General features: G+C 29.2%; 7 protein-coding genes and 1 long non-coding RNA gene across 11 annotated transcripts; 2 read left to right on the forward strand and 6 right to left on the reverse strand.

Annotated features, from left to right (window-relative positions):
• Positions 1 to 1,449: 1,449 nt before the first annotated feature.
• On the reverse strand, positions 1,450 to 15,301 carry LOC129963782 (pantetheinase-like). Of its 2 annotated transcripts, none has more exons than XM_056078335.1 (3): positions 15,089 to 15,297; positions 13,096 to 13,303; positions 1,450 to 2,968 (listed from the first exon to the last, which is right to left on the reverse strand). In XM_056078335.1, exons 2-3 carry the CDS (start codon positions 13,297 to 13,299, stop codon positions 1,628 to 1,630), a joined length of 1,545 nt encoding a protein of 514 aa, XP_055934310.1. In that variant the 5' UTR covers positions 13,300 to 13,303; positions 15,089 to 15,297; the 3' UTR covers positions 1,450 to 1,627. The 2 variants fall into 2 exon arrangements, with proteins under 2 accessions (XP_055934310.1, XP_055934311.1); XM_056078336.1 differs by lacking the exon at positions 1,450 to 2,968 and adding an exon at positions 5,257 to 6,757 and having other exon boundaries at positions 15,089 to 15,301.
• Positions 15,302 to 20,494: 5,193 nt separating this feature from the next.
• LOC129964020 (pantetheinase-like) lies at positions 20,495 to 25,862 on the reverse strand. The gene is made up of 3 exons (XM_056078680.1): positions 25,721 to 25,862; positions 23,634 to 23,820; positions 20,495 to 21,962 (listed from the first exon to the last, which is right to left on the reverse strand). The coding sequence occupies exons 2-3, from the start codon at positions 23,814 to 23,816 to the stop codon at positions 20,667 to 20,669; spliced, it is 1,479 nt and encodes a 492-aa protein (XP_055934655.1). The 5' UTR covers positions 23,817 to 23,820; positions 25,721 to 25,862; the 3' UTR covers positions 20,495 to 20,666.
• A 3,178-nt stretch (positions 25,863 to 29,040) lies between these two features.
• Positions 29,041 to 34,372, reverse strand: LOC129964039 (pantetheinase-like). Of its 2 annotated transcripts, none has more exons than XM_056078705.1 (3): positions 34,244 to 34,372; positions 32,166 to 32,352; positions 29,041 to 30,508 (listed from the first exon to the last, which is right to left on the reverse strand). In XM_056078705.1, exon 3 carries the CDS (start codon positions 30,302 to 30,304, stop codon positions 29,213 to 29,215), a length of 1,092 nt encoding a protein of 363 aa, XP_055934680.1. In that variant the 5' UTR covers positions 30,305 to 30,508; positions 32,166 to 32,352; positions 34,244 to 34,372; the 3' UTR covers positions 29,041 to 29,212. The 2 variants fall into 2 exon arrangements, with proteins under 2 accessions (XP_055934680.1, XP_055934681.1); XM_056078706.1 differs by lacking the exon at positions 34,244 to 34,372 and adding an exon at positions 34,105 to 34,122.
• An 8,679-nt stretch (positions 34,373 to 43,051) lies between these two features.
• LOC129963243 (monocarboxylate transporter 12-like) lies at positions 43,052 to 59,695 on the forward strand. The gene is made up of 5 exons (XM_056077467.1): positions 43,052 to 43,160; positions 48,061 to 48,252; positions 50,014 to 50,157; positions 51,805 to 53,244; positions 58,533 to 59,695. The coding sequence occupies exons 2-5, from the start codon at positions 48,066 to 48,068 to the stop codon at positions 58,670 to 58,672; spliced, it is 1,911 nt and encodes a 636-aa protein (XP_055933442.1). The 5' UTR covers positions 43,052 to 43,160; positions 48,061 to 48,065; the 3' UTR covers positions 58,673 to 59,695.
• Positions 59,696 to 60,132: 437 nt separating this feature from the next.
• Positions 60,133 to 64,646, reverse strand: LOC129963244 (biotinidase-like). 2 transcript variants are annotated; one of them, XM_056077468.1, is made up of 3 exons: positions 64,489 to 64,646; positions 61,928 to 62,120; positions 60,133 to 61,689 (listed from the first exon to the last, which is right to left on the reverse strand). In XM_056077468.1, exons 2-3 carry the CDS (start codon positions 62,114 to 62,116, stop codon positions 60,358 to 60,360), a joined length of 1,521 nt encoding a protein of 506 aa, XP_055933443.1. In that variant the 5' UTR covers positions 62,117 to 62,120; positions 64,489 to 64,646; the 3' UTR covers positions 60,133 to 60,357. The 2 variants fall into 2 exon arrangements, with proteins under 2 accessions (XP_055933443.1, XP_055933444.1); XM_056077469.1 differs by lacking the exon at positions 64,489 to 64,646 and adding an exon at positions 64,439 to 64,462.
• A 7,293-nt stretch (positions 64,647 to 71,939) lies between these two features.
• Positions 71,940 to 82,052, reverse strand: LOC129962872 (biotinidase-like). The gene is made up of 3 exons (XM_056076871.1): positions 81,897 to 82,052; positions 74,850 to 75,045; positions 71,940 to 73,539 (listed from the first exon to the last, which is right to left on the reverse strand). The coding sequence occupies exons 2-3, from the start codon at positions 75,039 to 75,041 to the stop codon at positions 72,208 to 72,210; spliced, it is 1,524 nt and encodes a 507-aa protein (XP_055932846.1). The 5' UTR covers positions 75,042 to 75,045; positions 81,897 to 82,052; the 3' UTR covers positions 71,940 to 72,207.
• A 27,311-nt stretch (positions 82,053 to 109,363) lies between these two features.
• LOC129962880 (arginine-glutamic acid dipeptide repeats protein-like) lies at positions 109,364 to 110,905 on the reverse strand. Its single transcript, XM_056076881.1, has one exon. It carries the CDS (start codon positions 110,903 to 110,905, stop codon positions 109,364 to 109,366), a length of 1,542 nt encoding a protein of 513 aa, XP_055932856.1.
• Positions 110,906 to 116,253: 5,348 nt separating this feature from the next.
• Positions 116,254 to 119,974, forward strand: LOC129963788 (uncharacterized). The gene is made up of 3 exons (XR_008784015.1): positions 116,254 to 116,714; positions 117,104 to 117,544; positions 119,138 to 119,974. It is a non-coding gene; the product is annotated as an uncharacterized LOC129963788 (long non-coding RNA).
• Positions 119,975 to 144,179: the final 24,205 nt, after the last annotated feature.

Consider the following 144,179-nt stretch of genomic DNA (forward strand, 5'->3'; position numbering starts at 1 on the left):
AAGAAACTAATGTTCGTGCAGAATCCGCCTTCATTTTGTCCAAAGAAAAATGCTGTAACATAAATTATGTTTCACGTTTTTAATACATGCAAATAAATGCCATTTGTTTTACAACGCCATCTATTGGTGAATTTTTGTACTAAATTTTTTAATTAATAAATGTAAAGCGCATCATTCGAATAATCTGAAGTTCAAATTTTATCTTATTTGGACCAATAGAACGCATTTTAGAGCCCTCTGAAGTGGGTAACTTATTTCTGCTAACCCTGTATTTGCAACCAAAAAAATAACCTGTATTAATGATAAATAGTTTAAAAATTGCTTTTCTGTGTATTTTCAGTATAATATTCTTCCGAAAAATTCTGGTTGTTGATCAGATCTTAAATATTCAGGAGTAAAAAATTAAGCTTCATATATATATATTTTTTTACTCAAGAAAATTTTTGAAATGTTAATGTCAACTACTTTTGGAGACTCAGAAATATTAGAATCACCGATCACTATCACTTAGTAATTTTTTACCAGAAAATATTCATTAAAAACATGACTTTTCTACAGTAATGTCTTTGTTAATGCTTTGGAACACCTTTTTAAAGCAAAAGATTACGATCAACCGTTCTTTTTCATTAAAAAAATGATTTATTTTATGCTGCTCATGGTTTTATTTATAAAAGCTGTCCACCATTTTAAACATTCGAAGAAGTGCAGAAAATAAATTCATTCTAATGCGAGAAAAATGTAATTTCTAATGCTGTTAAATTGTGCGCACAAAATAAACTTCAAATGGGCTATAAAATTTTAATTTTTCCCATTCTGCAGGAAGAACATGTTATATCATAAAATAATGTAAAACAACACATAGTGAAATATTAGATAATATGTTCAGTAATGATAATGCAATGATGTAACTGTGAAATGACATGAAATGACTCTTCTCTATCTCCCTGTGCCTGAATTACAAATTTACAATGGTTTTTAAATAATTATGAGCAGACTGATTTGCTTAAACAATAGCGAGATTCAGTGATTTTTCATTATACAAAATATTCTTCAACATATGTTTTTTTATTTAATCGCGTTGCATTGAATTATTGTAATTATTTTCTTTTTATAAAATATTCGAAATTTTAAGATTAGATAAAAATTTTAATATTTAAATATGATGGACATGAGACATTTAAATATTAAAATACTTAAATATTTTTTTTCCAAATTAACATCTTTGTGATATGAAAATCTCATATTTTGCCCAATGCATTATAAATGACAATATTTTAACCGAAAACTGTATGCACACAAGCCTTGTGTGTGTGTGTGTGTGTAAATAGATTTTTACAAAAAATAATTTACGTTTTTAAAAAGAATCAGAGACTCGATATACAGTGTTTCGAAACAATTTTTGAAACAACTATTCTCTAAAATATATAGAAATAATATTAACTTCATGAGTTGTGTGTATAGAAACATTTTCTCATTTATTTTATAAATAAGGGTTTTATTTCAATTGTTATAAGCGTAAATTAACAGCTTCGGTATTTCAATGTTTTAACTGGCGAACAAGCATTATGAATCCAGTTAGATAGAAAACAAAGTTTAGACGAGGACATAAAGATTCTTTTCTTGGTGATTATCTTTTGTATGGAGGATCACGATCGTAACAACGGCCCTTCAATCCAACAACTGTCAATTTTCTTCCTCTTTGACTTTTAAAATTCAATTTAGCTTGATATACTTCACCTTCATTTTCTAACTCATAATTCCATTCTTCCTTAGGGGATAACGCCATTCTGCTTTCTAATAAAGATGGATATACGTATTGAGAAGTAAAATTGGCCTTTAACTGAACATGATGGAAAATGGTTTTGGAAATTCTAGGAAAAGTAGCACAAGCATTCTCACCTACAGCTTCACACCTTACAAGTAAGCAATTTTCTTCAGACCAAGGATATCTTTCGAACATAACTGCTGTTCCATTAAAGACACCCAAATAAAAATTTTCTAAAAGTTTTTGGGTAGTATAATCTAAAGAGCAGCACATTCCATTGTTGCAAACTTCCAAATGAGCGCTTTTATCAATTAATTTTACAAAAGTGTAATTGCTAGTGTCTTCTTCAACGCAACGATACTCGTTGTGAATATCTTCTGTGTCGTTTAGAAGCTTTCTGGAACATTCCATTTTCACGTGATGGCCATTTTTATTCCAATCCCATGAATGATGATTTGTGATTGCGATTGTCATTGGATTTGCTGGAACATTAAATCCCTTTTTTGGCACTCGAGCAATTACTAACTTAGATAATCCATCAGGGTTGTAGGAGTAAGCTAGTGCACCTCTCTGATGATGGAAGATCCCGCTTCCAACGGCAAAATATCCCGGAATTTGAACATTTGGAGCTATGAGAGTGCAGTTATTACCCAGAGCCCAGGACTGGTATATCTGTATAGAATTAAATTGAGGTGCAACATCGACCCACATAGATGGAAGTACAATTCCATCGATATCTGGTCGCTGGGCAACTTCGCTCATTCTTCCAAAATGAATATCAAAACTAGTGTATGTTGCAAATGTGCCGAAATCTGTTTTAAAGATAGGCACTTGCTGCATTTGTGGCAAGTCCATATCAAACTCGTAGCATAAATGCTCTTTATAATACTTTAGAATCAATTTGCCATTTTTGTCAAAAACAACATTGGTGTTATAGTGATAAGTACCATCCTCTGGACATTGTGGGTCCCCTTTACAGTTTTGAATGTCTCCCATGTTGGCTACTACATAAAGTGAGTTATCCTTTGCAATGCAACTCAACGTCTGAAGAATAGAAACTTCCGTGAACGTTCCGGTTTCATCACAAGGGTTAGAAGATACTTTACTGGGATCTGGAATGTTTTCCAAAAATTCCTTCAGTTTCATTCTGTTGCCTGTTGGATAAACGATTCCATATTCCGGAAATACAATGATGTCAACTTCCTAAAATAAGAAATAATGTTATTAATAACTTATTTATACATTCGAATAAAATAACACCAATCGATGGAATAATGGATATAAATCTAGTTGCTTAATTAGTAAGCTGTCTTCAGTGAATTATTCCCTGTCTTTTCGGAACAATCGATGTAATCATCAATAATTCATTTTGCCCATGCATTTACAATTTAGTGAATTGAATTTTTTTTTCATGCATAGATTTTACTTGATGTTAATACCTGTTATTTAGATCGCAATTTTTGTGTACTAATTGAAACAAGACATGACTTGCACATTTTTTTTACTTATATTTTATTATTTAAGAACTTTTTTCCATTATTGATTGTTTAGTGGAATTTTTCATTCAATTATTTTTAAAACAGGATATGTTTTTTAAGAAAAATAAGGCAAAGGATTTTTTTTATGGTCAAGGAGTTCCAATATGAGCGTATTGAATCACATTTCTGTGGATAATATAACTGATATAAAATGTTTATCTTTAGCATGGAGTCAAGGAATATCAAATCAACTAGAATGTTTAATAATATAAAAGTAAATATATCACTTTTTATCTTGTGTTTTTTCACAATATCGGATATATAATTTCGATCTCCTTCTTTTGTAACAATCTTAGAGAGGGAAGACTCTCTTTAAAGAAGTTAATCTTTTTCTTCCCCCATCTTTCTCACTTTTTATCGTTGAAACGCCTACTAAGTATTATCGTCTGATCAATAAATTTCTTATAAACTTCAGAAGTGGATATAATTATTACCTGATTATTTTTATTCTAAAATTGAATAATATTATACAAGCTAATTTGAATAAGCATACAAATGAGATATCGCTAGCTCTTTTCTGAGTAAATTTGTTTGTTACTTTAGCATTTTTCAATTACAGTTCTCCTCATTTTATGAGGAACATCGGTTCTAATGCTACCTGTCAATGAAGATTAAGGTATAGCTAGATACAGAAACATATTATTCAATATTGAACAGATAATCCTTATTGAGAAAATTAACTATGAGGAACATCATTCGATAAAAATAAAGTTTTATTTCTAATATTTCTTTTGAAAATCATTAATATAATACTACTTTAACAGAAAAAGAGATGAAGTTTAATTATAATTGTCATTTTTTTTAAACATAGTATCCTATAAGCAGCAATATTGGAGGGAAATTATCGTTTAAACATATGTTAGATTTGAATATTTAAGATTAATTTAAGAACAAATTTTATACTATTGTTTGATTGGTATTTTTTTTACACTGACGTTCTTTATGATAATATAAATGGTCGTTTTAAACAGCTAACTCCCTGACATTCAATTAAATTTAAATATTTAAAATCAAATTTAGTCTAATGAATATTACCGTGGAAACTATATAAAATAAATTCGTACACATCTGAATCATTATTATTATTATATTTTTTATAAAAACTGAAATTATTTTTAACTCTAATTTAGCATATTTAAAAGATAATTTTTCTCTATTTATTAGATAGCAGTACACAAAACATAAATAGAATTTTCAAAACAATAACTATCTAACATTAATAAACAGCTTCTCCGCAAAAATAGCACATAAAAGTTGTATTTCTCCTGAAAACGTCGTTTCTTATTTTCAAGCTAACTCGCATACTGTTTGAAACGCTATTTTACATGCATTAAATAAAAAAGAAATCGTGATTGATCTTTGGAAATTTTAAGCATTTAAAAACATTTTGATTACTAAACTTTTTTAAAATTTAATTATTATTAACGTATTAAATAAATCTGTCATATATTTTAATTGTACCAGAAATAATTTTGATATATATTTTTATATTTTTTAAAGCAAATGATTCAAAATATCTTTATAAAAACTGCTTTTTTTCAATATTTAATTTTTTAATAATTAATTAAAACCGGTCAAATAGATATATTTGTTATTTAAAAAAATTGAAAGTGAAACATAAGCTAAAAAAATAACTTCTTTTAGACTCCAGTTCTTTTGTACATGTATCAATTCTATTTTGGAGAAATGCTATCCATTTAATTAATTAATCATTTAATTGGTTAAATAAATCAGTCTGATCATGCTTTCTAAAATAAATGGTCATGAAAATGGTGAAAAATTTCAAATAAAGAATTTTTGATTAAGATAGGATCTATTTAATATTTTAAACATAAAAAAATGCCACTTAATAAATGTTGTAATATTTGAAAAACTATAAGTTGTCGAGGCTTTATTTCTAGTTATTCAAATGAATAATTTTTTATAGACTGCCCAAATAATGAATTACAAAAGTTTTCGTGTGAGAACAAATAAATTTATTTATAAAAATATAAAATAATTAAACATACAAAGAAATCAAGTGATTTTTTTTACATAAAATAAAGTAATTTTCTACGAATTTATTTCAATCTTAAGTTGAGGTTGCCCAGTAGTTAAATTATGTTCTTCATCTTCATTTTTCAAATTCAGGATCTCTATCATAACAACGACCTTTCAAACCAGCCACTATTAAACTACGCCCTCTTTTGTTATTGAAGTTTATTTCAGCTTCATATCCTGCTTCAGTTTGTAATTTTGTAAAATTCCATTCCGAAAGTGGTACCAGTCTTACTGCTGTACTCACAACAGAGGGTAAGATATGACGTGAAGTGAAATTAGCTCTTAACACAAGCTCATAAAAGTCTGTTTTGGACAGCCTAGGAAAAACTGCACAAGGATTGTCGTCTATGGCTTCGCAACGCATTATAACGCAATTTTCCTCACACCAGAAGTACCTGTCTAAGGAATTATGAGTACCATTATAAACACCCAGGTAAAAATTATCATCCATATTTTCTGCAGAATAATCTACTGAGCAACACATCCCGTTGTGACATACTTCAACGTGCCCACTCGGTTCCGTCAGTTTCACAAGGTTGTAATAAGTTGTGAATTCTTCCATACATCTATAATCTTTATTAGCATCATTAGGATAGTCTAAAACGTAAGTAGAGCACATTTTCCGAATGTCTTTACCATCAAATCTTACTTCCGAGGTTTTTTCAAGTGTAATTTCAGTAACACTATTATCCGGTGGAGTAAAAGAATAACTGCCTCTTGGAATGCGAGCAACAACCAATTTTGATTTTCCATCAGGATTCAGGGTGTACGCCAGCGGTCCAAACTGGCCATGAAAGATTCCGCTACCCATTGAATAATCTCCAGGTAGTTGAATGTTGGAAGCCAATAAAGTTGCATTATGTCCCAAAGACCAAGACATCCATAACTGAGTTGAAGTGAATTGTGGGTTAGTATTCACCCAGAAAGTTGGAAATGCTATACCATCCACAGATGGTAAAAGGGCAATTTTGCTCATTTTCTCGAAAAGGATATCGAAACAAGTAAAAGTAGCGAATGTTCCGAAGTCAGTTTCGAATATTGGATCTGGCTGTTCTCTGGCAGAATCCATTCCAGTCTCGAAAAATAGATGTTCTTTGTGATATTTAAGCACCATTGTACCGTTTCTATCGAAAACAATGTTTGCGTTGAAATGAAAAGCTCCATCTGCAGGGCAATTATCTTCACCTTCACAGTTTTTGATATCTCCCATATTGGCTACAATAAATATCGAATGAGATTTAGCAATACAACTAAGTGTTCTAAGAATCCTATGTTTCGAAAAGTGTTCTTTTTCATTACAAGGATTGACTTGAGTTTCAGTAACATCAGGGATATCTTCTAAATATACTCTTATTTTTTGTCTGTCTCCTGGTAGTATTATTCCGTATTCCGGAAAGACTATGATATCGGCTTCCTGCAAAAATCAGATACTAATGAAATATAAGAGCCAACATAATTCTGTAAACTATCCATGCTGCTGATTTATGGACCTCTTAAGGATTTTTGAGTCATTTGTATTACCATGAAAATGAATATACATAGAAGTTAAAATTTCACTTATTGCTTATCATAATTTAAAACATGTTTGATTAGTTACTAATTCTACTTCATTAGAGAAAATGTATTCTACTTTTATTCCCCTTTCAAATAAGTATCAGAAAAGAAAAGCATTTATACTGACAGACATATTGTTGATGTTTTAAATATTTCAAGATAAAATCATAAGTACAGCAGAAAAGTTGTTTCTTCTTGTAATAATACGATAATTTTTTTAAAATCCTTTCAGGACATATCAATTTTGGAATGCTATGATCTTTAGAAATATCTTTATATTTTTTCATGCAATAGATCATTGATTGTAATTTGTAATGGAATCAGTGCAGGTATCCTATGATAAACGCAACCATTATTTCATCCTTGCTTGACGTAATGTTGCAAGCAACAAATGCAAGGCGAACGATATATTTCTAAATTACAATTATCATATGTATTTCATGTCTATAATGTAAAGATGGATTGATTAAATTAGCGGTGTAATTATTCAAAACTCTGCGTAAACAGCATTTAGAATAACATATAAATTTTTATTAATTTAAAAGTAAGGAATTAATAAAATTAGACAGGAAATAAAAATTACTATAGAATGAATGCAAGCTCCTTCGCAAAAAAAATTTAAAGCTCACTATCACTAAGTCAAAATCTCGCACTCCTCATTTAAAAAATTAAAATATTTTTGATGTTATTAAAATTATTAATTATTAAATTATTATTAATTATTAAAAATTATTAAAATTATTATTAAGTTTTAAAAATTATTAACAAATTATGCACCACTACAAGATGCACTTGTTTCAACAGAATTTTTTTGAATAAACACTATTTAATTAAAAATTTGAACTTAAAAAGCAGCATTAAAAGTAATCAATGGAGATTCAAATACTTAATTCTTAATATCGTAGCATGCTATTGTTATAAGCTTGATTTGTCTACCTTTCTTTCATTTTAAAAATTTATAATTAATCATATAGCGTATACGCAAAAAATGATATTACCGCAATGCACATCCAGCAAAAAACAATGAAAAGAATTGCTGAAAAGGTTCTTAGGAATACTAAAATAAATTATTAAATTTGGAGAAAAATGTATATGAAAATTGAATTGGTATCACCGAAAAGCTTATTTTTGTATGGAATGGTGACAAGTTGGAACAGTTGCCTTTACTTTTAATTTTTTGCCGAAAAATAAATTAAATTTTTGTCATTTAATTTTTAAAACTAGGAATCTTAAAAAATAATCGTTCTCTGTCCCAATTCGAACAAAATTTACCATTTTGTAGTAAATTTTTAAAATTTTGTTATCTATCGCTGATACATCTTTGTTTATAAATTATTTCCTCTCCCAGTCCTATTCTTGAATATATATATATATATATATATATATATATATATATATATATATATATATATATATATATATATATATATATATATATATATAAACTGAGACTCCTCTTTTTACCTTCTGTGTTTTTTAGTTAATTAATTTATGATTAACGAAAAAAAATGTTTAATTCAAACAAGTTTAAAAAATTATTTTATATTATATATGGCGGACATATTTCTATATTTACGTTTTTACTTCATTATAAAAGAGCAAAAAATTTTTTGGGAAGATTTTTATGTTTTTTTCATTACAAATATAAAATGTACCTGCACCACAGTTACATTCACATGAGGAGTCATATATATTATGTTTTTAAATGATCATAAGTGCTTTTCTATTTCATTTTTCTTAATAATTCTGAGGCAATTAATAACAAAGCCAGCATTGTATCTTTCAACATTAGTGAGTTCTTTAACATTTGATCGTGCTCTACCAAATATCAAAAAAATATTTATTTAAACTGGAAAATGAATATCAGATTTCTCAAATGACGTAATCTTTGTAGTGAAAAAAAATACTTTACTGTAAAAGAACCTCTTTGCAAGGTTTCTTTTGGACTCCCATCACTTGAGAGCTCAACGGTGAATCTTATGAAGCAGAAAAGATCAAATGCGCAAGAGTGTGGATTCCATATTTTTTCTGATGAAATTAGGATTTCTGATTAGACGCATTACGATGCTAAAACTGATTCAGTTTTAATTAGTATATTTTCATATGTTTGGTTTATATAATTTTGTTTGTGGTTTGGTGAATTAAATAACACAGGTAATATTTGTTATTATTAATTCTTTAGTACATGAATTGGATTCATTTTTGTAATCGGGAAATAATATCACTTTATGTAATTGAAATTCATACTTGAAAACTGTATTAAACGTATACAGTTCTTCTAAAAAGAAATTTGAACGATTCCGATTCTTTGAACTATAAAATATAGTAGTTATTTTTTAGGTTTATAAAGTTTTTTTACTAGGAATTTTTTTTTATTTATTTTGTGAAAACTTTTAAAATGCATTTGAAGTAATTGTGCTGATTGTGCATACTTATATCAAATTTTTATTTGCCTACTAATAAAAAAATAGAAATATATCTAATACCTAGAAATGTACTTAGTTTTAATTTTAAGTAAAACTGAAAGAAGGTAAAATCTGGTAACAATAAAAATATGCCACTTTGCTCATACATATATGTAATATATTTTTTTAAACTAGGAGACCTCTTTCTTGTGTTTGGTGCTCAGTTTTTTATATAATTTTTAACCATAATCCTTTCCCATGAATTTTGGTGTTTTGAGTGGTGGTAATATATATATATATATATATATATATATATATATATATATATATATATATATATATATATAATTTTAACTGATAAATTTTATTTCTATATTAATAGAATGTACATTTTCTTAATTCTATTTCAATAACAATGTCGTTTTTTTTGTCTGATTTTTGTCCCTATATTTACTTCTTTATTTCCTTCGCATTTTATATTGAATACCATTTTTCTAGACAATTAGTCAAATTTGTTTTAGAAGGATGTTATTTTCATTTTCAATCTTAGATTCGATGTGATCATTTATCACTTATATAACAGGTGTTTTAAAAACCTGTTATATATATATATATAAAATATTTATTATTTTAAGCGTTTAAATTTGATCTATGTGGCATTTCACATAGAATTCTAGTATGTTTATTTCCAATAGTACAATTTCATTTTTAATCTTATAAAAATCTATTCAAACAAAATTCCCAATATTATCAGTGGTGGTCCCGCTATTCTGGCACAACATATATTAATTTTAGACAAGAAAGGTGGAATTGGTATGGTTATTAAGCAATATGTCCCACTACTAGAGGGATACCAATTATGAGGCTGAGAAGTTGGTTTATAATTAATGGGAGTTCATGATATTCTTTTCTAAATATTAAACAGGACGGCTGATCATTTCCTCTATATTTTGCATAATATGGTTTATAGTCCTTTTTCATGATTTATCACAGCATAAAGCACTTGGTTTCTCTGAAAAGAAAACAGTTTTATATAAAGCGGATTTTCATTGAATTATGATCATCATATATAAGCATTGCCTTGACTTTGGATATGTTTGTGGATATATTTTATAAGACAAATTATTTGTGGGATCTTTTTTGGATAAATTACAATAAATATTAAAATTTTACCCCCTGAACTTTAAGCATCCTCTTTATAAAACAGTAACATTTCGCATCTGTGGCTAAAATGAATGCTTTCCGTTGTTTAATTTTTACTTTGTTTAAAAAGTCAAATTTTTCACAAACTTTATTTTTCTCTTTATTTATATTTGCTTGTAATTATATTATTTTATTTATCTTGCTCTAAAATTGCTTCAAAACAATGGAAGGATTCGAAAGTAATATTTGCTTTTTCGTAACTTACAACATGTTAAATTTCCTTTCAAAATTTATCAACGAAACTGTTTTTAAAACGACTTTTTAAAGATTTTTTAAAACAATTTTTTAAAAAAATTAATGTGACATTAAACAAAACCAAAAGTTATTTTATTGGAATAAAATTTCCACATTTATCCTAATTTTGTTCTTTAACGGAATTTAAATGAAATTTTCTAAAATTTTTATATTAAAATACGATATGTGTTAATGGATAAAACAATTAATAATTTTATTCAAAACTTATAATTAAAATATCCGATTCAAAGAATCAAGCGCTGAAAATAGCGAGAATAGTTGTAATAAGGCAACGTATAATATTCTTATGCATGTGTCAGCACAATGCATTGCCTGAAATGAAATGCATTAAAATATGGTAAATAACAAGTGAAAGAATAAAAAAAATAAGTCTGAATGATTAATCTATTATCAATAATCTAATAAAATATTTACAATTTTAAGAAAATTTCTTTTTATTATTTTTTAGCTTCCTTTAGCTACCAGTTGGTTTGCTAAGAACACTGATTGTATTTAATATTGATAAATCTCTTATGTGTAACTAACTTTATGATCATTATTTCATCAAAAAAGTATTTTTAAATCTCCAATTGAAGTAGATATTAAAATTATGTTTTTGCAATAGCCTTAAACCTGTTATGAATGCTATATGCATGAAAATTCCCATTTGAGTCAGAACTCACGAGTTCACATAGCTGATAAAAACGTAATTGCTTAAAGATCTATCTCCTAATTCATACTATCTTTTGCCATATTTCATATTCGCATTTCACATATAAACTGTATAGATTATAAATAGAATTTTTCTTCTTTAGCAAATGGAAGAAAATCACAACATTAAATATGTGATGAAGCAATGAAAACACTTTTAATTTCATGCGCCAAGGCAATGTATTGATAAAAACAATTCAAAGCAAATTGCAACATTTTTGTTTAAAATTCAGGTAAAAAACTGCTTGGCAATCAAAAATTAAATAAATTTAAATAATTTATAAAAAAATAGTTTTTGAAACTTTAAAAGGTGCAATTTTTTTTTTACTTGAATATTTTCGGAAGTTATCGCGAAAAAAAATGTCAACGTCTCGATTAATTTTTAATTGATTAGAATTTTAAAGCAGCACATCAAGTGCATAAATGTATTTTCTAAAATATATTTTAATCAAATTTGGTAGTTCCTGGTCTGATGGTTTTCTATGGAGCACCAACACCAACACACGCACGCAGACGAGCGCGCGTGCACACACACACACGCACGCACGCACACACACACACACCATTTGAATACCAATAGTTAAAATATATTATTTTATCTTAACATACGAGAATAAATCAAATTAGCATGCAAATTTTTACACATCAGATTTTGTCTATATCCAGAAGAAATACTTTGATAAATCTTCATAGGTTTTTTTAAAATTATGATAGTTTTATTTCTGTGTATTATATTGATTTTTATAAGAAAAAGTAAAAATAATTGTATTTTATGAATACTTTAAAGAATAATAATTAAAAAACTAATCAAATAAATTTTAATTAATCAATAATAATTGTTATTAATTAAGTCTAATGTTTCAAGTATTATTTCATAAGCTTGGAGCTTTATATAATTAAAAATGTCTTCTCATTTTCTTAATGCCCATCTTCATTGTCTATCCAGACAATCTTTATTGTCTATGCAATGAAGATGGGTACTATAGAATATGAGAAAAAACAAAAGAAGATAGAAATAGCCAAAAAAAAGTGATAATTTAGAATATTTATTTAAATTTATAAATCAGAGATTATGATAATGGGGTAGTATTTTTCTTGAAAGAATTACTTAAGAGGTTACCAGAGGTTGAAGTATAACTTTAATATATGGGGGTAAGTTGCCTTCTTGGATGGGTTTTGATAATATCTGGCCCATATTTGTGTTCCGTTGGGAGGGGGGGATCAGAAAAGCCCCCAGCAAAAAACGCAACGGCAAAAAGCAGCTGCTTTTCAATCTATCAACTCTTGAAGAATGCTGCCTTATGATAATTTTCATGTTTCTTAGCTATGCCGAGCCATTCTTTAGCCTATTCGGTTACTGGTAGGCCAATGCGATGATTTTTTTTTTGTATTTATAACCTAAGTACATAATCTAAGTATAACCTAATATTGCCTTTATAATTTAAGTATTTTTTAATCAAATTTAAGATTTGTTCAAGCTGAGTATTAAGATAAGTTAAATTTAGGTCTATCAAAATACTTCTTATAAAAATTTGTTCTGAAAATATGATCTTAACATGGCTCTCGATTAATTAATTAATTTGTTTAAATAACTTCTTCAACTTCCAGGCTTCTGTCTTAAATCGTTAATAAGTTTTGAACTTACTTTGGATTTCGCAACTTCTGCTGCCTTCTTGTAGAACTCCAGATTAGTTTGAATGATATCGTCGGCTGTATCATTCATTGACCCAAACCTGTTGTGCTCAAATACAGCTGCTGTATAGTAAGGCTTTGAAAAGGAATCGGAATTTACGAAAATCCCATTGCCAAACATGCAAATGATGATGAACACAGGTATAGAAAACATCATTTTTCTGTGATAAGCAAAAAAAAAAAATCATTGAGGTTTTGTGAGTTTTTTTCATTTTAATACATAGAAAAATATCAAATTTTTAAATTAAATCATTAATTTTTCGTCAATCTCTTTATTTTTTAGAAAAAAGATTGTAAGAATGAATTTAATTGAAATCCAGAATATTTTTAAGGAAATATAGTGATTATTGACAGAAATTTGCTAATTACTTTTCCATAATGCTTTTTTTCCAGAGTATAAGTAATTAAAAAAAACAAGCAAACAAGAATTTGTGTTAAGAATAGGAATTATCATCCAAGCATGAATACAAATAAGTAGATATCAAAGCAAAGAAATGCTAAATCTCAATACAAATAACTGCATCTTCACGATAGAGAATTCAATATAGAAATGAAAATGCTTTAAGCAAAACAAAAAAGTAATGAAGTCAAAAAATTAGATTCTGGATTGATAAATTTCATTTAAACTTCATTAAATAAGAAAGAATATTTTTGAAATTATGAAATTATATATTCTGAGTGTGTGAACACATTCGCTCAGAAATGATCTGAATAGAAGGAATTCGATATGTGATTCTTTCAGCATCATTACAGATCTACATGTGTTAGGTTTTCTTCATGGTACTTTGGATTGCATAAAAAAGAGACTATATTTAATTTTTATGCTGAATATTATTTCGTTTAACGTTTTAAATTTTGCTATTTTTAGAAATATAGAAAATTTTATATTGTCAACTTTAATGAAACGAAAAAATTTGAAATTGCCACTTTTTTCTTTAGATAATTTATTTTACTATCTGAATTTTGCCAGAAAATAATTTATACTTTGACACATTTGGGATGCAAAATACTTTCGTTTCTGATAAAAATTAAACGGCAAATTGAATGATCCAACCATCAAATGAAACCAAAAATATGAGCATTTGCGCCTTCATGTTTATGATACAAAATGGAAACTATCTAACTATTTCATTTATTTACTTGCGCGTTGCCATTTACTTTCAAAGAAAGCACTACATACAATTTCTATTATTAATTTGTTGTTAATGCGTTATACAAATTGTCTTGTTTATCCTTAAAAGTAAATTTTCAATAACGTGGCATTAGGACAATAGTATGGCTGTTAACAGAAATCACTAAATGAATAATGTTTTCAGCTTTTAAAAGGAGCAAGAATGATTTTCTTCGGCTAATAAGCTCTGAGTTTATTCCTAGGAAACATCAAAAATGAGTTTCAACCTGCAAATGATAAGGCAATTTCGGATGCATTATAAGATTTTTAATGTTGCTTTCAAGATAATTTGGTTGCATAACATTTAGATAAAGTAATTTTTGACCATGCGCTATAAGTAGAATCCTTTTGTAGAAATAAGTATAGGAGGAAAGCAATGTGCGGGAATCCTAGAATTTTACAAGTTAACATATCTCATATAAGTATTTCTAATTAATAAGGTAAAAAAAATCACAATAAAAATTTGTTACGAATGAAGAAACATAACATAAATAGAATAATTTTAGTTTCGCTACCTAAAATAAAAACTCCCAAAAGACATTAATCAATCTTTTTTAATTAGCGAAATATATTCAAATCATTGAATGAGATGAAACCTAATAAGCGCCTTTTTAAATTGTCTTAAATTTCGAATTTTCGCTTTTTTTAGTTATAATTCATGATAAACGAATCATTAATTCTTCTCAAATGATTCAATTTATAATATAATGTTCTAAATTTATGTCATGTATTAAACTAATGATGGAAAAACAAATAAAATCCGCATATCACTTACCTATAAAAAAAGAGGTAGGTTCGGTAACGAGTCTTCAATTCGAAGTGCCGCTGTAGAATTCTGAGAGGCGTTGCATCTCTGTATGCAATCCTTACCGGTTTCGCTGCATATTTAATTTTCAACTTTGTGCGGAAGTTCTTCCTTTGACGTCAGGATATGTTCAAAAGAAGGACATTTCTTTTTAAAGTCGTATAAGTTCAAGGTTTACCGTTAATTCAGCTTAAAACGTGCCAAAGATAAAAATCTGTGATTGGAAGCTAAAATGGTGGTTGAGTAAGCCCTGTCAGTTGAGACAATGGATCTTGGCGTCCCGTCATTTCAGCAAAGAATTATGAGGGCCATTCCAACATTTATTACGGATTATCTAATAATTTTGGGGAAATCCATTTATGATCAAATAGGAATAGATTTTCTTATATTATAAGTTGTTTTAGAATATTTACTTATTTTTTTGACAGCAGAAAATTGTAACTGTCTTTAAAGGTGCCATCAAAATGCAAATTTGTGACAAAGTCTTTTTATTCTCAGCAAAATTCAGAACAAATGAATATCTTTGGAATGGGCATTATTTGTGATGGGAAATCCAAGCAGAGAAGATATCATGAGACGTGCTGGCTAGCAATAGAAAGATTTTAAGTGCAGTATTTCATAATTGATGACAGTTGATGTCAAAAATTGTTCATTTATCATGGCTTTTTTAAAAATTTACGTTGATTATGCAAACAGTCAGTATTATTAGGAAAATTCATGAGGAATTTGCTTCGAAGTGCTGAGAGCTATGTAGAGAAAGGTAAAGAATAAATAAATGAAAATCTCAGATGATCCAATGTGGTTAGTAAAGAATATCTTCGGAAAAAAGGCCACAATAAATACTTTCTGATTCTGAAATTTTTAAGAATAAAAAAAAGAGTCTGAATCTATGTCAAGGTAAAGATTTACACGAGAGTTGACTCTAATGTTTTTTTTTTGCACGAATTTTTTTATGTAGTTTTATTCCATGTAAGGTCAACTGAAAATGCCGGATATATGTTCTCTTCCAGAATTCACGGTCACAAAAATGCAATGATGTAGTGAAGATTACAAATAGAAAGAGAAAACAGAATTTGTTTTAGTTGGTCCACAATTGTCTTCAGTGGATTGAAAAGAATAAATGGCCTAGGCGAATCATATTAATTTTCGCCTCTCCATCATATTTGGGGTTTAAAAACTAATTTGAATGCGTTCATGTCGCTTCTTAAGACAGGCTCTTGGAGAGTCTATATTTTCCTTGCTTCCCTCTTCTTCGATATGCCTCTATGAATATCCATTTGAGGAATATTTCCTTTATTATAGTTATCACCGTTTACTTTCAGATCTATTATTAACTTCAATGGCATCACATTGTTCTTGAATACCAGACATTCCAGACCGGAATCACGAGATATAATCAATTTGAATCTAATAAAAATACTCTTAGTGCTCATTGATGCAATCATAATACATTGATGTGATAACTATGTAATAATTAATCATTTGAAAAAAAATTCTTGGAAATAAAAATACTTTTGCTGATTTTCAACTACACATATGCATTCAATTTCAGACGTGAACTAAACTAAGTTAAATCACGTTTTTTGCTCATTTCTGCCCATGCAACATAGTGCAATTGACGCTTCATTTGTCCTGCATTCCCTTTTTATAGCTAATTCGTCTTCTAATAGCAACAAGTGAAGTTATAGCAGCTCTGCATCGAAGTACGAAGTGATCATAATAATTTGTCTACTCAGTATATAGAAGACATGAGCTTTCATATGAAACAAAAATTAACGAAATCGGACCGGTGGTTGAGGTTGAGGGATTGGTTTATAGGTTTTGTTTTTCTTATTATTTTAAATTTATAATCTTAACAGAAAAAATGATATGATTTAGAAAGAAAAACTAATTAAAAAACTGATTGGGCTGAAAACGATTAACCTTTCAACATTTTTATCATTCAACTAGTTCATTCTAATTTTAAAAAAATTGTAATATTTATTGATTTTGCCAAAACGCAATTAATAATCATCAAACCATACAATAAATAAATTTTAAACTTCATAGATTTTTTATAAGAATAAAATAAACCATTACTAAATGTTCGTTCTTGATTCAAAACTCTTAGCACTTTAACGCATGCGTCAGGATGCGTCTATTTAATGGAAATAAAAGTTAGAAGAGATATCAAAGAAGATGTTTACATTCAACAACAAGGTGAACTCGGGTTATTCTAGAATTTAGGACAGTAACGAGTTATCAACTACGAGTTATCTGTAAAAACTCCGGAAAACTCGTAATTTTGTCGGAAAATAGACACTGCTTTAAATGCATTTGAGCAATGCAATAAAATACTTTATAGCAATGCTTATTTACTGTAAAGGACTTAAACATTAAAATATGATGAATAAATGGGTGATTTCTGCTCTTAAAATTGGGTAGTTCATTTTTTAAAAAACTGATAATAATTTTTATGTTAAAACACTTTTATTTTTTATTGAATATTTTTGATAAAATATTGAGATTAACAATGGTGAATAATCTCGGCCCTAGTTACAGATATTATATAAAATATTCTTCGTGCCACTCCTAAACGCTTTTTTGCCTCCTGGACTAACCATATAAGCAATTGATACGCAGTTTTAAAATAAAATAGTAAAACCAGAAACGACACGATTAGGGATTGCAATACCGGACCAAAATTTCAATACCGGTATTCGGTATTTTTTAAATCTTAATACCAGGATACCGGTTTTAATACCGGTATTAGAAATTTTAGAAAAAGAAAGAAAACACAGGTGTTTCTTTGTTTTATTTGCAAGTTTTGTTAGAGAGTGTAAATATCACAAAAAAATAATTTGTAACTTATAAATTATAACAGTATATAATCACAAAAAAGTAAAGGAACATCTTATTTATTTAAATCACAAAAAAAGTGTAAATATCACTATTCAGTCTGTGGTACTATTACAAATTTTTGAAATGTGATCTTAAAAAACATAATGCATCAATTGTATTGTCATTAAGTCTGAAAAGTAATTTTGTGTAAAAATTACCAGCTGTCGAAAACACTCTTTCGACATCTACGCTAGCTGGTGGTACTGTTAGCAATGCGCGATATATTTTTTCAAGTATTTACCTCTAAATCCCTCTTCTTCAAATAAATCGATTTCTCGTCGGATGGTTTCGGATATAGCTGATTTCTGTATTGTATTTTGGTTCGTTGGAATTTTTTTTATTTATCGTTAATTCTAATTTTTGTTCAAAACACAATTCCTTTTCACTATCGACAGTAGTGACATCATAATCTTCGATAATTGAACCGAATTCTGAATGTGGATAGGTTTGTGGGTAAAATGTTTTAAGAAAATTTACTCTAAACTTAATCAGATTTGAATTGGTTATTTTCTTTTCTTCTTTTTCATTTTCATTTTTAAAATCATTATAATTATTTAAATACCAAAAGACATTTTCTATTTCGGTATGCCTTTCTTCTGTGCGATTTTTCAATGTAATAGATAATTCTTTAGATAGTGATGCGTGCTGTTTTTTCAGTGACTGCAACATGAAATTTATTGTTGCATTAGCTGTTAATAAATTAGAATCTCTCCGACATAATGCCTCAATAGTCAGTTTTATTGGAAGTAGAGCTGATATAGTTCTAAATGTTAAGTCGAATTCACTATCTGAAAAATTAATTTACAGGTTTAAGTCGATTATTGCTTTTTGGATTGGATTTCTCAGTTTCAAAAATCGTTCCATCATTAGGAGTAAACTGTTCCAACGTGTTTTAGAATCTAATATTAACATATATTCTGTTTTATTTTCAGTTAGTATATATTTTAGTGATATATCCTTTTTTATAGGGAAACGTTTAAATATCTTAACAATTTTTCAAACTTTATAAATTATAGGAAGCAATTTTCGATAGGTTAATATTTCATCCTCATTAACAATATCTTCTTCAACAATTACATTGTCATTATCTTCATTGTCAATATCACTAGCACTCTCTTCAAAGTCTGAATCCGAAGTTTCTACATCCACAGTATTTGAATTTTTCTGTTCTTTATTTTTATGGTATAATACATCTATTACTCCTAATTGAATTCCATGTGCATAGCACAACTGCTGATTTGCACCAGTCAACTTTCCAACTTTTTTCATAATTGTTGCTCCATCAGTCGTTATGGATACAATATTTTCTTTCAGGGATAATCCATGTTTCGCTAATTTAGATTTAAGCAATTAATTAAGCCATTCATTAGCTAATTAATTTCGCCCGTTAGGGAGACATAAAAACAAAAACGTATGCTATTTTGTCATGTTGGCGATCCCTGAACATATAGCGGAGACAATTTTAAAAAATTCTAGTAAATACCGAAAAACCGGTATTTAAACTTGTGAATACCGGTATTACAAAATTGTACAAATGGCTCAAAATACCGGTATTCGGTATCCCGGTATACCGGTATTGCAATCCCTAGACACGATACTTACACATACACAGAAAAAAAGGTTAAACAAAAAAAATATCTAATGGGGAGGAAATTAAGATAAAAAATTGTTAAAGAATTCCGGAAATGACTCATCCTCCCACGTATAATACCTTAGAGAAGTAGAATCGGCGAAAAGTGGTAGTCTCGGGATACTGAAACGAATAATACTCATTTTTTCATGTTTTATTTATCTAATTAGCCCTTAAATATTCCTTATTCCTCCATTCCAATATTCCTCATTCACAATTTTGGCAGCTCTAAAATTGTAGAAGGCTGAAAGAATCCTCTAGAAAAGTTCTTAATCTGATATTCAAATATTGATAGCATATTATACACAAAGTATTATAACATATTTTATGTAAATTGTTAAGAAAAGTTCTATCCTGTTAAAGAGACAATGAAAAATACGTTTCTTATGAAGAGCCTGAATTGCTTAGTTCTTTACATATTATATTAACCATTCATATAGATATAGTTCACCCGAAAGTCTTTAGTACGGCAAGACCGAAATAACAAGAAGTGATTCTAAATACGACAAGGATGAAAAGCAATTTTAGCAAGATGTCCAATTTTAGAAACTGCATAGATAGGATAAGGGATTATTTCTTTAATCAATGTAGCAAGAGGCAAAGAAACTCATAAACATTTGTATAATCCTTTAAGAAATCTTTAAAATATAATTTTTACCATTGAAAAGTTATGAGTCCTGTACTAGTTAAAGATACAAATACATAATTTGTGTCCTTTTTCCCAATATCTGAAGCATGAATAAAAATCTCAATAAAATCCTGAACAAAACTATATATATATATATATATATATATATATATATATATATATATATATATATATAAATCAGAATTCGTGTAAAAAGGAAAAACTATAAAGATAGAAAAAAGGTAAAATAATTTGAATTTATTGAAATCCTTGAAATACATAAGAATCGCAGTGGAAAATACTCAAGAATCAGCCGCTGTCATTATCTTCACAAGAGTTAGCACTTTCCTTGTATGAAGTATTAAGTAGAACAATATTAGATTCGAACTCCTGAATCTGTAACGTTTCTTTTATCGACGAAAAGGTGGATCTTTGTTATAGCATCGTCCTTTCAAACCGACAGTGATATAATTTATACCTGCGTAATTATGAGTAATAATGGACTTATCAGCATTTTGCTGCCAGTATTTGGTCGACACAAGCCTTATATCACTGCTAAGAACAGAAGGATAAACGAAATCACTGGTGAAATTTCCTCTCAAAAAAACAGTATGGAATTGCGTGGTAGATTTCAGAGGAAACTTTGAACACACAACGCCATTCTGATCTTCACATCTTACAAGAAGACATTCTTCTTCACACCAGTGATAGGTATTTTGAACATTGTATGTTCCATTGAAAACTCCCAAATAATAATTTTCTTTAAGGCCATATGAAGTATATGATAATTTGCAACATAGTCCATTGTTACAAGCTTCTACATCTCCATAAGACTTGTTTAGTTTCACAAATGTATAGTTTTGTAACATTGTTTCTTTCTGACAAGGATACCCACTTGTCATGGAGCATTCATCTGGAATATTTTTTCCATCATCCGTCCATTCCCATGTGGCATTTGCAGTTATGGCTGTAATACTTGCATCTGGCGATATTTTAGGAATACCAGATCTACCAACCTTAGCTATTACAAGTTTAGAAATGCCATCAGGATTCAGAGTGTAAGCCAGAGCGCCTTTCTTGCCATCAAAGATACCACTCCCAAGACTAGCTTCCATGGGAACTTGGCGATTTGCAGCCAACAAAGTAACGTTATTTCCCATAGCCCAGCCTTGAAAGTATTCAGTGGAAACGAATTGGGGTTCAGTATTGATCCACATTGTAGGAAAGGCAATACCTTCTACGTAAGGCAACTGAGCAATTTCGGTTATCCTTTTGAAGACGATGTCAAAACAGATAAAAGTGGCAAAGGTACCAAAATCTGTTTTGAAAATTGGTACCTGTTTTCCTTTCGGTATGTCAATTCCTTGTTCAAAGAAGGGGTGTTCTTTGTGGTACTTCACTAAAAGCGTGCCACTTCTATCAAAGACTACATTGGTATTGAAGTGATATGTTCCATCTGATGGGCAATCTGGATCTCTTGAGCAATTCTGGATATCACCCATGTTGGCAACAACATATAAAGAGTTGTATTGTGCTATACAGCTGAGAGTATAAAGAATAGGTCTGTCAGTATACCTATCAGGACTGGAGCAAGGTGTCGTTTCAATTTCTAAAGGGTTTGGTATATTTTCTAAAAATGGCTTCATTCGTTTTCTGTCACTATACGGAAGTACTCCATATTCAGGGAATACAATAATGTCTGCACCCTGAAATGAGATGAATAAATTTCTAATTAGTAAATGGGATATTTGGAAACCTGAATGAATCATTCCTCATATTTCAGTAACGGTGCTAAATACCATGGTGAGATGGAAAACAAGTTTTCTTTCAAATTCTGAGTGGATTAAAACAATTTTAATCACCATACACTAGATAATAACACATGTCAAATCTTTCCTTTTTAATAATCATAAAATATAATAACTAGCTCAGCTCAGCGAAAATTGAAGCCTTGTTTCACTCTAGTTCTCAAATTCGTCAATGAGAAATAAAGGTTTATGGATGTTGGAAGGAAGAAATTGAGATTTATAAATGAAACAAGCAAAATAATTGTACAAAAGAGGAATAAAAAAAGTACAGTTATCTTTTTTAATTCGACAGCTTATTAAAAAGCACGTTATTTTGAGGTATTAATAAACTCTCTCTCTTCTCTCCTTAACTTTCATAACTGATTCTAAATTAAAAGTTTCTAAAAAATTGAAGTAAATAAGGAAGTCTTTATTTTTATTGATATATCAGATATAAAAACATTCATAAGTGTTTTTTATGGCAGTAGTTCAATAAGGTGATTTATATTTATATACAAACTGATTCGAAAGTTCTGAAACAAACATAAAGTATAGGCCAAACAGACAGAGACAATTCACAGATTGCTATAATAGCATTTTTATAATAGATTGAATTCAAAAAATTAGTTGCACCAAATAAATAGTAAGAAGTAAATTTAATGGATTAGAATTAAAATAACTGCAATTAAATTGCAAATTAAAATAATTGCATAAATAATAAAGACAAACTTTAATTAGTTCAAATGTTTTTTTTGCTGATACTAAATCTTACTAGCTCTTATATGCAGTTGATGAATTTTAAGCTTATTGTCATATAACTTAGTTGTTGCGAGATTGAGAATATATATTCCATTAAATTTATATTGAACATTTATTTGGTGAATTATTTATTTGAACATTATATGGTGTATTATTTTATTTTACATAATTACTTTTACAAATGATTTCCTGTAGTAGTCGATCTTTATGTTTGTGACCCCATGTTCTATTGTAAAAATGAAATGCTTTTGTTTCATAATCTACACATTAAGTTTATCCATAAAATTTTGAAACTCTCTGCATATTTGAAAAAAAATAACTATAGAGTAAATATTCCCACTTACTTCATTAAGAATTCATCATATAATCAGAAAAATAATAATTGGATACGGAAATAAATTAATATTACTTGGTCATTCACAACGTCATTAAGCATGAAGATTGTAAGGTTTACATATTTAATTCAGCTTGAAATATCAGCAAAAAAGTTTTGATACTAGCTAGAATTCAACTAAGAAATAATTTATATAGAACAGTTAAAAAAGTTAAAAAAATATTTGGAGGCACATTTTTCTTTTAATATCCCAAGTTAAATAAAAAATCTACGAGATCTAGATAATAATATTTGGCACAAATTAAATGCCTCTAACACTGATTCGTTAAAAAAAATCGATACACTTCTTTTGTAAGCAGAAAATTGATGCTAACTGTTTTTATTTTCATTTACTTATTTGTTGAAATTAAAGATGGTCCCTACTTATTTTTTACATTTGAACGTTTTCTTTAGTGAATTCTAATTGGTAAAAAAAAAAAAAAAAAAAACCTACATACTTTGGAACGAGCAATCTCAGCTGCTCTTTTATAGAAGTCAAGATTCTTTTTCACTATATCTGCCGTCGAATCGTTCTTCGATCCAGTGCCGGTATGCTCGAATACAGCTGCAGTGTAATAAGTAGGCTTTGCCTGGAGGCTCGGCACCATGATAGCCAAGATGAGAACCGCAAGTGGAGACATTTTTCTGCAACACATACTCTCATTTGTCAAACAATGTGTAGATATTCTGAAGACTTATAGTCAATTAAAGAAGATATATGTTCAATTCATTTGGAGATGTAGAGAACTCCAGGCTCACTTTAGAGATTAAACTCAAAGAGCTCACAATCAAAAATTTTGATATAATCTTTTACTTAGAGCGAATTTTATAATGGAAATGAATACCTTGCTATTTAGAGTCTAATTCTCCATTAGTAGCAAAGTCTAATAGATAAGCATGGGATTTTAATACATTATAATTTAAACTTTTCTTACAGAACGCTTATTTCTGATATATTTTTAATAGAATTTATTTATTATAATTAAAAGAAAAAAATATAAAAAATAGAATATATATTAGTATTATAAAATAGATTTTAAATTCGCTAGATACGGTGTGATTATATAAGGGTAAAAATGATTGGGACAAACCGAGAGTTTATATAAATATTTATAAATGAACATTTGATTTTATATGTTCAATTATCTTTCTCAATTGCAAATTGTGTGAACAATAAAAATAATGTTCTTATAAATGCTAAGGTTAATGCATTGTTTTGAAGTTTCAAGAGAAATATTGCAGGTTTCTGAGTTCATATCTTATCTTTCTCAGTTACCATAGTACTGCGGTGAATAGTTATTTGATGACGACAGACACAAGAACCTGTCTAGATAACGCATCAAATTTTGACTACGAAATTCCAAAGCCTTTCATCTTCAAATATATGCTATGAATTTATTTCCGAACAGTTTATACAAAAATAAATCAATTTAGACGAGATGTCATTTATATGGAATGAAATTGGAAAACTATTTATTTCTTAGCATGAAGGATTCAAAACTTTGTAAAGTTCCAGAAGTGTTCAAAGTATTCAAATGATAGATATGGTATTCAATTATACTTTTTATTGTAGTTATTATTTGAACCAAGAATTTTTGAAATGTTGAATGACACAGTCTCAATTTAGAGATAATTGACCCAAGAATTTGATTCGAGGCAAGATTACAGTGAAGATTCACTTTGTGCATACATTAAAACGTCGCGATTAGATTTTTTTTTCACTGTGTGAAGCATAGAAGTTGGAAAAAGGAATGTCATTTCTTTTTTTTTATTATCATTAGTGAATATTGCAAGAAGCGGAGCAAAATAATAACTTCAAATCGATCTTTTATTTGAGTGTAAGATCTTTGCATAAAAATCAGGGTTTTTCAAACTGCTACGCTTGAAATGCCTTTATATAGATGGATATTAAATTCTGAAGCTAATTTTTTTCACTATCAACAATTGATACAATTAATTAAGGAGCATGTATTCATTTTGGGAATCGGATTCTTCAAACTGTTCTGTTCTGTCCTAAGATCATGAATGCCGTGTAGTTTATAACATGGATGTTAATTTAATTAAATTGGAGCAAATTTTCTCAAGAGGATTCCACTGCTTTTGAAAATATTATGCAGATGATATTCCATTGAGACATCAACAACATTATTATAAATTTATTGCAGTTATTCATGTTTTTCATTTCATTTAAATAAAAACGAATTAATAGTGTTGAGAAACTGATAGTCAAACAACGATATATATTCAAAAGGAACGAAGTGCAATTTTTCTCTCTTAAAGATTATAAAATTTGGAAACAAATATTTCTAATGCGATAAAAAATGTTTCTTGCTAAGTATAAAGTTATTTGTGAACCGTTTAAAAACTTAAATTTTCTAATTTTTAAGGCAGAAAAAAAAATCTTACTCCAATCATTTTCATATACAAAGAGGAAACAGAACAACAGAACAATAAAAAAATAAAAGAAAAAATATTTGGGATAAAAATATAAAGAATCACAAAGAAAGATAACCTTGATATTCATAATAGCTATTAGTGTACTTACTAGGAATTGCCGAATGTCGGGACTTGTAACTAGGGGTAGGACCGAAAATGAAAAGGTGGTATTACCACAACCTGACCTTCGTCTTTTAGCTGCGCATGCCCTTGATACTGTTATCTCTTTTCACTTGATTAGATAGTTGAAATTCAGCTTTATTTTGCTTTTTATTCGCTTACTTTATCAAGTACTGCGTCAATTTTCCAATTGTTTCATTTTCGATTCTATAAAGTACAACGAACTTTCAATCTTTAATAAACGGATTTTCGATCTTGGCACGGTGTTGTGAAATATCTTCTTTTCTATTATTTTCAGACTTGTTTATAAATATATTGAAGTTTATAAACACAGTAGCTGGTCAAAAGTTTCAAATTTTTTTGCGATAAATATAGGTTAATGGTTTAAAAAAATCGATTCTAGCAATAATGTTGTACTTAATTCGGAAGGCAGAAAATATGGAGAATTCTTCAATAGGTTTTTTCATCTTTCATTAGCTTCTACTCTTAAAAATCTGATGTAAAAAATTAGTTTAGTGCACATATTGAAATATTATTTACTTGCCGCTATTTCAAGCTGTTACTTATTCTTAAGTATTTAGATAACTACACACTGATATGTAAAAACAACATGTGATTGGACAAAAAGTCGAATTCTGATTTCAAAACGTCAGTCGCTATCACAAATTTTTTGAGATATATAAAAAATTTTTAAATGAGTTTTTTTAGAAATTGTGTTTTGGACTAATTTTCTTTGTTGCATACATCACTTCAGAAATTTATTTAATGATATTCAATAAAATTTTGACAAAATCTTATAATTTTTTCTGTCTATATAATAAGCTAAAATTTGCATTTTCTTTTTAAATTTATTAATTTATCGAATTTTAATGAAAAAAATATAATTTTTTATTAAAAGTTTTTTAGTTTTTAAATGAAATATGGAAAATGCTAAAGCTTCTATAGTTGCTGTAAACTTGTAGGCTCAAAACGTAATTATATATGTTATTTATATATTAAGTAAAAATTAATGCTGCATATTTATTAGAAATTGTAGTAGAAGATTTGGTGAAAACTCACAATTTCACTAAATTTATGCTAAAAACTGTCAATATCTGAAGGTTAATAAAATTTTTGTTGAAATTGCATTAGAATTCTTAGTTTTACACATCGTTTTAATTAATGTATGTTTTACTAAAATTTTGTGTATTTCAAAAATAATGTTCTGAAGAAATCCTTAATCTTAACTTAAAAAAATGGTATAGAGGATGATGCAAAGGGCTGAGGTGTATGTGCACCTGAATTTTGACTTGAAACTTGAATTAGTCATAAGTTTGTTTCATTGCTAAGTAGGGAAACAGATTAATTGATCCATTCTAGTATGATGAGATAGAATAAAAGCAATTTTTAGATTTTTCCTTTTATATACGTTAAATAGAGACTGCAAGATATGGCATAGAACTAGCAGTCTCGGTAAAAATAATTTTGTTATTTTAAATTCACGAGATTTGAAAAATAACGAAATAATATGTTTAAAAATAGTTATTATTGAAAAATACAGAACTATTGAATCATATATTAAATTTTTATCGTGTTCAAAGACGGATCGAAAGATTTACATTTTAAAGTAAATTATTGAGGTGGATAGGTTATTGTTTGATATGTGCTGAATTGTTATCTTTCGATGTGCAAATTAGTGCAAACATTGAGGTGCCAGCAGAAGCTCAGACTTCTGTTGCAGCACGATGCACCACACCCGTGTTGTACCCTTTCAGTAATAGTCCGCTTGCAGCCGGAATTAAATCTTCTTAAAACAATACCTTCCAGGCCATAAATCATACAGTGTATATATTTCAGCCACATATTTCAACAGTATCACAAAAAGAAAGTTCATCTTATATAAACTTTATTAGACAATCTCATTCAAACTGAGTAAGCTGCTGAACTGTCTTTGTCACCTTAAAAGCATTTCTGCTTTATTTTCTCCAAAATAATATTACGCGGAAATAAATACCGCTCAAGGAGTTTACTTTTATTACTAAAGCAATTGTGACTTCCATGTTCATAGTGCTTCTACTAGCATCATTTAAATTCAGTTGGCTCAAAAGTTGAATAGACTTCATTTTTTATGCGACTTTAAATTTTATTTTCAAATTTATTAATCTAGCAAAGTTTCTTCATAGCTTTCGAAATTGGCTTTCCTTTAGTCATGTGCGAGTTAAAGAGTAAGCATTTTGAATGATAATATCAGATGCCATTTTAGAAATATTTTAAACAGGAATATAATTCATCAAAAATATGGGTTAATAATATTTATGAGTTGCATTACTCGCGATGTAAGATGTTATTTTTTATTATAAGAAATGAATATGATAACACTAAGAAGGAGTTGGGCTTATAATATGAATATTCAGGTTGCAACAAGATTTCACAAATTCTAACACGATTCTTTTAAGGTTCGAATGGGTGAAAAAAAAGGCGAATTGATTTCCAATCACAATCATTATTGTTTATCGTAATATTTACTGTAAGGAAGAAAATAGTGATTATTTTTGATTTTTATGCTTTGGTTTGGGCTAATGTTAAATACTTGTTTTAACAATAGAAACAGACAAAATAGTACTAATTCAGTATTCACTGCGACTCTAAGCAGGAAGAGATCTTTCCTATAAAGCATTTTGAAAATGTAAAAAACCTTCGAGTCTATCTCCCTGAAATTTTTTTGCAAGAACTAAACAATTCAGCGTCTGAATTGTTTAGTTCTTTACATATTACATTAACCATTCATATAGATATAATTTTCTAGAAAGTTTTTAGTACGGCAAGACCGAAATAACAACAAGTGATTCTAAATACGACAAGGATGAAAAGCAATTTTAGCAAGATGTACAATTTTAGAAACTGTATAAATAGGATAGGGTATATTTCTTTAATCAATGTAGCAAGAGGCAAAGAAGCTCATAAACATTTGTATAATCCTTTAAGAAATCTTTAAAATGTAATTTTTACTATTGAAAAGTTATGAGTCCCGTACTAGTTAAAGATACAAATACATAATTTGTGTCCTTTTCCCAATATCTGAAGCATGAATAAAAATCTCAATAAAATCCTGAACAAAACTTTGAACTGGTTATATAAGTGAAGTTTATTTCGATATTGATACATAGAGTTACTATTCGAAATTAATTTGTTTTATACTTCTAGAAACAATGAAAGAAAATTTGAAATTGTAGCATTTGATCGGTATGGATAATATATATATATATGTATATATATATATGTGTGTGTGTGTGTGTAAAAAGAGAAAACTAAAAACTATAAAGATAGAAATAAGGTAAAATAATTTGAATTTATTGAAATCCTTGAAATACATAAGAATCGCAGTGGAAAATGCTAAAGTATCAACCACTGTCATTATTTTCTCAAGACTTAGCACTTTACTTGTATAATGTATTAAGTAGAACAATATTAGATTCGAACTCCTGAATCTGTAACGTTTCTTTTATCGACGAAAAGGTGGATCTTTGTTATAGCATCGTCCTTTCAAACCGACAGTGATATAATTTATACCTGCGTAATTATGAGTAATAATGGACTTATCAGCATTTTGCTGCCAGTATTTGGTTGACACAAGCCTTACATCACTGCTAAGAACAGAAGGATAAACGAAATCACTGGTGAAATTTCCTCTCAAAAAAACAGTATGGAATTGCGTGGTAGACTTCAGAGGAAACTTTGAACACACAACGCCATTCTGATCTTCACATCTTACAAGAAGACAATCTTCTCCACACCAATGATATGTATTTAGAACATTGTATGTTCCATTGAACACTCCCAAATAATAATTTTCTTTAAGGCCGTATGAAGTATATGATAATTTGCAACATAGTCCATTGTTACAAGCTTCTACATCTCCATAAGACTTGTTTAGTTTCACAAATGTATAGTTTTGTAACATTGTTTCGTTCTGACAAGGATACCCACTTTTCATGGAGCATTCATCTGGAATATTTTTTCCATCATCCGTCCATTCCCATGTGGCATTTGCAGTTATGGCTGTAATACTTGCATCTGGCGATATTTTAGGAATACCAGATCTTGCAACCGTAGCTACTACAAGTTTAGAAATACCATCAGGATTCAGAGTGTAAGCCAGAGCGCCTTTCTTGCCATCAAAGATACCACTCCCAAGATTAGCTGCCATGGGAACTTGGCGATTTGCAGCCAACAAGGTAACGTTATTTCCCATAGCCCAGCCTTGAAAGTATTCAGTGGAAACGAATTGGGGTTCAGCATTGATCCACATTGTAGGAAAGGCAATACCTTCTACGTAAGGCAACTGAGCAATTTCCGTTATCCTTTTGAATACGATGTCAATACAGATAAAAGTGGCAAAGGTACCAAAATCTGTTTTGAAAATTGGTATCTGTTTTCCTTTCGGTATGTCAATTCCTTGTTCAAAGAAGGGGTGTTCTTTGTGGTACTTCACTAAAAGCGTGCCACTTCTATCAAAGACTACATTGGTATTGAAGTGATAAGTTCCATCTGATGGGCAATCTGGATCTCTTGAGCAATTCTGGATATCACCCATGTTGGCAACAACATATAAAGAGTTGTATTGTGCTATACAGCTGAGAATATAAAGAATAGGTATGTCAGTATACCTATCAGGACTAGAGCAAGGTGTCGTTTCAATTTCTAAAGGGTTTGGTATATTTTCTTAAAATGGCTTCATACTTTTTCTGTCACTATACGGTAGTACTCCAAATTCAGGGAATACAATAATGTCTGCACTCTGAAATGAGATAAATAAATTTCTAATTAGTAAATGGGATATTTAGAAACCTGAATGAATCAATCCTCATATTTCAGTAACGGCGCTAAATACCATGTTGAGATGGAAAACAAGTTTTTTTTTTCAAATTCTGAGTGGATTAAAACAATTTTAGTCACCATACACTAGATAATACCACGTGTCAAATCTTTCCTTTTTAATAATTATAAAATATAATAACTAGCTCAGCTCAGCGAAAATTGAAGCCTTGTTTCACTCTAGTTCTCAAATTCGTCAATGAGAAATAAAGGTTTATGGATGTTGGAAGGAAGAAATTGAGATTTATAAATGAAACAAGCAAAATAATTATACAAAAGAGGAATAAAAAAAGTACAGTTATCTTTTTTAATTCGACAGTTTATTAAAAAGCACGTTATTTTGAGATATTAATAAACTCTCTCTCTTCTCTAATTAACTTTCATAACTGATTCTAAATTAAAAGTTTCTAAAAATTTGAAGTAAATAAGGAAGTCTTTATTTTTATTGATATATCAGATATAAAAACATTCATAAGTGTTTTTGATGGCAGTAGTTCAATAAGGTGATTTATATTTATATACAGACTGATTCGAAAGTTCTGAAACAAACATAAAGTATAGGTCAAACAGACAGAGACAATTCACAGATTGCTATAATAGCATTTTTTATAATAGATTGAATTCAAAAAATAAGTTGCATCAAATAAATAGTAAGAAGTAAATTTAATGGATTAGAATTAAAATAACTGCAGTTAAATTGCAAATTAAAATAATTGCATAAATAATAAAGACAAACTTTAATTAGTTTAAATGTTTTTTTTTGCTGATACTAACTCTTACTAGCTCTTTTATGCAGTTGATGAATTTTAAGCTTATTGTCATATAACTTAGTTGTTGCGAGATTGAGAATATACATTCCATTAAACTTATATTGAACATTTATTTGGTGAATTATTTATTTGAACATTATATGGTGTATCATTTTATTTTACATAATTATTTTTACAAATGATTTCCTGAAATAGTAGATCTTTATGTTTGTGACCCTATGTTCTATTGTAAAAATGAAATGTTTTTGTTTCATAATCTACACATTAAGTTTATCCAAGGAATTTTGAAACTGTCTGCATATTTGAAAAAAAAGAACTATAGAGTAAATATTCCCATATGCTTCATTAAGAAGAATTCATCATATAATCAGAAAAATAATAATTGGATAAGGAAATAAATTATTATTACTTGCAACGTCATTTAAGCATGAATATTGTAATGTTTACATATTTAAATCAGCTTGAAATATCAGCAAAAAAGTTTTGATACAAGCTAGAATTCAACTAAGAAATAATTTATATAGAACAGTTAAAAAAATATTTGTAGGCACATTTTTTTCTTTTAATATCCCAAATTAAATAAAAAATCTACGAGATCTAGATAATAATATTTAGCACAAATTAAATGCCACTAACACAGATTCGTTAAAAAAAATCGATACACTTCTTTTGTAAGCAGAAAATTGCTGTTAACCGTTTTTATTTTCATTTACTTATTTGCTGAAATTAAAGATGATCCTTATTTATTATTTACATTTGAACGTTTTCTTTGGTGGATTCTAATTCGTAAAAAAATTAAATACTACATACTTTGGAACGAGCAATTTCAGCTGCTCTTTTATAGAAGTCAAGATTCTTTTTCACTATATCTGCCGTCGAATCGTTCTTGGATCCAGTGCCGGTATGCTCGAATACAGCCGCAGTGTAATAAGTAGGCTTCGCCTGGATGCTCGGCACGATGATAGCGAAGAGGAAAACCGCAAGTGGAGACATTTTTCTGCAACACATAGTCTCATTTGTCAACCAATGTGTAGATATTCTGAAGACTTATAGTCAATTAAAGAAGATATATGATCAATTCATTTGGGGGTGCAGAGGACTCCAGGTTCACTTTACAGATTAAACTCAAAGAGCTCACAATCAAAAATTGTGATATAATCTTTTACTTAGAGCGAATTTTATAATGGAAATGAATACCTTGCTATTTAGAGTCTAATTCTCCATTAGTAGCAAAGTCTAATAGATAAGCATTGGATTTTAATACATTACAATTTAAACCTTTCATACAAAACGCTTATTTCTGATACATTTTTACTAGAATTTATTTATTATAATTGAAAGAAAAAATATATATAAAAAATAGAATATATATTAGTATCATAAAATATATTTTAAATTCGAGAGATACGGTGTGATCATTAAAGGATAAAAATGATTGGGACAAACCGAGAGATAACATAAATATTTCTCAATGAACATTTGACTTTGTTTATTCAATTATCTTTCTTATCTGCAAATTGTGTGAACAATAAAAAAATAATGTTCTTATAAATGGCAAGGTTAATGCATTGTTTTGAAGTTTGAAGAGGAAAACTGGAGGTTTCTATCTTATTTTTCTCAGTTACCGTAGTACTGCGGTGAATAGTTATTTGATGACGGCAGACACAAAACCCATCTAGATAACGCATCCGATTTTGACTACGAAAGTTCCAAAGTCTTTCATCTTCAAATATATGCTATGAATTTATTTCCGAACAGTTTATACAAATATAAATCAATTTAGACGAAATGTCAGATATATTGAATAAAACTGGTAAACTATTTATTTCTTAGCATGAAGGACTCAAAACTTTGTAAAGTTCCAGAAGTTTTCAAAGTATTCAAATGATAGATATGGTATTCAATTATACTTTTTATTGTAATTATTATTTGAACCAAGAATTTTTGAAATTTTGAATGACACAGTCTCAATTTAGAGATAATTGACCCAAAAGTGATTCGAGGCAAGATTGCAGCGAAGATTCACTTTGTGCATACATCAAAACGTCACGATTAGATTTTTTCCACTGTCTTAAGCATAGAAGTTGGAAAAAGGAATGTCAGTTCGTGTTTTTTTTATCGTTAGTGAACATTGCAAGAAGCGGAGCAAAATAGTAACTTCAAATCGATCTTTTATTTGAGTGTAAGATCTTTGCATAAGAATCAGGGTTTTTCAAACTGCTACGTTTGAAATGCCTTTATATAGATGGATATTAAATTCTGAAGCTAATTTTTTTGACTATCAACAATTGATACAATTAATTAAGGAGCATGTTTTCATTTTGGGAAACGGATTCTTCAAACTGTTCTGTTCTGTCCTCCGATCATGAATGCCATGTAGTTTATAACATGGATGTTAATTTAATTAAATTGGAGCAAATTTCTCAAGAGGATCCCACTGTTTTTGAAAATATTATACATATGATATTCCATTGAGACATCAACAACATTATTATAAATTTATTGCAGTTATTCATGTTTTTCATTTCATTTAAATAAAAACGAATTAATAGTGTTGAGAAACTGATAGTCAAACAACGATATATATTCAAAAGGAATGAAGTGCAATTTTTCTCTCTTAAAGATTATAAAATTTGGAAACAAATATTTCTAATGCGATAAAAAATGTTTCTTGCTAAGTATAAAGTTATTTGTGAACCGTTTAAAAACTTAAATTTTCTAATTTTTAAGGCAGAAAAAAAAATCTTACTCCAATCATTTTCATATACAAAGAGGAAACAGAACAACAGAACAATAAAAAAATAAAAGAAAAAATATTTGGGATAAAAATATAAAGAATCACAAAGAAAGATAGCGTTGACATTCATAATAGCTATTAGTGTACTTACTAGGAATTGCCGAATGTCGGGACTTGTAACTAGGGGTAGGACCGAAAATGAAAAGGTGGTATTACCACAACCTGACCTTCGTCTTTTAGCTGCGTATGCGGTTGATACTATTATCTCTTTTCACTTGACTAGATAGTTGAAATTCAGCTTTATTTTGCTTTTAATTCGCTTACTTTATTAAGTACTGCGTCAATTTTCCAATTGTTTCATTTTCGATTGTATAAAGAACAAAGAACTTTTAATCTTTAATAAACGGATTTTTGATCTTGGTACGGTGTTGTGAAATATCTTCTTTTCTATTAATATTTTCATACTTGTTTATAAATATATTGAAGTTTATAAACACAGTAGCTGGTCAAAAGTTTCAAATTTTTTTGCGAGAAATATATGTTAATGGTTTTAAAAAAATCGATTCTAGCAATAATGTTGTACTTAATTCGGAAGGCAGAAAATATGGAGAATTCTTCAATAGGTTTTTTCATCTTTCATTAGCTTCTACTCTTAAAAATCTGATGTAAAAAATTAGTTTAGTGAACATATTGAAGTATTATTTATTTGCCGCTATTTCAAGTTGTTACCCTTTCTTAAGTATTTAGATAACTAGCTGACACACTGATGTGTAAAAACAACATGTGATTGGACAAAAAGTCAAATTATGATTTCAAAACGTCAGTCACTATCACAAATTTTTTGAGATATATAAAAATTTTTAAATGAGTTTTCTTAGAAATTGTGTTTGGATTATTTTTCTTTGTTTCACGCGTCACTTCAGAAATTTATTTAATGATATTCAATAAAATTTTGACAAAATCTTTTAGTTTTTTTCTGTTTATATAATAAGCTAAAATATGCATTTTTTTAAAAAAAATTATTTATTTACCGAATTTTAACTAAAAAAATATAAATTTTTAATAGAAGTTTTTAAGTTTTTAAATAAATTATGGAAAATGACAAAACTTCTATAGTTGCTGTAAACTTGTATTTTCAACACGTAATGAAATATGTTATTTATATATTAAGTAAAAATTAATGATGCATATTCATTAGAACTTGTTATAGAAGATTTGGTGAAAACTCACACTTTTCACTAAAATTATGCTAAAAATTGTCAATATCTGAAGGTTGATAAAAGTTTTGTTGAAATTGCATTAGAATTCTTAGTTTTACACATCGTTTTACTTAATGTATGTTTTACTAAAATTTTGTGTATTTCAAAAATAATGGTCTGAAAAAATCCTTAATCTTAACGTAAAAAAATGGAATAGAGGATGATACAAAGGGCTGAGGTGTATGTGCACCTGAATTTTGACTTGAAACTTGAATTAGTCATAAGTTTGTTTCATTGCTAAGTAGGGGAACTTAGATTAATTGGTCCATTCTAGTAAGATGAGATAGAATAAAAGCAATTTTTAGATGTTTTCCTTTTATATACGTTTAATACAGGCTGCAAGATATGACATAGAACTAGCAGTCTCGGTAAAAATAATTTTGTTATTTTAAATTCACGAGATTTGAAAAATAACGAAATAATATGTTTAAAAATAGTTATTATTGAAAAATACAGAACTATTGAATCATATATTAAATTTTTATCGTGTTCAAAGACGGATCGAAAGATTTACATTTTAAAGTAAATTATTGAGGTGGATAGGTTATTGTTTGATATGTGCTGAATTGTTATCTTTCGATGTGCAAATTAGTGCAAACATTGAGGTGCCAGCAGAAGCTCAGACTTCTGCTGCAGCACAATGCACCACACCCATGTTGTACCCTTTCAGTAATAGTCCGCTTGCAGCCGGAATTAAATCTTCTTAAAACAATACCTTCCAGGCCATAAATCATACAGTGTATATATTTCAACCACATATTTCAACAGTATCAAAAAAAGAAAGTTTGTTGCTGAATTGTCTTTGTCACCCTAAAACCATTTTTGCTTTATTTTCTCCAAAATAATATTATGCGAAAATAAATATCGTTCACGAAGTTTACTTTTATTATTAAAGCAATTGTGACTTCCATTCTCATGGCGCTTCTACTAGCATCATTTAAATTCAGCTGACTCAAAAGTTGAATGGACTTCATTTTTTTGCGATTTTTAATTTATTTTCAAATTTATTAATCTAGCAAAACTTTTTTATAGCTTTGGAAATTGGTTTTCCTTTATTCATGTGCGAGCTAAAGTGTGAGCATTTTGAATGATAATATCAGATGCCAGTTTAGAAATATTTTAAACGGGAATCTAATTCATCAAAAATATGGGTTAATAATATTTATGAGCTGCATTACTCGCGATATAAGATGTTATTTTTTATTATAAGAAATGAATATGATAACACTAAGAAGGAGTTCGACTTATAATATGAATATTCAAGTTTCAACAAGGTTTCACAAATTCTAACACGAATCTTTTAAGGTTGGAATGGGTGAAAAAGAAAAGTCGAATTGATTTCCAATCACGATCTTTATTGTTTATCGTAATATTTACAGTAAGGAAGAAAATAGGGATTATTTTTGATTTTTATGCCTTATTTTAAAAATAAAAATGATTTAGACCAATGTTAAGGGGACAGTGGACTCTATATAACTTTTTTCTTAAAAATAAACTTAGAGTTATGAAATTTTTTGCTCATAATCTATGGAGTGTAATTATACTAAATATCCTTCAAAAAAATATTTTCAATTAAAAATTTTTTTAAAAAAATTAAAAATTAAAGTAATTTTTAAATTTTTTTAAAATGTTCCATGCGTTTCAATTTTTTAATTTTTGACTTTATTTTACATTATTACTACTTATAAAGGTATTTCAAATACATTTAGGTATTATTTTGTCATTTCAATTAAAATTTGATTTTTAAAAAGGTTTTTTTGTTCATATGTGTTTGATTTTCATAAAAATTTTAGGCTTATTCAAAATAAAATTAACTTTTAACTATCTAAATGAAGCTAGAATGTAAAATGGATACCAAGATTTATTTCAGTACATGTCAGGATTCTGTATATGAAATTTCATAAAATTTACTCAAAAATTAAGACGCATGGAACATTTTAAAGGCGTGCAAAGCTGATAAAATATAGTTTTGAGAAAAAGGCATTTTAATAATATTTTTACACTTACCTTTAATATTTGTTTTTTTGATGCAACTAAATGCTGATTTTATTGAACAACAGACATATTTATATCTTATTCTTCAGCTCAAAGCATATTTTTTTGAGAATAAAATATTAAAATGAAACAGCTCAATTTGGCATATTGAGATTTTTAAGAACGGCATAATTTATTTAACACAATAAAAAATAATTTATTCTAAAAAAAAATAGATAAAAATATTAAAATTTGCCAGAACCATATGTTTTCCCTTCTTTTTTAATATTTTTTGTGGTTTTAACTGATTTAGCAATTTTTTTTTCAATTCTTTTCTTTTTCCAGATATCAGAACTTCTATTTTCACTTTGAGCTATACGCCGTTTGTCACGTCTTTGGGCTATATCTAAAGATGCTGCATTAAATTCACTCTGTTCTAAAGTAATATTGTTGAAACAGCCAAAATTATATTCCCCTACAGAAGTAATTACTGCCATTTCCAATCTCTTTTTAGAAACAAAAATTTCTTTGGGGCAGTTTTTCCAAATAATGCTGTGGATGCTTTCATTTGCATTTTGGGTTTTTCCAGAAGCACATCTCGCTAACAATTCATTATTAGCAAGCCTCTGATAGATCGGTAGAATTTTTTCCAGCACCAGTTCCGATAATTTTGTTTTCATTGTGGAATGTGATTTTGGCTCTTCATTGTTAGCTAGAGCCCTCTGATAAAAACACCATGAAGTAGAACCAGTAGGGCATTTACTATGCTTAGGTGTTTTATCTGTCGATGAGCAGTGGAATAATGATGCAAATATTGCTGATTTCATTTTTTGGACATCAGGGACATTCTCTTTTACAGCTTTTCTATAATAGTTTGTTAGCTTTAATATGGTGCTCTCTTTCAAACTTCCCACTTTACGGCCACCAAGTGTAATTCCTTTACTTTGACATTCTTTAACCTTTTTACGAAGCCCCGTACCAAGTCTCTTTGCCACATGGTTTACGCATTCTTCTTTGGTAATTTCTACATCTTCACCATACACATTTAATTCTGATACGTGTTGGTATGTCTTGGCATCACCATCTGACACGACACTCACATATCGCATACCACAATTTTTTATAGACCTTTTCCACAAAATTTCAGCAGCTTTGGTCTCCATAGAATTTGAAGATCCCATATAGTTTTTACTGCAATCAGATTTGTGTGTTTTGTACCATATGGAAAATTCAGGACTTTTTTCTCCAAGGTCTCTTTTAGCAGTTGTGCATTCTGGACAATACTTCGAAATTATTTCGTAATCAATAATAAGTCCCGTTAAAATATCTACAATGATACCAATTCCATACAGTGATGAATGTCCCCGCTTTTGCCATGTCCCATCATATGAGACTGTAATGTCAATCGCATCATCTAAATTTTCTTCAGCTGCAGACGATAACTCCTGATGCTTTTTTCGAACAATCTTCCTAGATACTTCTAAAATGTCATCTTTGTGGGTCTGTTTTTCATCATACAACTGGTGCAAACATTTTGAAAATGTCTTTTTGTCCATTGCATGAATACCAATAGCCATGGAGAAAATTTCCAAAGCCGCATGCCCTTTCCCAATTTTTAGAAAAGCTTCGACAAGCTTTTTATTAGCTTCGAAGCATTTACCGTCTTTTTTTCGTCGACTTGAAAAAATAGAGCTAAATATTTTATTGCAGTTTTTACATTTCAGTTCTATTTTTGTTGAAAAGCCATATTCACCATTAGATTCAACATCCAATGAGCACATGTCACATTCACTGCATTTTATATTTGATAAAAGAGAAGACCACATGTCATTGTTCATCATTATATAGGAATTTTTTTCTGTAACATTACTAGTGGACGAAGAAGTTGATGGAAATAATCCTAATTTTTTAGCACTAGCACTAAATGATTTCTTATTTTTATCCATACATACTTCTTCAATAGCAACAGAATTTTCCACAGATACTACATTTTCAGAATTCTCTGCAACATTTTTATTCCATCTCTTGCTAATATTAGCGGAACACATACGTTTCCTCTTAGAAGGTCTGCCTTTCAGTTTTCGATAACGCCTGTTGATAGTATCCATTATCGAAATAGTATGTAAATAAAAATGAAACAATTATTAATATTGTTTGCAAATCGGAAGTTCAAAAAACAACCTTGATTAGGTAAATAATATTGGAAAGCAAACAGTAGCTAACAAATAAAGTTGAAAAAATTTCGAAATTCAAAATAGTTGATTGATAAAAATAACGCTATTCCCGCTCGGTAAAACACGAGGTAGAAGTAAACAAAACAGTAGAATGTGCAGTTAACAGTTACAGCTAAGGCGAGCAGTGAAGAAAATGTAAAATTATTAATTCTAAAATAAAATAAAATGTTTTAAAAAATCATGACAGCTCTTTGTTTACATTTGGTGTCCCTTTAAATTTTACATTTGAGTCCCTTTAAATTTTTTTAAATGCTTATAACTTTTTAATAATTTAACTTAGACATTAGCGGTTTTTTGTATTAGATTCAGTAATATGAGTAAAATCTTAATATATGGAAAAAATTTTTTCCATATTTTAGTCAATTTTTGGCAATTTCAAAGTCCACTGTCCCCTTAAATACTTATTTCAACAATAGAAACAGACAAAATAGTGCGAATTCAGCATTTACTACGACTCTAAGCGGTAAGAGATCTTTCCTCTAAAGCATTTTGCAAATGTAAAAAACCTTCGAGTCTATCTCCTTGAAATTTTCTCGCATACTTTCTAATATAGATCCAATCCCACATCAATTGCATAAAATTGTTGACCTTGGGTGAGGCAGCAAATGCTTTGCATGCCATCGGCGAGTAAAAGTTAGGAAATATAGATATTCGTGATGAATCTAGAATTTTTACTGAGTCTATCGTGTGAATATATTTATTTTGGACGCATTTTTTCCTGACCAAATGAAATCAAAATTGACTCGGTTCTACATTTATAGACGTAAGATCACACACCGAATTTCATTGATTTATATCTTTGCGTTTATAGATTATTGCGTTTACGCGCATGCGAAAGTATAGATCGACATACGGTCAATCCTTTCACATTTTACATTTACATTTCAGTTGCTTAATCTGTATACCAAATTTAACTTATCTAGATTTTTAAGTTTTATAGTTATCGTATTCACTTGTACTCGAACAGTCAGACTTCATCTGAATGAATTTCACACAAAATTCGAAAGAAATATAAGAATTTAATCTTAAGTCCATATAATGCATTTAATCCGTCTAGCTTAGAGCATTATCGGATACACAGACAGATTGACATAATACCAAAAATGTGTTTTCGAATTCAGGAAGGTTTGAAACGTGTAAATATGTAAAAACCTCGAATTGGAATTTTTTTTATTGTTACAATGTTTTCTTTATACCTCATGAAGGAGAAATTTAAAAAGATAAGATAGCCAAAAAATGTCTAATGTATTTCGAAACTTAGAAAGATCAGAGTTCGTCTGTTTCTGAAGTGGTAAACGAAAGAGTACTAGGTTGAAGAGAGTTGCTCAGATTGCATCATTCTTGAGTGCAACATCATTAGAGTGCGTAGAGCAATGTCTTTATGTGGATTAGATAATTCTTGGAAGTATTACTGGATAATGCTCAACCAGGTGAATTTAAAATATTTCTGTGATCCCTCTGAGTCGACAACTATATTGCATTAAATTGATCCTGAAGAATTCTTCAGATCACAGCAGTCTGTAGCTACAAATAACTAAAGCTCTTCGGTACTGGGCTATAATACCTGGAGACATTGGAAATGGTCAAAAGAATCATGATTCTAACTGTATTCATTTGTTATAGTAGTTATGATGGACTGACCGATTCAGTTCACCGGAGCATCATTGGCAGAAATACTTTTTTTTTCAGATGAATACAGATATGTATTCATCTGAAAAAAAAGTATTTCTGCCCATGATGATAATCACCTTTTCATATTATTTTTTTCAAATGATCAAAAATGTTGTCGCTTACATGGCCAGTCTCTGCTTTTTCCTTGGTTTCTTCTGTTCTAAAATTCCAGACAGTCTATTATATTTGATATAGGCAGATACTTTTCTCCATCTTCCATACCTTAGAGTCAAAATGACAATTATCTAAAAATACTGAATTTCATTTGCATGAAGAAAAATTGATAATAATTATAAATCTACATGATTAAAACTCTTATGATGTATTCACATCTAAATGGTAAACAATTTATAATCGATGCTTTTTTTAGCAATACTTTTCAAACATAAGATTATTACAAGGTTTTTTAGGTTTTATTCAATTTAGCTATATAAATATTCTGATTTGAAGCAACATGAAGACTACTGTGAAGCTAATCTCAAAATTTTAAACAGAAATTAGATGACAAAGAATGAGGCCTGAGCTAACTCTTCTGTCATTAAATTTCCGTGTCACATCAAAGAAAGGACATTTGACCTTCAATATTAGATCAAACGCGTGTTAGACTAACACAGTGGTTCTTAACCTTTTTAAGCCGGGACCCAAATTTGAGAAATATTTGAGAAAAAGTCAAAATTTTTTCATTGCTTTATTTTAGATCTTATTTTTAAAAAATCTTCAATCCTACGATGATGATTTTTTTTAACTTACAAATTTTTTTATTTATTTTTTTAATAATAAAGATAAACAAAAGTGCTTTCGATCCATAAGAAAAATATCTTCATCTCTAGTTGTTGTTGACATTGGTTTGCAAAATAAAATGTCCTCCTGTATATATGTTAAACCTGGATACCGCACGTAAACCATGAGAAACTAAAATGTCTGAAATTTGGTGTATTACTAACTTTTTTGGTTCGACGCAGCGCGACCCAATTTTGGGTCGCGACCCATAGGTTAAGAACCGCTGGACTAACATGTTGTTCTTTTTTAGATTCCAATACTATCACAACGAACTATTTTGAAGGATCTTATTTCGCTGAGGTGTTAGGCATTGAATAAAACAAGTACTTTTCTGCAATTTTTTTTATCAGAAGCATTTCTTTTTTTATTATCTTCTTTCGTTGATAATTTTCATTTTGTTTTTGAATTGTAATATTTTTTAAAACTCATAAGTGTGTAATGTTTCTAAATATCGCATGATAAAAAAGATTTTCCATCCTCCATCCGTTATCTAATCTTTATTCTGAAGTAATCAAAACAAATCGATGCATGCATAGAAGCACATGGAGTTGCTATGCCTGAAAACAAACAATAATAATGGATCTTTAATCATATTTCGTATATGAAACTATCTGATTTCGAAGCCGAGATCTTACCACCAAATTATCGTGGCTCTCAATTTTTCAGATTTTTCTACTGTTGGAATAAAAGAAATTGCTCTGATAACAATCTGGTCTTTAATGATTTTTTTCATAGTTCATTCATAATTATTTTTCATTCATCGTAATTAATTCTTTACGTTCTTATTTTTTTTTCTAATTTTAAATTTATGGCATTTTTTATTTAAATAACCTTACGAAAGTTTTGTTCCACAAAAAAGAAATTAGAAATGAAATAATTCAAGAAACACTGATCTGTAGCAAGAAAGCAAGATTCCAAAAGGATGTTATATTCTTATATAATTTAGTGTCCCTGTCCCATTATAATATATTGCCCATTTTGCTTATCAGTGAGGAGTTGATCCTCACGCTGGTTAACAATCAGCACTCAGTGAGGAAGACTCTAAATCATATGCCTGGTGTAACCTTCTGTACTGATGGTTAAAATAGCGTTGAAAGCATTTTTTTCATTTTGAAATCTTTCCAGTGAACTTGCTTCGTACATTTGCAAAGTAAGAGTTTCAAAACACTTTTTGAAATAATTTTAAATAATTGCTTTATAAATTCGATTTGTTGGCTATATGAGATCAATTGATTCAAATAATATAGAAATATTTTACTTTTTAAGAAATAAGATAAGCTTTCGTTTGTTTTCAAAAATCAGATTGATGAAAAAGATAAGTTTTATCCAAATTTTTAGAGCAAAGTTTAAAATGAAATTTTTTTAAAGTAGTTGGTATGTAAATCATATCAATTATAAAAAAATTAATAATTGAAAAGATAAATTGTGGTTGAAAGATTTACTAAAAGGGGGAGGGGATTCAGAAGTATTCATAAATAAAGAAGTAAATTCTTTCACATTTCTTTTTTTCTTTTTTTTTTGAAAATGTAATTTTGAAACTGAAAATCTTTGGATAATACGTCTTTACATTTAACATAAGAATGTTTTTTTAATATTATTTTATCTTTCAATTACAGCCTATTTTGCAAATTTTGATGTTTGCATCCAGTTTTAAATTTTGAAAAACTTTGTTTATAAAGCATATCGATATCGTCGATATGTCGGGGCTTAGAAATTTCATTATTTCTCTTAAATCAAAATTATATTGAGTATGTATTCAAATTATGTTCAGTATTTCAATCAAAATTATTGAAAATATTTTTAGTGTCTTTTATTTTGATTTTCGATTACAACTATGAATCAATTAATAGATTTTTATTAAATAGCTTTTAAGTTTATTTAGAAAGAAATACATATAATTATATCAGTGTTGCCGATGTATGAAATGTGATGCGCAAGAATTTCCTATTTTGATCAGAAATTTATATTCAGAACAAAAAAAAAATGATGAATTATTTTAATTCTCTTTGGATAAACTACCAAATTTCAATGAGTATTGCAAACTTTAAATTGAATTTGGATTTGTTACGTCAAAATTCTGACCTTTGCAAGTATCAATAAGCACTTCTGTTTTGAGTTCTGTATGAAAGTTTTTAACATAATAATGTTATAAACTGATGTATTATTTGTAGTTGCATCGTACAGCATGCATGAAAGAAACACTCTATAAAGCAGACCTATAGATCTAAAGTTGCAAAAGTTAATACCTAATTATTTTTTGAAAAGAAGATACTCTCTAAGAAAAAGTTTTACAAAATTTAAATTATAAGCTAATTCAAATTTTTTAATATTTTTCTTCGACAATTTCGGAATATATTATAATGTAAAAGTCATTTTAACTCTACTTCTAATTTCAAAAATATCATTTTTCCAAAAATACTAGTTATATTTCCTTCTTCTAATTTTAATAAACTTTTACAAATATTTTTAAGTGTATTTTTCTACAATATTTTTCTTTCCATTGATAAATGCATTTATACTCCTGCGCTTTCTGCCAATATTAAATGTATTTTTTGAGCTTTATAATCATTGTTTTATAATTAAAAAGGAGTTTTACGAAATAAATATAAATAGATGAATTAAGATTTAGACAATATCATGTTCGCTGTTCGAACTAAAAATTCAAATATCTTTAAATTTTTTTAAAATCAATTGTAGTGACTTATTATCAACGTCATTGCGTGATATTGGTATAAAGAAACATGAATGAAAATTCTTAATAAAATGTCCTTTTTAGAGATAAGAATGCAATTTTCATTTCAATATTCGACTTTAAATGACTTTAAAAAAGAGACAAGAATTCATCTGAAGTAAAGAGAATCCAAAGTTTTCTTTATTCTTTTCCTCACTAAATTCTTCACTTCAGTTTTGAACTAAAAGAAAGCACCGTATTCGAAATTTCTATATATCCGTCCAGATTCGGAAGCAACAAAATATTATAACTTTCTCTACTGTAAAAAAAAGTTGATTTTAATTTTGGATTATTAAAAAAAAAAAAAGCAGTTTTTCAAACGACTTCGGCATTAATATAATAAAAAGTAGATTTTTTTTAAAATTATATTTTTTAATCCTAAATCTAAAATGGATTACTATAAGTATTTTTGAATCTTGCAATAATTTTTTTCATGCAAACGTAATATTCTATTTACAAGTTAAATTTTATATTTACTTTGTGTGAAATCTACTACATAATACGATATGCTTAAAATATTTTTTTTAATTAAATAAAAATAGGAAAATTTACAGTAAAACAATAAGTAGAATTGAAAAGATAAATTTTTGAATTTAAAGATAATGAAAAAATTCTTTTTTGTGCTGAAATATTTCTTAAAGATTCCTTATTGCCTAAAAACGCTAAAATTGCGCTTAATTTTTAATTATATATTCTAATCAAAAAATTTTAAAAATCACTTCGGTGTGCATATTTATACTATTAAAAATGTGTATATGTGTCAAGTTTGATAGCTCTAGATCAAAAGGCGTAGCCTATAGAGCACGAATACATTGACGCACACACACATATTCATCTTTATTACAAGTAGAGATTACTGTGAAACATTCGAACTGATTTCGTAGTTTAATCAAATCATGTAGTCACGTGTTTTTGCCATTATTAAAGCACTTTTTAATTTGTAGAGGCAGTAATTTACCTTTAAGCGTTCGGATTTTAAAAATATTGTATTTCTTTTCTTGTTTGAACTTAATCGTTTGATTTTGTTTCACATTTCACCATTTTCAATTTTTTTTGAACGTTTTGGGTATAAATTTTTCCTATGGGGCCAGATTTTATATCATATTTGCTTAAACGGACATTTCTTTTTAGATTTTGTTCTAATTACAAAATTTGGGCTTATTTTTAATTTTCTAATATCAACAATTCAAACCTTTTTCCTGTTAGAAATGGCAATTAGATATTATGATATCATTTTTAATTCTTTCATAATAAATTTAATCTCATCTTCTCCTGTAATTTAAAAAAGATTCAAAAGTCTATGGTAGAAATAGGCTGTAATAAACACCTTACTAAAGAATAACGTAGTTCAAGTTGACGTTTCTGAAAACTTTCTAGAGTTATTCTCTGTTAGACTTTCTAATTATTGCGGTAAAAAATCTACCACTTTGTCGTAGAAGATTTTTTAAAAACTTCGGTACGTCAATTGAATTTTGCCACGTTTCACTATCAAAATAAAAAAAAATCAACTGCTAAACTGATTAATTCTTTTTATTTTCTTCCAGCGTCACATTTCAATACATATACTGTTTATTATTTATTAAAAAGTAATGGAATCTTGAAAAAAAAACTGATTTAAATAGAAATATGACAGTGTTTTTAAAATTGTATATGGATGATAATTTTATGCGAAAAATTATTTGAAGTAATGATATCAGCCATTCTTTTGTACTACAGTTTTGAGATAAAAGATATATAAAATGTTTCAATAATTAAAAAAATAATAAAAATATGAAAATATTTACAATTGATAGAAGATAGAAAATTATATTGCATATCTTACATATTTGAATTAAATTATAATAAATATAAACATGCAATATAAATTTTGAATTGTACACAAATTAAATATTTTTAATACATTTTATATTACATAATTTTCTGGAATTTTTAAAAATTATTATTACACCTACATAAAATTTTTTTATTTTTATATTCAGCAGAGTTGTGACAGGTTTCATACAGAGTTGTTGCTGTCTTAAATATTTTCCACAGAAAATTCATGATTTAATGGACAATTTGTTTTTTGTTCCCATTAGTCGTTTGAATCTAGATTGGGGCATATTTTACATTCTTCTTTTTTGTTTATTTAACGAAAGTAGACAAGATTACGCAATTTCGGCAAAAAAAAAAATAACAAAAGTTTAAAATCCTGCCAAAAAATGCCTGGAAAATCCTGTACAACTTACAGTGATGAGTCTAAACAACTTTATTGCAGTACAGAGGATACTTACACATTTTTAGATTTTGGAGATGTTTCATTAATGCTTAAAATATAAAGATTGTTTTTATAATGTTCGTTCTGATAGCCTGATTTCCAAGAAAGAAGGGCTTTTCTTAAAATATCTAGAGGTATTGATTTCCAATCCTTTTCTATTACTTTCCAGAATCCATCATTCGAGGTGTATTTGCGCTTAAAAATAGCTCTTTTCAACAGAAAAACGTCACAAAAGTCTTTTAATGAAACAACAAGAAATTTCAACTGAGTATGTTAAAAAATATCTATAATATAGCCATATGCAACATATCGGCAAATACACTAATATAGGAATATGCAATGCTTGTATTAGTCTTTATTTTTTCTAGAAATGCAGTGGGACTTACCGAAATATGACTTGTAGCATTGTCTCGATAAAGTTTACCTTTTTGAAAGTAATTGGGATAAATAAATGGAATTCCTTCTGTAAATATCGGCCTTAAAACTTTCTCTTGATTGCGTTGAACTGATTTTAACATTGTTTTTCTCGATTCCGTAGAAGAACCCTGAGACAATCATAAATCCCTTATTGAAATTTTCCTTGCATTTGACTGAACCAGATATGTATATCGTTTTCCCTTTATTTTCCATAATAAATAGACCTATTTTTGCTGCAGACATTTAGGTAAACCTGCACTTCATTAAGGATCATAATACATTTCCATTTATCTCTTGTTAAATGGTTTTCACACAGGGGCCTACAAAGTGTTCTGTTTTGAGCCACTTGTTTCTATAAAAGCTAGTGAACATTACTTTTCTGAATTGTAAATATTGGTTTATTATTTTATTTATTGTTGTTACAGATGTATTTAAAGACTTGATGTATTAAAGACAATCGATTTCTGTATTGGCGAATATTTTTCTTATTACCATTGTTTTTAGAAATATTTGAAACAGTACAGTCTTTTTCGTTAATCATTGATCATCATTATATTGTGCATAATGATAAGGAACAGCAAAAGAAGACAACATTTAGTATATAAAATCCCACAAATTCTCTTAAGACTTCGTTTTGTTTCTTAGTATACATGGATGGCCCGGATCAAGGTTGGGCATGGGCTGTGGCCTTGGCAGCGTGCGCCATCAATTTCATCATGGCCGGATTGGGTAGAATGTCCGGCATTCTCTATGTGGCCTTCATCGATATTTATAGGTTGGATAGGAAAGGTGCTTCCACGCCATTTAGTGTCAGATCTTCAACCAGAAATCTGCTAGGTGAGTGCATTTATGCCAATCTCGCGAATATTTTTAAAAAATAATATTTCTGCAATTTTTATAGAATAAAGATGTACAAATTATGGAAACATATTTCATAAATGTATCTACATAGAAAAGATCTAAAATTAGTTCAAAACTATTAAGACGAATACTAGATCACAAGGACATTTTTAAATGTCATTGTTCTAAGAATATATACAAATGGGTCTATTCTCTAACTCAATATTCCTATTCTGATGAGATTTAAATTATATTCTGACAATAAAAACTCAATTTTCTGAACTTATTAAAGAATATCTTTTTAGAAAAACATTCAGCTTAACGAATATTACATTCATTGTGAAAACCTTTTATACCAATATAACACAAAGATTTCAATTATAAACTATTTCTGTTTTATGAACATTCGACGAAAAAATTAGATTAAAACAGCAGTGGAACAACGTAGCGCAAGTATTTCCATATTTAACGAATAAATAAATTATCATGAAAAATTATCAGGTTTCTTTAAAAGATTGTATTAAATTTCTGCTCCGAAAAGTTTTAAAGCAAAGTGCACACTTTCTTCTATAAGAATGTAGATATTTTTTTTATCCCAAACAGAATAATTCTAAATAAATAAAGGAGTAGACGAAGAAGAAGGACTCTTCTAGCTCTTTATCAAACAACTTAAATGAAGAATGGATGAATAATTAGACGGAATTCTTGAAATATTGCACATATCAGTAAAAAAGAAAGTGCATATGATGAGTAACGCAATTATGTGTATGTAGAACCTTGCATTAATAATATCATGCCAATTATAAAAGGCACGTTTCCATGTGCACTTTTTATTTTGCATATTTTTAAAGATCTCTTACAAGCAGAAATACTTTTTTTTGGCTGAAATTTATCTAAAAATGTAGAGTAATTTCTTTTGTGAGTTATATTCGATTTCAATTTTAAATTCAGTTATTTACAAAACAAGAAGCGACTCCAGTTTTATTAAATTTTTATTTCTTAAGTGATAACTATTAAGTATTTCGTTGCCGATAAGTTATGATTGGGATGCCTTAAAATTATAATTAAATAAAAACATTCTCCGTAACTGCGAATTTCCCTCCCCGATGTCTAGAATCGGGATGGAAACAAACGGGAACTTAAGATTTAACGGAATGGGGCAAATTCTTTGCTATATTTGAATAAACGATCTTAGTATATATTTAGCATCGTCGCTTCATTTATTCCATCCCATATTCTTCATACAATCTATGCCTTGGTGAATTAATTAATTTTCTACAATTATTCTAATTTAAGATTTCGCTACAAATTTTCTTGATAATTAATGACTTATCAACTGCCTATTTATAAACTAAAAAAACCACATTTGATTCATGAAGAATTATATAATTCCTAATTCCTTCCTCAAATACGTGAAAGACCGAATTTTTTTCAAACTGCTACCGCATAAACTAATAATACGCGAGAGCAGTTCACTTTAGTTATAGATGAGACTTCATTTTATTTTGCAAAAACTTTTATAAGAAAAAAAAAAGATTTTATATTTTAATGCCATTTTATTTTCTCGCTACCAAGTATGGAGTTGAGATTTATCGATAAAAATTATGCTGCCTAGATATGACACGTATGAATACTTTTAAATCTAATTTAAAGAAGCTACAGTGTGTCAAATTCGAAGACACATGTAATAAAAATACAGAAAGTCGAAATTTTACTATTGAAATGAGAATATTCTTAAGAAAAGTGATTTTTTTTCAGGTCCTGTGGTCGGAATCCTGGGTCAAAAATATGGCAATCAAGTGGTCATCATTTCAGGAGCTGTCATGTCCACAATCAGCACTATACTCTGTTTCTTCGTTGATGACATCGGTTGGATAACTGTTCTTTGGGGTGGACTGGGCGGTAAGTTTGATTTACTAATAAACATGGAGATATATATAGTATCAACATTTCTAGAAAGAAGAGAGATGATCTTGTTAAAAATGTGAAAGAAATTATCACTACAGGGAAATTTTTTAAGACATTAAAAAATACTTTTCCGGTAGATGCATCCGTTTTAATCAAAGAAAAACATCAACAAAGCCCCACATAACTGGAGTATCTTTTGTTTGATTATTCGTTTTATGAACTGATACAAGGTTTGATGATGGATTTCTTAAATATAATTACTATTTCTTTCCATTCATTATTCTACAACATAGGATATAACTGTATAATCATAATTTAATATTAACAGCATCAATCTAAGTATTATCATGATTGTCAAACATATCAGTCACTCATAATACATTGATCGTAAAATATCTCTTTGAGAATTAAAACCTTATACATAACCACGGGATAGAGGTAATCCAATCTTATAGCTAAATTTTGCAGAAGTCCTACTATTGTTCATATAATTTTCTGATATATATCATCGCTTTTATATCATCATACAGTTTTTTTTAGCTCCCTTTTGTCCATTTATTATTTCCACAAGTCTATATATATGTTACTAAACAATAATGGTATTCCGACAATTTTTTCTATAAAATATCTCGAATTCATAATAAATTCCTTCAGGATCGCCTTACATACCATCTTGCTATTTTCAGTATCAAACAGATATCTCTTATCATCCCTCACCGTTCTTCCATCATTTTCCAATGATTAGTACGAAATAAGACGACTCTTATCTGTATTGTAAGTCCAAGCCAAATTTTAATTTTTTAAAATTACTTCAAATACTTCTAAAGCATACTGCATTGTTAACTTCACCATCATTAGCGTAAACTTTTAATACCAATTCTCTCCACCTATCTTTTTATTTATTTAAAAGAACACTTTTTTTGAAATCGTGGAAAGAATTCTCTTTTTTGTCCCCTCATTAAAACCTATACAAATTTTTATGTTTCTTGAAACGAATTCTTTATTGATTGTGGATATCATAAATTAAATTATAATTTAATTTATAATATTATTAATTCCAATTGATATAAATTAAATTCTGTCTTTTGTCTGTTTAAAATTAGAAATTGTGCTTAAATTCAGTCAAATTTTGATGTGGAAGTGTAGGAGGCTCGCATTGAATCAGAAGATACCCAAAAATTGAACTAAAACTGTCATAACTGGTGGGAAGAGATAAGATTTTGAGAAAAATTACATCTATTCCTACAGCTGATAGGAATAGATGTAATTGAATGTGTATCTTATTTATCTTTGTTTTGATCTAATGCAATACCGATTTTTTCGTTTAAACTCTCAGAATCACTTCAAAACCTCTATTTGATCTGTTTTATTGTAACGTCAGTTATATAACTATAATCGAGGTTAGCGGTTACTTAATCATATATTTAGTTAAAAGATTGCATTCCATTACTAATTTCCCTTTATTATCAAAAGAATTTTGAATAATAAGATTATTTGTTTAACAGAGAATAAGATTATAATGGTAAAGGAAGTTTAGATTTCTAAAAAAATATTTAAATCCATATAGATCATACAACAATGTAATTCCCAATGTTAGACATATTGTCTTTTTAATTTTCTGTTGTCTGCTTTTGTCTATAGGTGCAGGGACGGCTTTAACCACTGTTTTGGTCCAAGTAGTAGTTGGCCAGTATTTCAAAAAATACCGAACAACAGCCATAGGGATGGGCTTTTCCGGAGGCTGTGTTGGATCATTCCTCTTCCCTGCCTTAATGGAATGGCTGTTGAATACTTGCGGAATTGAAGGCACATTCCTCATCATTGCTGGCATCATTATGCACTGTATTCCGGCAGCCATGATTCTCAGGAAGCCACCATGGCTCAATAAAAAGCCTGTTAAAGTGTCAAAGGACCCAGTCATCCATCAAATAAACAATTATTCAATAAAATGTAAGGAAGAAACAAAAGAGTCATCAGAAAAAGTCGTGGACATTCAGTTTCTAAGAAGCAATAGCGATTTGATTTTAAAGCTTTTGCTTTTGAAAACTCCAGGAGATGAACCAGATAATAAACTTTTGGAAGTAGAGAATGCGTCAGTGAATTCGGCTCAAATATGCATTTTGGAAAGTCTAGAAGATATGTATGCTCATCAACAAAATTCTAAAACAAATGGACATATTGATAAGGAGCTCGCTTGTAAAAACAATGTCGTAAAGGGCCTCTTACTCGAAAGTGGACTCAAAGTAATAACTAATCCTAGAAGCAAAAGCTTCAATGTTGAAAAGACTGCAGAATCTGGTGCTGCAAAAAATGTTAATGGAAATTGGACCAGAAGAAGTTCTATACCCGATGTCTCAAAAATGTCCAAGAAAGTATCGCGGCAGTATGTCTTATTGAAGATTAAAAACATTCTTTATACAAACCCAAATCAAATCCCAATTTTGTTCCCAGATGAAAACAGGACAAATATTCTCAAAGTAGTTTCAGAACTTCGAAAACTATACTGCAACCATGACTGGTCGCAATGTGAAATAGAGAAAAAAAGACCATCACTAGAAAATAGTCAAAAATCTATGGATAAAAAACAGTCCAATTCTTTCTGGACTATTTTTAAGACAATGATAAAATTATTTCGAAATCCTCTGTTTGTTCTCGTTTGCTTATGTCGCACTGTCCACTTTTTGACTTTTTTGCCCATAGTGACCACCATAGTGGATTTTGCTATCGACAGAGGTTTCCGCGAAGACGAAGGATCTTATGTCATAGCTGCCTTGTCGTTGGGAGATCTTCTGGGACGGCTTTGCTTGGGATGGGTGACTGACAAAGGCTTCATGGGTGTTCCTCGATATTTACTGGTGGGAATGGTGCTCCAAGGAGTTAATACTGCAACGATACCTTTCATGCCAAATAAAGCTACCGTTTACGTGTCCCTTTGTATTTTTGGCATGCTACAAGGCTCTCTTTTTGTTCGGCATCCTGTTCTAGTGCAAAGGTATATGCGAAGTGATGTTCAGTCACTTGCCATTGGCTGTATGAACTTTTTTCCTGGATTACTGGGCATGGCATTGCCACTTTATATCGGTAAGATTCTTTTTTTAATTCATTAAATAGAGAAGTAATTTTTAAAAATTTAATTTGCCTCTCAACCCCACCTACCAAAAAATAAAAATAAAAAAAAAACACAATAAGATATTTTTTATTAAAATAAATTTTAATATTAGAAAATTTTCAAGAACAGGTATAGGATAACTTTCATACTCTCCCATGTTATTTATTTTATATTGTCGATTTATCATTTTTGAATAACGTAATAAGTAAAAGTTATAATTATTAAGATATTTTTTTCCACAAAATAAATTTGTAAAATCAGAAATTTTTATTAATACAATACCTTATATTCATATTAAATGTCTCCAACAGATGGTTCAACAATTTCAAAAACGCTTTAAAATTGTTAGAAATAACGCAGTGATGTTCCTTTTCATCATGATGTTTCATCATGATTCCTCTCAAATGATGTGTCACAATAGAAGTTCAAAAATATCACAAATATTCTTACTGTGTATGATTTTTCAGATTAAATTGAAAAAAGTTAATAAATTACATTGGAAAATAGATGGAATTAATTAATTATAATTATTTGAATAATTTTAATTTATTAACTGTTTTTGGCCTCCAGCAATAGTTCGCCGTAATATTTGATTGTGTCTAATTTCTATTAAATTTCTTATGTATCGGTTAATGTTTGGATTTCTCCACAAGTTATTTTTAAGCATGAAATGGTACTAAACGTTGAATCTGTGTTTTTTAATAGCCATGTATTTTGAATATTGCGTACATGAATACTTCTAATGGAATCAAGTTACATGACACCATATTGCCAATCTCCATTAATAATAAAAATGATTGTAAGTCTCTGCGTGTATTGTCAATCTACAGACCAGACCGCTTGACTTACAGCTAACAAATTTGGCCCATACATACCTTAGAAGATGGAACTGCGCATCTTGAAGCTATTTTTTGAATTTTAATCAATTGAAAGTTGCGTTCAATATGGAATTTTCCCACGATCATTTTCGAAAATATTAACGCACAAAAAGGAATGTTCAAAATTTAAAATATTGTTTTCTTATGTTACAAATTTAATAATCATTCAAATGTTTCCTGAATTTTGGCATTTTAAAAAATGGGGAGGGGTCTAATTTCCAATAAATTAAATTCTCGTTCTGAAATTCAAATCGTTTTCATTACTTCATGAACTATCTGATTGCGTGATTTCCTTTCATTGATGTAAGTTAAAGAAGAAGGATTTTGTTTAATATATGCGCAGTTAAGACGAGGGAAAAAATCGTGAAACAATACCTCGATGCATGGAACAGGTCCCCATTAAAGTTTCATCTTCATAATGACAGTTAAAAGTCAGTCACAGACAATTATGTGAGACAATTAAAAGTAACATATCTTTAATGTCTGGTGGTTTCACGGTATCATGAATATTAAATTATATCTGAACGATTTAACTGAAATTAAAGATAACCATTATCCCTAGCGAACCAGCTGATCTGCAAAAGTGACTAGAAAAAAAAGTATTTGGGTAATCATTTTTCAAATTATACTTTGTCATTGCAAGAATATGCAACTTGAAAACCACACATCATTTGTAGGAGCAATCGGGTAATGCAATTTTATTTCCTGATTCCGCATGCAAGCTGCAGAAATAATAAACAGAATCATTCTTTCTTGGTTTTTAAGAATGAAAAATTCATGTTATTGAATATTTGAGGAAACATAGAAAACGGTTTGAATATTATTGTAAGAAAATTATTGTTGAATATCATGCAAAAAATATTTTTAAAAGATTGAATTCAGAAAAATATGCGTGACAACTGAATTTATATCAATAAAAGGACAGTTTTCATTTCTTCATACGCGAAGTATGCAAATAGAAAAATATTATATATAAAAAAAATCACAAATTTTCACATTTTATACCTTTCTGAAATGAAAAATCTATTTTTAAAAAATTATGTCTATATATTTGCCCGTAATATGATAAACAATTCAAAAAAGTTTTTAAAAACATGTATGAAATTTGATATGTGATATTTATTTTACACTTTTACATTGGTTATCAAATTTTGAACGAAATTCGTTCAAAGGAAGTCTGCCTGTCCAGTTGACCGATTGTAACTACAAAATATAAAGAGCTACATGGATTGGATTTGGTATACAGATTTAACATCTAAATGTAGATATACTTCAAATTTGGAAAATCCATCAAGAAATTGATCGCCTGTTAGTGTGACGTGATAATTCCCAAACAATGAACTTAGGAAATTGAAATTTGGTTTTTAATTTTAAAATCTAACGAGTAGATTATTTTATCTAATTTTGAGCTAAATATATCAAAGGGTTGATTGTCTGTCGGTCTGTATTTCTCATGTATGCAAATAAGAAAATTAAAAAACGCAGTGGCTTTAATAAATGAAATTTAGTATATAATCTCGAAAATACAATTGTATTTTTCTATCAAATTTTCAATTCAATCAGTCGAAATCTAAATTGACGACGTTGAATCGACTCCTACAATGCATATTAATTTTTTTTTTTGATACTTGCGTATTAGTCGCCTCCAAGCAATTAAACAGGAAAAAATTTAGAAAGTAGGACGACTAACAAAGAAAGAATGTACACAATATTTTTCCTATTGATCACAGCATTTAACTTTAAATCATCATTAATTAGTGCACAAATTATTTTTGTAATCGTGATGACAGCAAAAACGGTGAGATAAAACATATCATGAAGAATTCAGAAAGTTAAGATGTTTTAATTTTGTTAAATGGATGACCATCTGATGTAATTTAAAAAAAAACTGTATAGAGTTGCTAAGCGTAACGTGATTACATTTCACTTAATTTAATCATAGCCAGTATAATATGTATTTTTTTAACACTGAAGTACAATTTTGTTTTTTCAGTTTTGTAGTTATTTGTTTCTTTCATTTTCTTCTTTTCTAGAAAAAAAATTGCAGAAAAATTCCATTGTTTAATTGAATTCATTAAATCTTTGACCAAAGTATAAAAAATTGTTTTTTCTTTATAAGAAATGTTTTTGGTGTTTAATGCATAAAAGTTTTTTTATACGTTCGCAATACTTCTTTAGGGATCAAGTGCGCCGAAATTAGCAAGATTTTAAATTTAATTTATTTCAGGAAACATTTTGCGAAAATTTACTTTATAAAAGGCAGCGAATTTAATAAAAACAGTTTAAAAATGGATTTATTTTAACTATTTTGTATTTTTAATTTATAACTTATTATTATAAACATTCTTAAAAACTCCATTTTCTAAAATTCGATTTCAAGTAGCACTACTTGTAAGGAATCAAAATTAAATAATATTAATCGAATGCCTCCTCCTTTGCTGAGTAGTTGGCTCGATAGTATTAATGATTCTTTAAAATTCTAATTAAATATTGAATAACTTGGCGTTAATGCCTCTTCTAGGAAAAATTTTAAAACTACAAATTTTAATAGACATATAGTTCACAATATTTATGAAATCTTACTTTCTTCAATTATTTGAATCACGTATTTCTCTAATTTTCTGTTTGTTTGTAATTTTATATATCCAAATATGTCACTGGCAAGAAAATAACAGCACTTAAAATTTGCTTCACTATTTCCTAGCTCTAAAGTTAAACCTTAATTGTAAATGCAACGAAATTTCAAAAATTCGTTTAAAAGCATGCAATTAATTGAAACCAAATTAGAAATATAAGGCTAATCTTCATATCTTGATCAACAATGATGATTCAACTTGGATGAAAATCCAAGATGAATTATTGTTAGTAGCAATGAAAACGATTGAAAATACTTCAACAATAAAATTCGCTGAAATTTATTTTAAACATTAATTTAAAAAATGAAAAACATTAAATGGCAAAAAGATTTGCATAATCGAAATGGCAATTTTTCAATTTTAAAATAATAAAAAAAAATATTTTTGTGCTATAATATTTTCGAAAGTGATGTTCAATGAACATGTAAATCTCAGCTATTCCTTAATTAATTAAAATTCTGATTGAATTTTTTAAAAATTATCTCTGATGCACTCATTACTTTTCTCCAATGTATTTATAAGCCAAGTTTGGAAGCTTTATGTTAAACAGTTTGGCCAGTAGAGAGCTAACAAACACTTAGACACACTATTCATTTTTATAAGCAGTAGAGATTAGTTGTTAAATTCTGAATTATAAAATTTTATTGTATTAGAAATTATTAAATTTTATATTATATTATTATATCAGAAATTATTAACTTTTATTATTGCTAAATTTCATAACTCCAATATACCAGAAATTAAATAGAAAATGTATAAAAAATTTCCTTTTATAATTACGAAACAAGTTTGATTAAATAAAATGTGAAATGTAAAAATAAAAATATTGATTTTTTTTCATTAGATATTATATAATCTCACCCAGAAGACATCAGTATACACATCTCAAAAATCTGGAACATCTGGAACGGAGAGGGAAAATAAAACATAGAACAAAAATACTTATAAATTAGATCAACATTCTTAATTACGAAAACCTTCCACCTTTAAGTACAATATAGAATAAGTATAATTTAGTAAGAAGTACAAAACAAATAAACTTTTGTAATAAACTAGAACTGCTTGCCATATTTATTTTTATATTTAAAATAATTGACAAACCAAAAAAAAAAAAAAACAATACTCCATTTCCATCTTCTGTTCTGACTCTACTAATTTTTATTTATGAAAGCTGATGAGCCCTTAAAATGCCCTCAATACTTGCTTGCTTTCTTCTTCCCTTTTTTGAGACAAATTTGAAAAACACTACTTTACCAAGTATTTTTTATGGGGAAAAACATTGACAGAGTCTTCTATACGCAACCACTAAACAGATTTCGCGAATTTTTATTTCACTTGAAATTTTTAAACTTGTAGATGCATTATCAATGATTTTCTACTCTCTCAGTTCTCCTTTTTTAAAAGATGCAAAATAATCCCAATATCCCTAATATCAACAACTAGACTGAGTTCGTCAATTTTCGCCACCATTACACAAATATAATTAATTTTCGTCAGTCTGCAAGCATAATTAAACTATTAATATGCGCCGTCATTATTTTGGAAGTATAATCTAAAATAGTGTTTTCATTTGTTTAAAATGTATTTTACCAACTCTGGTCGATATGACTTAATTAACTCTTTAATATTTAGGATGAATAGCTGATCGCCAATGGTGGTTAATTCGTATTCATGCAAAACCTTGGTACCGACAATTTTTTAAAAACATTTCTTACCTTTTATTTAATTTATCCTTTTCTATTTTAGGTTATTTCAGAGATACATTGGGAACCTACGATTATATTATGTACATCAACGGTTTAGTGGGAATTGTTATTGGACTCATGTGGATTTTAGAGCCGTTCCTCCTGCGTTGCTTTCCACCCGAAGGAAGTGATAATTCTTGATTAAAGCATGGTGTCTATTGGTTATTTCTGCTTTTCATATCGAACAAAGAAGAAATTCATTTCTCATACCAAATTTAATCGTCTGCAAATAATTTCATCGCTGCTTCAATTTTAACCGAAATGACTGTGGAAGCATTTAAAAATATTTCGCGCAATTTCTTATTATTATATGTAGTTTCTTATACATATATCATTCACTAATCTTGCTTTTAATAGATATAAAAGTTGGCAATGACACTTAAACAGAATGCAGAATGGAAAATGGCATAATATACTTTATGCTCTCAGAGAAATAAAGATTATTCTCTGTAAAATGAAAGAAGCGCAAAATGTTGCTTATGTGCGCGGGAAACGAGTATTTTATTAATACATTAACAACAAATTCGTACGAAGGTAGTTTTAGAATTTCAAAAAGGCTATTTTCAATTTGTTTGCATTTATGTAAAAAAAAAAAGTAATATGATCAGAATATGAGAGATCAATCGGCTAGAGACAATTTTTGCCGATTTGTATTTCTGTTTTTATATTTGAAGAAATGATATTGGATATTTGACAATAATTTTTAAACAAATGTGAATTAGAATTCGATTCTAAATCAGAATTAATTCAGATAAACATAGATAACCTCGAAAGTAATTTTTTTAAGTGAAATGTTGCCCGCCGTTAAAATATTTATTAAGTATCTTCAGATAATATTCATTTAATATTTTTCCTGTTATATATTATGTTTTCAAACAATTTTTTCTACAGTTTATTTATTGCAAATAAATATTCATAATCATAGTTCTTGTTTTCGTTATTGTATCCAATTTTTACAAATATTCTTAATGAAGTCAAGCGTGATTTTTATATAGAAAATATTATTCTTGTTATTGCTCACCATTTTTCATACAATATAATTCGGAACAGTTTAAATTAATAAGGGCAATATTCTTCATAATTTTTCTTCTAAGAATTGTTCTTTTATTTCAAAACCAGTGATATATTTTCTATGTTATTTATGAAATAAATTTCTATTTTACAGCGTACTGTATTTGTTGAAAGATATGAATTTATAGATATCTCATATTATATAAATAATAGATACTTCTAATCCTAAAAACTTTTAAGAACTTCTTTTATTTAACAAGTTTTCTATTTTTTCAATTGAAAAAAAGCTTTTCTGGCATATTTATAGAATAACTGTACTTTGAAATTATACGAATGAAAACAAAAGCATAAAATATTTAATTTATTAAGAAAACATTTAAGTTAAAAATATCTCAATATTTTTAATCATTAATATGTTAAGGAATAATAATAAAAAAGTTCTTGTAAAAAATTTATTTCGCAAAAATTGCAATAATTTAGAACACTGAAATTATCTCCTGTTTGTTTATTACTCATTTTTTCTTCCACATATGTTGCATTTCGTAATAAAAAGTTTTGGTAAAACTTTGCTAAATTACTTTCGTTATAGCTTCTAACAAACATTTTATTCTTCATATATTTATTTCAACGGAAACCGTAATTCTTTTGAAAACGATCTATTTGAATGGACTTCGCATGTCATTTTGTACCTTGACAGCGAAGTTATGACATTCAATCTCAAGAATTCACAATAGTGAAATTACAGCAAAACATATTATAAAATAATTTTCCCATGTCAATGATAGATGCTTTGTAATACAAATGTTGCTTCCAATTTATCTGTGGTATGGTGGATCTTTATCATAGCATCTGCCTTTCATACCAACAGTGATCAAGTTTCTTTCCAAAACATTCTCAATGTGAATAGATCTGCCATTTTCATCATGTCTCTGATAGGACCATTCATTGGTCGGCATCAATCTCATTCCACTCTGAGTGACTGAAGGATAAACAGCCTGGCTGGTGAAGTTGGCTCTCAAATCTATAGATCGAAATACCGTGTTGGACTTCATAGGAAAAGTAGCACAAGGTCTATCACCATAGGCCTCGCATCTGACAAGTATGCAATCCTGTTCGCACCAGAAGTATCTGCCAAAATGGTCGTAAATACCACTAAAGACACCAAGGAAGAAACGTTCTTGTAAGTCATCAGCGGTATAATTAAGACTGCAGCAGAGTCCATTTTGGCATACTTCAACATAACCTGAAGATTCCTCAAGTTGCTTAAAATTGTAGTGAGTCACATTTTCCTCGACACATCGATATTCCGTATATATCTCTGTGGTATCATTTAGTAGCATTCTGGAGCACTCCATGGGCACATCTGTGACATTGTCTTTCATATCCCACGTTCCATTTTTGGTTATAGCTGTCATGCTGGCATCTGGAGACACTGAATCAAATCCAGATTTGGGAACTTTGGCCACTACTAATTTAGAAATACCATCTGGATCAAAAGTATAAGCCAGAGCTCCTTGTTGCCCGTGGAAAATCCCACTACCAACAGCATAGAATCCTGGTATCTGAATATTGGAAGCTATAAGAGTAGAATTATTTCCAATTGACCAAGATTCCCAAGTCTGAATCGACTTCATCTGAGGTGGTTGATCCACCCACATAGTAGTAAACATAATACCATCAACTTCTGGCCATCGCGCCACTTGACTCATTCTTGCGAAATCAATGTCGAAACAAATGTAGGTAGCGAAAGTTCCAAAGTCGGTTTCGAAAACGGTATTTTGCTGTTTTCTTGCCAAGTCCATGCCGAATTCGTAGAAAAGATGTTCTTTGTGGTATCTGACTAAAAGTGTACCGTTTCTGTCAAAGACGACATTAGTATTAAAATGAAAATCTCCATCCGATGGGCAATCTGGATCACCTTCGCATTTATGGATATCTCCTGTATTTGCTACAACGAATATAGAGTTATTCTTAGCCAAGCAACTCAAGGTGTAAAGAATTGGTTTCTGGGAATAGGCCTCGGGCTCTTCACAGGGATTGGCTCGAACCACTTTAGGATCAGGAGCACTTTCCAGATAGTCTTTCAGTTGCTCTCGATCACCAGGTGGAAAAATGCCATATTCTGGGAAAACAATGACATCTGCACCCTACATTTCAACAGAAAATACGATCTCATTAATAATAGATTTTGTTGTTCATTTTTTTATTTTATGAGTTGATGAATTAGATATACAGATAACATATGTTAGTAACAAAATAATTAGAAAAGTTATAAAATAAGTGCATTAAAATATTAAATAAATCTTGTTTTGAATATTTTTTATAATCATGAAACAAACGATGAAACATTCGTCCATATTTTAAATCAAAAAAAAAAAAACTTACTTTGGATTTGGCAATATCTGTTGCCTTTCTGTAATATTCGAGATTCGTCTGTACTATGAGACTCGGAGGATCATCCCTTGTCCCAAATCGGCAATGCTCGAACACTGCTGCAGTGTAATATTGTTGGTGAGCTTCAGCTACCAGAAATCCAATGGCCACCAACAACACAGAAGACACCCCTGGCATCATGGCTCTAAGAAAATTCGATAGAGATCAAATATTTTTGAATGAGTTATTTTAAGGATTATGAAATTAAATATGAGAAAACTTCATTTAACAACATATTTTAAAATTCATTACACATTTTTGAAATTCGAATAATTTCTACAAAATATTTTCGTAACTAATGTTGGGCAAAGCAACATATTTTAATTAATTATAAATATTTTGCCAGTTAGTGTTTTAAGATCCCGCTTCGAAGCTTTATTAGAGTTGTTTTGACATCGATTTTATAATATTGTATAGTTTGTCAAAGCATTCTAAAAACTTCCGAGCTTGTGCGCATGCGTTAGAATGGATTTAATTCGACAAAATAAAGGTGAGAGGAAAAACGAAAAGAAGGAATGTTTACATTTAGCAATAAAGTTTTTTCCAGAAATGCAAACATCCTTCCGCGTCTCACACCTTAATAGGATACAACCGTCGAAAAGTGTTCGTCTCAGAGTACTGAAACGAATGGTACCTTGATCTGAGGAAAAATATTATTACCGAATCGACAATCTATGTCCTTCTACTTTCTGCATCTATTTACTTTCAGGAAGTTCTCCAGAGAATATAATATGCACAAGCATCTTGATTCGTACCGAGTATCAAACTCACGACTCTTGGATCAAGGCTCTACTGTCAAAAAACAGGACATAAGCCTTTTTATCAAACTACCATTGTTATTTCTAAATCTTTTATATGTATTTTTTTTCCTAAGTCGAGCTCAAATTGGTCAAATACTCTTGTCTGCATTGAAGGTATACTATAAAGCAAAATGCAACATCAATTCATAGTTTCATCATTTGAACTATATTCAAACTTACTACATTAATTCAACAGATCAATTGCCTTTTTTTTACTATACTGTCAAATCAAAATATATAAAGTGGCCAGTAAAAATATATCTCTAAATGATCAAAACAATTATATCTTCTCGTAATCTGAAATTCTAAAGTTAATTTATCTTAGAGGCATCTTAACTATTTATGAAAAATATTTTTTTAAGTAAAGGGGTGCTTCTGGAAGGCCCCCCCCCCAAAAAAAATGTCTCATAAAATTATGTAACACACAATTATAGAATTCTAATCGAATAATCTTTCTTTCAAAATTTCTATTTACTTTGATTTTATATTATTATCAACAAAAAGCAGGGAAATTTAACAGTACCTTTTTTATCACACCTTCTGAAATTTCTGAGTGTTTATTTTGAAGCAGCTAAAGGAAGTTCTACGATTTTTATCTGTTGAAGAGCTTTTCTCTGAAAATTGGTTCTTATCGATTTCAGAGGAATTTACACTCATTTATCTTATCAAATCTCCAGCTCTAATATTTATTCTTAACCAGTTGTTATTAATCCTCACATTTCTATGGATTTTGTTATTGTATTATATTTATCGCTTCAAATTCAGAAATAAATAAAAACTGCTGTTTTATACTAAAGCGTAAAGTTTTTTTTTTTAAAATTTTGCTATAATTTATTTAATTAGAAATTTAAATAAAAATAAGTAGAAATTTAAAGAACCCAAATATCATGAATTTTTTGACAATATTTAAAAATATAATCTGTCTTTTCTTAAGAAATTTTATTTCATTAACGTATCCTTGCTTTTCTCTAAATCTAAACTTTGTCTTTCTACCTCAATATAAGAGAAAATTTAAAGCTTCTATAACTTATTTTTCTATTTTTACTATTTGCAATGAATGTAATATTTTTATTTTATTAAGATAACAAATATCAAAAGATATAACATAATTAATAAATATATGATGAAACTTTAATTTCAAAAATACTAAAATGATAAAGAAAATTCGCACCAGTATCGTCTTGTGCCCAGCAAAACGAACAATTCATTTAAGTTATGGATAATTATTTAAATATTAAATAACTGATTCGTAACAACTAATTAGCAATGTTATATTATAAAAAAATAGAATATAATTTCAATTTTAATACGATGGATTATTCTGTAGCATTGTAATAGATAAATACAACCTCAATAATAAATAAAGTACTATATAAATGAAAAACGGTAATATTGTCTAATAAAATAGGAATAAAAACGAATGGTTGCAGTTGTAATCTATTTCAAAGGAATCTAATAATCTTTTTAGGTTGAAAGTTTATGTTTATTTGGGGAAATGAGACGTGATATCATCTGAATCTGAAAAGCAAACATATAATGCGCATTGGACAAAAACTATTCAGTAAAAGATACGACTTCAATAAAGACAAAAGCTATTAATTACAGAGCAAAAATTCCATTGTATTATTTAAAAAACACTTAAGCAAAAAGAGTTTACGCTCACATGAAAAGTTCAAGAAATGGACATGTAATTCAAAAACAAATTCTTCTTACCCGTTTCTGAAGTACGATTGATGGAAAATGAAGAAGTTATTCTTATCAGTGAATTTGAATTTTTCTTTATATAGATGATAAGAGAAGTCATAGATGGGTTTACCCCATCAAAGAATCTTACTTATCGATAAGAAATCAAGTGCCGGTTTTCCAGATATCAAAAACTAGTTTGTTCGAAATGCTCCTGGCAATGACTTCGCTCTTTCGTGCATGTAAAATAGCTGCGTAGCTGTTTTTGACGGGGAAGTTCCAACTGCAGGTGTTTCCCTTGTTCTTCATTGTAATGATTAGGGACTATTTACAAACAATGCGTTACGTTCTTCTTTGATTGACGTGATTTGTTGCTTTTTTTCTAAACTGCAAAAAAAAAAAAAAAAAAAAAAATGTGATTTGAATTTGTTTAATGCATTTGGAATTTTTAGCAACTTAGTCACAAATGGATTTCACGAATTTGAAGTTCTTTGTAGATATTCAAGAAAGAAAAATGAAGCAGAACTTTTACCATAAATGTTTTGTGAGGTTCTCATCTAAAAATCATAAGAATAAATTGACTCTTTTTTTGTTTGAAATGTTTTATAAATTCTGTTATAAACATTACCTTTTTTTAAAATTTTTTTTTATAAAGTAGGTACATTACATAATGCATATTCAAAAATAGACCATAAAAAGTTTAATGCAAAATAAAGGTATGAAATATCTCTAAGTTACAATGCCTGAATTTAACAAATTTCTAGAAGTAATGTATATAATAGTATTAAAATACTTTGACATTTTAATCAGATTATCACGTATTATTCGAGATAAATTTTTTTCCTGCGAACCACAAGATTTTCTAGTGGGATATACAAATTATTAATTAATAATATTCTTTATAGGAACTAGATCCTTCCTCATGAGTGTCAAGAATATTTTTTTAAAAGTAGGTTAAATATATTTTTAAGTCCTTTATTGATAAAACATTTTATAAAGTTAAGAACAAAATGATTCTTCATGAAATCAAAATAAGATATTTTTAAAGTTAAGTTTTGCTTGAGTTTCCCCTTTTGAAGCCAGTTTAGAACACTTCTGAAGGAAGTTCTTTCAGCTGTATTGGAATGGATCGTATTTTGAGCTGTGATCAGATGACGAAATCGACACCTGAATGCACATCCTTTATCTTTTATCTTACAGAATTCGGAGAGTATTATCATTCCGACTGATGTAATACGCAATAATCCCTGGGAAAGGGTAAGATTGGTTGAATCCTAGAATCCTCTGTTCCAGAATCTAGAATCCTCTGTTCCAGAACCTAGAATCCTCTGTTGAAGAAGCAGAAATTCTACAAATACACCACAGTAACTCAAACTTTAAGGCTGTCTATATGAACAAAAAAAATTTCAAGATATACACGTATAAATAGTATGAAAATACTTCTGTATCAAATTGTTACTACTGAATGTTATAAATAATAAATCACTAATAGCAAAAATATTTTTTAATGAATTTATTTTATTTTCCTTATTTTTTTCCATAATATTATTTAATGTTGAATTTTTTATGTAACAGTTTTTGGTTTCATGATTAAAATATGCTTGTGTAGAATTCTAATCTAAAAAATTGGATACTTTATGATTATTATATACCATATATATATATAGCATTTAGAAATTGTTTATGCCATTGAATTCGTTTGAGTCACATCATTTAAAGAGATTAAACATACTGTTTCCTTTGTATATTTCATTTTAGGAAAAAACTTGACATTAATACCGGAATATCTCATTAACGTAAAAATTTTGTTGATACATGTAGAATTGCCCAGGATCCATTGAAGAGGATATTTATAAAAAATGATAGGACAATTCTTAAATGATTTGCATATTTAGATTTCGAAACATGAAGAAATACTATCTTAAACAAATTCTAAAATCATTATTATGATGCAAACAATTGAAATTTCTTATTTCTCTCAGAAGAAACATCTTATGTCACAACTGTATATCAGAAGACAAATGTTTTTCTTTTTTACAGTTTTAAATGAATTTATATTCAATGGAAATTTGTGTAAAATAGAAAGTGAAAATAAAATCTAGAATGGAATTAATCATCAAAGCCCATTTGTATTATTTAAAATTGAATTATGGACAAAAAAAATTATTTTTCCTCAACTGGAAAAAGGAAACTTTAAAGGTAAATTTATTATTTTTTCTAATTAAAAACTTTTAACTTATTAAGAGTTTGATGAAAGTATCTTGAAGCATGCTTGAATTTTCTGTATTTTCAAAAGAACCGCAAGAAATCTATTCACTTTCATTTATATCATAACATACACCACAGAGATCAGAAATAACTTTGAAAAGGAATCAAAATTCAAGAAAAAATCTTCACTTTTAAGTGATACTAATTGTTTATTTAGTATAAATAAACAATATCATCACCTAAAAGATATAATACGAAAAGTTTTAATCGATAATACTTTAATCTTTTAACTTTAGGATAAGATTTAATCTTTTAATGATACGATAACTGTAATCTTTTAACTTTTATCGTCACTTAAAAGTTATTGTACGATATTTATATCGTACTACTTATATTATAAATCTTAAAACTTTTGAGCAGAAATTCGGAACAAAGTTGTACAAAATTTTACAGCTTATTAAAGTTTATTCAAAAGTTTTAAAATTGGAAACTTCAGCTATTCTAGATTTATTAAAAACTCTGGAGATTTTGAGGATATAATGGTTGAGAGGGAGAGTCATATGGATTGAAGCATATAATGATTTAAAATACAGTTTTATATTTGCACATTTAATACGGAGTATTCTAATAGGTTAGTTGTGCTTGAAAAATGGCGAAATTATTTTACGAAAAATTTGGAGAATTTGTACAAATTGAATAAAATTTATAAATTGAATAAAAATAAATTTGCATTTAAATAAGTTAAATATTAGCACATAATGTAACCATAAAAATAATTTTAAATTTTTTCATTAATATTGTAATTTATTTTTATAAATTAATAGAGTTATAATTTTTTTTACTCAGAAGAGTCTTGGTAATATTTCTCTTATAAATCAAAAATATTTTTAAACCATTTAAATGCGATTTGATTTGAAATTTATGTACACCATTTATTTCACTTTAACATTAAAATATGACAATTTATAAGAGGAATTCTACATTTAATTTCTTCCTTAATATTTATGTTTTTGTAATAATTGCTGATTGCTTACAGTGACTGAATTTCAACTTGATAATTCCTAATTCATACTGAAAAGCTAGAGTGGATGCATTTATCAAAGCAGAAATAATGAAAATTTATTATGGTTTTTCTTCTTTTCCTAGATATTACTTAAACACAAAACATAAACAAAATTAAAAATTACTTGGAAAAAAAACACTTAATCAACGAAAGTTATTTAGTATAAACGATAAAATCTGATATGTTCGTTTAACTGTAAAATTTTAAAATTTCTAAAAAGTTGAATTTTTAAATGCATCTGTATTAAGCATCTTTTTTTAATACACTGTCGTGGCGACATAAGAGTGAATTTAACACTGTATTTGTACATATACCTTGGCAATCCACCAAAATAAATAAACCATCCTATCTTCCCTCACTGCATTTTTAACACAATGCTAAATAACAACAGATAAAAAGAACAACTAATGCTAGGGCAAAATGACATCAAGCTACTTTGACCTTGATAAGCGGTTTAAATAAAGTGCTAACATTTCGGTATTTTTTTTTTTTTTTTTTTTTTTTTAATAATCCCACTATTTTCATTTTCTTTTTTATGTTTCTGGATTAATTATATTTTGGATTTTTTTTTGTATAGCTAATAATACATTTTTTTCATTTAATGTGAAATTCGTCAGTTACTTATTATGGCCTTTCAATATGATTGGAATTTGAAACATCACTAGGTTTTTCTAGCAATATTAACATCCTAAGATTTTCCAAAATTAATCATATACATTAGCTAAGGGATTAATAGTTAGTACTTGACCAAATTCTAAAAATATATAAATAAATAAAGGATATAAATTTAGAAAAAGCATATGTATTCAAATAGCAATTTATCAATTTTTAAAAAAATGCAGGAAGAAACAAAAAGGTACAAATAATACATTTTGCTGCGCTTTTTTCATTTTTTTCTTTTCTATTTAATTCATTTAAGTTAGACAACTTTATAATGCGAGTTTGTAAAGTAAAACCATTAAAAAAGATCTTCAAAGACTAAATTTTTAAGGCTGAAATCTGTTTCATCTGCTTTTGAATATGTTCTATTTACTACTAAGTAAAAAAAAAAAGAATTTTTAATTAAAATTCAGATGCTTTTTTAATTCCAGACAAGTCAAAAATCCGTACCATACTGACTAAATTGGGGATTTTGACGAATGATAAAAAAAGAGAGATTTCGCTTTTATTTTACTTTATTTAAAATTATCCATTTTATTTTACCTAAAAAAACAAATCTAATTCATTTCTTATTATATCTCTAATATAGTTTATAGAAATGTCTTTCAAATATAATTTATTTATTTATCTTTAGAAAATTTACAAATTATTAAATAAATTATTTTCTCTTCCAAATTCGTATTGTCTTTCGTATTTTGCTATACAATGCGAAACATTCATATCTCAAAAGGGTAAACAAACAAAATTGTTTTCTATTCTTTATCAACACTTGGAGCAAAAAATTTCGCATAGAATTTAAGTGCGCAGCTGTTAAATCAGAAACTAGCTGATATATAAGAATGTTAACTATAGCAGAGTATATATATATATATATATATATATATATATATATATATATATATATATATATATATATATATATATATATATATATATATATATATATATATATATATATATATATATATATATATATATATATATATATTTCCCTTCCTCCACATAAATTTGGGGACCAGTAACTCATGAATGCCTTACATGACCTTGACGAATGATAATTAATATGAAATATACATCTTTACCGTCAGTTTATTATTTTTATTTAATCTAACGTGCGAATATGCATTTTGGAGCCCTTCGATTGTAACAAAAATTTAAACCATAACTACAATTGTCATCACAAGATCACATATTAAATTTCCTTGATTTAAGTCATTGTGTTTATAACTTATAGCGTTTATATGTATGCAAAAGTACTGACAGATAGACAGTCAATCCTTCGATAGATTTGTTGTAAAGTTTGATCAGAATCTACATTTTAGATTCTTATTAAATTTCATCTATCTAGCTCTTTACTTTTTGTAGTTACCGAGTTCACTGGTAATGGAAAAACCAGACTTTTTCTTAATAGATTTCGTTCAAACTTTGATAGAAGTCTACAAATTTGATCTAAAGTCCATATACCAAATTTCATCCATTTAGCTCAAAGCGCTTTTAAGTTATTCATTGTTAAACAGACATAATGCTAAAAATGTGTTTTCCGAACATAAGGAAGTCTGAAAAGTGGAGATACGTCAAAATCCCGAGTGTGATTTTTTATAAACGTTTTCTATAATTCGTATATGATGAGGTGAAAAAGTATTCAAATTGCAAGTCAAGTTTCTTTCTTAAAAACTACAATGCCGAATATTCTATAAGTAACATTCCAGAGTTCAGAAAATTATAAAGTCATCTGCGTAAAAACACAAATATCATGAACTTCAAATCAAACTGCTAAAATTAAATAAGTGCTATGCTAAATTTTTCTTTTAAAAATATGGATGAAACTCAAAGCTACAGGAATGCTTCTTATTTTGTGCAAATTCAATCATAATAAATGATTCTAAAATTTTAATTCTTTAATAATTAGTATTTTCCTAGTGAATTATATAGCTAAGACTTTTAAAATGACCGCATGTTAGCAATTTGCAATACTGTGATATTGTTAGGCACCGCGATGAAACATAATTACCTTATATGAAAACCAGTTTCACAGGTAATTCATACAATTAACTATGACATTTTTTGCAAGTTTGCATCTGAACTGAAAAAAATAGCAGAAACCATACTTAAATCATCGATCAAGTAATGAGTATTATTTGAATAAAATTTCTTTATACATTTAAAATAAAGATCACGCATGCCGTTCGAAATGGTAGCTTACATAAGCCATTGCGTGATAAAGCAATGTGTTGAAAATCTAGTAGAAATATACCTTTGGCGTGGCTCTATTTACCGAGATTTTTATCAAATCACAGTAAAGCGGGTAGATTTATTCGAAAAAAAAGTATTAAACTAAAATAAGCATTTGCTTATATACACAATCTTAAATAGACAGTTTAAGAGAAAGAAGTAGCAACTGAAATTTTTTTAATAGAAATTTTGAATAGATATTTTAAGATGTCATAGATATTACTGTTCTGCAACCCTAAATGGACTGAAACTTTTTTTTTGTTGTGATTTTTTTTTTATTACGTGTATATGCTGAAGAATTTACTCGGTGTCTACATCTGAAAAAAAAAGGAATAATAGTTATTGTTGCTTTACATCCCAACCTCATACGTTCAAGTTTTCAGATTTTGAGATGTATAAAAAAAAAGATTGCAAAAAGTTTCAAAATAATATTTTTAATTGAATTTTGAATAAGCAAAAAGTGATTTTTTTTTCTTTTTTGGGAATAAATAAATTGTTCTGAACCCTTTTTTTTTATTTAATGTGATTTACCGTAAAAATAATTGATTTAGCGCATGAAATATAGTCTTTCGTAATAAATTAAATAATAATTGTTTTCTCTTTATTTACTTTGAAAGTATTTTTATAAAAAGCAATAATAATTTTTGTTTGCCTAAAGAAACTATACATTTCGTGATATGAAAGGCAATATGCTTAAAATGCTTTCTTAAAAATGAGTAGTACAACAACTGTTTGTATCAAATTCTTGTACACAATTAATAAAAATTACCATTTGACTTCAGATATTTTGTTTTATTTTACAAATAATTGTTTTAAATAAAGTTATTTCCAATTTTAAAAATCAACCAATTGAAAATCTTTAGCTAATATATATTTGTAATCTAAATTTTTTTCTGTTTCAAAATGAGGATAAGGAATTTCTCCTTACAAAAAAGTAACTTCAATTCACTTTTTCTGTAGCGTTAATTTAAAAAAATGATTTTTCATTTTATAATAAGATATAAATTTTAATTTCTAAATACCCTGACAAAATGTCAATTTAAATATAGCATATAAAGAATTATGAATGCTTAAAAGATATGTGAGAACCCTTTTTTAAAATTAAGAAATGAAATTTTTTCTTGCAGTTTTTAATCATAAAAAATAAAAATTATATCTAAAAATATATTCCTTTAAATTTTAGTTCTTATGGTAAGTTACAAGTTCCTTCAGTTTTGAATTTTAATATTTATCTATAGATTTAAAAGTGCAAATTCTTACCAGAACTTCAATATTAATTATAAGACACGTGAATTCGTACTTCATCAATAAAAAAAAATATTTTTCAACAAAATGTTTTATTTCATGAAACTATACATTCCATTCAGCGTTTAATAGAAAACAATAAAAAGTTTGATTATAATGCATTATTAAACCTTGGATCATTCATACAGATTTATGTTAAGAGTTCTGATTCAAGTGTGCATTCCAGTTGCACTTGTATTCAACAGCATTTTGTTTCCAATATTTCATTTAGTAACAAAAAAAAATGTTATTATGTAAGTTTTCGGTCAGATGTGACAGTATATGACATAAGTGTTCCTTATTTATCTTCTGTATGGAGGATCTTTGTCGTAGCATCGACCTTTCAGGCCAGCTACCAATAACTTTCTACCGGATTTGCTATCGAAGTGAATGTCACTCAGGAGATTCTCATGGGTATGATGGTGCCAGTCTGATCTTGGCACGAGTCTCATTCCGCTTTCAGTGACCGAAGGATAAATTACTTTACTAGTAAAATTACCCTTCAAATGCAGATGTCGGAAGACAGTTTCGGATTTCATAGGGAACGTTGCGCATGGTCTGTCACCTAAAGGATCGCATCTTGCCATAACACAATCTTCCTCGCACCAGTTGTATCTTCCAAAATGGTTGTAAGTGCCATTAAAGACACCCAAGTAATAATCTTCAGTCATTCCGTCAGTTTCGTAGTCTACAAAGCAGCAGACTCCGTTATTGCAGGCATCTACACGCCCTTTCGGTGCAGTAAGTTTCACGAAGGTATAATCAGTCATGTTTTCTTCCATACATCTATAATCTCTTGTAACCACAGTTGAATCATTCAATAGTGTTCTGGAGCATACTTCAGGTACGTCCTTGCCATCTCCTTTCCACTCCCATGTCTCGTCATCCTTCATGGCTGTGATGCTGGCATATGGTGCCACCGACTCAAAATCAGACTTTGGTATTCTGGCCACTACAAGTTTGGAAATACCATCTGGGTTGAATGTGTAAGACAAAGCTCCCTCTTGTCCGTGGAATATGCCGCTTCCAACAGCAAGAAACCCTGGAATCTGTATGTTAGCTGCCAACAAAGTTTTATTGTTTGCAAGAGCCCAAGATTCCCAAAACTGAATAGACATCATTTGAGGGGCTTGATCAACAAACATAGTAGAAAACAACACAGCATCGACGGTTGGCCATTGACCTACTTCACTCATTCGTCCAAAGTCGATGTCGAAGCAAATGTAGGTGGCAAATGTACCGAAATCAGTTTCAAAAGTGGCGTTTTGTTGTGCTCGAGCCAAATCCATGCCAAATTCGTAGAAAAGATGTTCTTTGTGATATTTCATCAGAAGTGTGCCATCCCTGTCGAAAGCTACGTTTGCGTTGAAATGAAAATCGCCATCTTCTGGGCAATCTGGTTCGCCTTCACATTTCTGAAGATCTCCCATATTAGCAACGACAACAATGTTGTTGTTTTTGGCCATACAACTCAGAGTATGTAAAATAATCCGCTGAGAATAAACATCGCTTTCTTCACAAGGGTTTACTCTAGCGTTCTTAGGATCTGGAATAGTTTCCATAAACTTCTTCACTTCAGCTCTTTCTAAAGGCGGAAATATGCCATATTCTGGAAAAACAATGACATCTGCTCCCTGTAAGGAAAAGTAAAAAGCAAAATTTTAACATTGTAACAAAATTGAAAAACCTTTAATAATAAAAGCCCACGATGACAAATTTTATAGAAATGGATTTTTATTAATCAAATTTGATGATTTAAATTAACATCAATTAATGAAATCGAGTAGTAGATGTTGATTTTTAGAGATCAGATTATGTGAAACACCAATTTCTGATGAAATAAAGCAGAAAATTTGCTATCAAGATAGATAAATTGGAAGCTAAGAGATCCAAACGATCAAATTTTCGAATGTAATAGTATTACAATCAATAGAAATGGAAATTTTATGCTCTCTAGGTTAATGAACAAATAGCTTCCATAAAATTCATGTAGTTAAAACCAGTTTTTACTGCAAATAATAAAAAATTCTTGTTGTTAATATAATATAAAAATTCATCAGCTGTGTGATCTAATTTTTAAATCAATAAAATACATTATTGTAAAAACTTCTTAAAATATTTTTTTTTAATTTAAAAAAATCATAGAGCAAAGAAAATAATGATATTAAAGAAATAAATTTTTATAATTTTAACAAATTGTCAAAATTATTTTTGTAATGTAATATTTTCGAAGTTTTTGCGAAAACTCGACAAAAGTTTGTTTTATTTTGATTTATTAAAATTTTAATTAATTTTTTTTAAATTCTCACTTGGTGCACATTTTTTACTCTTCAAAGTCTATTTATATCAAACTTGGTAGTTCTATGTCAAACGGTTTGGCCTGTACAGCGTTGAGGCGAGCTCACACACACACACACTTCTTTGTTATTAGAAGAGAGAGATAAAACAGTTCATAATCCCTTATTACGAGTGTTAATGTATCTTGAAAAGTTCACCATCAGGTGTTGCCTCTCATAAAAAATTAATTTATTAACTGATAAGTAAATCTATGAAATGTCATCATGTACAATTGTACGAAACTTAAAAACTCGAGGGCATAGGGAAGTGAGTGAAAATAAACAATTGTATAATTCTATCTTCCCAACAAGTCAAACAAAAGTGCATAAAAAGTTAATTAAATTTTTTTAATGAACATACTTTTATTTGTGAGCTGAACAGCGGATTTTTTTAAAGATTGTTCCGATTTATTATTTTCCAAATTCAGTACCATGTAGAGCCACGAGTTCTGATTTAGATTAATTCAGTCTTGAAAATATAAAAATAGTGTAATGTCAGCAAGAATGAAAGTTGCCAAATTTGTATACATACGTATACGAATATACCCAGTTTTTATAGGTTACAAAACCAATATCTGGGAAAGCGAACACATTTATTTCGTACTCACTTTGGAACTGGCAATTTCGGTTGCTTTTCTGTAGCAGTCCAAATTCGTCTCCACTATGTGGCTTGCAGATTCATTTTTGGAGTAATATCGGGCGTGCTCGTAGACAGCACCGGTGAAAAAGTGGTTATGAGCTTCGGCACCCAGGTCTATCAGGACTGACGCCAACACAATAAATATTAACTTGGAAATCATAATTCTAAGAAAAAAGACATAAATTGTAGAGACAGTTATTTACAAAAATAACACAGTTTAATAAAAAGATTAAAATTACACGTAGAATAACGTAATACAGAATTCCACTCTCTGTCATCTAATATTCGAGAATCTACTTATTACAAAAAATATATAGATTGTAGGAACCACATGCTTAGTAAATTTGATATTCATATTTTTCAACTTGCTAAAATTAATTCATGCATTCTGGCTCTGACGAGTTGGTGATTTGATGAAAAAATTCAACGATATCAAATGAGAATCCTAATTTTAAAAATTAGGAGACGGCTGTATCAAGTTATCACAGTTTTTCAGATCTCGTTGTGTTTCCTATTTTCGTAGTTTAGTTTAGTTATATTAAAGTCCCGTTGTAAAGCAACACTAGGGCTATTTTGGGACGGACCTCGTAATTTTGAACCGTGGTCAGATGACGAGTACGACATCTGACCTGGTACCCCCCTCTCCACACCACACCAACGGGAGGACGTTTGGCATGACGGATTTAACGTGCAACAGACCCTCTTACACGACGGTTCTTCGGTGGAATCGGGTCTCGAACCTGAAACCCTACGGCTCACAAGCCGAGACTTTAGCACCAGGCCACCGCGGCCTCTTCTAATTTTCATAGCACACAGATTAAAATGTATCAATAATGAGAAGCAGAAGAAAATAATTTCTAAGTCCAGCACAAACGTACGCATCACATTTCAATTACTTCTCTCTACCCCGTATTCTTTTCATTTTTGTCTTTCTCTCAGGAAATGAACTCGTCTATCTAAGGTTGAAGGGCCGTCGCCAACTCGTGAGAGCTATTGTGTACTAAACAAACTATGTGCTAACAATTTTTCATTTATTACACATTCATATCGCCAAACTGCATCAGTACTCATTTAGGTTTATGCAAACTTTGTTGATACATTGCAAATACTGCGAACTGTAAAGCAAGAATGTAAGGGGAACAATTACAAAGACAAATAAATTAAAATCAAAATCGAAAACATGCATTCTGTTGATGTAATAATGAAATGTTCATCTTATAATTACTTAAATATAAGTGATGATAAATCATTTCAAACTAATCGCCTTTGACAACCAACTGGTTTGCATGTGATATTTATTATATTTAATTTCAGTTAAATTGTTTAGATATAGCTTCATATCCATGATTATGTCAAATTATCAGCTTATTTGATTGTGACAATCTTTTGAATATGTTCTTTTCACTGCACATCAAGACATCAAGCACACAATTAAAAACATATATGTCCGGTTCAGCCATTTTCTAATTTTCTTTGTATTGTCTTCACATTTTTAAGCCTCGTGTAAATTACAGATATTAAACAGAATTCTTCTTTAGCTTTTGACAATGAAAAAAATTCGAGCGATTAAATATTTGATAAAGCAATGAAAACCGTTTCAATATCAGGGCAACAATGCAATCGATTATTGGAAATTAGGCAAAAAATAAAAAAATTAATTTGTCAAAGTTCAGGAAACATTTATAAGAATTTTAGGTTAACATCATTGGAAAGAAAATTTCTTTAATTTTGATACGAAGGACAATTCATTATTGTATTGCATTAAAGTTACGGAGGAAAAAAGTCAAAATTTTGTTAAATTGTTTAATAAATAAAATTCTAATTAAAACTTTTAAAAAATCGCTCCTAGGTGCACATTTACATCTTCCATAGTGTATATGTAACAAATTTGGTAGTTCCAGGTCAGATGGTTTGATCTGTAGAATACCAACACATGAATAATACACATTTATCTTTATTATATATATATAATAAAGAAATTTATTGTTCTGAAAATATTAAAAAATTATGTAGTTTAGTTATAATTGCGTTTCATTTTGGAATCATGAAGGGTATTTCGAGCAGAAGAGAGAGAGAAGCTCGTAAATTTGACCTGTGGTCAAATGACGAGACCGATGCCAGAGCCAGCACATTGTCCAGCACCATTTAACGCCCATTGTCGAATCCGATATCCGACAAATTTAACTTGTATTGACCCCCCGTACAAAGTGAAAGAATCCAGTCTGATTTTCGAACGCTATGGTAAAAAAAAATATTAAGTCAGTAAATAATAATTAAGCTAGTTAAATGAATCATTTATTAAGTCAGCGAAAATATTGAATAAAACGGGGGGGGGGGGAATCCGGCCTACTATAGCTAACCTTGAACGTCTGGTAACTTATTTATAATGTAATTGATAACCGGTTCCATTTCTTTTCTTTACCTTCTATCCAATATACCTTTTCAAATTTAAAATCTAGTTTAAGTACGATTTCGATATTGATTAGAAACTTCTTTAATACAGATATCCAGTATCAACTTGATAATCAAAATAATATCAATAATAATGAATGTAAATGTGACAAGACTTACCTAATGTTCTTTACTATCCGACAGTAAAAATAATCATATTTTTCAGTTTTAGCAATTAAATTATCAATTATTAAAAATTTGTGGTAGATTTTTAATAGCAACTACTTAGTTTTAACGTATATGCCGGCGATCTACAGAAATTAGATGGTACTGTTTGGCTTTTCACGAGAGATTATGCTGACACAATTCTTTTATGTCATCATAATGATGACAAATTACTTTCAAGTGTATGAAATATGATTGGTGCAAACCATGGCTGGATCGTTTCCCATATTGAAAGGAAACCAAGAAGTTAAACCTGCTGATGACATTTCCGCTCATTTTCATCATTTGAAACGATAAATTTTACATATATTGTCTATTCAAATTTGACACATCTTTGTCATTCTTTTCTACATTTCACAAATAAGATACGAAATCCAAAATAAAACATTTAATACACTTTTATTTAACTAGATGCTTGCATTCATTTTTTATTTATTTATTTATTTTTTATAAAAATATAATTTTGCATTCGATATTTTTTTCTTCAATTTTCTTCATGGGCTTCAGTTCCGAAATTCGCTAAATTTCTATGTTGCTTCGGTCAGAATTAAATTTTATTATAAATTAGAATAAAATTTTCAGAACTGATGAGCTTGATTACTTTCAGAATTTCTAGAATTCACTAAATTTTGATTCCACATGGTATGATTTCAGTATTTATAGTAAAGGATTACAAATTAAATACTAGAAAATAATATTTTAATCTAATTTTTTTAGTTTACTAAGAATAAAGAGAATTTTTTACAAGATGTATAATATTCAACTTTTGGTGAAGTCGATCGAATTTGTGAGGAATTATTCGATGAAAATACGTATTGTTCTTATGCTTATCAGAAAAATTACAAACAAAAAAAAATCTTATGACTGCAATCAGTGCCTGTTTAGCTGTTGTTAAAAATTAATTATTAAGCAATTACTAATCAACTTGTTTTGATTGTCTAAGTTATAATTTTGTACATAATAATGACATGATAGCGTTCGGACAGAATCTTTTTTGATGTTACCGAGGACATATCATACGTGTTAAATTAGCAAGAGTTAAAGATCCTACATCTGATTTAATGAGAAGTACAGAATACCGCTTCAGTTGCTATCCTCGGCATCTGACTGCGATTGAAAATTGTGATGTCTGTTCCGAAGTAACCTTCGTGTTACGACAAAATGGAACATGTACCAAAAGAATTCAAACTTTTGCTAAGGACAGATTACAGATCGTACGCGTACAGACACTTTTTCTGTATGGAATAAAAGAGTGTAATTTATTCTAAAAGAAAAAGAGATAGAAGAGTGTAATTTACTCTAAAATTTTCGCTTGCTGTTAATAACCCTCCTCCCCTAATAAATTTCCAGAAAGGGCACTATATCGTGAATTCGGCGATAATTAAACAGAGATAAATAAATAACATAGAAGTCACTGTTTGTGCATATGTTAATAGGAATTTTGGGGATTTTTCACACAAATTATACATGAAATCCAGCCTCTCCTACAATCAGCGGTAGAAAAGAAAAAAAATTGAATAGTTGTACTATTTCGATGTAAAATTTGTGCTATAAAGGGTAAAAAGACACATGTTAAAAATTGTGCAGTAACTTCTTATGACAAAATAAATTCTTTGCAACTGCTTGCCTTGAATAGTTATGCCGTTTTATGATACAGCGCCATCTATGTGAAACATCAGTAACAACTTTTTATTAGCGGACAAAATTTTACACCATGAGAAGAATTTTAATGTAAAATGCATTTCTACTCATCATTTTAACATTGACTGTTTATATTTAATTTTAAAATGTGTCAGTAATTTTTGGTACATTCTGAGTAAATAGCCAAAATCAAACAGCAATGTATCAGCAACTTTCTCGAACAAAATCTGTGGTATTTTTCCTTTCTTATATGCGAAGTATAGGGGAAGTATAGTAATCGTCAAAATAATTAGAACTCGAAAGTTCGGCGAACTTCCACGTTTCAGGAAACTCTGAATTCGAAAAACTCATTTTTGGCATTATGCCGGTTTGTCTGTAGGTGAACAAGATAATCAAAAACGTTTTGAGTTAGCTGAAATTTGATACATAAAATTATGACCAAATTCATAGATTTCAATTGAATTTTGTACGAAATCTTTTCTAAGGAAGTTTGTCTGTCTGGATGTTCGAGCATAAGTGAACTCTGTAATTCCAAAATACAAAGTTAAAATTTAATACATAGGTTTAGCATTTAAAATACATATACGTATCAAATTTTGAATCAAATCTATCAAAAAGTGGATCCTCTGCCGATCTGTACTTTCGCATGCATGTAAACTCAATAACTCATAAAGTCAGTGATTTCAATTGATGAAATTAGGTGTGTTATCTTGTGACTGCAACCGTGGTTTTGTGTCAAATTTCAGGGCCATTCGGCTGACAAAACGGGAGCCAAAATACATATTCTCGCAATAGATAAGTAAAAATGCTAGATTCACACCAAAAATCTATACTTCATAACTATTATTCATCAATGCCATGCAAGTTTTTCAAGGCCATACCCCCGATCCATAATTTTGTGCGGAGGAAGAGGGATTATATCTTTAATGGACAGTATACAAGAAATTTCGGGGAAAACATTCCAACTGGTTTGATTATATTGACTGCTTGTAATTTCTTAAGAAAAGAGAAAACATAGTAATTTCATGTTCAGATGATGAGGGCAGCATAAAATTGGCATCTATTTGTCTAATCATCCCCCCCATATCACTCATAACACATATAACAGTGGGTTTTTGCGGAAACATTGGAGTGGTCATCCTGTATAGATTAGAGGAGGGAGTCTCAAAATATATTCGAGATATTTTGAGACATTGAAAGATTGAATCGAAGGAGTATTTGCATTACTGAGCTTGGCAGAAGTTAGCTACAACCATTGTGCCTGTGATTTTATATTGCCAATTGTGTAGCAAATTTTATTGGAGAAAAAGATTTATAAAGGAAAGAAAATCCATTCATCGAGATGTAGGTCGATGAGCAGTGAAAATCATTTTGCTTTTATATTACATTTTTTAAAGCAATGATGGCTAGACTGCAATGATAAGAGGGAAATGAAATTAGATCTTGTGACCGAAGTATCAATCATCGTTTTACAATACTAATCAACAAACAGCGGCGCAAATTTAGATCTTATTTCAGCAATCCTGACTGATTCTAATAATATCACGAATGTGCGCATATTTGAAAGTAATAATATTAAAATTAATTGTATCAATATTCTCGAAATTTGACAGTCAGAAAACAATTTCTGGACAGTAAAAGTTGGGAAAAAAAGTACTTCAGAAACTAATTTTTGAAATTTTAATTAAAGTTATCTTTTAAATATGAATATTTACTTGTAAGTAAAAAATGAATCAAACTAAAATTGTCGGTCAAATCTGAGACTTATTTGTTTGTTCTTTATTTCTTCTATTGAATTGATTGACCCTATTAGTTTTGGATAATTCTGCCTTGTTGATTTTTAATTAGAATCCGAATTATACTTTATATATTTATGCATTTCATGTCAATTTTTATTGGAATTATACTGAAATTTGATTCATTCAAACGTTTGATTTCGAATTCTTCTGCAGTACGAATTTGTCTCTGGTTTCTTTTCTTATCATATTACCATAATATTAAAATATCGTCTGTAATCCGAATATGTATTGTTATTTCGAAATCAGCTCTAAAATTATGAGAAAAAGAATACTTTTATTGCTGAGTTATTTTCTTTTTTTAAACACGTTCGTTTCCCACGTTTTCAGTGATTGTAAGAGAATAATATTCAAGGCCTCTTACTTCAGTCGAAGTCGCCTTTGTTATGTGCAATTCAAAGAGAAGAAAAAGAAAATACATCGCTCTTAAAACTTTTTTTTATAATTTAGATGTGAATTACGCTTTTGATTTTGAAGTTTTATTGTACAACTTTTATATTTAAAAGATGTAAGAAATTTGTTTATTGAATTTTATTTACTTGCTTATTGAAATTATTAATTTTAAATTATTATAAATTTATTATAATAATGTTTACTTTATGTAGTGAAATAGCCAATAGAAATCCGTTTAATTATAAACTGTATTAAATCTATTAAATATTAAAAATAATCTTTATTTCCATTTTTTAATTTAAAAAGCGTTCTCTTTCTTGCCATGCGCATTTTTATGTCATTTTTTTTTATTCATTCGAATGTGTTGATAAATCTAACTTTTATTGTGATCTTTTTAGTTCCGCTTTAGTCTAACTGAAGTGTATTACATTTATGGACTGTGATTTTAATCTATATATTTTTAGAAGTATCTTAATCCAATCTATGCACATTAAATTTAGTAAGCATTTAAAATTGGCCTCCAAATCGCGATGCTTAGCAAATATACTTATAATACATTTTCAACTTACCACTCAGTGTCTTTTCAGGAGAGCTTGTTAGAAATGTGAGACTGTACCTAAACTCCTGTGAATTTATACACTAGAAGTGCACCAGGGGAGGTGGGTTTATCCATCAGAGTTGCATGCTGGAGGGGTAAGAGAGGCACCTGTTTGTAGTCAACAAAATTGACCTTCAACTGGTTTCGCTTTCACCCTAAGTGCAATCACTCTCTCTTTCTGTATTTGTTGTTATATATTTTCTTTTCCGTCCTCGTTATACCGGTTATTTCGTAACTTTTGCATTGCAGCGAGAGAATAATTTTGATTTATATGCTCGTCTCTAGAATTAAGTACAGTCTGTTTGTTATAAGGTACTGGCAAAAATGGTTGAGACGGGCAATAACCTTCAAATGCATATAAAGATATATTTTTTTTTAATGATTAGATAAATTGCTTGATAAAAACTGATTTTTTTCTTCTTTTTCTTATACCTAGTGTAGAGAAAATATAATAATCATCGAAAAATTCGAATTCGAGATTTTGACGAATCGCCAAAAAATTTGCGAAGGGTGTTACAATACATTCAATAATGCCAAGGGTTCATGCCAGGGTTGATATTTTGTAACTGTTGAACGCCAGTACCTTGTCTTTTCTGGGATAATACCATTATTAGAGAGTATGCAAGTAATCTTCGGGAAGATCATTTCTTCTGGTTTGGTTATTGAAACTAAATACATAGCGAAGGGCATATATAAAATAACTAAACAAAATTATTGATGTGAACCTGTCTGTAGTTTACAATGCCCCATTTGTATATAATATTTAATATCAAAGTACAATCATCTTGAATTTTTATTTGTCATCCTCAATAATTCATATAAAAAAAATTGTTACATTTAGTTATTGTCGGAAGGGCAACCAAATTATGAATTCGTATTAGCTAATTGTACATTCATAATATCTACAGTGATTATGTAAATAGTAACAGATTTTTTTCAGATTTTATGTAAAAAGTAGATAGATATTTTCTCATGAAAAACTTTTTTTATTATTAATATTCATTTTCAAAATACCATAAATAAACTGCTAGCACTGCAAGAATATTACTTTCAACTCATACTGACGGAAGCTTTGGCTGACTCCGAAACGCGCACTAAATAGCATTGAAAAAGCCTGCATTGATTATGCGAATTTGTATCCTTTGGTTTATTGATTGCTATGTTGTTGATTCACCATATTTCATATATGTTATTTCTTTTTTTAAAAAAACTATGTAACGAAAACTGTTTAAATATTTAAAATTACAAAACAACTTACAAACTGTTGTTAATATTTAATTATCATTTATTTTAGCTTTAAAAATTAAAAATCCATTTTAGTGTAATCTTGCGTATTGATTTCTTTCACGATCAATTATTCACTATTGTCGCTATTAGAGAAAAAGGAATATTTAGAATGAAATGATGATCCACAAAATGCAAACTACCAATTTATCTTCTTCTTTAAAAATGTTATTAAGATTTGGAAAAAATGAAATGGCCAGTTTATTTCAAGCACAAATACTAAAAAACATTTGTTAAGACAATTAATAATACTTAAGCACATTTTTTTAACTTCCATTATGGAAAAACACCACAGAGAAAATATATATTCTTTATAAAGAAATAAAATTTCAATAAATGATACTTTTGGAAGAAATTATCCAGATTTAAGTGTTCACTTACCCTTTAGAATTTTTCAAATATTGTTGAAATGTTGGTATATGATATTATGTAATACAAAGTTTTGGTATTATTTAAGCTTAAATACGTAGTTGCTTTTACATTCAGTTGAGGTAATAGCATTGCAGCTTTTTTTGTGAGTGATCGAATCACTTTATGTAGAAGTGTTGTACTACATAAAAGGATAATTAGAGTGATACGCTTAATCGTTTTAAAGACTATCTGTAAAGTACCTTATGCGAACCAAAATTAAATAAATACATATAATTGTAATATTAAATTTGAAGAATCAACTCAAAAATACTTTTTGAATTCTTCAAAAAAACTGGTTGATTTGGAAGAAATTGCAAAATCAAAAGATTAGAAGTATTTGTAATAGGAAAGAGTTTTGGCCTCAATTAAACTCATCAAGTGTTGTAATATTGGAAACAAAATACCCTGCCAATAATATTCCTCTTATATTGAGTGTGTTGTGATTTTCTAATGAACTGTCCGGTTTTAAATATAATATTTTTAATCTACACAAACACAGCAACGCTACAAAATTTACAAACACACATAGACAATTAGGTTAAAGAAAACAGTATGGTGGAGGGATTCCACCGTTTCCAACCGAAAGCATTCGGTGTTAGTGCAAGGGTTGCGCATAGGAAAAAGTAGTCGACCTCAGGATGCAGATCTCCCGTTCAAATGCTTGTCTGTAAACGCCACAAGACACTTCTGTAAAAAGCCACAAGGGGCGCTCTCTGCTCAAGGGGGAAAAAGAGTTGCTACACTATTAAAAATTTATGATTCAACAACAAAGTAATGAGCTTCAACAAAAAGAACCAGATTTATTGAAAACAATAATAATACGATGAAGAACGCAGCATTTTAGAAAGAACTAAAACTGGAAATTAATATCGATTACATAAAAATGCAGTTAAACAATTACAATTATACAATTAATCACAATTATAGAATTAATCTTTCTTGATTATATAAAGAAACGTTTAAATAATTGCATAAAAATACAATTAAACAGCCTGGCGCTCTTTCTTTATAAAATCCAACAAAAAGATTAATTCAATCTAACTTTTTAGAAATTTCTTCTCAAGAACAATTCTTTAGTTTTCTATACGAAGAATTCGGTCTCCATATTTTAATAAATAATAATAATTCAAAAGAATAATGCAGATTAATGATGTTATTATTGTCAATGATAAAATCGCCAGATGTTGGGTCAAACAAGATAGTTCCAGTATTTCCCTTTTTTTCTCTATCTATGCATCTCAGTTTTCAGTATAAAAAAAGTTCTATTTAGATAAATAGACAATCTGAAACTTATACATGTAAACTTTTCTTCCACAAGGGCATAGTTATGCAACCAGAAACAAATTCATATTTAAATGAATTTCTTGTTCATTGTTGTACACTATTCATCAGATTTAATTATAGAAAAATATGTTTATGAGATTTTCACGTATCTCAATGTTTTAGACATTCATGCATCCAAAAAAAAATTCCTTTTTGGAATTATGTTTGGATCTATATGTGAACACGACAATTAAAAAACATATCAAAACATAGAAAATTCAAAATTCATATGTGTTTTCTCTTATCAATATTGCACATATGTATCAAAGTTTAGAAGACGCGTCTATCTATCTCTTTTCATGTCTATATGCACTCGATAACTCAAATCAACAAGCAAAATGGATGTGTTTTGGTATTAGATATTTACTTTACTACTGAACTGCAAATCTGTCTAAACTCAAGAATACATGACAGGTCGGAAGACAGACTGTTTGTTTAATTGTGCTAGTGCATGTGATAATCTAAAAATACAGCAAAGATGATAAATGAAATTTAGAACGAAATCTCGACACTGAAACTAGATGGCCATAAGTGGGTCAAGGTTGTAAGCTATACAGTGTGGTTTTCTTTAGAATGCAAAAAAAAAAAAAAAAAGTAAAAAAATCTCTTTTAATTTGGTATATTGTTATTTCGATATGTTATGAAGACATTTATAAAGTTTATAATAAAACGACTTAGTCCATAAATTTCAGTGTGAGCACTTTTAGTAGCACCAAGAATGTTGAGAGAGTATTCCAATTCCAGCCAAACGTTGCCGTACGTTTTAGATATCACACTAGACACAACATCGGTGATCTTAACTGTGAGTGTATAACTATATTCAACTGGCATTGCAAACGATTTTTTCGTTTTGTAAACTCAAAATTGACTGTGAACAGTAGTGACCGATTTGAATTCATGGAACCAAAGAACATATATTAAACTCTTTGCAACGTTAGTGACATTTTTATGATAAACGGATGTAAAATCATTATTTCTGTTGCACCAAAGAAATAAAATCAAGAACACCATTATTTCATATTAAAAAATTTTTAAATATTATATTTGGTAATAATAATTCGTAATAATTTTTGTAAACACGAAAAGACTTTGTGATCACACCGTATATCGAATTTCGGTTAAGGATTTGAGCCTAAATAAGTATGAAATACAGTAGCAATTTCTATATTTCCTCTTAAAATTCATCTGCACAAATATATCTCGATTAACCAAGAATATTTTATTTCCAGAATAATTGTTGATGTTTTGTCTTGGTACTCTCCATTTAGAAGACAAACCAGATTGTTTTTTCCACATTTCAATTTCTATCAATAAAACTGCAAGGAGTTACGTTTGACTACTGACAAGGCTTTTTTACGATGCTAAAGAAATTAAAGTTTGAATCTTGGTTCCTTTTAAATATTCACCGCATATGTGGGTCTAATGTATGATAAATCTGACGATAAGTCAAATGTTCCCCACCCTTTGATGTTATGCGGTATAGAAATTAAAAAAGGGAGTGACAGTTCAGATGGTATTTATTCTCACCGTTTAAATGTGATTCAAAATTAAATGATATGTCCCTAAATTTTGATGCTTCATACAGAGAGGCTTATATGAACTAAATTAAATTTTAGTGTTAAGAAATTGTCCATTCCGTTTGCAGAGGCTTTTTTTTTTTAATTATTACTTATGAGGGCAAAAATGAACGATTTAGAAAAATTTCTTTCTTAAAAACTTTTTTTCAAGAAATTGGCAAACTTTAGATAAGCAAATTGCTTTTTTGGAAATGCCCTAAAAATAATACAGGATGTTTTATTTTTTTAAAAGATTTATTTCAGAAGTAACTCGATTGCCTTTTGAGAGGGAAAACCCGAATAACAATAAACACGCGTACTTCTTACCAAACACTAATAAATTTTGAATTGCAGTCACGATGCCCAGGTAAGATATTCCGTTTTGGATTCAATCCTAAAATGATTGCAGTGCTGTTGCAAGCGAGCGCAACGTTTCCGAACATCGTAGGTGAAACTTCCAGGAATTGTTCGACAGGAAACCGAAACCCGCTGATCACTCTAGTAAAATTAAATAAGAGGAAATGAATAATTTGTAAATTGATGGGAAAAGCATGATGGAACAATGATGTAATGCTTTGTGCAAGCTCGCAGTTTGTGTTACAGAAATTATGCATATAGAAAATTTTAATGATGCTCAACTAACATCGACTTATTAATGTCATTTACTTTATTAAATTTGATCAGTCTCATCAATTTCGGCACAGCAATTTAAGTCCGAATTTGTTCAGAGAAGAAAAAAAAAAAGTATCCGTTCTAACATTCTTAAAAACATATTCATTGTGCAAGATGTACAACAAAACCGTAGATTTAAGTAATTGAAAAAAATTAAATAAAATTAAAAACGCTTTCCCAAGGAAATTTTTTTTAAAATTAAGTAGTTTCTTTATAAAAATACTTACATTATAAAATTTTTTATATGATTATTAATTTACTGAATATATAAATATTGAAAATCAGGATAAAAAAATTACCATATAACTTAAAAATTTTCTGAATTAATTTCAAGGATTATTTTTCAATTTCATAACATTTTTGGTCGCGATATTTTTTGTTCCCTTAAAAGTTTTGAAGTAATTACAACACTAATTGGAGCTTTGAACTTTTTTTTTCGTCTGTTGGCTTCAAAGCGGCGGAATCAACTTTTTCTGTTTCTCACGCTTGATTCAGAAGCAGATAATTCGTATTTGTCCGTATTTAAAAAAACAGTGAAGTATTAAGATTTCGAAGAAAGGATTAAATGGAAAAAAATCTGGATCATTCAGTTTAAAAGCTATTTTTTCTAAGCTGAAGGGCTTAATTTCAAAATAATTAAATGCTAGAAAGGTCCCAATTTCTTACACAAGACGTATAGTGACTGCATAAGTTTTGTTTAGGTGTTTGTTTTTTCCTTCAAATTGATTATATTCGCAACATAATGTGGAGGATAAATGAAATCTTCTGAAAATTTTTGTTTTAGGGCATTTACTGACTGACTTTCTTTGGGATGACATGAAGCAGAATGGCTTGTTTCCGTTTCTCTAAAATGCGAAAAGTAATTAATAACAATATTCGCAGTACAATGTGGAAAACTAGTGAACTCTACAGAAAATTTCTAGTCCAGTATGCGTATTAGTTGCATATAGTTTTGTCTAAATATGACTTGAAGGATCAATGAAACCATCTACAATTACTGCTTTACCATATTGACCTGCTACCTTTTTTTTTAGATTGGAAGCTGAGCATTCCATATAGACTTCCATATAAATTGATTATATTCGCAACATAATGTGGAGGATAAATGAAATCTTCTGAAAATTTTTGTTTTAGGGCATTTACTGACTGACTTTCTTTGGGATGACATGAAGCAGAATGGCTTGTTTCCGTTTCTCTAAAATGCGAAAAGTTATTAATAACAATATTCGCAGTACAATGTGGAAAACTAGTGAACTCTACTGAAAATTTCTAGTCCAGTATGCGTATTAGTTGCATATAGTTTTGTCTAAATATGACTTGAAGGATCAATGAAACCATCTACAATTACTGCTTTACCATATTGACCTGCTACCTTTTTTTTTAGATTGGAAGCTGAGCATTCCATATAGACTTCCATATAAATTGATTATATTCGCAACATAATGTGGAGGATAAATGAAATCTTCTGAAAATTTTTGTTTTAGGGCATTTACTGACTGACTTTCTTTGGGATGACATGAAGCAGAATGGCTTGTTTCCGTTTCTCTAAAATGCGAAAAGTTATTAATAACAATATTCGCAGTACAATGTGGAAAACTAGTGAACTCTACTGAAAATTTCTAGTCCAGTATGCGTATTAGTTGCATATAGTTTTGTCTAAATATGACTTGAAGGATCAATGAAACCATCTACAATTACTGCTTTACCATATTGACCTGCTACCTTTTTTTTAGATTGGAAGCTGAGCATTCCATATAGACTTGTCTTACGCCCCACTAAAAAAATCCTAATATCAAAATTGGAAGATTTCATATCAGCTTGGGTGGGTAAAGTAAAGAGGAAGGGATAAAATTAAAAAAAAATGAATTACAAAATATTAAAAAAATCTAAAGTTATAAAAATGGTGCATGAAAAATATGAAGAAAAAAACTAAACTAAAGTTATAAAAATGTTAAAATATTAAAAAGAGAAAAAATCAAAGGTCAAAAGTTATGTATACTTTAAATTATACTTAGTGTCTAATTCCTAAACCATTAAAAAAGGCTAGGACTTCCAATTTTGGATACTTTCAAGTGTAACTTTTTATACCTATCCTCAATATAATAAGTCACATATAGTTAAATATTGAGCCAATAACACTAAAAAACCTTTCCTGAGAGTCACACTGACCTAGTTATGAAACTTTGAATAACATTATTTTAGGCGATTTTAGACAGATTTAATGGTTGGCAATAGGTAAAGCTGCCACTCAAGAGGTAGTATTTGTTATTTGTTTGTTGTTTGTAGTTGTTGATTGCCTTAAAATAATGAAATTGAAGTCTTCATAACTCTGCCAGCTTTGGCAGAAAAAGAGTGTGACTTTTCAAGTGTGACTTTCTGTCCCAAGATTATTTTATTATATGTGATTGGTTGGATTTTATTGGCGTAAGAGTCATGTTTTGGCCAAACTGCGCCAGACAAATGATTAGAATCTTTTCAATAGCAATTTAAAAACGATATAAAAATTGATTTTTTCCAATGTTTTTAAATTTAGCATGTAAAATTAATAAGTAAAACAAGAAACTGGATCAGAGACGATTTAAAAGGAAATAAAATCTAAATAGAATTATAAAATCCAATGGTTTTTAAGAAGCGAAAAATATCTATGTGGGGATATTCACCCACTAAGTCTAAAAGTGTTAATAATGATGGCGCAGAAAATAAATGATTGCGATGATGATTAAAGGATGGACATCGTATTAAAATGTGTAAAACGGTAAAGTCTACACAGCATGTCGGACATATCGGTGCTTCATCCCCAAACAACAAATGTTTATGAGTAAAACGGGTGTGCCCTATGCGAAGACGAGTCATAATTAAATGCCATAAATGTCAGTTTTTTTTTTTAATGAAGTGCTATGAAAAATTTTTTAAGAAAGGATAATGCACGAATTTTCAAGATGAATGATTTAATTTTCTAAAAATATGAGTTAAATATAAGCGCATATTTACATAAATGAAAATTCAAAGACCTTTTTTAATTTTTAAAAAATTCTAAACTAATGCTTTACTTAAATTTCCAAGAAACTTTTTGCTATATGATTTTTTTCCCTTCTTATCCTTTTTTGTTTTAATCATTTCAGAAGTAACTGAGGATACTATTTTTAATTTTCTTCTTTTATAATTAACTGCTAATTATTATTTTCCACATAAATATCGAACGATGCCATCAAACGCGTTTAACTTTCATATCATAATTTTACGAAATATGATTTACTTTTAATAGGTTTTTAAGTCACATATATGATTTTGTACTCTGGCGTTTTTTTAATTTATTGTTAAGAAAGTTAGTTTCTATGAACTAAAAATTTAATTTTTCTTAAATTTTTAAAATATTTTGATAGAATGCTTATATTTCAATTTCTAACACTTGGATTTCAAACAAACAACATTAGTAGCATTTTCTGAGCTAAATTGTTAAAACTGATATATCGATATTTTGATAAAGATTATATGGATTTTATTCTATTACTTTTAAAGTTATTTTTATGATTTTTTTATAGTTTTATTTTCACGTCACATGATTATGGTACATTTTTATCGCTTTATACCGGCAAACATAACTATTAATGTTATTTTTGGTTGCTTTCAAGGAGCATTTTTTTATTCTGTTGAAAAACTATTTTAAAAATATGTCCAACTTAATACAGATGATGTACAAGATCCTAAAGTCATAAAATATTAAATATTCTATTCTATGAAATGCATTTACCAACAAATGAATTCAAATTAATAAATACAACTATTTTTAAAACAGTAACTAATTTTAAAGCAACATCTCATTATTTTAAATTATGATGCATGTGCTGTAGATAAAATAATATTAGACGTAATAATGATATTTAATTGCAATGTATCATAAATAAGCAAAAACATTTTCAATTTTCCGAAGCTTAAAATATGAAAGACTTTAATATAACTGAAGTGAGTTCTTTATGTAATATATGATGTAATAATTAAATGTTATTATTACACCATAATGTGTGTTTGTTAATAATATGCTATATATGTTATATGTTACATAATATGTTAATAATATATATTATATATTATGTTAATAATATGGTGTAATAATTATATGTAAAAAATATTTTACATATAATTTACATATATTACACAAATATTTTACATATATTACATTTTTGTTTGTTTGTTTCTTATGGCACTTGCCACTGACAAGCCCGCTGTTACGAAGACAGCGATTTAAACCTGAGGGGGAACGTCTCTTATTTTTTATAGCAGCGCCAACCAAGGCCAAGAGTACGACTTTGCCACTCACGCATCATTCATTCGCTTGCACAACCCCTTTTTACAGGAGGGCACATTCACACATCTCACAGATAGAACAACAGAAGAACTACCATGCCCAAACCGGGACTAGAACGCGGGACGCCCAGATCACGGTGAAGACGCGCTACCCCTATGCCAGGACGCCTGCATATTAAATTTTTAACCTCCTTTACAAGGAGGTTAAAAATTACTTTTCAACCTCCTTGTAAAGTATTGCATTTATCAGAAAACTTTCAAAACAAAAGTCTTTACTTTCAATGAGGCAATAATTTGTTAAATTTGAATTATTTTTATATCTTCAATCGTTCAGAATAAGTAATGGTTAATTTTAATCCCAAACCATTTCTACCTCCTTTAATCATGGATGGCTCATATGAGAAATTGGTCGAGGTTTTCACTTCTCCACAATAAAATCTTTAGTTTTTCATATCGAATCAAAATTATTTTATACGTCTATAATCAATGAAGATCTGCAGAAATTTCCCAGAATTCTTGTAATGAGAACCATTTCAATAGATAGTATCCTTGTAAGGGAACAGTAACTCCGTCTACTTTTCTTCGATCTTCAATATATAATATATATATACATAACAGATAAAAAACCCCGCATAACTATTAGCAAAAAAAAAAAAAAAAAAAAAAAGAAAAGAAAAGTAAAGAAAAGAAAGAAAATTATTGAGGCCGAATTCTCATTATTATAATCGTAATGTGGAATTAAACAATAATGGATAAACTTAAAAAATTTAAAAGATAACTTGAAATATTATGCAGAATTCAAGGAAGCTGTTTTTTTCCTTCAGTGGCATAACAAAATTGATAATAACTAATGAATAAGCCACAATGCATCTAAGACACGAGAAGTCACCTTCAGATCGCTCAAAAACACAGACTAATAATAAAGAATGAAGAAATAAATAAAGAAAAGAAAAAAATTATTCTATAAAGTTTGAATACTCATTATTATATTCGTGATGTTGTATTAAGCAATAATAGATAAATTAAAAAAAAAGTTAAATATTATACAGCATTCATGGAAATCATGAAAGCTATTTTTTTTTTCAATGGCATGAAAAAATTGATAATAACTAGTCCATAAGCCACAATGCACCTAAAACACGAGAAGTCACTTTCAAATACCTCAAAAATCCAGACAGTGCTCATTGTTTTCTGCAATTACCGTTATGAATTTCACCACAAAATTGTTCTAGAAGAATTAAAAGACCCCATCGAAAGTTATTAACGTGAGGTTTTTGTATAAAAATATATGTCTTTAAAGGCCATATTATTGAAAAGACAACATATTTTATATAATAATACTGCACACTTATACTATTATAAGCCAATTTTGTGTCGAAAATGAAAGAATTGCCCCTGACCGAGCATTGTAATCAGCGAATTTAACCTCAAGTGACTTATTATCCTTTCCCTAACTCAAATAAACTGCCCATGAGATGTATATCTAGTAGATTGAGGCATTAAACAAAATTCCCTGAAGTAACTGGATGCTTCCCAGGAAAGTATCTTTAAAAAGTGAGTTAACGATTTGACTAATTGATGGAATGGGTATTCTGCAACAAATTAAAGTTTTAAAGGCAAAAAATAAATTCTAATATTTTAATGAGTAGTTTGTGTTTTTGGTAGACTGCATGAAAATGAGTTTCAAATGCATCAAGGATTAACAAAAGCTACAAAACAACTACAAAAAGAATATCTAAGAATTAGCCTTAATTAATATCTCTTTCCCCAATTTTTCTGCTCTTTAAATAGTATGACTGATTAACTCCTGCTTCTTGAAAATATAAATAATGATCCAAGTACAGTTTTTTAAAATTTGTGTGCAATACTTCTTTTTATATGGATTTTACAAACTAAACTCTAATGAATCAAACTGTTTCTGAAAAAATAAAAATCGATTTATTTTTAGACATGTCACGGTTACATTATGTTAAAGTCATCATGTTATATAACTTTCTTGGCAGTTTAGAAAAGGAATGAAGATTTAAGCACTTGAGTCAAAACTGTTCCAAATAGGTTTTTTTTTTTAACAATAGCAAGTACAATATAATAAATTTTCATGTCAGTTTTTATTCCAAATCCCACACATGACATTGACATCGCCTGCAATAAAATTTTATGCAATCCAAATAGATTTTCGGTTATAAAGGGGGAGGGGACTATTTGAAAAGTTAGCCAGAACAAGGTGATATTTGCAGAAATACTTTTTCTGAGTTCAGTAAAATTGCTATTCAAAAGAAAATCTTTTACTAAATATTTGATTTTTTTGACAATCATTAAATAATTACTAACATTTTTGTTTCATCTGTGTTTAAGTGTAAATTTGTATTTAGAATCGTTCTCTCTCAATGTATTAAGTTTTAACTTTAATACTAAAAAATCAATCATTATTTTAATTATAATATTCAATCAATAAAGATAAAGTTAATCTAGAATTTTTTATTTGCGTTATGCGCCTTTTCAGCTTTAAAAAAATTAAATTTTAGATTATTTAGTGATTAATCAGTTCCATTTACTAGATAATAATACCTGAGTAATATTTATTACACAGTTGCAGTTGCATATGCATTAATTTATATAGTTAAACTAAAAATTATTTGAAAAATATTGCATTAAATATGCAAGTATTCTATATCCTTTGACAACTTAGTACAGCATTCATGCGAAGAAGTTCATTAGCCATTTATTCGTATTCAGAGTTATTTGTAAAATTTCATTAACTTATTACAATTTAAATAAATTGTTTCTTTATTAAATTGTGTACCATGAATGTTAGATCTATATATAGCAAGACACCTGTGTTGATAAAATTTTAATTCCAGTCAAACTGATATTTAATATTTAATTAATATTCATATATTTTGTTTAATTATACAATACTTTTTAAAATAACTAAAAGCATTTATCTATTGTTTGCATATTCACATGAAAAAATTGAAGTTTTGTTAGTGAAAAAGAGAGGGAGAAAATAAAAATTGGGAGGGGAAGAGAAATAAGACATTTATAGAGATATCCAAAATCTATGTGAATTGTGCTGCCATCTATTGTTCAAAGAGTCACATTATTCCTTGTTTTAATACCTCTCGTGCCACTAATTAAATAATCTATTACTTTTATTATTATTATTATTATTACTTTAGGTTTAATAAAATATTCTTATTATATTAATTAATTAATACTTTAGGTAAAGAATAAAGTATTCTAAAAAATTGCAAAGAATCAGAATTTAAATATTTATCAAAGATTAATGAATATCAAAATTGAATTCCTTTTTTTTAACAGCTTAAATGTAAATAATATTCAGAATTTTTTTTAAAAAAAATCGAATGCTACGTTTATATTAGCAAGTATTAATCTGTGAGACAGAAATTTATTATTATGAAGTAAATAGCTAGATTCATATGTATAAAAGAATTTTTTAAATATTTTTCACAATAACTTTTCAATCGTTTTAGATAATATTACAATAGATCAATATATTAATCAATTTAATTTTGGTGTACAGAAGTAACAACTATTACTGAAGAACAGTTGAATTAAACCTTTTTGAAGCATTTTAAATAAAATTAAAAATGCTATTGAGCCTTTAAATATAAATTTATTATTCTTAACATGAATCTTATCTGATAACCAAATAAAATATATAAAAAATAAGAATTAAAAAAAATCTATTTTCTTGAGGGTTTTTTCCACCCATTCTCTCAAAACTTCATATAGTTTAGTAACTTTATTTAGTTATTTTTTTAATTGCTATAACAATTTTTTGAATTGCGATAAAAGAATTTAGTTCAGGGAAAGATTTACCATCATATTGGATTATTTCATTCTAATATTAGTGAAGAGCAATACTTAGCACAAATCTGGTGCTTCATTGACAAGAGACAAAAAAGTCAATGAAACTGAAACCAGTAAATAAAATGGTCCCAAAAGATCCTTTGGAATAATTCAACAGTACCGCAATTTACTGCAATAGTAACATTTAATAAATTAAATATTCTGCCAATTTCCACTTTTAATGAACTGTAAAATATCGAAATGAAATCTATATCAATTTAAATGACGTTGGCAATGAAGTTAATGATACAATCTTCAAACAGTTGGCCAAGTGGAAGCTATTTCTATTTCAATTAACAGAAAAATGATCGTAGAATAATATATTTATTCAAGATGAAAAAAATTGATAAATGAAAATATTACCATTTGCCACTTCATTCTATTCTCTTTTAGAGGGGAAGTCATATCACTGAATCTCCGACCCGCCCGAAGCACACGTTTAATAAATACTGAATGACCAGGCCGCCGCTACAGCAACACTGTCGGGAACTGTGGTTAAGTCCTAAGGGCCATCCATGGTACAACTCTTCCCTATCTATGGAAGTACGTCCCCTCATCGATGGAAGGAGCCAGACCCCCACCTTTTCGTGTACCTTCCAGGGTAGAGAGATGCGAGATCCAACTACCATGACAGAAGCATCTCATCTTCATTTCGAGGTGAAATCCCCCGGGAATTTTTGGAGAGGAACTTGGGATACAGAGGATATCAAATTGATATGAGTCCAACAGAACGAAGCAGTATCATTTTGATTCAGGTTTTTAAATTTTATTTGGCAATCCATTAGGGATTCGTCATAAAACCCTTCGAAAGGTATAAAGGTTTTAAACAATATCACTTAAATTTTAAATAATCGCAATCATTCAATTCGCCTACGAATATCACGTACATTTAGCTTATGGAATTATTATATAACATATACTAAAAACCAATATTCAGGAAATTTTCAAAACTTTTTGAGAGTAGAAAAATTAATTTTCAATTTTCTAGTAAATTAATATTTATATTTCAATTTTAAATTTATGTAAAATTTCTTGTGTTATTAAGTAAGTACAAAGATAATCTAACAGTTTTGTTGAAATAAGCAACTTATTCAAATATTAAAGAGAATTCAGAGATTTTTTTAAATTTTAAATTCTATCGAAAATAAGAAAATTAAAAATTAACATTAAAAGCTCATTTATTTTAGAGGGAAAATGTATTTCTTTTTACAGAATTATATGAAACAAAAATCTAATGGCATTTATATCACAAGTTTGCTTACAATATACCGTAAACCCTTCAAAATATGAATTGATCCATTATTTCATGCCTCAAATGCTGCTTTCTGAATATAAAATGTATCTGATGAATATAATGGAAAATGAAAGTATAAATGTATTTCTATTTTTCAGGTTTTTCCAAAAGTAATATAAATATATCAAATTTTTAATCTTTATAAATTTTAACTTCAGTTTTTAATTTTTATAAAGCATGGCTTTAAGCTTTTAACATTTAATTATATTTAAGGCTTTGTTTAGCTACGTTTTTATCTAGTAATGTACTCTTATATAGCACCAATAATATGAACAAATCCAGCGTGACTGGTCTTCCCGAAATTTTCTCGCATAACTCTCCAATAAAGACTTTATTCCTCTTCCTTTACATAACACTGTGAACCGTGGATAAGGTCACGAATTCCTTGCATGGCATTGGTAAACTAAAGTTACGAAATATAGATGCTTGGAGTGAATCTAGCACTTTTGCTGAATATATATTTTCAACGACTTTTTCTGGCTGATTGATATCTAACTTTGACACAAAACTACAGTTGTAGTCACAAGATACCATATCGAATTCATTAATTTAAGTTATTGTGTTTATATATTTGCAAAAGTACAGATCTAAAGATGGTCAAACGTTTAACAAATTTGATTAAAAATTTTATTAATTTCTATATTTTAGATATTATCCTGCGTGCTAAATATTATATATCTAGCTCTTTTGCGTTTTGTAGTTATCGAGTTCAGGAATATTTGGACAACCGGATAGACAGACATCCTGTGAATTAATTTTGTTTAAAATTTAATAGAAATCTACAAATTTAATCTACAGTTCACACGTCAAATTTCAGCAGTTTATTTAAAAGTATTTTTGAATTATCGTGTTTAGAGACAGACAGACATAATGTCAAAAATTTATTTTTCGGACTCGGGGGGGGGGCAGAACCATCAGAATTTTGAATTTCTTTGAAGATTACAATGCATTCTTCTTTCTTTGAAATTTCTTATTTACTTCGTGTAAGTTTAGTTTAGTTATATTAACGACTCGTCGTAAAGCAACACTAGGGATATTTTGGGACGGACCTCGTAATTTTGAAATGCGGTCAGATGGCGAGGACGACACCTGAGCTGGCAACCCTCTCTCCACATCAGCGGGAGGATGTTTGGCATGATGGATTTAACGTGCAACAGACCCCCTTACACGACGGTTTTTTGGTGGAATCGGGTCTCGAACCTGAAACCCTACGGCTCACAAGCCGAGACCTTACCACCAGGCCACCGCGTCCTTTACTTCTTGTAAGAGAAGAAATAAAATCCTTTGATAGCATCGTAAGAGCGTGCATTTCAATGAAATTATTAGAACAAATTAATCACTGTAAAATTGTTATTTTTTAATTTATCAAAATTAAAAAAATGAACGAAAATGAAATGAGTATCAATAAAAGATAATCATTTTTATTATTTTTTATTTTAAACAAATATAAAAACGATTTTTGTGCAATAATATACGCTGATGCTATTGACTAAAAATCACTAAATTATGATTAAGTTTTAATTAAATTCTCTTTAAAATCTAAAATTTTCTTTTCTTGTAAGCACCTATTATCCAAGAAGTAATTATGTACCGAATTTCCTAGGCCAAATGATCTGCTTTATGTAGCAGTTTGAACGACTTTTGCATCATGTATAGAGAGCTTCATGCATATAGCATGATGCAATTTACTGATATCATGGCAGTCTATAATTTTATTTAAAAAAAAAAAAAAAGAATTGTAAGCGGGAAAAAAATCTAGAAAATATTCCGTCAAAATGAACTATAAAAGAATGCTTAGTTCGAATTTTTAATACATTTTTGGATAATATAATCATTTTCAAAAATTATTCAAACAATTCACTATCAACACCTTCAAGCATTTACTGACATACGCGATTGAAAAATCTTCAGAAGAATAAAGGATGTCCGTGGGAACCTCTATGAAGTAATTTATTCTTTTACAATTTTCTCATCTGGATTTGACCTACTGAAAACAAGGTGACAGCATAAAGAAGCTCCGCAACAGCCGGAACTTAAATTAAACGTACTGAATAAACGAGTAATTATGAAGTCATAACCTCAGATTAAGATTTAACTCCTGCATTCTAGGAAGTTCTTGTCCTTTAACCCCACTTAGTTTGCTACCACGTTTCTTTTCTTTTCTTTCTTTCTTTCAATGCATGGGGAATAAGCAAAAACTCTGCAATTGCTGTTTCAGTCACGAAGTAAGAGAATGCAGTTAAGAAAGCCCATAAAACATTTATGTGAAAAAAAATCGTTTTAAAACTGGCTATTTTTAGTACAGGTTTATAGTTTCTCATATTTTGTAGTTCCGTAGCAAGCGAACTTTAAGAGAAACAATTTACGAATCTTTTTTATGAATGTATATTAAAAAAAAGAACATTTATAATTATAAAAATGATATACTTATTTTTAGTAAGATAAAAGAAATTTTTTCCTTGAAAAATTGTTATTTATAAGAATTTTGGAATGCAAAATGACGAAGTGCTGGCGTCCTTGCATAGGGGTAGTGCATCTTCCCCGTGATCTGGGCGTCCCGGGTTCGAATCCCGTTAGGGCATGGTTATTCTTCATCTGTGTTCTATCTGTGAGGTTTGTGAATGCGCCCCCCTGTAAAAAAGGGCTTGTGTAAGCGAATGTGTGAGTTTCATCTTCATATGAGCTAGAAGTCAGACTTCTGCCCTCGGGTGCTCAGGGGTCTTTACCCTCAGAAGATACTGCACCCCCTTTCCGTGGTAATGCGGACACGACATCATCAAAAGGACGAAATAATCTCTGAAGGGTAATTTTTTTTTCACATACTATGATCATTTGTAATGACAGTCTATTGAAAACAGATAAAGTGTTTCCCCCTGAACTTTCTTGTACCCATACGTGTACTATAATGGCCTGTTTAGTATTTGTAGCGTAGTCGAGAGAATCAAATATGCATTTTAGACTTTTTCTTAAAGATCTACCGAGTACATAATCTGATATAAATAGAAGAGTTTGTCCAAGAACTTACAGTTTTTTTTTTTTATTTATTTCACACATTGTGTTTTTTCTTATATATTGAGTTTTCGTATGTATATGATCGATATACTAATAAATAACTTGCTTGGCCATATATAGTAGAACATTCTGGAAGATTTATAATGTTCATCTATTTTTAAATAGCTTATAACATGTACTTAAAAAAAAACAACTTTCTAGCTTGTTTTCAGATATCGCGTTCATATGGACAAATAATTATTTAAATAAAATATTTTTATACCTTTTTTTAAATGAACTAAAAAAGACAAAATAATTTTTTCTAATCCTATACAGATTTATAACCCCATCACAATCTTAAATTTTCCAGACGCTCTGTACGGGGCTATAAAGATGTACGGAGTTAGATGACATTATTTTATAATTTTTAGTACGTTTTAAAAATGTAGTATAATAAACTTTTATTTAAATAATTATTTTCTGATTTTTTTTTTTGTCTTGCGTGTTGAAATTTTGTAAACTATTTTATACAATCTTGCCGATTAGCTTCACCCGATGACAGAATTCGTGCCGAATAGACAAGAAAACACAGTGTAATGTCTTGAGAAGGAAAACATAGTTTTAAAAACGCACAAGACATTTATTCACAGTCATAGACAGAAATAAAAGACAGGTTTAACATTTTAAAATCCTCTGGGGCTTTCAAAACCAAACCAATTTAAAATCGCTAAATATAAAGAGTTCAGGATCCGGCTATCACACAGAGCAAAGACCAAAGTCTCTCTCTCTCGTCTCATCCTTTCTTTTTATATCATCGAAGCCCAGCTCTCTTCAGTTGAAGTTCCAATAAGTCCGAAGAACAAATTCGGCTCTAGAGCGACTTGATTTCAATTGAGCGGAGGACGGTTCAACAGCATTGCATTATCTTTCAGTTCTGAATTGTATTTAAATTTTCAAATATCTAGCTCATTGGGAAGTTAATTTAAAATCGATTGCAAAATTTATACCCAACAGACAAACAAGGAAGCGTGGTAAGAACAGACAAATCATCTTACAATTAATTCTTTGATGAATTTGGTCCAAACTTTTACACAGATCTATAATTTTAATATTAGAATCATAGACCAAATGTGATCTATCCTTCTCGTTGTGTTTTTGAATTCATATTTGTATATGTATGTCGACGGGCAAACAGTTCTGAGTTCAAGCTCCGAACAAATATAGCAGGCAATATTTGTGCCGATATCCTACTTTTCAATCTGCCTCTCTATATGAACTTGATGACGTTAATTTACGATGGCAGATTTTGCGCGATAATTCAACTTTATAGCGTTTGCATTTGATTCGAACCCGCGATCATGTTGTTTGTTGTTTCTTATGGCACTTGGCAAGGACAAGCCCGCTGTTACGAAAACAGCGATTTAAGCCGGAGGGGGAGCGTCTCTTGTTTTTATAGTAGCGCCAACTAGGGCCAAGAGTACGACTTTGCTACTCAAGCATCACTCATTCACTTGCACAACCCCTTTTTACAGGAGGGCATATTCACATATCTCACAGATAGAACAACGGAAGAACAACCATGTTCAAACTGGGAATCGAACCCGGGACGCCCAGATATCGGGGAAGACGCGCTACCCCTATGCCAGGACGCCGGCTACCCGCGATCATTCGATCATCAACAGATTTCGCTAGGATCTTAATGATTTTTCTGGTCACATATAAGTTTCCAATCGGAATATTTCAAGTTCGAAACTCGATTCCATTAACATTTGTTGTGTGATCTTGTGTAAGCTAAACATGATTTTGAAGATCAAATGTTATCTTGTTGGTATGGTACGGAAGTTGTATCAAGTATCAATCTTAGTATCTGAATACAGTTCAAAATAATGAGTGCAAACCAGCGGCAGTAGCATCACTGGAACTTTCTAGCATATTCTCTATTAAAGATACTATCCCTTTCCCACCGCATGAAAATTGCGGAGATTGAATAAAACTTCACAACGCCACCTGCTCAGACTCTGATTTTCAGATCACTACATATGAGCGTTTCGTATTTAATAAGACAGAGAAAAAAATTTTGGATACCTTTTTTTTTCAACTGACTGAAACCAAAATTTGACACAAGGCTGTAATTTTAATTATAAAATCTCATACCAAATTTCGTTAATCTAAATCGTTGATGAGTTACGACGTTTACATACAAGTGAATGTACAGACAGACAGATGAGCAAACAATATAGGATATGGTTCGAAATTTGATAATCGATATTTTAGGTGCGGACACTATGTGCCAAATTTCATCTAACCTAGCTGTTTAAGTTTTGTACTTATCGTGTTCTCTTTCTACAGACAGACAAACTTCGTAGAAATTTATTTACCACAGAATTTGACAAAAATCTTCAAATTTAGTGCTAGAACCACATAAAAGATTTCAACTTTCGTAAAAACGTTTTTGAGTTGTCGTGTTTATAGAAAAACAACTAAAAGACGTAATAGTTTTCGGACCCATGGAAGTCTGATACATGGAGATTCGTCAAAATCCCTTTCTCTCTCTCTCTTTTTTTAGTTACAATATTTTCTCTTCATATGTGAGACAATAACAGTTCTTCTGTTTTTTCAAAAGAGAAAAATAATATAATTAAACTAAACCGAGATCTTTCAGCATATATGCTTGTGCTTTTTTTTCCGAGTTCGAATCCTAATCTTTTTAGGATTGTTTTTAATCACCATGGCTTTCGAGCGGCAACCTTGCAGAAATTTCTGGAAGAGAATGTCGAATTAACTGAAACTGTCTTTATACTGACAGAGCAATACCTTTGATGAGTTTTTCCTTCGCAGTTTATTGCTTGATATCTTCTGTAGCGTTGATATAACTTTAAGTGATTTCAATATGTTTAACTGAATTTCACGTAGCCTTTGTTAGTTCTGTGGCGTGAAGATAATATATTTAGGTTCTTTTGTCTTTTGGCACGGTATTGCAACTAGGGCTATCGAATAATAAAAAGGTAAGTTATTTTCTTTGTTCAAGTATGGCGATATTTTTTTTTTCATTTTTGAATTTTGAATGAGATTTTTGCGTATTGTTTTTGCTTTATTTAAGAGTTTAGAGGTCATTATTAAACGGAATTTTTGAAAGCCTATTCATTTGCTCTAAATGAAATTCTATATGCAGAAAACATTTAAGGAAAAAGAACTAGTTAACTGTCCTTTAGTCTTAGTATTGTTATGAATGTTATACTGCTTCCTTATCCACGTGAACTTTAAAGTCAGAAAACTTTTTCATTTGCTATACTTATGACGACTTTTTGAAATGAGCTTGAGTATTTTTATTTTAAATACATTTTTGTTTTTGTGTATGCATTTTTATGCAAATGTGGGAATAGTTTTTACTTCATAGTTTCTTTCCTAATTTAAATATCTTTTCTCGCAATTATGCTTTAGTATTTCTTTTATTTTTTTTTCTTTAAACATTAAAGAAATTATAAAGTAATTATTTTTCTAAAATTTGAAAAAATGTAAGTTCTATTTGCTACTTAAATACCGTAAATATGTTCATGTGTTTCTATATTAGTGTTTGTATCTGTGTGGTTGTCTTATCGATAGTAATTCCTTAAGTATGAAATGAGCAAATCTGTATTTTTTTGTGTATGTCATCTTTAATAAAGGTGACGTTTTCATACCGATTCAACCGTTCAACAGCCGTGATAGTTACAGGTACGGGGATACGAGAAGGTATTTTCTATACTTTCCTTGACATGTCAGTGACATTGCTGGAAATAATTCAAAAAGGATTATTAATAGAAATTGAAAGGCATCCACATTAATGACCCTCGCTCCTCTTTGCGACAAACTTGGTCGGGAAGGTTTTGAAAAATCTAAATTTTTGATTCTATTAGTATTAGGACCCGAGATCGAGAGATTCTTCTGAAAAGTTTCATACTTGTTGTGAACTTTTCAAAGCCGAATGGTTAGGTTTAATGGCGAAAGAGACAATGGACTATATTGCTCCAAACAACTATTTGGTTCTGAATGAAACCGCATAGGGGTATAGCAACCGAAGCAAATACAACACAATAAAAATTTTCAGCAAAATCATTAAAACTTGATGTAAATTTATAAAATCAACATTAAATAAAACCTATATAAAATTATAGAAACCAGTATCTTTGAAAAACCAAAAAACCTGTTGAGGAGGTTATCCCACTAATTATTTGCTTATAAAAGATGAAGAGCTAGAATGAGAATTCTGTTATCGAATAGTTGGTATTCTGTATGCATTACGACTGTGATTCTGCTGTCAGTCCTTCATTTGTAGGCGCTGCATAATCAAAAATGGTTTTAGCGCCAGTAAACTTCATCAAACTCAAACCCTTCATTTGTATGTGGAATGAAACTCATTTGCCATTATAATGTCTTTTACATTAAATCATTAGTCTCCAGGTGATTCCCATAATATCTATATGTAGATTAGATAATGCAATTTCTGTTTTTTCGTTCATTCATTACAGTTTAAATTTTTCTTGCAGAATATTTACATTAAAATCGGGATTATTTGTAATACAATAACAATTTATACATCTTTCAAGGTATTGATATAAAACTGCGCATAAAAGATGGATAATCGAAATTTCTATGTATAATTTTTATTAAGAGTTTCGATGCAACTGATGCAAAATTCATTTAGTAAATATCATTCAAAATTTCTTAAGCTAATATTAATATGTACTATATTGAACTGAAAACGATAATTAAACTTCACCTTGCGTAAAAATACTTGCATATACTGAGTAATTATTCACTTTGATTTGTGTATGCATGCACGCTTTTAATTAAAGTTTTTTAATCGTAATTCGGCATGCAGGTTGTTTGAGAATTAAGTAAACATAATGAATTGTACTGAAATTTTCTGAATGGTTTTTCACTAGTGTTTTAGCAAATAAAAGGCTGTTTTTCTTTGCACCTTTAAAGCGACGAAGAATAGCTTCATTGTTCATCTTCTCTTAAATTAAATGAGAGGAGAAAGTTGTTACATCTCAACATTCTAGGAAAAATTCTGAATAAGGTAGAAAATTTGAGTATTTTAGAAAGGTGGAAAACGATGCACAAGCTTTATATAAAGGGAGTACTTTATCATTTGAATAGTTGTGAATGAATCGGAATACACGAGTTTTTCATATTCTTTAATGTTTGACAAAATATTTAAGGAATCTTATAAGTTTTACCGAAATTTGCTTAACTACTTTTTAGACTATTTTTTAATGGTTTTTAATCTTTATTTTTAAGTATTGGAGAGATATTAAAATGTTTGCGGATGTGTTTTAATGAACCGTAAATGGGAAATAGCTTAAGAAATTCAAATTCATATTATCAATTTTTTTAACCAAAAAGTATTTAAGGACAAAATGATTGTGCAGCGCCTTAAATAAATTCTTATTAGCTATATAAGCAGACCAGGTTCGAATTTTTTAAATGCTCCGACTAAAATGTGACCAAACAACCGATTCAACAGATGGCTTCGAGTTATGTATTCTGGGTTGTAAAATGGGTATTGTACATTTGTCACGGTTCAATTTTTGCTGGATGGGTACGTGGTGTAAATGTCTTATGCAACAAGTAATATAATTTTTTAAAGTCAATTCCTACTTTCGCAAGAACTGAACTCGAATTCTTCAACTTCACGTGAAAAATACTGAAATCCTTGCATTTTACCGATTGAGCTACTGCCTGTTGATTTCAGTTTTCATTACAAACTGCTAAAACTCTATTTAAAGTATTAAAAATTTAATTTAATAATTAATGAATTAATATTTTAAAAAAACTGTATTAACGTCAAGTATAAACCACTACAAGTTTAAAAAAATGTATTTGAACTTGAGTAGATGAATAAAAAGTATTTTACTAACGATTGAAAATTGGAGCAAGATATGTAAATATATATAGGGAGAGTGTGAACTAATAGTAGGAATTGAAAATAGTAAAAATATATTTAAAAAAAGTACCTGATGGAATGGGGAAGTAGACGCAAGTAAACTCATTTCTTAGATATATTTAATGAGAACGAAATGCAAAATACAAAAATTCTTTTGTATGAATTATTTTTTTATTGAAACATGATTATTTGCACCAAACGATTTTTAAATCTCATTGCTTTTTAGAAAGATTGGAATACCAAACGATATTTAAAATGTGCCAAGATAATCTTTTTCTCAAATTATTTATAGAACTAAGCCCTACAAGTGGTATTTCGAAAGTAAATTAAACGTTTACAATGCTTTCATTTAATTAGAATGACAGCACTAAAAATGATTTATTATACGAATGAAAAAATCGGATATTTATTTAAAAATACATCTTTCAATTGTCGCGAAGTCTGTCCTAAAAGCTTTCTTGTGTGAGCAAAATTTGAAGAAAATATCTGAATTTTTACACTTATAAGCAATTTGTTTCACTTTTATTTATAGTTATATTTAATTTGTATATAATCATAAATATAAGAAACTACTTCATGCCTTTTTTTAAATGTTATCTATTAATAAAAACTGAATTGTATCTAAATGGATACGAGTTGAAGTCCATTGTCTCATTATAATCAATATTTTTAGATCTAATCCGTAATTGCTACTGTGAAGTTTAATTCCCAACATCTTCACTTTTAGTACTTACAACTTAATGTTTAATTTAAATGTTACCTTTAAAATGTTCAATTAGATTTGTCTATTTTATGTTAATTATAGAATTTTGGATTAAATTTTTCAATTACTAAGTGAATATATAAAACTTGGTTCTATTTTAAATCTTCGAAATAATGAACACAATTTCTTCTTTTCAGTTCCAATACTTCGCAGGAAAGTGATGCAATCTGAAGAAGGAACAAACATCTAAATGCTTCTGCTCAACATTCCAGAAAGTGTTGATGGCTTTCAAGATATAAGAATGGCGTCTCTTACACAGTATTGCAGCAAATTGGAGGATCGTAAACAAGCACTGGTGCAAAATGTTTGTGTAACAGAACATTCATGTTTTAGTAATGGAAGTAGTTTACTTTCTCCCTTCAGTAACAATGGACTAAACCAAGTAAGATCTTTCAGAATTTTCGTCGATATATATCTGCTTGTTCAAAACTTTCGGATAGTTTAAAATGGTAAAAATGGATAAAATAATGAACTTTAATTGCCAGCTTTAAAGTATTTTGGAGATGATGCAATGGAAAAATTCTTTAAGTGTGGGGGGGGGGGGTTGAAAGGAAGATCAGTTTCTGCCATTTGGTCGGTAGCACTTTGATGGATTATAGGAATTTAAGATTTCTGATAAAGAAATTCACGATTTTTGCAGAAGTCTTTGATAATTTATACAAATGCTAATTTATACAAATGCTAATTAATTTAATCTTTATAATCAAATTTGAGAAGTTTTGTTCAAAGAGTTCTAGTAAAATCCAGATTTCCTTTTTTAGAAATGACCAAACTAAGGCTACCAATATGCTATGACATATGAAGAGAATTTAAACAATACTAAAATTCAACAATGAGGTTTATCGATTAAATTCTTTTACATTTTAAAATAGGAATAAAATTCTAAAATTTTGAAGAAATGCTTTTGGTTATATTTATGGAACGCTTTTGAGCATTCTGAAACGCTTTTGAGCATTCTGAAAAAGTTAAAATTTAAGTAATGAAATGACCTGGAATGCTTTGGTTTTGACTTGATCGTATCCATGCACAATACGGAAGATTTCTCATTGATTTGTAAGTTTTTTTTAAAAAAGCGTCACTTTGGGCCTTCTGATCCTGTTTATCGATATAATCCAAAATTTGACACTGATCTCATTTTGATACGACTATACACCCAATTTTTATTTAGATTGTTTCTGGTATCGCGTTCACCTGCGTACACGCGCGCTCACGAAGAGCTACAATATATTTTCAATTTAAGTCATAAACTAAAATCCGTACATTTTGCTTGTTGCTTACGAATTATCGCATTAACATTTATACAAACAGAAATATCATTAAACACGCCTTCTGAGATTACTTGTAGATTTGGTACAGATACAAATCAAAAGTTCTAGTGATAAAATCATCGTTAATTTCCTCTAATTTGTTGCATTGTTCATTTGACGTATTCACGCGCGCAATGACGTTTAGGCATACAATCAACAGATTTTATCCAAGACAGAATTTTATTTGACAGAAATGCACAATTTGGTTCTACCGACTGTTTAATGAATTTCTTCCGTTTAATTTGTTGCGCTTCGGAATTGTAGAAATTGCACAAAAATTCTCTGAACGTTTTCCAAACTTGGGAATAATTAAAACGCGAATACAAAAAATCTCGAAGTTGAATCTCGCGAAAATTTAACTATATTAATGGGTTTCACATTGATTTTAAACTGGAATAGGGAAAAGTACTTTTAATGTTGATTTTTTCCCCTTTGAATCGTTCAACCCTTATTTTAATTTTCGCAACGATTGGACATTTTATTGGTAGAGATAAATGAGAGTATAACGAATTAGATGCCGGAAAAGATTTTTGAAACTCGTATAATAGAACTTAATTAATCTCAAACGAAATATTTTATCAGAACTCGTTACTTCAGTGAAGGATCAGTTTTTCACTCGGGTACCTAATTTTCAATTAAATTATTTGGGTAGTATGCAATGTCTATTTTGGACACGTTTTCCGTAATTGAATTTCGATAACATATCTAAAACTAATTTTTTGGATACTGATGTCTGAAAGCGTTACTATGGACTGGAAAGCATGCATCAAAAAGGAACCCAGCTATGATGCAGGCTTTTTAATTTTAAGACGTGGTAAGCAACAATTTCAGACATTTTCCAGAAAAATATCCATATAATCAATAGGAAAAGTAATTTTTTAAAAATATTGATTAAACAATTTAGGAGTATCTTTGTAATTGTCACGATCTAAAAATTAAAAGTAAGCAAATCTTTCATCGAAAAGAGAATTTTTGATTCGTTCATAAATTTGTGATTTTCTTTGAAGCAATTCTATTGATAAATTTAATATTGAAACTTTGCCTTATCGAGATATAGATCTAAAAATGTTTGTCAAAGAAAATATTTTGTAGTCAGGCTTTGTAGAAAAAGCAATTGCTATTCGAAGTGTTTTGGTATTTCAAATCCATAAAAATTTATTCTTTGACTTTTCAGAATCTTATAGGTAACTTGGCATGCGATATACAAAGAATTAATCTTTTTTTCTGGACCAATATGCGTTCTTTAGTGTCCTTTGTTTGAAAGTGTCCATATAAAGTGCCATTTGTTCCTTCGTGCTAGGTGGGGTTGGTCTTCGGCTGCCCCATCAAGTTTCCGGCCTTGTCTCTGTCAGGCCTAGGTTGGAGTATTGCTTACACATGCAAAGGATTTGTTCTTATGGGACAAAAATGAAAGTTGAAAAATATTAATGGTAAGATAAAAGTAGTACGGAATTGCTTCAGGTCAAATGCTGAGTGATGAAGGTGCAGATAGGAACTAATTTTTTGAATCCTTTCTTTGTTTTAAATTTAGAGTACTATCCGGTACATTATGCTAAGACATATGTAGAGGAAATGCTTTGTTCTGTATTGAGTAACAGTATGCGGGTTGAAAACTGCATGTGCAATTTGAGGTTTGTAAATAGTGTCGTTGGGTAATGTTTTGAAGCACAAGAATGATAGATGGGGACTGCACATATAATATGGATGGTTTGCAGTATTCGGAATAAGAATTATGGATAGTAGTAGTGGCTTACAAAGTGAGAATTTTGGAGTGCGAAAATTGACAACTGAAACTTAGTGTGGGATGCATGAAATCCGGGCAATGAGACAGGCTGTGATGAAAGAATTACTAGGAGAGGTAAATGAGAATTTCGGTATGATGAATTGTAGAAATGATTACGTGGGGATGTTTGAGATGCATAGAGCATATTATTTCTTGATGGAATCGGTAATACTTGTTGGAAGTGCTGCCGGCTTTTTTTTGGCATGGGCAATGCTTGTTGGAAGTGCTGCTGGCTTTTTTTTGGCATGGGCAATGCTTGTTGGAAGTGATGCTGGCTTTTTTTTCTGGCATGGGCAATGCTTGTCGGGAGTGATGCTGGCTTTTTTTTTGTTTGGCATGGACAAGGCTTGTCGGGAGTGATGCTGGCTTTTTTTTTGTTTGGCATGGACAAGGCTTGTCGGGAGTGATGCTGGCTTTTTTTTGTTTGGCATGGGCAATGCTTGTCGGGAGTGATGCTGGCTTTTTTTTTGTTTGGCATGGGCAATGCTTGTCGGGAGTGATGCTGGCTTTTTTTTTGTTTGGCATGGGCAATGCTTGTCGGGAGTGATGCTGGCTTTTTTTTGTTTGGCATGGGCAATGCGTGTGGAGAGTGATGGTTTGTTTGGCATGGGCAATGCGTGTGGAGAGTGATGGTTTGTTTGGCATGGGCAATGCGTGTGGAGAGTGATGGTTTGTTTGGCATGGGCAATGCGTGTGGAGAGTGATGGTTTGTTTGGCATGGGCAATGCGTGTGGAGAGGGATGATGGTTTGTTTGGCATGGGCAATGCGTGTGGAGAGGGATGATGGTTTGTTTGGCATGGGCAATGCGTGTGGAGAGGGATGATGGTTTGTTTGGCATGGGCAATGCGTGTGGAGAGGGATGGTTTGTTTGGCATGGGCAATGCGTGTGGAGAGGGATGGTTTGTTTGGCATGGGCAATGCGTGTGGAGAGGGATGGTTTGTTTGGCATGGGCAATGCGTGTGGAGAGGGATGGTTTGTTGGGCATGGGCAATGCGTGTGGAGAGGGATGGTTTGTTTGGCATGGGCAATGCGTGTGGAGAGGGATGGTTTGTTTGGCATGGGCAATGCGTGTGGAGAGGGATGGTTTGTTTGGCATGGGCAATGCGTGTGGAGAGGGATGGTTTGTTTGGCATGGGCAATGCGTGTGGAGAGGGATGGTTTGTTTGGCATGGGCAATGCGTGTGGAGAGTGATGATGGTTTGTTTGGCATGGGCAATGCGTGTGGAGAGTGATGATGGTTTGTTTGGCATGGGCAATGCGTGTGGAGAGTGATGATGGTTTGTTTGGCATGGGCAATGCGTGTGGAGAGTGATGATGGTTTGTTTGGCATGGGCAATGCGTGTGGAGAGTGATGATGGTTTGTTTGGCATGGGCAATGCGTGTGGAGAGTGATGATGGTTTGTTTGGCATGGGCAATGCGTGTGGAGAGTGATGGTTTGTTTGGCATGGGCAATGCGTGTGGAGAGTGATGATGGTTTGTTTGGCATGGGCAATGCGTGGGGAGAAATGTTCGTGAAATGATAACTGCTGTGGCAGATGACATTTAGAAAATGAATCCTGAAAGCTTAATATGTGAATTTGTTTAATGTGAGTAGTGTATGAATGTGGACTGGATGGGGATCCTGGAAAATGAAGTAAATGTGATGTTGGTTATGGATAATGGGAAAATCCGGCATTCGAAAAGAAATTGTTATGTTTATTGACGTATAATATGCAAAGTGAACTTGAAGTTGTTTCGAGTAGTTTTGATTTTTTTTTTTTTTTTTTTTTTTTGAGAAAGCACTTTCATTCTGTTTTATCATAGGAAATATTCCCATACCTTTTTCAACTATTCTGTTGTGTTTCGCAAGTAACATTCGCTTATTTTCTGCAAATGTATTTACAAATATCGACTATTCAAGACAAATGATTCTTACCGGATTGGAAGGGATTTCTGTTCTTATAAAATCATAGATCTACGAGGATTTTTTTTGTGGCAAAGACTTATTGATGAGGTTTCCTTTTATGAGTAAATTGGTTCATGCCCAAAGTGTAATAGTACAATTTTTTTGACCATAATTGGTTTGTAAGCAATTCATGTCAGATTTTATTATTGAATTTTTAACATTCTGTTTTGATAAATGGAGCCATTTTTCTAAAGTAAAGCTGTTCAGGAATATCAGAATCTTGCACTTCGCTGTCATCCTACTTCTTATTTTAGATATAAGAGCACCGATTACACGGTTCATAATCTTTAGACATCTTTTTTCCCCCCTAAAATTTTATTAGCAACTCTTAATCTTAGTAAAAATTAGAAATAGGAAATTTTAAATCTTTTTTTTTTTTAATTTACTCAGAAAAACGAACACTCAAATTAACTAAGCAGTCAAGAGTTTGTAGTTGCTACATTGTCTAGGATCAGGTTAAAGTTAACATTTATAAAAAATATTCCTCGTTTATTTCTGGGTAGTCAAATACAAAAATTGTCCGATCTATATTTAAAAAAATTTATTGTTTCCTGTGGATTACATCGACGTTTTCTGGAAAATATTTCAAGCAAGCCCTTCCTGGCCACCGGAATTAAAATATATCGAAAATTAAAGTTTATAAGGTTGCTAGGTTCTTTTTCAATGTAACCTTCCAGCGCATGTTAATATTTTTCGACGTCAGTACTCATAAATTAATTTTAGAAACGTGTAATCAAAATATCATTACAGAAAACGTATCCAAAATATTGGCCTAGCGTACTCCCCTTAACGTTAAACTGATAATCAGGTTCCTGAGTGCAAAACTGAGGTTTCACCAAAGCACCGAGGGATAGTGATAAATACTACCTTGGAAAAAAAATTGTAAATTTGATATAAGTTAAGCTCTGATACGATTTTCAAAAAAAAAAAAACAAAAAAAAAAACGAAATCGAATTAGATTTAGATAGCTACTCGTAAACCTCTGTTGGTGAAAAATCCAACTGTCAAGAAGATTTAATCACTCAATCTTTAAGTAAGAAAAAAAATACAATATGAAACTTGAAATATTGACTTTGAATTGGAAAATAATGAAAGTACCTTTCAAAAAGTGGAGATGATATAGAATTTAAAAACCTGCCCTTCTTGAGAATAGCCTTATTTTAATTCAGCATGTAGACGACCGAAGACAAATCTTGAGTACTAGAGCAAATATTAAAGAAAAAAAATTAATAAATATAGCGAAATATTACGGAAATGGGTAATCTTTTCTGTGGATTAGGCAATTTTGGAATATTTGGAGTCAATGGACAGCAAAATACGATGAATACCGTCTTTAATATTGAAATTTGGAATTATAGTTGACATTGGGCCAGAAACTAAAGATCAGTTGTATTTTTAAGATAAAGAAAACCTTTAGGCAGGCGAATCCTGTTCAATTAATTGATAATTACACGTGATAATTATGATCGACTATCTTTATACTGATCGAAAATTATTGGAAACTCCCAATGATATCTTAAGATTGGATATTTTTGCTGTGTATTTAAAAATGCGTCAGTTTTAATAAGAAACGAAAAATTAAGGTAAAGACAGAGTATTTCTGTTATCCATTTTTGAAGATTCGAAGTTTCTAAAACATTACGGGTCAAAGTTAGATGCAAAATCTTGAGATCGATTAAATCTAACATTTTACATAAAACAGTCGCCAAATCTTTAAAATTTTATCTAAATACAATATTCACCCTTTCTGAAATACTGAAAATAAAACCAGATGGAGCAGTCTCCCCAAAACTTTCTAGCATACTCTCTAATAGAGATGTTATTTAAGAGAACGCCTTGCGTAGCACTCTTGTACAGTAATTGTGAAATATTAACTTTTGGTCTAAATTTAGCATTTTTGATGAATCCTTCGTGGGAGTCTTTTCGTGATTTACTCTTGGTATGCAGTTGATAGTATCCGAAAATCGAATTTGGGTCCAAGACACTTTTTTCTCAACCGATTTAAACAAACATTTGACCTAAAACTACACTTGTATTCACAAAATCCCATACCAAATTTGATGCAATTAAGACATCGCGTTTTTGAACTATCGAGTTTACATGTTTCTAAAAGTACAGATCGACACTCTACCCGTAGTTGGATTCGGTTCAAAATTTGATAGGAATCTACATTATAGAGGTTAACCGAATTTTATATGCTAGCTCTTTGTTTTGTAGTTATCGTGTTAAATTACATTTGAACAGCCGGACTTCTTTTGAATGGATTTTATTCAAAGTTGATAGAAATCTGCAAATGTAATGTAAAATCCATATATCTAATTTTAATCGTCTTGCTCAAAGGGTTTATCCTTGTCACAGATAGACGGACGTTTTCAAATGTTTTCCAAACTCAGGGAGCTCTAAAAAGTAGAAATTAATCAAAATATCGAGTTCTAATTTTATTGACGATTACTTTCTCAATACTACATTTGAATCTATTTCTTTAGAATAAGTTTTTAGTTTAAGAATGTTGCATTCACAATACAATCCATTTCTGAGCTTGGAAAATTTGGCACCAGTTACATTGTGTCCATTTGTATGTGTTCACGACATCAGAAAAACAAGGTAGGGAAATAAAATTTACGTACATATTCTTATTACCGAAATCTGATCTGTGCCTAGTATTTGAATCGATCTGTAATCAGTAAGAGGTTTCAGACATATAAATGATTCTTTTAACTATGCTAAAAGCTTCAAACAATTAAGCCTATAATAGATCTCTGGCCCACTTTATCTAGCAGAAAAGTGGGAACCATTTTAACTAGGTTGAGGATAGGCAACACTGGAGTCGGCATTTGTTGATGGGGGAGCCAACATTATTTTGCTTAATTTGTAATAGTCCCATGTCTATTTTACACATTTTTGAAGAATGTCGACACTTACTTTTACAGAAATCTTAAATTTTTTCAGAAATCTCACCCTGATTTGGGTGTGTTGCTTCCCAAAGTGCCGCATATAAACCTTTTTAACTTTAAAAAACAAGGCATTTTATAATCGTTGGCCATTTTTTTAGTACTGTCCTGGCTTTATATCATTGTTGCATTTTTGTAATAAGTAGTACATTTTAATTCTTTTGGATATTTAACTCTTGTAGGAATGTTTAGATTTTAATATAAATATATACAAATATTTTAATACCGTGAGTGCGGTGCAACTTAGCCAAAAGTGGCTTTTGTGCCATAAAACACAAACTAACTCTGCTAGGAAGTTAATGAAATCCCTCCGTATTGTGTACGTTTACGAGATAATCAAAAGGAGAACATTTCAGTTTATTCATTACATAAATTTTACTTTTTTTTTCGAATTAATAAGTTACTTGGAAGATTTTGGCAAAAATAACCAATTCCCTTTCTTCGAAAGGCCGAGTTTTATTCCCTAATCTAAAATGTAAAAAGTAGTTGAATCGATAGGACTCCATTGTTTTTCTTAATATTCGTTAAATATTTTTGTGTACTCTCTCCCCTTCTGAAAATAATAGATTAGCTTGAATACCTCTAAATATAGAACAGTTAAAATAATTATATAGCAAATAAATTACTTTTTTGAAACCTGGAATTTACTGAAACCAAAGCCAAGATGAATCGAATTGAATGTATCGGCAGGCGTATTCCAGATGCATTAAAAATGTCATAAAATGAGTGCTTTTAATAAAAATGTCAAATATTAGAAGAATTAAATTTAATACGAAGGTATAAATCCCAAAAATTTGAAGGAATACAGTAAGGAAGTACAAACAAAACTATCAAATTAACTAAAACTACAACTTAATAGAATTCGTTCTGGAAAAATTTAATGAAATGTTGAATTAAAAACCGCGATAAAATTTTTTATTTTTTTTCAACAGCAGTTTAATTTTTTTTTCATAAGCAATTTTTTTTTACTGGATGTCTTCAATCTATCGGCCGTTTCCTCATTATTTACATTCTTGATATATATATATATTTCAACTATTCGAAAGTTTTTTACATTGAATTTTCTTATGGTAAGAACTAAAATTTTAATTGGTCAAAATTCGTCTGAAATTCGTGAATTAAAATTAAATTTACCTATTCCATTGTTACTGAAATGAGACCATGTCATGTTTTTGGAAATTGTAGTATGGGTATTTCATGGATTTGGAGGTTCCAAAACATTTATTCAAGCAAAGAAGTCCAAAAGAAATTAACCAAGTCCAAATTGTCATTGGTCAAGTGGGGAACAAGACAATATGAATATGTAAGAAATAATTATTTTAATTGTACAAATGAGTGTAAAATGTGTCCAAAGTTCGAGTTGTGATACTTTCTAATATGGAAGAAAATCTGGGAAAAACAAATTCAAATTTATCTTCAATTGTAATTGATGATATGGAATCGGAACTTCTTTAAAACAATCGTACATTTTCTCAAGTGGGCAATTAAAACTCGACAGTAATGGGGTAAATGTCTATCAGCAAATCCAAAACTTTTTAAAAAGAAAAAAAATCAGGATTTAAGGCAATTAACAAGTCTTATTAAGTATCTGAATTCCTGAAGCTCCTAACAATTATAATGTTCTAAGGTAAGAAATTGCCGAAATGAATACATTTGGAAGAATTATCATTGTGTGGATTAAATGAGAATCAAATTTGAACAGAATGTTGAAACATGTTCGAAGTAATTGTGTTTAATAACAAACTATTATTCAAACTTCGATTGTTCTAATAAAAATCGTGCATTTAAAATAAAGTGCAAGAAGGGAATTCGAAGTTTTACCTTTGAACTCAATATAACTTGATAATTAAAATGACTGAAGTAGGAATAATTTAAGCAACTATTAAATTATGAAGTTTTTTCAAAGATTTTTATAAGCTGATTTTGTGAGTCATGGCTTATGTTGGAGATAGTATAAATTCAGACAATATAAATTAAGATTACAGTAGTACCACTTTTCTATTTTTGTACTGCATGTGAAGTTCAAGGTAATTAGAATTCATCCTAGAACATTAGAATCCTTGAGGTATGCTTGCTTCTAGATTGTCGAAAACGAGTCTCTGTAAATATTGTATGTGGTAATTTTTTTAAATAAGAAATATATAGTTCCTTTAGCGTTTCTCGTATGGTGAAATATAATGGCAGAGAACTCAAGTTTGGAATATACCTGATTATGGAGTCTGTTGACAAGATTCACAAATGATGCTGACTTCATTGATATTGCCATTCTCTTGGATAAGAGCACGACGCCATTCTCCTTGAGAAACGCACTTCGACCATTTTCATTCGAAGACTTATTCTCCTGGATGTTCAAGATATACTTTTCAAAAGATATCTAGGATATAATAGTTAAGGACCTGGTAAGTTATAATTTAAAATAATGATGTAAAAACTAATTTCATTTGAAAATGTTATTTTATGCACAATTAGCGTTTAAATTCTATTTTTGAAGCATTTAAAAATTGCAATCGCATTGAAATCTTTATAAAAAAACCTCTATAGAAATTTGTCAAATTGATTAGAAAAATTGTTTAAGATTATTTTAAATGATTTCTTATTCTAGATAACGATAAATAAAAAGCTTTATTAATTTAAATATAAATTTTTATTGTATTCAACTACATCAACAAAGTATCAAGGAAACTTCATTTCGAATAAATTCACGAATTACTGATATACATTATTGAGTGTTTTCATAAGATTCATTTCACTGGATTTATATATATTCTAAATATTTTATTTTTTTCAGGTCCTACTCAATGCTAATTCTTCATTTGAAAGGAAATTGAAGACAAAAACCAAAACCTCCGAGAAGGTATTGGTAACTTGAATGCAAGGAGAATTTTTAAGCTACCCAATAAATGAAGTAAATTATGTGAGCAAACGAAAGTAGGAACGATCTCGTAACCATCCAAGTAAAAGTCAAGATAGTTATCTTTAGTTGAAAAGAATGTCCAGAAACTAAATAGTTAAAGTAGAATAAGTAAATTAATCGTTAAAGTATAATAAGTAAATTAATCGTTAAAGTAAGATAAGCTATGTTAACAGAAGCTTTAAGAAGAGACCGACTCTTATGAAATGAACCATGCAAACCAAACTTAAAATCGGATGTTTCTTTCAGATAATTCCTGAAGCTAGATAAGACGTCACTTTCTGGCTGCATCGACGTCTCTCTTGGCGATTACTAAAGGTATTAAAACTTGAATATTCTTTTTAATGTGTTTATAGGCTGACGTACTACCTGTAAATTGTTTGATAGGTCACGAGTAAAACAAATTCCTGGAAATACTTTACAGGCATGCTGTTGGACCTACAGTTAACAATTTACTTCTTGGTTAGCAAATTTTCAGAAGGAATTTAAAATTTTTCATCAGTTTTAATTTAAATTCCAAATGTCAACGCTTTCCCCACAACTTCTAATGGCATTGCCGTAAACATTTCTATATTGTATTTTAATGCAACTATACAGTTTTCAGATGCAAGTTTTAATTCAGTGCAAGTTAAATTTTAGTGTAGTAAAGTAGCTTTAAGCACAAATGTATAGCCATGTCTTTCTTTTTTTAACAATATTAAACAAAATGCCACGATGGTTTATAATCGATGACAATATTTCAACAGCAGTTACGAGACTCAACAAAAAATAAACTGGAATTTTTAGTGTCAAGTTTAAAATGATTCGATTTTAGTGCCGAGTTTAAAATGTCAAACCAACGCTTTGACGTATTTAAGTATTGGATGTTTCTTGACATAATGTTTTTATGTTGACATTTCTTTAAATTGTGTAGTTAGAAATGCCTGCCTCTTCAGAATTCTATTGTGATTATGAAGTTGCAAGGTCAGATAGGAACTAATTAGCAATTATTAAGGTTTTTCTTGTGTAATGTTTCAAGATAATGAATTTTTAGGTGATAGTCTTAAATACATTTTAGCCGATTTCACAAATACTCGTATTATGATAAAAGAATTTTGGGTTTTAATAAATAGGAAAAATTGCAATAATTTACCAAATAAGAATTATCAAGTGACCTCGCTTTTTATCCATCTTAACGGGTTTTTTAATATAAATCGGAACCAATTTGGTGAAAAATTTAAGATTTGCTCCAGGATTTAGGTCTGTAATTGTTGGAAAAATTTAGAAGACGTAATTCAAGAATACTATGAAACTGTCTTTAGGATTTTGTAGGTGCTGGATCATAAGTAAAACGTTTTTGTATAAGGATTTCCACAAATTCAGAATCTTGTTAAATAAGAAACGGATATTCTTTGCATTTTGGACGTATAACGAGGAAGTGTTCTAATTGTCAACAAAAAAAATTCACAAATTCTGACGAATTTCCACGTTTAAGACCGGCCTGAGTCCAAAAAAATGTGTATTTGGAATTATGTATGCGAGCTCGATAATTCAAATGCTTTGCACTAGACGAGTAACGAGGTAAATAAAACTTACGATTTATATAAATGAAATTTGGTATGCGAGATTCTTACTAAATTTGTTTCTCTTCAAATTTTAATTTAAATCTTTCGAAAATAAGGTTTATATGTACGATTTATACCACTTGAATTACAAAATAAAAATCTGAGCTCTCGTAACATTCAAGGCCTTGTCCCCTGTCCACTGATTTTATGATCCCACAGAGAAGAGACGGAAACACCTTTTGTTAGGGAGCATATGAAAAATGGTTGGGAAGACCAATTCTGCTGATTCATAATGATTCTAATGCTTGATGGTATGTCACATTTCTTTTATCGTCCATCTTGATGTATTAATTTTATTTCTTTTTAGAATTATCTGCAAGTCTGGAAGTTTTGCAACTGCTTATCTGCATACGTCATGAGATCTTAGCTTATGCGGGGATTACAAGGTGTTAAGATACAATGGATCTTTCTAAACACGGCCAAGATTTTTCGTGGACCTTCATCGACCTCTTCCACTCTTTTGGCAATAGACATGTGAAGCATAGCTTGATAACGACAGAATCATATGTATCGAATTTACATATAAGCTACAGAAGTTGTAGTATGGGTATTTCACATACTTGGAGGTTCCAAAACATTTATTCAAGCAAAGAAGTCCTAAAGAAATTCATCAAATCCAAATTGCCATTGGTCAAGTGGGGAACAAGACAATATGAATATGTAAGAAATAATTGTTTTAATTATACAAATGAGTGTAAAATGTGTCCAAAGTTCGAGTTGTGATACTTTCTCTTTGGTCAATCTTTTTATGAAACTTTCCAAGCAAATTAAGATTTAAAAAATATTTATTGCCTCTATTTGAATAATGGCTGATATTGAATGTTCCATTTTTCCTAAGTTTCTTGCAATATAACTTTTGCGTAAATAATTCAGAACGCTTTTTTCGAAGCCAACGCTTTCTTTGTGTTATCCAAAAATTCAAAATATGTTGGCATTTCAAGGAACATACCGTCTCAAAATTGTATTCAAAATTTTTGGTTGAAAGTGAAACATAACTTTTGACTAACATAGCTTAACTGAAGTGCATATTAAGCTTCTGGGGAATATTTTTTCTTTCAGGAAACTTTGAAGAAGAAATACATCATTGAAGTATCGAGTTTTGAAGAAAAATGCCCTTTTGTAATTTGGCGAATCTAAATTTTGATTTAAGCCCTCAAAATAATTTTCCCAATGGTATCAATATTGAATTTCCTTAACAATAGCGGATAAAATAGTTAATCTTAGCAGTCATTATTAAAATCTCAAAGATTTCATATCTGATAAATTTTCTGCTAATCATATTCAATTCTTGTATATAGCTGATTAATAACAAAAGCAGTGGGAAAAAATAATTCTGAAAATATATGACGAAAGTAAGCATTTGCCTTGCTCTAAAGCACATTGCAAATAGTTTCAAATAAGATTTATCTCGATATAATTCAATATTATAGTAGTAATCTCTTGTAGAGATGTTTGAGCACTAAAATGTTAAAGTTCAGTAGCATAAATCGAGGGCATGTTTAATTTTTAGAAGTCTTTCGCTTCTAATTTATTTTATTTAAATGGCGCATAGGACCAATACAAAAATAATATAAAATATTGATATGATAGAAGTTTCTAGTATCTTTCTGCGATCAGAAAGATTAAATCCAAAGATTCTGCAACTGCCATCTATCGTTAGGTATAATTTTTGCAAGCTTTGACATTTAGAGCTTTAAAAACTTTAAAAATGTATTGCATTTATCAACTAAATTTTTTCACTTATAAAACTTTCCAAAAGCTAATATTCAAAAAAGTATTAAATGAATTTTTTTCGTTGAATTTGTATTTACATAATTTTCTTGAGGAATTTCTGTCCATAGTATGGCATCGTCAATGGCATTTTTTTTTACCTGCATATAAAATGCTTATTTTAAAATGTCTGAAACATGTGTGAAGCATATTTTGCTTTGATTAATTATTCGGTTGTTTGAACCTTAGATTTTTAGTATTAGTTTATACCTTATTGATAGACTTCGGGATAAAAAGTTTTGTTTACATTAGTCAAGTCTGAACCCATAATGACGTTATTGGATATTTCAGTCCACAATGAAGGTAGTACAAAGATTGGTTGTATTAACATGTGATGTTGTTGAAAAGATCTGGTTGCACATTCTTTTCAGATTTGTAGCTTATAAATCAAATATTTGTCTTCAAAAAAATTGTTAGCTAATATAAAAATAAGCTGGATGCTGTGCATGATTTTTTAATGCGAACTATGGAATATTTAAGTTTTTGAATATTTAAGGAACGTATAAGTATTTAAAAAAATTTTAGGAGAAAATACTTTTTGAATTTTTTATGAAATTTCTTATAAAATGTGTTTGAATATCAAGAATCTTTTCTGAAAGCTAGAAGACGTTAATGTCTTACAGCAATTAAGTTAAAACCTTAATTTTAATTCTTTTAATTACATCCTTAATTTCAGTTTTAACATTTTCTTATCAGCGCAGGTAATTAAATTATCAGGGCAGGTAATTTAAAATATATTGCCATTTTTTTGCATTCGTTAACTAATGCATATTCCAGAAAAATTCTTGCTTACATAACTTTAATTTTAAAATTCTGCTCAATATTTTAAATCTTAAATACAAAACTTTTAAATAGCACTTTTTAAATTCTTTTCGTGTATTCATAGGAAAATTATATTAACTAAAAGGAAATTATTGCGCGTTTCTAACTCTCTTGAGCCTTTCTTGCGCTCTTTTCAGTTTTCGCGCAGAAAACGTCCGATTAGTTCGGCCGGCCAACTAATCGGATGTTTCCTTAATTTTTTAAAAAATTGATTATCGTGTCTGATCAACATGATAATCAATATATTTTTAAAAAATTACTTATTTGAAAATCGCAAATTAAAGTTTAAGGATAACTTGACGAATAAAATTGTTACATTGTTTAGGAAAAAATTTCAATGCAAAAAATGGCAATTGTACAATAGCATATTTTAATTTTTTTAAATGTTAATAATCTCGCTAATTTTAATGAGATATTATCTTTAGCATGCAAATTTTCTAGAGCTTTATTTGATACTGAATTGCTAAAAATTCTGAAACTTGCGTAAAATAATTTTAGTAGAATGAGAATTTTTTTAAAAAATTGTTTGAATAAGTTGATTCTGAATTTTCAATACCATTTCAGTAATTTGTAAATATATATTGAATTTTTTCACTTATACATTCTATATGGATATTTTACATTGGAAACTCTTCGATATCATGAGCATTAAGTAAAACCAGATTTTCTGATTACTTTGTTATCTGAATGTATTGTTATATTTTTATGTACTTTCATTTATCTTGTTTCATGCTTGTAAAGATAATTTTGCAATCGAGTTTTCTTTCTTCTTACTTTGTGTTTGAATGTTGAAATTGGGTTCACTTGTGAAATTTTAATTTTTCACAACTACCAGTTAACAGATTTAATTGCAATTTTTATTCTGTATTAGTATTTAATTTTTTAAAAATTAATTTGAAGATTTATTATAATTGTAGAATAAAAAGTGAAAATTGAAATTTTTGTAGAAAAATTTGTTAGTAGTACATAAATAATTTTCTAAAATTGACAGATGTTATTAACTTGATTTACTTCATGTTTGCAAAGATGGAATTCTGCAATTGAATATTTTTTAATTACTTTCTGATATCTTATTTTTTTAAATGTTGTATATTTGTGTATTCTCCTTTGCAATGCATTATTTTAATATTGCTTTAGTCATAAATTAATCGGTTAATTTAGTTTCATTATTATATAGTGCGGTTTCATCATTTTTTGCACAATTATAAGTGATATTTAGAAGATATTGACTTTAAAATGTTGTTACACTTATTATTTATTTAAAACTAAAGCAATTTATAATTTTTAATACTCTAGTGTTTGTGAAAATTGTTATTGTAAAATCTTATTGTGTATAAAATCGCTTCAAATGTATTATCCATACCGTAGTAATTTTGCGAAGAATGAATGTATTAATTGTTTTTAACATGCAAATAAATTTTTGTCTTGAATTATCAGTGTTTTTAATTGTTATTAAATTGCAATATTCATATTTTATACAAACGTGCTATTCAGATAGCATAGTTTGCTGCAATTTTAAAATATCTTGGAATTTATATGGCAAGGATTCTTAAGCTGTAGTAAAGTAATATTGAGAGTTGAGAATTTTCACAATAAATTCCTGTCTGATTTTTCAATAATTGCAACTATTGGAAGCTAAGAAAGCAATATTTACTTGGTGTATCTCATTTAAATTTGCTTAGTAATTGCATTAAATTGCAACTACTTCATTGTGTCAAAATAGATTTGTTTCAGATCGATAAATTACGGATTAATTTAATATTCTGTAATTGCTTTCTTGTATACGAATTGTATAACGATAAATTTGATTTTTACATTTTTATGATTATAATAATTTAATATTAATCAATCTCCATTATTTTAAATCTCCAGAGTTCAAAAAATACATTCTCTGATTAATGTCAGTAAACGTTACTTAAAACCTTTCGAAAAGGGATAAAATTCGGTATACGGTTGTTACTCCAAATTTGTAGATTTCTATAAATTTTGAGCAAAATTTATGCAGAGAATTTATCCAAATGCACGAGTGGAAGTAAAAACGATAAAAACAAAACTTAAAAAAAGATGCATAGAATTTAGTACAGTTCTGTCATGTGAAGTGCCCAAAGAATTAAAAAAAAAAATCCAACAAAATTCTGTGTATTTGCATGCATCCAAAAGCAATGATCCGAAAACGCAATGACTTAGATAAATTAAACTTGGTATGTGACATTGTCATTAAAATTGGAGTTTTTATGACCAATTTTAGTCTAAATTGGTCGACAAAAAGGTATCCAAAATGAATACTCGATTTCCTTTTCTTTATTATCAAACAGAAAAAAATCCATGTGCAGGAGTCTGAAAATAAAAATTTAAGTTCTCGCGATATTTACGGATTTGCTTAAAGTTACAATTCGAGTTTGCTAAGAATTTTCGCAGAGAGAACTCCCATTGTTTCCATTATTGATAAATTAAGTGCATGTGAGACAATATGTTCACTTGAAAGGCATCAAATGTGTCGAGAATTTGTTTTTGAAATTAATCCCGGAACTTGCTGGCGAAAAAAGATTTATCCAATCTCACATTATTACTGAAACTACTAAGGTATCGAGAACCCACAACTATACTAGAAACTTCTCCTTTATGTATTTGTGACACTTTCAAATGGAAATGAACTTGGTGTAAACTGAAAGGAGTAATATGGTGAGTAGTATCAATTTTTTAAATTTCTCAGAATTCAGTAATTTTTTAAGAAATTTCTTCGATTCTCAATTAGACTGACATTATTTTATAAGCAGATACTTTATTTGCTTGATAATTCTCCATTTAGTTTCTAACAAATTTTTTACCCATTATTAATTATAAAGGAGTAGTCTGTAATCACGAAGTTGAATGATCCGATTTTACATTACCGTCACTCTGTATATACGAAATGCTGGAGAAAAAATTGGGCCAAGTGGATTTTTAGAGTTCCGATGGCATAGAGAAAAAAAATTATAACCCAGTGTTTATTAATTTCTCATTTTACGTTGTTTCATCATAATGCTGATGCATTCGCAGCCATTATAATGACCGATTGTTCCGTTTTTATGGCGCAAAGCGTAAAACTTCAATTATAAATCCTTTTCAGTACTGTAGAAGACTGGAATATTTTGAAATAACATTTAACTTTTGAGAAGTACGTACAAACATGTTTTTATGATGCGGAATTATTTATAGTGGATGACTTAATTGAAGACAAATCTACAAATTTATACACATACTAATACAAATAAAAGCTATTATTTACAAAGCATATTCCATTTTCCTTTAAAGATGCGCTGGGAATATGAAAAACTTCAGACCTACTTATTTTTTCATTAACGTTTTGATAAACTACTTAGTGATGCTGTATTTGATCCTCTCAAGTATTCAGCATTCAGACGTGATTTTTGAATTGAACGCATACCTACCTGCACATAAACTGTGTAAAAATAACAATTTGTAATAACCAAGTAGTTTAAAATTTCAATTGTATGTAGTTTCATAAATGCCATTTTTCGTCAGTCCTTTGCAAGACATATAAATAGTACAAACTTTATTGTAGTTTGTGCTATACTTGATTGTTTTTCAAATCACCGAAAAATTTCTTGTTATACATTTGTAAATAAACATAAAAGCTTTTATATTTTACAATTAAGTAAACAAAAGAAACCATTATTCACTAAAACATTTTTACTTTGAAATTTGTCACTAGATGGCGGTAGATGACTCTGTATTTCATCTACCGAAACATGGCACTTGTATTGCATCGATTTCGTCCAGAGCAGTATGACGCCCGACAAACACTAAGCGGATAAATGAAATGATCATTCATTTTAAGGCGCCTGACGAGGAAACAGAAAAAAGAGGGAAAAGTTTGATATTTGTTTTGGTAGTCTTTATATTTGCTTCCGTGTGAAGAAAAGAAATCAATATAGATTTTACGAAATTAGATTTTAAAGCTTTCGGAATATATCAGAGTTATTAAAATTTGAAATATAATTAAGAGTTTAAAAATTCATTTTGCTGGAATTTATGACACAATTTTTATGGTTAAGAAATTAAGTTGCTGATAAGGAATTTGTATTCTTTTGAATATTCGAAAAGATTTCAAATCGAAGCATTTCAAGCATTTCCAGTTGAATAATTACAATTTTTTTTACAAAATGCTAGCTCATAACAGAAATTAAAATCACTAATGTTATTCAAGAAAGTTCAAAACTTATTATTCGAATGGTGAATTTTATTCCTTAAAGTGAAGTTAGACGAAATTTTAAGAATCTTTCGAAACGAAGGCTCTGATGCCAAGAAATTTGTCGTTTCTTTTACATATTATGCAATCAATTCTTTCCTACTTCTGTTTTTTTTTGTTTTTTTGAACTTTTGGTAATAATATATGAAGAAATAGGCTGCGATAAAGATAATGAAAATATTCACAGAATAATAAAATTTGGGAAGAAAAAATCTTAGTGTAATATCTGTACTAGAACAAAAGCAAAATTATTTATTAAAAGAGATTAATCATATATTTTAAAAATATTTCACAAGTATCAATATTTCTTCAAAGTAATTTCGGAAATCGTTTTTTGGTTCTCATGGAAATATGAAAAACAAATCTTTATTCTAGAGCAGAGTAATTTCTCGAAGGCCACAGTAATGAACATAAACCAAAGTAACAATTATCCAAATGATTTTAATAAACGTCTTGATTTTAGCACAAATGCATAAGAGGGAACCTTATTCGAGTTCGCTGCATTGGCATAAAACATTGAAATCTCGCAAGTGCACATAACTACAGGGAAAACTAACCCTAATGCTCGAAATAAATAAAAATAGAGGAGCAATTTTTCTTTACCGTGGTCAATCATGACAACACTTTAAATTTCTGTTAGACGTAAAATCTAAAATGATACACTAAATTAGGATTTTTTAAAATGCAGATTAAAGCAAATGGGTATCTTCAAAATTTCAGTTCAACTCGACACACAGAAAAAAAATGAATGTTTCGCCGCGAATGCTTTTTTGTTACTATTCAGATAGTGCCCTTTTGGCGAAAATTTTATCTATAAGCGAGTATTTTGCAAGTTTAGTGGTGAAACCTGCCATCGTTTATATTTAGAGAAACCAGCTAATGTCTTCAGCTAAACGTTAGATTAAATATATCGGCCATCGACTTCTTTTTTGAGAAAATTCTTGAGTTGCTAATCGCTATTCTTCGCGTCTATATATCATATATATCAGAGGTTCCCAAACTTTTTTTTCTCGTGAACCACTTTCAAAGTTTTACTATTTTCGGTAGACCCCCTGCTTCTACATTTCTACTGTATTCCCAAAACTCCTAAAAAATATCACCCTAAATTGGGGGTGTTAAGAAGAAAAAAAAGTAGCACATTTTCTTATGTCCTATTTATTAAAATAATACTTGTGGTTATACAAAATTATAAACATTTATTATTGCAAACAATCAACAATTGACAAAAAATCAACAATGAACTCTGAAATATAAATCAACAATAAAAATAGTCATACTTTTAATGAGACGGATGTACTTGATGAATTGACAGCAAATTATCAATATTTGGTTTCAGTTTTGTAAGAAGTAATCTCAAATCTCCCCGTTCTGTAATGTTCAATCTGCTTTTTTTTTTTTTTTTTTAACAGGTTGGTAACGGCACTAAAACTTCTTTCGAGAAGATATGACGAGGGAAACGCTATCAAATTTTCTCGCAATTTCCCACAGCCCAGGATATTTTTCGGGGATTTCTGCCTGCAGCCAAAATGTTTGATAACCTTTTTTAAATTTCACCTTCAGTTCCTCTTTGGTGCTGATCTCAAGTAGCTCCTCTTGTAATACCACACTCGCCTCTTCCGTTTCATCAAATGGGGTTATGATCCATGGTGGTATTTCCATCGTTAGAATATCTTCATATCTATTTTTGAAGTCATCATGCAGGGTATTTAAATGTTGAGCGTATGTCTGAATATCCTCATCAAGACATTCTATCTGTGACAAGTGCGGAAACTGGTAGAATTCGCGCCGACTAATATTTTGCTTCATTAATTTCAATTTACCAAGAAAAGCCGAAATTACACCCTTTTTTTTATTAAATTAAGGCTGTCTCCTTGTAACTACAAGTTAACGCCATTGAATTTTATGAAGAAATCTGTTAAGTACGCAATGTCCGCTTTATATTTGATCAGATTTTCTTTTAAATCTGGTGCTTTAGTTTCCAGACACTCTATCACCGATTCGAAAAGTGAGTAAAATGTCGATAAGCATGGACCTTTCGACAACCAGCGTACTTCAGTATGTAAGAGCAGTCGTTGGAAATCCTTTTCATCGCACTATAGTGCATGCAAATTAACGGGTATTCAAAGCATTGCTTCTTATTTTATTAACTGCGTTAATCACAAATTGAAGCGATTGGTGCAATCTATCACTCAAATTTTTCGCTACAAGGTGTTGTCGGTGGATGACACAGTGAATTGCAATTAGTTCTGGTATTATTCTTTTAAGATGGCTTATAAACCCACGATATCGCCCGAACATGGCAGGAACTCCATCTGCTGCCACCGAAATAATGTTTGTAAATTGAATAGATTTTTCTGTAAAAAAATCCCTCGGGACATTAAATATCAGTTCGCCTTTAGAGTCCGACTTCAAAGTTTTTGCGAATAGCAGCTCTTCTTGGATTTCTACGTCCATAACAAATCGAACATATGCCAATAATAATGCTTCATTACCAGGCAAAGTCCGACTCGTCCAATTGAATAGAAAAATGAGTGGTTTGCAGATAATTACACAAGAAGCTTTCTATATCAGAGCTCATTTCATCAATGTCTTTGTACAGTGTTGTTACTTAAAGGAATTCTTTTGAGTACGTCAAATAGAGGTTTGTGCAGAACAATTTTTAAAACCTCTTCAATAGCGGGTAAAATTAACTCTTCTTCGATGGTGTGCGGATTTCCAGATTTCGCTATTAGTAACGAAATATTGTAAGATGCCCGCAAGCCATCATCGTTACTTTGAGACGTTGAAGCAAACATACTATTTACGGTAGGTCTCTTTTCATATTTTCCCTTCCATGTTTGAAAGTATTTCAGATCTTTATCTATTTTTTCAGGATGACACCTTCTTAGATGGTTTTCGAGCTTCGATGGTTTCATAGAGTCATTGCTCAGAACTTTGTTGCATAAAAGACACATGGGCAATCGTTTGTCTGCCCATTTGCGTTGATGGAAGAAAACTAAATTTCAAATAATCAACACTGTACTGTCGACATTTCTTCTTAGATTCAGCCATTTTCCGGCACTTTGCAAGTCTCGACATGTGGTGTACACTTGTACCATTATCTATTGTTCTATTCAATTCTGTGTTTGAACTGAGTCTCGAATATTTTTGAGTACCTACCTAGTGAATAGGTAAATAGGTGCCTACGTTGATAGGTAAATCCAAGCCAAAATTTTTGTTATTTAGTATGAAAACCAGAAAATTTTTCGTGGACCCCCATTTACAACTTGTGAACCCCTGTTTTCTTTTCACGTCTACGTAGACCCCCGTATGGTCTCCTATGGACCCCTGGGGGTCCACCTGGACCACTTTGGGAACCTATGATATATAATATCATATGGTCCAAACTCTCCTTACTTAACAAAAGAAACGTCTTCTCGCCAGAAGTGATGCCTGCATATGTCTGAATGTTTGCATATCTCTATTTTGCTACCATAGCTATGTGTTCTTCCTTTGACAGCGCATACGAAGGGTATTTTCACGTATGGGTTTGTATATATTAAAAGTCCAATATAAGAATGAAAAATTGGCTTTACGTTTTTGATATATAAAAGGTTTTATCACAAGAAAATTTCAACGTCTATAATATATAATTATTTCTTTTAGCTTTTGGTGAAAGATCATTATTTTTTTTCCTTTCAATTGAGCCAAATGGAATTTTTAGCACTTTTCTTAATGCATTTTATCACTAAAAACTAATCACTATAATTTATAAACAATTTACATATTTATATAGACACAGATAAAAATATAAATTCTTTATAAACTTAAACTAATTATTTCTAAATATTTTATTAATAAAACTGTAATAACATTTTCCTGTATAAACAGTCCAAAATAGTTTTAATTTCTCTCGTCTTAAAAAAATTTAAGTCACGAAGAGATAAAAAAAAAAAAAGATTTTAATCCTCGGCAATTTTCAGATGTTCCTTATAATTAAAATAAGCCAATGTTGCAGAAAATAACTTTAAACGATGAACATATGTGAATCAGCTAAATTAAATTAAAAGAGCATCAAAAAGGACTTTTAATTAAAATCCGTGTTCTTAATTAAAATTAATTATTCAAATTAAAGCTTATAAATAGCGGGCTATGCTTGCGAAAATATTGATAAATAATTCCTCATTCTTTCTGAACCGACTCTTTTTCTACTTTTTTTTTTCATTTTTAATGAATAGAAAAACAGAGCTTTTAGAACTGTGGTTCTATTTTACTTTCAGCACAGACTTAATTAATCTGCAAATTTAAAGAGCTTTAATGCCTTTCCGATGTTCTAATTAGATATGGATAGTTTAATTTGCAAGGCGGTTTATTCAACATTGCTTGCTTATGAAAAATTAAACTTCGCCACGCTGGAGCCAGCTAAGTTTCATGTCAACTCTTAATTAATATCATCTGAATCATTTTCCTTTTCTCTTTTATGAATAAAGCAATTTTTGTGGTTATTTTTTCTTCTTCTTGAGTATTACTTGAAAATTGTCCAGTGAACAACAAGTGCTTGGTTTTGTTGACTTTGTATCAAAAATCAGGTCATTGATCTAATCAAGGACAACTGCGCATGTAATCTGACATCTTATTGACTGTTATCTCAAAGGAAAAGATAAAATTTTGGATGGTTCATTCAAAAGAATCGCAAAATAATCGTTAGTTGATAACTTATACACTAATTATCGATCTCTAGAATTATTTCAGAAAGAATTTAGAAAAGAAAAGACATAAAAATGAAGAGACAAATTAAGAAGAGATGAGGTCTCTCCTAAATCCGCGATCAATCTTCGTTTAGGTTAATGCGATCCAAACATTATAATTTACTCCTTCGCGTGAATTCCTATCTTGTGTTTTTTGGTTATATTTCATTCGTCATCTTTGCATTTGCTTAATTAACTAAAAACCGTTTTGATGTTATCTGAGAGCTATTTTGAACACTAGTCGGACGCTGAGAAATAACGGTATTTTCCTCTCCAAAATCACTTATCGCTCAGGCCTAAAGATGCTTCATTTCAATTGATTCATAGTGAATTTCAATGGCTCCAGTGATTTAACAGCGGGATGGAGAGCGAAAAAAGTACATATGCCCTCTTAGCCGTTCTTCATAGAAACATAACATTAATGCTTATATGCCGATTTTCAAAGCCAAATATAAAGGGAAATCAAATAACACTACCGCCCTGAAGCAATTTATCTATGCGATATGCAAAGTCATTGATAGGAAAGTAGGAAAAATTATTATATCCCTAGAACCATTTACCCTCTTTATGCCATTATATGAACCTGCACTTTCCGAGCCAAGACTCTGTCTTTAAGTCTTTGCCTGCTCTTACCTTTTATATAAAGACAAAGTCTGACAATGATCTGCTTTGCATTATTTACAGTATACATAATTATGTAGTATTGCAATGTTTATTTAGAAAGGAATAAAAACTATTTAATCGCAAGTTTATTTCTATTTGCTTTTTTGTATACATTCATGTTCTTAAAATAAATTTAAGTAATCTGCTCTTTTACCAGAAATTTAACATGTGCCATTAAGAAATTATTCTTAAAACTTTTAAATAAATGTTCTTCATTCTGGAAACATTTCCAAAAGAAATATTTTTATGCCATAACATCCATCGAATAAAAGGCGAAAATTGGCTCTTCTGTAATTTAACATAAACTGTTTAAAGGTGATAAAGCAAAGATGCAAGTTTTCCATTATTTCTCAAATCGTTATATATTTTGAAACTGATTAAATCAAAAATCATATTTATTTTGTACAAAACATAAATAAATATAAAATATCATTACATTAATATACCGGATGTATAGCTCTGAAAAATAGCAGCTTCAGGAAAAATAATTATCTAAATATTTTGAAATATACATTTTCTGATCCGTACATTGCAAAATTGCCTTCAGGCTTTAATTCCACTCATTTCATTTTAGAGTAGCATAAATATATTCAATCTTAGTAACACTAAAAAAAAATCCATAAGGCATACATAGCTAGTTAACAAAATAACCTTAAAATAAATTCCTTCCAGAACCAAGTAAATGATTGTGTATCGAACCTGCTTTTATGAGTGCAGAGTATAATGACATGGAGATAAAAACTTCTTTCATTATTTCTTCGATACGTGATAAGTGCTCTAATGGTCTCTTACTCCATTTTATGAATAAAATTCAGAAGCGGGGAAATAAATTCCATTAAAAAGGGAGGATTCTTTTACAAGGCCATTATTACAGGGAAGACCCTATTTGTGGGGGCCGTTCTTTACCTCATACTCTTGTTTATCGTTTCTGGTAACTGAATTAATGATGCTCTGAATAATGACCTCCTCTAAATTGGATATTTTTTTCTTCGTCCTGATGTAATACACAAAACAAAGTTCTAAAATTTTGATTCTTATGAAAAATCCATTCAACTAAAAAGCAAAATTTATGAAATATTTATAAATTCGAAAAGAAAGTTGTTTATAATTTAACAAGATATACAAAGTGCATTGCTTTAGATATAAAAAGAAGAAAATCGTAAATTGTATTTGTTGGAAAAGTTTCATAATTTATTTTCTAACGTAAATCAACGAAAATGATCTTCCCGAAACATTTTTCGCATGAAGGTCTTAACCCCCAGTCTTCATCAAGAAATTGTGGATCTTGGATAAAGTTGAGAATGCATAGTTCAAACAATAGTTGCGAAATATTGAACTTTGACTTAAATCTAGCATTTTAATTGAATCCATCGAGCGAATATATATTTTGGATGGCTTTTTCCCAACCGAATGTAATCAAAATTTCACACAAAAATACAGTTGTAGTCATTGATACAGAAGCGATTTGCACAATTCAAAAGCATTTGTTGGTGCTTATGAGTTATTGCGTTAACATGTTTGCGAAAATACAAGCCGCAGTTTACTTAAATATCCAAATATTTTTCGTTTCAACATGTTTTAAAAATAATGAAATATTTTTTTTTTTTTTGCTTCAAAATTAAAATAAAAGCAGTATGGTAAATTTTAAAATCGGTGTCACTTCTGGATCATAAGCCCAATGGATAAGACAATTTTTTATAGAAGCCGAAGTTTGAAACATTTAGTTATTTTTGGTATTTAATTGTCAAAGAAAAAGACATTGACCTGCAATAAATATGCAAAAATGTCATTAATAAAATCTATTTAATATGAAGAATCATTATATAGTGTGTGTGCGCTAGCGTGTATGTATGTATGTATGAACTTTGGAAATAAAGTATTGGAAAAAGAAGTTGGAATAAAGAAATGGAATCAGTTCATATTATGACATACTTAAATAATAATTAATTCTGTTCTACTTCTAAACCAGAAAAATATATTTATAGCAATGAATTATCAAATATTTTATAAATGTTATGATTTAATGATAAAAATGACTTAGCTGAAAATTTTTCATCAAATAGATCCAACTATCTAATGAATATCAATGTTTTCACTACTTTTCACATAAAGAAATGTTTCTAAAATTGCTTCTAAAAAACAAGGACCCTGAAAATAAATTGTATTTCAAAATAATAATATCAGAAAGTAAATCATTAAAATGATGCAAAAAGAAATTTTATGCGCAGTGACGGAGCAATCATGGAGAAAGGGGGGGGCAACAGTGATATATATATCAGACCCATGAAAAGTGTATAGAATACTATTTATTAAACACGTATATAAGTATTTACGGTTTGTTATATTTGTATAATATCATATAGTATATGCTAATGCATGCTTTTTTCATTTAAAGATAAAAATTAGCGCGACTAAAGATAAAAATTTTTTTTCTTTTGACAGGATTGAAATGAAAATCGCCATTATATTTATTATAATTGTGTACATTGAATCGATTTGGAAGCTTAAATCTCTTCCTATTGCTATGATGAGGGGCATTGTGAAAGGAAGTGTCATCTTAGGTGTCGTCTTCATTACTGATTGCAGTTCAAAATTGCATGAATTGTCTTAGAAGTATCCTCAAAATGGGACAAATTAATATAAATTAGTCTATAAACGATGCATTACTTCATTATAATAGTTAAATACTTTATAACGAATTGAGATAATTCTTAAAAATGGTCTGAATGCCTGGCAATCGTTTTAATATGAATCTTTTGTGCATTTTGTAGAATAGAAGAGGTAGTGACATCATAGCTAGGTATACGAAATGTGTAAGTAGGTGTTCGTCGATATGCCCACTGATTTGTATTTTACATATGACCGTGGTGTTATGTGAACTAATGTTATTATCCAAGCATTGCATAGTCGGTTTCAGTTTTGTTCACTTCTAATCGTAACCAAGCAGTAAACCTTTATTATTATTATTATTATTTTACTTTTGCATACAAATAAACGCTCAATTTCGAAAAACGTAATAACTTAGGTAAAGGAAATTTGGCTTACAGTTTTGACATCTAAAATAACAAATAATTTTAGCACATTTTAAACCACATCTGTCAAAGATTTGACCTTCCATCGATGTGTTCTTTTTCAAGCATATACGTTAATGCAATAGCTTAAATATATGAAATTTTGTATATGATCGTGTTATTTTAATTAAACTCTGTATCAATACACATGTTCTAATACTCATGTCTGAAGTTTTAATTTCATGTATATTAATTATTCATGTAATTTTTAGTTACAGTAAAATAATATTATGGATTATTTAAGTAGGCTTAATTGTACACTACATAATTTCTATATCTGCATAATAATCCTACTTAGATATTCAATTGTAATTATAAAAGACACAATGATAATGATCATATGATTGAATTATGCCATTTTAATGCAAAAAGGATTAATAGTCATTTTTAAAATTCTATTTTATAGTCGGAAATTGAAAGATGAATCGTTCAACCATGTTAACTCCTGATGTTACGAATGATCAAAGTAAGTAATTATTATTTATTTAATGCTAAAGCATGGACAATGAATTTCTGTTTAAACTAGAAATAAAAAGAACAAAAATTTTTTTTCAATTTAAAAAAATAATAATAAAAGGTTGGTTGTACATTCGACCTCAACGGAGAATGAAATTAACAGAATTTGATATGTCAAATATACTAACAGATTGTATCAAACAATGGAACCAACACAAAATTTTTCGGAAATATCGAATAAAACTATTTCCAGGTCAATAAAATTTACTTGTTTCAGACAAAATCAAGGATAATTCAAAGTAAAGATAATACTATTATATCTTGGTTAAAGTTTGCATTGTTCCTCACGAAAAACGAGAAACTTTAGTAAAAAGATCTTCGTCTTTTCATCCATAAACCTCCTCCCTTCATTATCCTCCTCCTACAAAATAAATAGCTTCTTTCCTTCAAATTTAATCCAAACGATTTCCAAAGCCAAAGGTTAAGTGATGAAAAAAACCTCCTTTCATTCGACTCCATTTATTTCTCGTGAAGAACTCTCTTAAATTATTTAAATGTTCCAGTAATCTATTTCACTGCAAACGCACCTCGCATTAATTTCATCTTAATTCGTTTGCGCAAGCGGCCATTTAATTCAGCTTCTGAAGTTAGAACGATTTTCTTCTTTAAATGTTTCGGTGAAAAATGGGGAAATTTCTCACTTTCAGGGACAATAAAGAACGGAATTGGTGTGGCCTACTTGCAGTAAGAAACGGTTGAAGTTTGTTTTTATCAGTTTTTATTCTTTAACGACATTTCCTGGTAATGAATTTCCTTTCCTTTCTTGTTTTGATGGATGATCCCTGAGCCTTCGTGGCAGGTTACGCTGACCATGGGGTGGATGACCTTTTCAAACAGAAAGTGGACAGTTAACTAAAGGTCTGAATGATAAAATTAGTTTCTTGCCTTGTTACACTTAACACCACGCCACTTCCATTTTTGGAACTTTTATAATTCTCTCTGACTGTGTTGTAGTCATTGGTGGATTTTATTGAAAATATAGCATTATGCATGGAATATAAAAAATAGAACCAGAAATGTTATAACACTGAGATGTTAAAAGTGTTACAATATTTATGGAAGAATGGAAGAAAGAAACATTGTAGGATATATGAATAAAAAATCTTTGAGAGAAATAATAATAATAAAAAAAAAAAACCAGAGGGAGAAGTCGCCGCAATACTCTCTCACATACTCTCTTATAAACTTGTCATGCCAAAGAACGCCTTACATGGCATTGGCATACAATAGTTACGAAGTATTAAACTTTGGCATAAATATGGCATTTTTACTGAATCTATCGTGTTATCTTTGGCGAGTTATTTGACGATTAATTCCTGGCATGCATTAATAGTATCCAAAAATCGAATTTGTGTTTTAGATATATTTTTCTCAGCCGATTGAAACAAAACTGCGCTTATAATCACAAAATCCATATCAAATTGGAATATTTAATTGCATTTTTGAATTATTGCTTTTATATTTTTTTGAAAATACAGATCGACAGATTGTTAACCTTTAGTTAGATTCGGCTCAAAATTTGAATTTTGAATTTTAACATTGACAAAAGCACGCGACTAAGTGGGTTGATGGAATAAAGAATTTAACTTGAATTTCATCCTAGGAATAAGAGATAGCGTATTAAGTTTATTAAAAAGAACATTCAAATAAAAGATAGAATTGAGCAGAAATTAAACTGTTACTTTATATAGTTTTAAAATAGAAATAAAAATAATTTTTGAGAGAAAATATTTTCTGAAGATGTAGTAGCTAAGCTTGATTATATTTTACCAAACGCTTGATTATATTTTAATGAAATTATATTTTAATTGACTTTAAGATTTTGAAATGAAATAAATACTTTCTTCTAATCTTGAAGAGCACGTGTGGAAAGTTCATCAAGTTAAATTTGTATAAAAGAACATTCAAACACGCATTGTTATTTATGTACATGTACTATTTGATATACTCGGTGTTGCTAAGAGTTTAAACTATTATATGTAAAATATTTTTGACATAAAAGCCACTTTTATCTAAAATATTATAATATACAAAACCCTTTTCGAGACGCAAGTGTTAAAATAAAAGAAATTTTTATAAAAAACAAACAGTGGTAGAATAATTCCAGCAAAAGAGTTCTTATTTTAAAACTAAATAAAATGTTCTTATTTTAAAATCCTCTGCGTTAATTTTTTAAAGAATTAATAATTGTTGAAAAAAATGAGATTGGTATTATCAAATTTTTTTAATTTTACTAAGATATAAATTTCCTTCAAAGTTTTCGTGTAGAAAAAGCAAGACATTCATTAAATTCTCTTAGACTGAAGCGGCTATTTTCATCGAACATCAGCTTCATTTATTCCGAAAGACTTTATTTGTCTCCATTGCATTTAAGGGATTGATTTATAATCATTAAATAAATGAAAACCTGATAAAAAGATATGTATTAAAATAAAACAAATTAAAAAAAATAGCGTTTGAATAGATCAAAATTAGCGTTAATTTTAATGCGTTTAAAAATTAATAACTTTGAGTAAATGAAAGAATGTTACAAAGATATGTATTAAAATAAAACAAAAAGTTTTTTAAAAAAGTAATATTAGAGTAGAGAAAAATTAACGTTAATTTTAAGGCGTACAATTTTTTAAAAAAAATTAATAACAATCGAAATAAATATTACGAAGGAATGAAATATTAATAAAATGATAAAATTTTTGGAATGGTATTAAAATATTTCTAGTAAGATTATTTGTTCCAATTACTACAGAAAAACTGTAAAATTTCAGTTAATTTCTAATTTATTGAATATTTAATTAAAGCCAGCACTTCTTTTTGTTGTTTTAAATAATAAATGTACAAAGTTTGATTTGAAATAGTGCACGCCATTTTATAGGAGATGTGGAACATATATATATACATAGCCACAATAGCTTTCATTTGTATTAGGATGTGTATAAAATCAGCGCTGTTAGAATATCACGTTTTGAAGGGCGATATTGCGTTTTTTGCCTTAAACAGGAACATTGTTAACAGAATGGCATGTTACAGGATGGCTGGATTCACTTCAGACAGAATCTTGATGCTCAAGGCACAAGAGAATAAATCTTTCACCATTTTTATCCCTAGTTCTATTTTCATTGTGTACTCCTCAACTTGGACCAACCATTCCACAAAAGTTGTCCTTGCTCCTATCAAGGGTGCCTTATCGTACAAACACCCCATCAAAATTGATGATTAATACTGACAATCACCGTATTATGGATGAAGCACGGCCAGCAGGTCCTTTTCAACTTAGCCTCTCTCTTTACAATAGGCTTTATCGGATAGGAGAGTCTCTATCGGTTACGGGCCACTTTTGTCACTTAACAACTTGTTTGGAGGAGATTCAAAAAAAGGGGGAAAAGGGAGTTTGTACTGCTGTCTTTCCCGGGGCCCGTGGTGGGATAGGGACCCTAGCGACACGTAATCCCTCACGTGAAGTGCGAAAGAGGAATGTGTGGTGGTCGACCGCAATTCATTTTTGGGGCCTTTTTAAGGGGGCTGTCCATCTATGCTACTCCGCCCTGCGGTGACCCACTTTTTTGGAAAGGCGATTCACCCAGATTTTCTGGGTAATAAAGTGGCCCGAAGAGTTCACGGGACATGACCATCTTGATTGGTGAATTGGCCAAGAAAATACAAAAAAATGGCGCATTTTCTACAGGATATCATATGTATGCGAGAAAAACTCCAAAATGAGGAAAAAAAAAAAAAAAAAAAAATTAAAGCTGATTGGAGCCGCTGGTGCGAAACACCAGAAAGCTATTTTACAACAATGTTTTTCATTATCTCAGTTACAGATTGATTCCCATGTCCTTTTCAAAGATAGTAAAAACACCTTTTTTGTGTGTGTACGCTATAACTGCTAAATAATTAAGAAACTTTAATAAAATGAGAATTTTAAGAAAATGAAAGTGGCATCATTAAGAAACTTATTTTTGAAATTTCTACTTGATGTAAAAAAAAAAATTGTAGGGGGAGGTTCTAATTATAGGTTATAAAACGGGTAAAGGTAAAATATTAAAATTTTAAATTTTTACAAAAAATTTAAATTACATTTTTTGTTAAAAGCATTAAAATTTAAAATTCTTATTTAGCAGGCGGTTATTACTTTAAAAAATTGCTTACTAAATTTGGTAATTCTAGTTCTATCTTCTATTCTATTTCTATTCTAGTTCTATCTTCTATTCTATTTCTATTCTAGTTCTATCTTCTATTCTATTTCTATTCTAGTTCTATCTTCTATTCTATTTCTATTCTAGTTCTATCTTCTATTCTAGTTCTAGATCTATTCTAGTTCTATCTTGTAGAATGTTTTGAACGATTTTTTTCGCTAAGCAGGCTTTTTTCGTAATATTTACATGCAGTAGGAAAGCCTGTAAACATTATTATATTACTTTATTAATTAAAAAAAATTTTTAATTGCGGAAGCCTTTTAATTCTCAGAAATAAGAATAAATTTTGAAAACTATAAATATATCGTTATTATTTATTCTCAATTAAATTATTTTTCATGCAGTCGTTTAATGATATCTTGAATTTTTTTTCTATATAAACAGCTAGTATTTATGTTTTTTTTTTTTTTGCAAATAATAATTGACAACAACAATACTTATAAACTTCCGCCTAAAAATCAATGATTTTATACTCATTAGTTTTATTTAAAAACTAGCCGCCTTTGGCGACCAGCCGGTTCGCCAGTATTACAGCTCGCTACAATTTTCAATTAAATATTTTAAGTAACTGGTCTCTTAATAGCTTCTCAAACAAAATATTTTTAATCTTCAAATTTTGATAGTCATACCAAACTTATACTGTTGTTTAGATCGTTTCGTTCAATTTACTATATATATTTTCCTAATCTGTTGTCATTTCCGGTAAAACTTCAACTTTAATTTAAAGTGGAAATACTGAAATTGCAATTAATATAAAGATATTTTTTAATGAAACCAAGCGTTTTATTTTATTTATCATCTTTATTGTTATTTATTTATTTATTATTATTATTATTGAATATGAGTACTGCAAACAGAATCACTCGGTATTTAAGTCTTATATGAGCTATAAAATATTTTTCATAATTTATGTAATATCTCGAAGAATAATTCAACAAAAATTTCTCAGATTCAGCATAAAATTCGGTTTTTAGTTTTGCTTTCAAAAGGATTGAAATGAAATCAATAATAATATTTTGTTCCGGCCTATAAATATATTTCAAAAATTATGACGTCTAAATTTAATGCAGTAAGGTATCTGAGAAATATTCTGGACGCACTACATTTTAAATAAATGAATGAATGTTTCTATTTTCCACGATCAACTAAGACTAATCTTGAGGAACCTGCGCGCTGATTGGCGTATTTTCTTTGAAACGATGGATGGAAAATCTAAAATTATCCTATTTTTTATTGAATAGTGATATTTAAATGTTCATAAATCAGTCAGTTTAAGTGATTGATTTAGTTGATTGGAAATTAACTATTTTTATTTAAAATATTAGTGTTTCAAGAACATTTTGTTAAACGTGATTTCCACAGCAGAAGCTTTATGTAAAATCAAAAATTCGTTATTTATTAGAGTATTTATTGAATCAAGTTACATAAAATATAATGATTTTCCATTTAGACCATTTTAGCAGATCTGTGTTTATTACTAAAGGTTTACAAATTAGCTGTGAGGCCCTGATTTGAATGGATATCCTGTTCATATTAAACTGTTGCGACATAAATCGTAAATATTTTATTTAAAAGTAGCTAACGATTATTTTAATAATTATAAATTTTATTTTGTAAATAGTTGTAAAATTCAGATTGGCAACAGTGATATTTTTGGAACTTTTAATTTGTTGTTTAAAAAACGATGATAGAATGTTGAATGAAAATAAGTTGATGTAAATTTGATAATATTATCTATAATGTAATAAGATTTAGTTTTATAGCAAGTTTGTCTGCATTTTATTTTTGTTGACGCACGAACACAACAAAACCAAACTTGCCTTTAAATAAAACTGATTTATTGGATTAATAATATAGAGAGTGTAAAAGATCATAAAGTAATTTTTTTTGAGTTTATTTTTTAGAAAAAATAATATTTCATATTTGTTTCATTTCCTACAGACGCGTGCTGAAAATTATATTTTTGCAGATTTCATTTCCAAAAAGATTTAATTTATTTTTTAATGGAGCTTTAATCAATGTGATGGCAACACTTTGAAAAAAGCTAATTTTTTTCCCATGAATGCGAAACGTGCTCATGCAGCTTAAATTTTATTTTTATTTTGTACGAAAAAAATTGTTGAAAAATATAGTTAAAATATTTATTTAAAAATTAATTAAAAATAGAAACTTAATTTTAAGGTTAAAACATTGGTATCCTTTAAAAGATAAATTTTTGATCTTTAACTTGATGTAAAAATCTTTTCTGTGCGGTAATATTTTCGGAAGTTATAGCAGAAACACGCTAAAATTTCGCTTAATTTTTAAATAAATAAAATTCTAATTAAAAATTCGAAATCAAAAAATCCAAATATCATGTGCACATTCCCGGCCTCCAAGATATACACGTGCCAAATTTGGTAGCTGTAAGTTGAATGGTCTGGCCTGTAGAGCGCCAACACACACACACACACACACACACACACACACACACACACACACACACACACACACACACACACACACACACACACACTCACACTCACACTCACACTCACACACACACACACACACACATTGAGCTTTATTATAAGTATAGATATAGAAGACGGAAAAAATGATGCTATAATTTGTTGAACAGAATAAAAACACAAAAGAATAAATTTTTATTAAAATAAATTTAATGTGAAACATCAAATGTTTTCGTCTTAGCTGCATATTGCGAGAGATATTTTAAAGTCCCTTATTCTCTCATGAGAAAAGAAGTATAAAATTCCAATATTTATCGGGAACTTCTTATAATTTTAAAAATTACCATTAAAACAAAATAAATAAAAGCACATAGCATAACGTAAAATTTCATATACAAAACTAACTTTTTTAAGCTTTGGAAAAAAGTTTATCAAAAATTATCAAAGTGGTGCTTAAAAACGCTGAATAACAAATGTTTGAATTATACCGAAGAAGACACAATACCTTTCTATCTTCCATTTCCCTACAAAAATAAAATATATTCTGTTTTAATAAAACCGAAGGTTCCCGAAGATGGTTCCAAATATCATGTGATAGAATAAGTCTCACATCAAATTTTCAAACCCGTGTCCACTGCTTTTGCATGAATACTTAATAGGAAAGTGTATTCAGTAAGTATTTATATTTAACTAATGTAAAAAAAGAAACAGCATTCACCGGCTTTGTGTATTCAACGAAGATAAAATCAAAATATGACGTCATTATATGATTTTCCTGATATGCTTTTTCTCGAACATGAATCATGATTCATTGGAGTAAGTAGACTGACTGTTTTTACAGTTTTCTACAGCACATAAATAATTCCACTCCTCTTAAAATCTGACGAGTTTATAATACTTTTATTATGCGAATTTATAATAATTGTGTTTAATGCTATATTTATTTTACGCAGAAACTCTTGTCACAAAAGATAGAATACAATATAAAATATATTTGAATTAAAACGTTTATGTTAATAATTAGTAAACTATCATATTGGAATTTATAGACCATTAAATATCAACCTATTGTACATGTACCAGTAGTGGTATATTATATTAATTTTGGCTTTAATTTGGTTTGAAGGGTTATTTTTTAATGGGACAAGAACCAATATGTAGGTTACGCTGTGCCAAACGCGTTTTAAATTTGTTCAAATCTTAATAAAACCAGTTTTACTTAAAATGGTATCATTCAATATTTTTTAATAAGAGTTTTTAAAATATAAAATTTCAAAGTAAATGTAAAATGACATACAACACTTAAACATTTGATTTAATATTTTTCATTCTGATAATATATATTCACCTTTTCCGTTGCGCCTTTTTCATTCTTAATTTTCTAATATTGAGACTAATCAATAGCCAATAAAGTGATAAAAACATGTTCAGTTCAAATAAAGAAAAATATGTTTTAGAATTTTTATATGATAAAGACATCATAAAAAAAGTTAATAATTGATAGCTTGCATGATTTGTGATAAAAAAGGAATTCTGATATATATATATATATATATATATATATATATATATATATATATATATATATATATATATATATATATATATATATATATTCTTTGTGGCATAAAAGTTTATATTTGTTATTATGTATTATTTCCACTTTATAGTATAATATTTAATATATTTGTTTCGTTATGATTTAAAAGTTTCATTTGCGAAAAGTATTAAATAATAATATAATTAGTTTTTTTAATTATAAATACTCCATTAAATATGCCTTAAATCTTAACAGGAACATACTTTTTTATTATATATATAATTGTATTCTTATTTATGTTATGCAAAATTTCAGAAGTTTGTGAACAATTGCTTTAAAAAATTTCATCAAACACATTACAAAAGTACAAACTTTTTGTAATGTGTATCAGAAAATTTATATTTTATAAAATGCATGATGTATTGTGAAAATTATCACCCAAAATAATATTAATATATTCCAAGAAGAAATTTCAAGTTTATTTTTGGAATGAAGTTTTTCTTAAACCAAAATAAATGTCACAAAATACATTTTCTTCGTAAATCATCCAGTCATAAAAAGTGATTTCAGCATGAGATATTACTTCTCGAGTTCGCATATTTATTTCGGTCATCAAATTACACATGCAAAGCGATACGAGTGAATTTTTGCGTTCATCTCCACACGACTTGTTCTAAATTTATCTTTAAAGAGTTATGCTCGAAAAAAATAAAAACAAAGAACCATTCAGCAATGACTGATTGCCCATTTAAAATGATGTATCGCCATTCAAAACAATTCTTTATGACAAGTTGTAAATTTTGAATGTTTTTTTTTAGAACTTTAAGCATGATTTGTCTTTGACATTTTTTTTATGAAGAATTATGCTTCTTCTTCAGCTATGGATTGTAATTACAGCTATTGTATTACAGCTATGGATTGTAAATAATGTTAGGATAACATTGAGATTTTCATTTAGTTTTCTTAATATATAAGAAAGAAATAATATTTTTTTAATGAGATGGGATCATGATAAAAGTAAAAAAAAAAAAAAAAAAATTACTCTAGGCTAGCTGGAAGGCAAAAGTGGATTTCTTATCAAGGGAATTATTGTCTTAAAAATCTTTTCAATGATTCAATCAAACAATGATTTATTGCATATTGAAGAGATTATAAATAATAACATTAATGTTATCTCAGAAACTAGCATTTACTACTGGATAAAAAATACTCTTAAAATAGAGTTTAAACAGGTTTGTTATAAATTTTATATTATTGATCATTTTGAAATATTTCTAATTCTTTATTTTTTGTTAAATTAATTATCTTCTTTTTATTAAACATTAGTTCAAGCGCATTTAAAGAA

Source organism: Argiope bruennichi, chromosome 3 (assembly GCF_947563725.1).
Source record: "Argiope bruennichi chromosome 3, qqArgBrue1.1, whole genome shotgun sequence".
Classification (NCBI taxonomy): domain Eukaryota; kingdom Metazoa; phylum Arthropoda; class Arachnida; order Araneae; family Araneidae; genus Argiope; species Argiope bruennichi.

Excerpts from the sequence above, each read along its gene's own strand:
- LOC129963243 (XM_056077467.1), top strand. The coding sequence starts at position 48,066 with ATGGATGGCCCGGATCAAGGTTGGGCATGGGCTGTGGCCTTGGCAGCG. Across the intron at positions 50,158-51,804 it reads TCTTTGGGGTGGACTGGGCG|GTGCAGGGACGGCTTTAACC; the intron begins GTAAGTTTGATT and ends TTTTGTCTATAG. Across the intron at positions 53,245-58,532 it reads GGCATTGCCACTTTATATCG|GTTATTTCAGAGATACATTG; the intron begins GTAAGATTCTTT and ends TTTCTATTTTAG.
- LOC129964020 (XM_056078680.1), bottom strand. The coding sequence starts at position 23,816 with ATGTCTCCACTTGCGGTTCTCATCTTGGCTATCATGGTGCCGAGCCTC. Across the intron at positions 21,963-23,633 it reads CTGAGATTGCTCGTTCCAAA|GGTGCAGACATTATTGTATT; the intron begins GTATGTAGGTTT and ends ATCTCATTTCAG.
- LOC129963782 (XM_056078335.1), bottom strand. The coding sequence starts at position 13,299 with ATGATGTTTTCTATACCTGTGTTCATCATCATTTGCATGTTTGGCAAT. Across the intron at positions 2,969-13,095 it reads CAGAAGTTGCGAAATCCAAA|GAAGTTGACATCATTGTATT; the intron begins GTAAGTTCAAAA and ends TTCTTATTTTAG.
- LOC129962872 (XM_056076871.1), bottom strand. The coding sequence starts at position 75,041 with ATGATTTCCAAGTTAATATTTATTGTGTTGGCGTCAGTCCTGATAGAC. Across the intron at positions 73,540-74,849 it reads CCGAAATTGCCAGTTCCAAA|GGAGCAGATGTCATTGTTTT; the intron begins GTGAGTACGAAA and ends TTTTCCTTACAG.
- LOC129962880 (XM_056076881.1), bottom strand. The coding sequence starts at position 110,905 with ATGCCAAACAAACCATCATCACTCTCCACACGCATTGCCCATGCCAAA.
- LOC129963244 (XM_056077468.1), bottom strand. The coding sequence starts at position 62,116 with ATGATGCCAGGGGTGTCTTCTGTGTTGTTGGTGGCCATTGGATTTCTG. Across the intron at positions 61,690-61,927 it reads CAGATATTGCCAAATCCAAA|GGTGCAGATGTCATTGTTTT; the intron begins GTAAGTTTTTTT and ends GTTGAAATGTAG.
- LOC129964039 (XM_056078705.1), bottom strand. The coding sequence starts at position 30,304 with ATGGGTGATATCCAGAATTGCTCAAGAGATCCAGATTGCCCATCAGAT.